Genomic DNA, 144179 nt, shown 5'->3' on the forward strand with positions numbered 1-144179 from the left:
CAAAATTGTCAGTCTTAAACAGTAAACAATATTATAAAGTAAGAATAACTTATTTCTTGGCTCGATCTTATGCAAACTCATTGCATAGGACGCCTCTACTCTTCATGTCAATAGATGAATGAATATGGATAACTTCGTTTGTAGTATCTTTACAACAACTTGTAACAACTACAAAGTAGACCGCATCCAATAGTGTTACCAGAATAAGGTACCCAACCTTAATCATATACCATAGACCATTTTGGCTACTTACTCGAACTCAATCCATCTATATGTCTCTACATAAGGTTCAAGTATTCATATAATAGCCATGGATCTTAGTTGATTGTATTTAGACTTTATGAATGCAATTAATAAATTCGATACCTTTATTGAAGAAATGTTGAATAACATATTTTATTGATAATAGAATATGTTTAACTTTACAAACTGCGAGTTTTAGAACATAAAACCTAACAATACTCCCACTTGGACTAAAACTGTAACTACCCAAGTTTAGGAGGGGTACATGAATGAAACGATATCACATCTGAATGAGAGGGATCCTGAGGACATGAAAGTATGTTTAAGAAAGGCTTAAAAAATAATTGAAAGTTACTACCTATACCAACAATGTGCACCTTCCTTTTCGGTGGCTCAATCATAAGAACTCCAAAGTTAAGCGTGCTTAACTTGGAGTAATCCTATGTTGGATGACCTCCTGGAATTTTCCTAGGATGCATGTGAGTGGGGACAAAGCACGCTGAAAGGACTCGTGTTGGTTTATGGGAACAGCTTTCACTTCTAAAAAGTATTTAAGGCAAGGGAGGAAGGGAGGATGACAAGGGAGGACGACATAGCCAGGTCGCAGGGGACGTAGGGGAATGTCGGGGCCATCAGGTGCCAAATCCGGATTTCGAATCCTGGGCCTGGGGCGTTATAGATGGTATCAGAGCGGAACCTCTTCCAGTAAGATGTAGTTCAGGGACGAATCAAGCGGAAGCTGGTGGGCATGTAACGACCCGAGTTTAGGAGGGGTACATGAATGAACCGATATCACATCTAAATGAAAGGGATCCTGAGGACATGAAAGTATGGTTAAGAAAGGCTTAAAAAAGAATTGAAAGTTACTACCTATACCAACAAGGTACACCTTTCTTTTTAGTGGCTCAATCATAAGAACTCCAAAGTTAAGCGTGCTTAGCTTGGAGCAATCCTATGTTGGGACCTCATGGGAATTTTCCTAAGATGCATGTGAGTGAGGACAAAACATACTGAAAGGACCTGTGTTAGTTTATGGGGACAACTTTCACTTCTAAAAAGCATTTAATAAACTAGGGCATTAAATATCCATATATTCTCCCACTGGCCCTAGTGATAAATATCTCGTAGACCTAGTCCTACTAGGTGACCCTTGAACATTTTAGCCGAGAGGGCCTTTGTAAATAGATCAGCTAAGTTGTCTTGTGAGGCTATCTGCGTGACGATCATGTCTCCTCTGTGTACAATCTCCCTAATGAGATGGTACTTTTGCTCAATGTGCTTTCCTCGTTTATTGCTTTGAGGTTCCTTTGAATTTGCAACTGCACCACTGTTATCACAATAGAGGGTGACAAGCAGGTGCATATTCGGAACTACTTCCAGGTTAGTCAGATCAGTGGAACTACATACTCCGCTTCCATTGTGAAGTCAGCTATACAACTATGCTTGATGCTTCTCCATACAACTGCTCCTCCATTCAGAGTGAATATTGACCCCAAAGTTGATTTCCTTGGATCTATATCAGTTTGGAAGTTAGGATCGGTGTATCCAGTAAGGATTAGATCCTTAGCACCATACACGAGCATGTAATTTCTCGTTCTTTGAAGATACTTGAGACTATTTAAACTACATAGCATATATTGGAATGAGTACACAACATTGTATACATTAAACTCCCTACTGCTGATGCATATGGAATTCGTTTTATATCATCAACCTCTTGAGGTGTCTTAGGACTTTGTTCTTTAGACAAATGAATTCCATGTCTGAAAGGCAACATTCCTTTCTTTGAATTTTACATTTTATATCTAGACAACATTTTGTCTATATAAGATGCTTGAGATAGTGTTAATGTTTTGTTCTTGCGATTCAGAATTATTTGGATCCCAAAAACATATTGTGCTTCTCCCAAATCTTTCTTAGGTAGCCAACCATCTCTTAACGTCAGCTAGAAATTCAATTTCATTTCCTATGAGTACAGTCATAGTCTTTAATCAGTTCTAGCCATCGCCTCTGTCTCAAATTCAGCTCTTTCTGATCAAAGATATACTTTAGGCTCTTATGATCTGTGAAAATGTGGCATTTCTCACCGAATAAATAATGTCTCCAGATCTTCAGTGCTAAAACAACTGCTGCTAGCTCAAGATCATGGGTAGGGTAATTACGCTTATGCTTCTTCAACTGCCTTGAAGCATAAACTATTACCTTCCCTTCCTGCATAAGCATGCAACCTAATCCTTGCCTCGAAGTGTTACAATAAATCACAAACTCCTTCCCTGTTATAGGAAGTGTCAGAATAGGCACTGTCACTAATCTCTTCTTCAGGTCCAGGAAACTCTGTTCGCATTTATCCAACCACTCAAACTTAGCATTCTTCCTTGTCAAAGCTATCAAGGGTAATGCTAATCGTGAGAAATCCTCAACAAAACATATGTAGTATCCAGCCAGGCCTAGGAAACTACGTACCTCTGTTGCACTAGTTGGTCTCTCCCAGTTGACAACAACTTCCACTTTCTGCGGATCAACACTAACTCTGTCCGCTGAAACTACATGCCCTAAGAACACTACCTGTTTCAACCAGAACTCACATTTGCTGAACTTAGCGTACAACTGTTTATCACGTAGTGTCTGTAGAAAAATCCTCAGATGTTCCTTATGGGCTTTCCTGTCACAAGAAGAAATAAACAAAGATAACACACAGAGCACTAACCAGCAAAGTACAATTTTTTTCGTATCATCTCGTGGCCATTCATTCGTACCATTCGTAAGTTTACATTTGAAAGTCAATTAGCTGTAAGCCTAACCCATCACTTGATTGGCCATTTTCTTTACGAGTTCATAATGAAAGTCTAGATACTTGGTACCCTCTAATTATCAAATATGAATTTAAAAGATCTTAATGCATTTACCAACATGCATGTTTTTGAGATCTCAACTGATTTGCCTACTACCAAGTGCTAAATATAATATGTGTTATCACTAAATTATTAAACAGGAACGTTTAAGTAAAACAGCAAAAGTTCAAGCACGAATAGAATAAGTACCCAAACAGGAAGGTTGGGATGGTCGAGGGGTCTATGGACCTAGAACCTGAGCCCAAAATAAATCCTTACAGGATGGTCAAGGGACCAAAGAATCTAGTTCTTGAGCCTGTGGGAAGGAAAAACCTTGAATAGGATGGTCAGATGGCCGACGTGCTTGTAGGTTTGTGAAAAGCTTCATGGAATGATGGAGGTTTGCATTGGAAACTCGTGATATAATGCTTATGATCTGAAAAAGACTTGTATTTATGATCCCACTCACTGAGCTTTGTAAAGCTCATGGTTTATTTTCTGTGTTTCTATTGGAACTATGTGCATGGGCTATGCGCTAGGCCGGGCCTCACGTTGAGGTTAGGTGGGCAAGGACGCGCCCATGGGCGAGGATGCCTTAAGCGATGCGGCTTGTGCGTGCGTTGGTGTGCTATGGAATTTGACCGAGACTTAATTAAAATATCTTATCCAAATTCTAAAAAATAGGTTCGATTTTCATCAATTTGGGTGTGTAAGATACCTATATCCAGACTACCTGCTCCATTCTTCTTTTAGATTTGAACTTGCATAATTAATGGTAGGATTCTGATCTGACCTCCTCACATGACAAATGGAGCGGCGTGAACAGTAAGGCTGGGAAAGAGATTATAGGAAACGTAATTTGCTCTAGAAAGAGATCATATTACCATCTAGTTCCACCATGGCCTTCTTGATCACAGGCTTGAACTTACCTGCCAAATGAATTCTACCTTTAGAAAGAGATCATCAAATGATAAATATTAAAATAAACTTCATGAAAATGTTTTATCAATCCAAAGCCTTTCAAAATTGTTAAGAGAAAAGATACTCCACTTTTACATGATGATACTCCAATTTTATCCTTGTTTTTCTGATCTTACATGCACCTTGACTAGTCTTTATAGTATTGTGTTAGTAACTAGTAAGATATTTGGATACTCAAAAAAAGAAAAAAGATAACTTTTAAGTATCATCAACTAGAAAACTAATGTCTTTTTAATATAGATTAGGGAGTTTTTTTTTTTCATCTTTCTTTTTAATTTAGAATATTCTCCCTTCTAGGGCTCTTAGACTTCCATAAGGCTAATTAGGCTGACAAATTGGGGAGGAGAATGATAGATGCTTTACAAGAGACTTGACTGAGAAAACCCTACTTGGTTCTAAAGACCACCGTCTTTTATCAGGAATCGAATTAAGTTTATAGTGACTGAGTTTTCCAATCAGAAGCTGGAAGTTTTCTGCCTCTTCATCCTTTAACAGTCTTCTAAAAGGAAAAGTCCAAGATATCGAAATCTCATCCCAATAATCTTGTAATGAACCTTCGGGTTTGGTAGAGATAAAGAAAAGATTAGGGAATGAGATTTTTAGAGGAACCAAATCCAACCAATGATCTTTCCAAAAGCTTATTCTTTCACCATTACCAACCTTGAAGGCCGCCAAGGAATCCACTTTTAACCAAAATCTTGAAATATTAAACAATGGGCTTCTAAGGCTGCTGGAAAATTTTTCGTTGGTATGCCAACCAAACTTACTTCTTCCATTAATGCTTATAATATAGTAAGTTGGTATATGAGAAAGAACTGACTTACATAGGGTGGCGCGACCACCTCTTAAGAGGTTGTATCTCTTCCATTTGTCCAGTTTTCTTTGGACTTTGTCGATCACCGGTTGCCAAAAACCTAATTGTTTAGGGTATCCCCCTAAAGGAAGGCCAAGGTACATAAATGGGAGGTAGACAGCCTTGCAATTTAGGAGGGCTGCTTCTAATTGTAACTTGACATGGTATATATTGATGCCACATAAAACTGTTTTTTCCCAATTAACCTTCAGCCCCGAACACCACTCAAATAATTCAAGTATTTTCTTTAGGTTGCTGAGTTTTCTTTGTCATCTTGGCAGAAAATTAGAGTATCATTCGCAAATTGTAAAATAGAAACATGAATTCTGTCTTTGCCAACAATAAAACCTTCAAACTTGCCTTTTTCTCGAAACTGGGAAAGTAATGCATTTAGGACTTCACTGACTAGTAGAAATAAGAAAGGAGAAAGAGGGTCACCTTGCCTTATTCCTCTTGAAGCTTGAATTCTGCCACGAGGTCTTCCATTTTTGAAGATTGAGAATTTTGAGTTAGAACCCAAAAATTAGATTTGCTCTGTTTTTTGGTGTTCTGAAGGGGCAGGGGACTCTGTTTTTCTGGAAAAACAGGCTTAACCATTCTTCCCCTTACTATGTCTACATAGGAGATTGGGACTGAGCGAGGGTTTTTTGTCACCTGTTCAACTTCAAAGAGGGACAAAACATCATTTAACAAGGTAAGGAAGGAATATCAACCTGAATTAAGAGTTCCTGATGGAACGTGAATGAAGAATCGTCCTCAAACTGCAGGCCACAATAAACATCTTAAAAACCAGTTTGAATAGATTCTAATTTTAGAAATCTTGGTTACACCAGAAGCATCTTGCTCGCTTTTGACAAAGAAGCTAGATGTTGGAAGTTTCGAAAGGGTCGAGATGTTCTCCACAAACCAAAGTAGCTACGATTTTGACAAGGAAATTTGTTTTTTGGCTTCCACATCTTCTATGATTACTGAACCAACTTGGATGAGGGCACAAAAGTGGTTGTCCTTAATCTTACAGTTGATAACTTCGACGGCTAAGTTAGGCTTGGAGGGGAGGGTCGATGGATGGGCCATGAGAGATAGATGAGCCGAGGGTTGCAGATGAGGGTTGAGGTTGGTGGGAATAGGCAAAGCTTGGTCGGAGATGGGGAGAGTGCGGGGAGTTAGGTCGGAATAGGGTGCCGGAGGGAGGGAAAGGGAGAGAGGAGAGAAGAGAGAGCATTTTCCAACCAAAGCAGTGTTGGAATTCTCCGGTGGTCTAATCGATGTAGTCAGATTGTTTGGATTGTTACAACTTCAATATGTTGGGTGTACTAACCTATCCTCATTTATAATATTTCTTTTTCCATAACCTATCCTCATCTATAATATCATGGGTAAGAATTTCATTGAGTTCCGAAATAAGTTGCTGCACTTATAGAAAGCGGGTTATAAATGATATCAGTTCAAGAATGACATATTGATCCCGAGAATCTTGGGTTTAGTGGATAGTGAGCATACAACCAAAAGAAATAAACACAATTAGTTATAATAACAAGACAAATACCTCCGGAATGAAGTCCATCAGACCCTCGGGAATAACTACAACACCATAATTAATAACCAAGTTCAGAACGTTTACTAATTACATCGACAATGTAGTCTGTAACGTTTTTCAAGGTAAGCTTCTTCGCTGCAACCTGCAAAACACAATGTAAATTCGATGTACCCTATAAACTAAAGCTCTATTAATAAATGAGTCAACATTCAAAACACATTATTTTTTGTCTGAAAATTTTTTCGCCTACATATATTCAAAACCAATAAATCTCCATGAGTAAACTACAACTAGGTGGTAGAGAACAAATTTTTCAAAGTTGACAAAAAAGGCATCCGATATCACTTGGGCAATTGAATATGATATGGGATGTCAATACTTAGTTCCATTGCACCATATTAAAAGTTTCAACCTAATTCCATGAATCCTTTGTTTATCACAAATTTTCATCTTTACCCTTAAGTTTTGTTTGATATTTACCATTCCATGTAAAAATGCAAGAAGATGAAATTCTGAAACAAGATATATTAACTGACTCAACAATTTGCATTTTCATGTTTACATGAGAGTATCTGTTGCAGAGATTATTAGTTATTACTGAGACAAAATCTAGTTCTCAAAGAGAATAAACAAGCCTAGGGTCGCATGTGGAGGTAAATGGCCTTCTTGACAAAGATTTCTATCTGGTAAAGCATGTGGAGATAAATGTCCTCCTTGACAAAGGTTTCTATCTTAAGTAGTTTAAATAAAGCAACTACCTTTTCTCCAATAATAGTAATATTTGGATGAGTTTGCAAAGCACACTCCAATGTGATGTGAGAAGCAGCACGACCCATAAGTCGTCCAACTGTGGATATATGTACACTGTTAATGCCATATGATAATAAACTTGAAACTTGAGTGAGAAACAAAAAGGTATCAACATCACAACAATGAAAAAGTACAATTTCACATTAGGTAGATCAAATAGAAAAGGTTAATAAAATTGAGCAGAGAGAAGTGCTCTGTTTTTTACAGATGAAGCAACAAGATGGGCTTTATTATTGATATTATTTATTTATTTATAAATATATATTTTAAAAAAGTAGACATATCTGAACTTGAAATACTTGTAATGTCAATAATTCAGTTATTATGAACATTCAACATATTAGAACTATTTTTAGTTTTAATTTCATTAAGCAAAATACTTACAGGTTAATGAATATTTTTAGATGTGAAATAATAACTATCTACCGTGTGTGTAGGTTTGTGAAAAGCTTCATGGAATGATGGAGGTTTGCATTGGAAACTTGTGATATAATGCTTATGATCTGAAAAAGACTTGTATTTATGATTCCACTCACTGAGCTTTGTAAAGCTCATGGTTTATTTTCTGTGTTTCTATTGGAACTATGTGCATGGGCTATGCGCTAGTCGAGCCTCACGTTGAGGTTAGTGGGCAAGGACGCGTACTTGGGTGAGGATGCCTTAAGCGATGCGGCTTGTGCGTGCGTTGGTGTGCTATGGAATTTGACCGAGACTTAATTAAAATATCTTATCCAAATTCTGAAAAAATAGGTTCGATTTTCATCAATTTGGTTGTGCAAGATACCTATATCCAGACTACTTGTTCCATTCTTCTTTTAGATTTGAACTTGCATAATTAATGGTAGGATTCTGATCTGACCTCCTCACATGACAAATGGAGCGGCGTGAACTGTAAGACTGGGAAAGAGATTATAGGAAACGTAATTTGCTCTAGAAAGAGATCATATTACCATCTAGTTCCACCATTGCCTTCTTGATCACAGGCTTGAACTTACCTGCCAAACGAATTCTACCTTTAGAAAGAGATCATCAAATGATAAATATTAAAATCGACTTCATGAAAATGTTCTATCAATCCAAAGCCTTTCAAAATTGTTAAGAGAAAACATACTCTACTTTTACATGATGATATTCCACTTTTATCCTTGTTTTTCTGATCTTACATGCACCTTGACTAGTCTTTATAGTATTGTGATAGTAACTAGTAAGATATTTGGATACTCAAAAAAAGAAAAAGATAACTTTTAAGTTTCATCAACTAGAAAACTGATGTCTTTTTAATATAGATTGTGGAGTTTTTTTTTTCATCTTTCTTTTTTTTTCTTCTATTGAACACCATTGTTCTCATTTTGGCTGGATTATTGATACTCTGTTTGTCATTTCCCTTCTTATTCCCCATAAAAAATATTCTAGAAAAAAAATTATTAACATGTTATTCAAGAAAACATGAGAATAGGAATGCACGTTTTCATGAAGAAATCATACAGTTTCTCCTCTCCACGTCCATTAACGAAGTCAATGCAATTCCGCCAACCATCCAATCTTCAACTGGAGCAGCCAAATTTCCTACCAAGTATGCATAACTAACTTATAAGTAATAGAAATGAGGAAAAAATCTATGAAGGAAAATGATAACAAGAAAAAGAATGAAAGGTTAAAAGGTTAGAGACTAAAATGATCAGAAGGTACTAGAAGTGGGACAGACAAATCAATGATATTGGTCCAGGTTTTCCACTCTGGAGGAGAGCTCCAGCAGTGTAACCCAAAGCATAGCAATAAGTTGAATCAAAGTTCGTGGGTAAACCACACATCCCTTCGTACCTATAAGTCAAAAGAAGAAATAAACAGAGATAACACACAGAGCTCTAACCAACAAAGTACAATTAGCTATAAGCCTAACACATCACTTGATTGGTCATTTTCTTTACGAGTTCATAATGGAAGTCTAGATACTTAGTGCCCCTAATTATCAAATATGAATTTAAAAGATCTTAATGCATTTACCAACATGCATGTTTTTTAGATCTGAACTGATTTGCCTACTAACCAAGTGCTAAATATAATATGTGTTATCACTAAATTATTAAACAAGAGCATTTAAGTAAAGCGGCAAAAGTTCAAGCACGAATAGAATAAGTACCCAAAGAAATGTGACTTGAAACACACATAAAGTGAAATACAGTCAAGAACACTAAAAAGCACAAAACGGATCAGCAAATGCACTAGGACATCTTAACTAGGTTGACATCTCCCTAGCATTCTCATCATCTCCAAGAAAGACTAGAATCCAAAGCTAAGTACAAAATGAAGAGGACCTTGCAAAAGACAAGGTTTACAACCGAATGATTATCTGAAAGTTAAACTGAAAATAATAACCATCACTATGCTGTTACAAAATCAAGAGAGCGGGAAAATAAAGGCTTTCCAATTGAGGTTGATATCTTGTAAAGAGAAGTCTTGAAAAACTTTGGAAAGCGAGCACCAGGAGGAGGCGTTGATATGGGCGATATCAAATTTAGCGGAACTAGAAGAAGCTTTGTCTTGAAATACTCTTTGATTTCTTTCAAACCAAATTTCTGATAATAAAGCTTCAACTGCGCTGGTCCAAAGTAGTCTTGGCTTCTTCTTCAAACGTGGCCCGATCAAGAGTTGAAGCACATTAACCTTAAAATCATTATCAAGAACCCAGCTGACATTAAAGCACTTGAAGAGAGATGTCCAACAAAATTCTACAAAAACACAATGGAAGAACAAATGCAAGAGAGATTATGACTTTACCCAACAAAGAGTGAAAACCTGTGGAGAAATATAGTGAGTACGTAACTTCCTTTGGAGGATATTTGCGCTGTTAAGAGAGTCATTCAGCATGATCCAAATCAGAATATTCACCCTTCTAGGGCTTTTAGACTTCCATAAGGCTGATTCTAATGGCTGACAAATTGGGGAGGAGAAGGATAGATGCTTTACAAGAGACTTGACTGAGAAAACCCCACTTGGTTCTAAAGACCACCGTCTTTTATTAGGAATCGAATTAAGTTTACAGTGACTGAGTTTTCCAGTCAGAAGCTCGAAGTTTTCTGCCTCTTCATCCTTTAACAGTCTTTTAAAAGGAAAAGTCCAAGATGTTGAAATCTCATCCCAATAATCTTGTAATGAACCTTCGGGTTTGGTGGAGATAAAGAAAAGATTAGGGAATGAGATTTTTAGAGGAACCAAATCCAACCAAGGATCTTTCCAAAAGCTTATTCTTTCACCATTACCAACCTTGAAGGCTACCAAGGAATCCACTTTTAACCAAAATCTTGAAATATTAATCAATGGGCTTCTAAGGCTGCTGGAAAATTTTTCGTTGGTATGCCAACCAAACTTACTTCTTCCATTAATGCTTACAATATAGTAAGTTGGTATATGAGAAAGAACTGACTTACATAGGGTGGCGCGACCACCTCTTAAGAGGTTGTATCTCTTCCATCCAGTTTTCTTTGGACTTTGTCGATCATTGGTTGCCAAAAAGCTAATTGTTTAGGGTATCCCCCTAAAGGAAGGCCAAGGTACATAAATGGGAGGTAGACAGCCTTGCAATTTAGGAGGGCTGCTTCTAATTGTAACTTGAAATGGTATATATTGATGCCACATAAAGCTGATTTTCCCCAATTAACCTTCAGCCCCGAACACCACTCAAATAATTCAAGTATTTTCTTTAGGTTGCTGAGTTTTCTTTGTCATCTTGGCAGAAAATTAGAGTATCATTCGCAAATTGTAAAATAGAAACATGAATTATGTCTTTTCCAACAATAAAACCTTTAAAACTTGCCTTTTTCTCGAAACTGGGAAAGTAATGCATTTAGGACTTCACTGACTAGTAGAAACAAGAAAGGAGAAAGAGGGTCACCTTGCCTTATTCCTCTTGAAGCTTGAATTCTGCCACGAGGTCTTCAATTTTTTGAAGATTGACAATTTTGAGTTAGAACCCAAACATTAGATTTGCTCTGTTTTTTGGTGTTCTGAAGGGGTAGGGGACTCTGTTTTTCTGGAAAAACAGGCTTAACCATTCTTCCCCTTACTATGTCTGCATAGGAGATTGGGACTGAGCGAGGGTTTTTAGTCACCTGTTCAACTTCAAAGAGGGACAAAGCATCATTTAACTAAGGAAGGAATACCAACCTGAATTAAGAGTTCCTGATGGAACGTGAATGAAGAATCGTCCTTCAACTGCAGGCCACAATACACATCTTAAAAACCAGTTTGAATAGATTCTGACTTTAGAAATATTGGTTACACCAGAAGCATCTTGCTCGCTTTTGACAAAGAAGCTAGATGTTGAAAGTTTCGAAAGGGTCGAGATGTTCTCCACAAACCAAAGTTGCTACGATTTTGACAAGGAAATTTGATTTTTGGCTTAACATCTTCTATGATTACTGAACCAACTTGGATGAGGGCACAGAAGTGGTTGTCCTTAATCTTACAGCTGATAACTTCGACGGAAAAGTTAGGCTTGGAGGGGAGGGTCATTGGATGGGCCATGAGAGATAGATGAGCCGAGGGTTGCAGATGAGGGTTGAGGTTGGTGGGAATAGGAAAAGCTTGGTCGGAGATGGGGAGAGGGCGGGGAGTTAGGTCAGAATAGGGTGCCGGAGGGAGGGAAAGGGAGAGATGAGAGAAGAGAAAGCATTTTCGAGCCAAAGCAGTGCTGGAATTCTCAGATGGTCTAATCGATGTAGTCAGATTGTTTGGATTGTTACAACTTCAATATGTTGGGTGTACTAACCTATCCTCATCTATAATATTTCTTTTTCCATAATCTATCCTCATCTATAATATCATGGGCAAGAATTTCATTGAGTTCCGAAATAAGTTGTTGCACCTGTAGAAAGCGGGTTATAAATGATATCAGTTCAAGAATGACATATTGATCCCGAGAATCTTGGGTTTAGTGGATAGTGAGCATACAACAAAAGAAATAAACACAATTAGTTACAATAACAAGACAAATACCTCCGGAATGAAGTCAATCAGGCCATGGGGAATAACTACAACACCATAATTAATAACCAAGTTCAGAACGTTTACTAATTACATCGACAATGTAGTCTGTAACGTTTTTCAAGGTAAGCTTCTTAGCCGCAACCTGCAAAACACATTATAAATTCGATGTACCCTATAAACTAAAGCTCTATTAATAAATGAGTCAACATTCAAAACACATTATTTTTTGTCTGAAAATTTTTACGCCTGCATACATTCAAAACCAATAAATCTCCATGAGTCAACTACAACTAGGTGGTAGAGAACAAATTTTTCAAAGCTGACAAAAAAGGCATTCGATATCACTTAGGCAATTGAATATGATATGGGATGTCAATACTTAGTTCCATTGCACCATATTAAAAGTTTCAACCTAATTCCATGAATCCTTTGTTTATCACAAATTTTCATCTTTACTCTTAAGTTTTGTTTGATATTTACCATTCCATGTAAAAATGCAAGAAGATGAAATTCTGAAACAGGATATATTAACTGACTCAACAATTTCAATTTTCATGGTTACATGAGAGTATCTGTTGCAGAGATTATTAGTTATTACTGAGATAAAATCTAGTTCTCAAAGAGAATAAACAACCTTAGGGTTGCATGTGGAGGTAAATGCCCTTCTTGACAAAGATTTCTATCTGGTAAAGCATGTGGAGATAAATGTCCTCCTTGACAAAGGTTTCTATCTTAAGTAGTTTAAATAAAGCAGCTACCTTTTCTCCAATAATAGTAATATTTGGATGAGTTTGCAAAGCACACTCCAGTGTGATGTGAGAAGCAGCACGGCCCATAAGTCGTCCAACTGTGGATATATGTACACTGTTAATGCCATATGATAATAAACTTGAAACTTGAGTGAGAAACAAAAAGGTATCAACATCACAACAATGAAAAAGTACAATTTCACATTAGGTAGATCAAATAGAAAAGGTTAATAAAATTGAGCAGAGAGAAGTGCTCAATTTTTTACAGATGAAGCAACAAGATGGGCTTTATTATTGATTTATTTATTTATTTATAAATATATATTTTAAAAAAGTAGACATATCTGAACTTGAAATACTTGTAATGTCAATAATTCAGTTATTATGAACATTCAACATATCGGAACTATTTTTAGTTTTAATTTCATTAAGCAAAATACTTACAGTGGTAATATTTTCCTGGAGATCGACCATCAACCATCACATTACCAATCATTTCTGAATATATCTGCATAAACATCAGCAGAGCCTATTAAGAGTCTCATCTCATGAATGCGACATTCCATTTTTTCCTTGAATTCTTGAAGAAACTACTTCAACTTTGCAACAGTCACCAAAATTGAGTACCTTGCAAGTAGAATCAAATCCAAAACTTGTGGGGACCTCTTTGCATTTGAGATCACCATCAATAGGTTTTGGGCAACCAATCGCTCGGGTTTTCAAATTCTTACTCCTAATTTGAAAACAACAGAAAGAAGGGGAATATAAATAACAGAGTCTTGCACACAAAAAAAAAAAAATGGTATACTAGAGTAATTAATTACTCGACCTTATATTTCTGCAATAAAAATAACATATAATAGTTTATCCATATATGACAATGAGAGTGAGAAAGAGAGCAAAAAGGAGGGAGGCAATAGACAAATTTCATAGTTCTGAAAAATACCTAAAGTTTTCAACGAGGAGACAAGCATTTGTGTTGGAATCATCTCCAGCAATTACAACAAGGCCATCCAATCAAGCTTCTGAGTAGTTTCTTCAGCTTGCTTAAACTAAAAATAGAACCGAACTGTCAATTAATGCCTTGACTACAACTAAGACGTCTCAAAATGAAAATTCTGAGAAGAAAGAGTTTCACCTGATCTGGACTTTCAATCTTAACCCTCCCACTGCATATCTTATCAAAACAACCGTGATGAAAGAAAAATGCATTTAAATCAAGAATTGTATTCAAATGGCAATCACTTCGCATCAAGACTGCACATATTTACACTAACAATTCTAACAAGTGAAAGCTAGAAATCCTTTCAAGAAAATTAACCTAATTGCGATATGGGTAGATAAATTGTGCAGTCAGTTCACATGTTTACATTTCATGATCCCTGCAGGACCACCCTTGAAACCATACAACGTGCTTCCTTTTGCATGAACCTGTAGGTAATCTTCACCAAGATCGTAGAAGTTGCCAGATAGCCACAACTTGAACAGAAAAGCAAACATTTATTCTTGATTTATAAATGTGGACACAATGAGACCCTACCAAATAGTCCAGAAATCACATTATGCCCTCCCAGTGCTTGGCCACCAAACTAGACAACTCCGATCTTCAATTTCTTATTCACCTACACCGAACTGGAATCAGTTGGCACCAACATTGCCGACGGTTAGCCGAAAAGATCAGGAAACAGCTTCGTGATCTCATTTGCACGCTGATATAACCCACAACTCAAACACTCCATAACCTTAAGAAGTAGCAACTGGCCTCAAATGCATTCAGTAAAACTCAAGTTCCAAACAAAAGCAAGATTTACAATCATAAGCAAAACACAGTAAAAGAACAAACAAAACTCAATGCATGTCATTACTCTTCCTTTGAGACATCAATCAACTCAGTTATCAAACAGAATACAAAAAAAAAAAAAAACACGTTATGAAGGGTAGGACGTGTAGAGTTGGTTGCTTTTGTTAGAAGTTGTAGGGTATTAGTTGGCAGAAAGAGAGCTTTGAGAACATCCTACCATGACATTTTGCAAGTTAATTTTGTGTAAAGCTTGACAATGAAAAGGTTGGATTGAGAATAAGAGGAGATATAGAGGGGGAGAAAGAAGAGAGAGGAGGGAAATATTAAAATTAAATTTTCCCTTCCAAGTCATCTTGCCACATAAGTCATCTAGTAAATTTTCTATTTAAATTTAATGAATCTACTTGTAGAGGGAACTTTTAAATCTATTTCTTAAAATTCAAAGGCTAAAATGGCTAATTTGAAACATGAATAACCAAAAGAACTCATTATTTTATTCTCTAATAAGCGTCCATCACTACTTCACAAGAATAGGATTGTCTTCCTAATTCTCATAATCCTTATTCCCACTAAAAACCAAATAACTTATCAAACGATTTTTGGTTTTTATACATAATATAATAAATATAATGTATAATATATGTAAATAAATCGATAAATATGTATATATAAATAAATAGATAAATATATATATACATACACGGTTTGGTTTAATTTGGTTTTGAAATCAAAAACCAAATTAAACCGAAAAATTTGGTTTCCTTGTGATTTTAAACTGAACTGAACTTTTAGTAAAAATTTTAAAAAAATGCATCTATTATGTTAGTTTTAGTGTTCATCCCTACACTGAGCTTTCAATTTTATGTCTAATTAGTCCCTTAAATTTTAGAAAATGAATCTATTACGTATACATGCATCTAAACATAACAATTGAAATTTTAGCATCCCAAATTCATATCTAATAAATCAATATGATTTAAGAAAAGTTAAAAATATCATAAAGCTATTAGACACAAAATTTTGACAAAAACATGAAAGTTCAAGGACGAAAATTGTAATTTAACAAGATTATAAGTATTAGGAAAAAAAAACACAAACAGAGAGACTACCCTAGCCATTTTCCCAATATATTTTAAGCAGGAAGGTTGAAAAAATTTCCACTTACCAATATGAATATACAAGCTTCCACGTGACATAAAAATCCCAAGATTTGAACTGACCTTCCGGTGATGCCAGAAGTCGTTTCGATATACGATTTTATCTTGTTTCTAAGAAGGGCTTGGGACCTATGAACGAAACAAAACAAAAAACATGAAAGAATTCCGCAGAATGACTTGAGCTAAACTTCTTTGGGTTCATTCATACAAGAGTAACAAGCCTACTCTGTCCAAACAATATCATTCCGTATCCAAAGAGAAAAGAGATAACCACGAATAATGAAGAGCAACAGAATCATGAAGATACCTGGTTGATACACATATTTCCAATCAGCTCTAATTAAATATATTTCCCATTGTAGATGTGAAACCTGCATTCCTATTTTCCTGTTTAAGCTAATAACTAAAGAACCTGACTAGGTATGAAACTCTATGCTAAAAAGGAAGAACTCTAAGTGTTGAATAAATGTTCTTCAAAAAGTTTGGAATTTAACTAATGGAAATTTAACTAAGTGCAAGGTTAACACTAAACCAGCCGTTTGGTATAAAACGCATAAAATAAAACTAAGTCAGGGACAATCATGTGTGAAATTGTGAAGTTGAACGCATTGCATGAAAGTCGCCCATGCGTTGAGAACGCGTGAGCAAGAGCAGAGAAATCAAGAGGTTGAATGCAAGGCACTAGGCAGACAATTGTGTAGCAAATGAGCAGTGCTACACGATGAAGTAGATGATCGTCTAGTAAGTGAGTGGCGCTACACGATGAGGTAGGTGATCGTGTAGGCGAGCGCTGGATGATTGTGTAGCAATGCGGGGAACTAAACAATGAGGTAGGCGATCGTATAGCAATGCGCGGAGCTAAGCGCTGCTCTAGACGATCGTGAAGATGCGCGTGGCGTCAAACGATGAGAAGTCACGTGCTAGACGATTGGGCTATACGATAGGCAAAGTACTACACGATCAGTGTAAGCGCTAGACGATAAGCGTAGAAGCTGGACGATAGCGCTAGACGATAGGCGAAGTACTAAGCAATGGGTGCTGGGCGATGACGCTAAGCGATTAGTGGATACGTTGGACGATAAGGCCTCAGCGCTAAACGATGGAGGTAAATGATGCGCGTAGTAGCTAAGCGATAGGCTATGCGTGAGATCGTTGACTAAATGATTAAGCTACACGATGGGCTATTGGAGCTAAGCGATAGATGTAGAAACTAAACGATGGAGCGGTGCTGAGGACTGCGTTACGCAAGATTGATGAGCTCATCAGGACAAATGGCGTTATCGACGAAAGTCTAAAACAGAGATAGTAAGAGTTGGAATAAATATTCATGCAAAGTGAGTTCGATGCATGAAGAAGACATATCAAATAGGAGGTGGATGAGGCTGGGCGTTGGCAGAATGAGAGGAATACGCCTGGATATGATCAAAGGAGGAGGTGTCGGGTAAAGGAGAAGGGTGAGATGCCTATAAAAGGAGCAGAACACTACACTTTAACCTACAAACCATTTAAGTTCATAAAGATCACTAAGAAAAGAGTAAGTAAGAGCCATTCGTGCATTGAACGAAGGAAAAGAGGCACTGATTAGACGAAAGTCAAAACAGAGGCGCTGAAGGAAGCTGAGTGTACGGATAGACGCCTAGGCTAAATTCAAACGAGAAGTTATTCCGGATTACTCGTGATAATCAGGTGATTTTTGGACCAAAAGTTTTTAAATTGAATGCAGATTTGGTGTGAGGGCTGCCTTAATGAAATTCTAACTTTAAGGCTGTCAAATTTAAAGAAAACCGAGAGGTGCTCACCAGTGTGGAAACAGTCGGGTCAGGGGGAGTGAACTCGAGACTCCGAACTATCACCAAGGAATTTCAAGGCAAAACTCTAAGGTAAACTAGTTAAGACATTTTCACACATTTTTTAAGAAGGAAATGTCTTGAGATAAGGCCCGAAAGAGTGAATAATCTAAGCTTAAAGTTAAATCTGAAATAGGGTCCAGCAGAAGAGTAAGGGAAACCGGGTAAACTGTGAGGAAAAAGAAATCTCAGTAGGTCACTGTGAGTGGTTTCTCCTTTTACTCTTTTAAACAAATTTAGAATTAATATGTGGTAGTTTATATTATGAGATGAATATGAGTTTGGGATGGTCGGGGGTTTATGGACCTAGAACCTGAGCCCAAAATAAATCCTTACAGGATGATCAGGGGACCAAAGAGTCTAGTTCCTGAGCCTGTGGGAAGGAAAAACCTTGAATGGGATGGTCAGAGGGCCGACGAGCCTAGTTTCTGAGCCCATGAAAGGGAGAACTATGTGCACATAGGTTAATGAATATTTTTAGATGCGAAATGTTAATTATCTACCGTGTGTGTAGGTTTGTGAAAAGCTTCATGGAATGATGAAGGTTTGCATTGGAATCTCGTGATATAATGCTTATGATCTGAAAAAGACTTGTATTTATGATTCCACTCATTGAGCTTTGTAAAACTCGTGGTTTATTTTCTGTGTTTCTATTGGAAATATGTGCATGGGCTATGCGCTAGCCGGGGCTCACGTTGAAGTTAGGTGGCAAGGACGCACGCATGGGCGAGGATGCCTTAAACGATGCGGCTTGTGCGTGCGTTGATGTGCTATGGAATTTGACCGAGAATTAATTAAAATATCTTATCCAAATTCTGAAAAATAGGTTCGATTTTCATCAATTTGGTTGTGTAAGATACCTATATCCAGATCACCTGCTCCATTCTTCTTTTAGATTTGAACTTGCATAATTAATGGTAGGATTCTGATCTGACCTCTTCACATGACAAATGGAGCGGCGTGAATTATAAGGCTGGGAAAGAGATTATAGGAAACGTAATTTGCTCTAGAAAGAGATCATATTACCATCTAATTCCACCATTGCCTTCGAGATCACAGGTTTGAACTTACCTGCCAAACGAAATCTACCTTTAGAAAGAGATCATCAAATGATAAATATTAAAATAGACTTTATGAAAATGTTCTATCAATCCAAAGCCTTTCAAAATTGTTAAGAGAAAAGATACTCCACTTTTACATGATGATACTTCACTTTTATGCTTGTTTTTCTGATCTTACATGCACTTTGACTAGTCTTTATATTAATGTGTTAGTAACTAGTAAGATATTTGGATACTCAAAAAAAGAAAAAAGATAACTTTTAAGTTTCATCAACTAGAAAACTAATGTCTTTTTAATATAGATTGGGGAGTTTTTTTTCATCTTTCTTTTTTTTTTTCTTCTTCTAGTGAACTCCATTGTTCTCATTTTAGTTGGATTGTTGATACTCTGTTTGTCATTTCCCCTCTTATTCCCCATAAAAAATATTCTAGGAAAAAAATTATTAACGTGTTACTCAAAAAAACATGAGAACAGGAATGCACGTTTTCATGAAGAAATCATACCGTGTCTCCTCTCCACGTCCATTAACGAAGTCAATGCAGTTTCGCCAGCCATCCAATCTTCAACTGGAGCAGCCAAATTTCCTACCAAGTATGCATAACTAACTTATAAGTAATAGAAACGAGGAAAAAATCTATGGAGGAAACTGATAACAAGAAAAAGAATGAAAGGTTAAAAGGTTAGAGACTAAAATGATCAGAAGGTACCAGAAGTGGAACAGACAGATCGATGATATTGGTCTAGTTTTTCCACTCTGGAGGAGAGCTCCAGGAGTGTAACCCAAAGCATAGCAATAAGTTGAATCAAAGTTTTTGGGTAAACCACACATCCCTTCGTACCTATAAGTCAAAAGAAGAAATAAACAGAGATAACACACAGAGCACTAACCAGCAAACTCTAAGTGATCGTATAGCAATGCACAGAGCTAAGCGATGCGCTAGACGATCGTGATGATGCGCACTGCGTCAAACAATAAGAAGTCACGTGCTAGACTATCGGGCTATACGATAGGTAAAATACTACACATCAGTGTAAGTGCTAGACAATAAGCGTAGAAGTTGGACGATAGCGCTAGACGATAGGCGAAATACTAAGCGATGGACGCTGGGTGCTGGGCGATGACGCTAAGCGATTAGTGGATACGTTGGACGATAAGGCGTCGGCGCTAAACGATGGAGGTAAACGATGTGCGCAGTAGCTAAGCGATAGGCTATGCGCGAGATCGTTGAGAACGAGATCGTCGACTAAACGATTGAGCTACACGACGGGATGTTGGAGCTAAGCGATAGATGTAGGAACTAAACGATGGAGCGGTGCTGAGGACTGTGTTACGCAAGATTGATGAGCTCATCAAGACAAATGGCGTTATTGATGGAAGTCTGAAACAGAGATAGTAAGAGCTGGACGAATAAATGTTCATGCAAAGTGAGTTCGATGCATGGAGAAGACATATCAAATAGAAGGTGGATGAGGCAGGGTGTTGGCAGAATGAGAGGAATATGTCTGGATATGATCAAAGGAGGAGGTGTCGGGTAAAGGAGAAGGGTGAAATGCCTATAAAAGGAGCAGAACACTTCACTTTAACCCACAAACCATTTAAGTTCATAAATATCACTAAGAAAGGAGTAAGTACTCATTCATGCGTTGAACGAAGGAAAAGAGGAGTTGATCGGACGAAAGTCAAAACGGAGGCGCTGAAGGAAGCTGAGTGTACGGACAGACGCCTAGGCTAAATTCAAACGAGAAGTTATTCCGGACTACTCAAGCAAATAAGTTGATTTTTGGACCAAAAGTTTTTAAAATGAATGTAGATTTGGTATGAGGGCTGCCTTAATGAAATTCTAACTCTGAGGCTGTCAAATTCAAGAAAAACTGAGAAGTGCTCACCAGTGTGGAAACAGTCGGGTCAGGGGGAGTGAACTCGAGACTCCGAACTATCACCAAGGAATTTCAAGGCAAAACTCTAAGGTAAACTAGTTACTCTTTCGGGCCTTATCTCAAGACATTTCCTTATTCAAAAATGTGTGAAAATGTCTTACTAGTTTACCTTAGAGTTTCGCCTTGAAATTCTCTGGTGATAGTTCGGAGTCTCGAGTTCACTCCCCCGGCCCGACTGTTTCCACACTGGTGAGCACCTCTCCGTTTTCCTTGAATTTGACAGCTTGAGAGTTAGAATTTCATTAAGGCAGCCCTCACACCAAATCTACATTCAATTTAAAAACTTTTGGTCTAAAAATCATCTGATTTGCACGAGTAGTCCGGAATAACTTCTCGTTTGAATTTAGCCTAGGCATCTGTCCGTACACTCAGCTTCCTTCAATGCCTCCGTTTTGACTTTCGTTCGATCATCGCCTCTTTTCCTTCGTTCAACGCACAAATGGCTCTTACTCCTTTCTTAGTGATCATGAAATGTGAATATGTAGAACTGACTGCACAATTTATCTACCCATATCGCAATTAGTTTAATTTTCTTGAAGGGATTTCTAGCTTTCACTTATTAGAATTGTTAGTGTGAATATATGCAGTTTTGATGCGAAGTGATTGCCATTTGAATGCAATTCTTGATTTAAATACATTTTTCTTTTATCATTGTGGTTTTGATAAGATATGCAGTGGGAGGGTTAAGATTGAAACTCCATATTAGGTGAAACTCTTTCTTCCCAGAATTTTCATTTTGAGACGTCTTAGTTGTAATCAAGGCATTAATTGACAGTTCGGTTCTATTTTCAATTTAAGCAAGCTGAAGAAACTACTCAGAAGCTTGATCTGGATGGCCTTGTTGTAATTGGTGGAGATGATCCAACACAAATGCCTTTCTCTTCGTTGAAAACTTTAGTTATTTTTTAGAACTACGAAATTTGTCTATTTCCTCCCTCCTTTTTGCTCTCTCTTTCTCACTCTCGTTGTCATATATGGATAAGCTATTATATGTTGTTTTTATTGCAGAAATATAAGGTCGAGTAATTAATTACTCTAGGGTACCATTTTTTTTGTGTGTAAGACTCTGTTATTTATATTCCCCTTCTTTCTGTTGTTTTCAACTTAGAAGTAAGAATTTGAAAACCCGAGTGATTGGTTGCCCAAAAACTATTGATGGTGATCTCAAATGCAAAGAGGTCCCCACAAGTTTTGGATTTGATTCTGCTTGCAAGGTACTCATTTCTCTTCGTAACTGCTTTAGAATTCATATTTCGTTTGGACTCAACTTTGGTGACTGTTGCAAAGTTGAAGTAGGACCACCCTTGATACCATACAACGTGCTTCCTTTTGCATGAACCTGTAGGTAATCTTCACCAAGATCGTAGAAGCTGCCAGATAGCCACAACTTGAACAGAAAAGCAAACATTTATTCTTGATTTATAAATGTGGACACAATGAGACCCTACCAAATAGACCAAAATTTACATTATGCCTTCCCAGTGCTTGGCCACCAAACTAGACAACTCCGATCTTCAATTTCTTATTCATCTGCATCGAACTGGAATCACTTGGCACCAACATTGCTGACGGTTGGCCAAAAAGATCAGGAAACAGCTTTGTGATCTCATCTTCACGCATATATAACACACAAATCAAACACTCTAAAACTTTAAGAAGTAGCAACTGGCCTCAAACGCATTCAGTAAAACTCAAGTTCCAAACAAAAGCGAGATTTACAATCATAAAAAAAACACAGAAAAAGAAAAAACAAAACTCAATGCATGTCACTACTCTTCCTTTAAGATATCAATCAACTCAGTTACCAAACAGAATACAAAAAAAAAAAAAAAAAAAAAACCAAGTTATGAAGGCTAGGGCATGTAGAGTTGGTTGCTTTTGTTAGAAGTTGTAGGGTATCAGTTGGCAGAAAGAGAGCTTTGAGAACATCCTACCATGACTTTTTGCAAGTTAATTTTGTGTAAAGCTTGACAATGAAAAGGGAGGATCGAGAATAAGAGGAGATAAAGAGGGGGAGAAAGAAGACAGAGGTGGGAAATATTAAAATTAAATTTTCCCTTCCAAGTCATCTTGCCACATAAGTCATCTAGTAAAATTTCTATTTAAATTCCGTGGGCTAGGAAAAGTCCATGCAAAAAGGAGAACTTGTAGAGAGACCTTTTAAATCTATTTCTTAAAATTCAAAGACTAAAATGGCTAATTTTAAACATGAATAACCAAAAGAACTCATTATTTTATTCTCTAATAAGCGTCCATCACTACTTCACAAGAATAGGATTGTCTTCCTAATTCTCATAATCCTTATTCCCACTAAAAACCAAATAACTTATCAAACGATTTTTGGTTTTTATACATAATATAATAAATATAATGTATAATATATATAAATAAATCGATAAATATGTATATATAACATACACGGTTTGGTTCAATTCGGTTTTGAAATAAAAAACCAAATTAAGCCGAAAAAATTAGTTTCCTTATGATTTTAACTGAACTGAACTTTTAGTAAAACCTTAAAAAAAATGCATCTATTATGTTAGTTTTAGTGTTCATCCCTACACTGAGCTTTCAATTGTGTCTAATAAGTCCCTTAAACTTTAAAAAATGAATCTATTACGTCTTTGATCTATTCAACATATTTTTATTTTTAAATACATGCATCTAAACATAAAAATTGAAATTTTAGAATCCTAAATTCATATCTAATAAATCAATATGATTTAAGAAAAGTTAAAAATATCATAAACCTATTGGACACAAAATTTTGACAAAAATCTGAAAGTTCAAGGACTAAAATTGTAATTTAACAAGATTATAAATATTAGAGAAAAAAAAAAACACAAACAGAGAGACTACCCTAGCCATTTTCCCAATATATTTTAAGCAGGAAGGTTGAAAAAATTTCCACTTACCAATATGAATATACCAGCTTCCAGGTGACATAAAAATCCAAAGATTTGAACTGACTGACAGTGCAAAAGCATGCCCCTCCTTGTCTTGAGCTAAACTTCTTTGGGATCATACATACCAAGAGTAACAAGCCTACTCTGTCCAAACAATATCCTTCCATATCCAAAGAGAAAAGAGATAACCACAATGGGTTCAATACTTCAGTATGGAAATGTATGAATAAAGAAGAGCAACAGAATCATGAAGGTACCTGGTTGATACACATATATCCATTCAGCTCTAATTAAATGTATTTCTCATTGTAGATATGAAACCTGCATTCCTATTTGCCTGTTTAAGCTAATGACTACAAGAACCTGACTAGGTATGAAACCCTATGCTAAAAAGGAAGAACTCTAAGTGTTGAATAAATGTTCTTCAAAAAGTTTGGAATTCAACTAATGGAAATTCAACTATGTGCAAGGTGTTACTAAACTAGGCGTTTGGTATAAAACGCATAAAATAAAACTAAGTCCTGACAATCATGTGTGAAATTGTGAAGTTGAACGCATTGCATGAAAGTCGCCGATGCGTTGAGAACGCGTGAGCAAGAGCAGAGAAAGCGAGAGGTTGAACGCAAGGCACTGGGCAGACAATCGTGTAGCAAATGAGCAGTGCTACACGATGAGGTAGACGATCGTCTAGTAAGTGAGTGGCGCTACATGATGAGGTAGGCGATTGTGTAGGCGGGCGCTGGATGATTGTGTAGCAATGAAGGGAGCTAAACAATGAGGTAGGCGATCGTATAGCAATGCGCAGAGCTAAGCGATGCGCTAGACGATCGTGAAGATGCGCACTGCGTCAAACAATAAGAAGTCACGTGCTAGACTATCGGGCTATACGATAGGTAAAATACTACACATCAGTGTAAGCGCTAGACAATAAGCGTAGAAGTTGGACGATAGCGCTAGACGATAGGCGAAATACTAAGCGATGGACGCTGGGCGCTGGGCGATGACGCTAAGCGATTAGTGGATACGTTGGACGATAAGGCGTCAGCACTAAACGATGGAGGTAAACGATGTGCGCAGTAGCTAAGCGATAGGCTATGCGCGAGATCGTTGACTAAACGATTGAGCTACACGACGGGTTGTTGGAGCTAAGCGATACATGTAGGAACTAAACGATGGAGCGGTGCTGAGGACTGTGTTACGCAAGATTGATGAGCTCATCAAGACAAATGGCGTTATTGATGGAAGTCTGAAACAGAGATAGTAAGAGCTGGACGAATAAATGTTCATGCAAAGTGAGTTCGAATCACATATATTAAGAAATCACTTTTTCGGGCATCTGAAAAAGTGACATATAGTAAGTTGGTATATGAGAAAGAACTGACCTACATAGGGTGGCACGACCACCTCTTGAGAGGTTGTATCTCTTCCATTTGTCCAGTTTGCTTTGGACTTTGTCGATCACTGGTTGCCAAAAAGCCAATTGCTTAGGATATCCCCCCTAAAGGAAGGCCAAGGTACATAAATGGGAGGTAGATAGCCTTGCAATTTAGGAGGGCTGCTTCTGATTGTAACTTGAAATGGTCTATATTGATGCCACATAAAGCTGATTTTTCCCAATTAACCTTCAACCCCGAACACCACTCAAATAATTCAAGTATTTTCTTTAGGTTGCTGAGTTTTTCTTTGTCATCTTGGCAGAAAATTAGAGTATCGTCCGCAAATTGTAACAAAGAAACATGAATTCTATCTTTGCCAACAATAAAACCTTCAAACTTGCCTTTTTCTCGAAACTGGGAAAGTAATGCATCCAGGACTTCACTGACTAGTAGAAATACGAAAGGAGAAAGAGGGTCACCTTGCCTTATTCCTCTTGAAGCTTGAATTCTGCCACGAGGTCTTCCATTTATGAAGATTGAGAATTTTGTGTTAGAACCCAAAAATTAGATTTGCTCTGTTTTTTGGTGTTCTGAGGGGGCAGGAGACTCTGTTTTTCTGGAAAAACAAGCTTAACCATTCTTCCCCTTACTATGTCTGCATAGGAGATTGGGACTGAGCGAGGGTTTTTTGTCACCTGTTCAACTTCAAAGAGGGACAAAGCATCATTTAACAAGGTAAGGAAGGAATATCAACCTGAATTAAGAGTTCCTGATGGAACGTGAATGAAGAATCGTCCTCCAACTGCAGGCCACACTACACATCATAAAAACCAGTTTGAATAGATTCGGATGTTAGAAATCTTGGTTACACCAGAAGCATCTTGCTCGCTTTTGACAAAGAAGCTAGATGTTGGAAGTTTCGAAAGGGTCGAGATGTTCTCCACAAACCAAAGTAGCTGCGATTTTGACAAGGAAATTTGCTTTTTGGCTTCCACATCTTCTACGATTACTGAACCAGCTTGGATGAGGGCACAGAAGTGGTTGTCCTTAATTTTACAGCTGATAACTTCGACGGCTAAGTTAGGCTTGGAGGGGAAGGTCGATGGATGGGCCATGAGAGATAGATGAGCCGAGGATCGCAGATGAGGGTTGAGGTTGGTGGGAAGAGGAAAAGCTTGGTCGGAGATGGGGAGAGGACGGGGAGTTAGGTCGGAATAGGCTGCCGGAGGGAGGGAAAGGGAGAGAGGAGAGAGGAGAGAGGAGAGAAGCATTTTCCAACCAAAGTAGTGCTGGAATTCTCCGATGGTCTAATCGATGTAGTCAGATTGTTTGGATTGTTACAACTTCAATATGTTGGGTGTACTAACCTATCCTCATCTATAATATATCATAATATCATGGGCAAGAATTTCATTGAGTTCCGAAATAAGTTGTTGCACCTGTAGAAAGCGGGTTATAAATGATATCAGTTCAAGAATGACATATTGATCCCGAGAATCTTGGGTTTAGTGGATAGTGAGCATACAACAAAAAGAAATAAACACAATTAGTTACAATAACAAGACAAATACCTCCGGAATGAAGTCAATCAGGCCATGGGGAATAACTACAACACCATAATTAATAACCAAGTTCAGAACGTTTACTAATTACATCGACAATGTAGTCTGTAACGTTTTTCAAGGTAAGCTTCTTAGCCGCAACCTGCAAAACACATTATAAATTCGATGTTCCCTATAAACTAAAGCTCTATTAATAAATGAGTCAACATTCAAAACACATTATTTTTTGTCTGAAAATTTTTTCGCCTGCATACATTCAAAACCAATAAATCTCCATGAGTCAACTACAACTAGGTGGTAGAGAACAAATTTTTCAAAGCTGACAAAAAAGGCATCCGATATCACTTGGGCAATTGAATATGCTATGGGATGTCAATACTTAGTTCCATTGCACCATATTAAAAGTTTCAATCTAATTCCATGAATCCTTTGTTTATCACAAATTTTCATCTTTACCCTTAAGTTTTTTTTTATATTTACCATTCCATGTAAAAATGCAAGAAGATGAAATTCTGAAACAGGATATATTAACTGACTCAACAATTTCAATTTTCATGTTTACATGAGAGTATCTGTTGCAGAGATTATTAGTTATTACTGAGACAAAATCTAGTCCTCAAAGAGAATAAACAACCTTAACCTTAGGGTTGCATGTGGAGGTAAATGCCCTTCTTGACAAAGATTTCTATCTGGTAAAGCATGTAGAGATAAATGTCCTCCTTGACAAAGGTTTCTATCTTAAGTAGTTTAAAAAGCTACCTTTGCAACAGTCACCAAAGTTGAGTCTCAACGAAATATGGATTCTAAAGCAGTTACGAAGAGAAATGAGTACCTTGCAAACAAAATCAAATCCAAAACTTGTGGGGACCTCTTTGTATTTGAGATCACCATCAATAGGTTTTGGGCAACCAATCGCTCGGGTTTTCAAATTCTTACTCCTAATTTGAAAACAACAGAAAGAAGGGGAATATAAATAACAGAGTTTTGCACACAAAAAAAAAAAAATGGTACACTAGAGTAATTAATTACTCGACCTTATATTTCTGCAATAAAAATAACATATAATAGCTTATCCATATATGACAATGAGAGTGAGAAAGAGAGCAAAAAGGAGGGAGGCAATAGACAAATTTCATAGTTCTAAAAAATACCTAAAGTTTTCAGCGAGGAGACAGGCATTGGTGTTGGAATCATCTCCACCAATTACAACAAGGCCATCTAGATCAAGCTTCTGAGTAGTTTCTTCAGCTTGCTTAAACTGAAAATAGAATCGAACTGTCAATTAATGCCTTGACTACAACTAAGACGTCTCAAAATGAAAATTCTGAGAAGAAAGAGTTTCACCTGATCTGGAGTTTCAATCTTAACCCTCCCATTGCATATCTTATCAAAACCACCATGATAAAAGAAAAATGCATTTAAATCAAGAATTGCATTCAAATGGCAATCACTTAGCATCAAGACTACACATATTTACACTAACAATTCTAACAAGTGAAAGCTAGAAATCACTTCAAGAAAATTAACCTGATTGCGATATGGGTAGATAAATTGTGCATTCAGTTCTACATATTTACATTTCATGATCCCTGAAGGACCACCCTTGAAACCATAAAACGTGCTTCCTTTTGCATGAACCTGTAGGTAATCTTCACAAAGATCGTAGAAGCTGCTAGATAGCCACAACTTGAACAGAAAAGCAAACATTTATTCTTGATTTATAAATGTGGACACAATGAGACCCTACCAAATAGTACAGAAATCACATTATGCCCTCCCAGTGCGTGGCCACCAAACTAGACAACTCCGATCTTCAATTTCTTATTCACCTGCACTGAACTGGAATCACTTGGCACCAACATTGCTGACGGTTGGCCGAAAAGATCAGGAAACAACTTCGTGATCTCATCTGCACGCACATATAACACACAGCTCATACACTCTATAACCTTAAGAAGTAGCAACTGGCCTCAAACGCATTCAGTAAAACTCAAGTTCCAAACAAACGCAAGATTTACAATCATAAGCAAAACACAGTAAAAGAACAAACAAAACTCAATGCATGTCACTACTTTTCCTTTGAGACATCAATCTCAATTACCAAACAGAATACAAAAAATAAAATATAAAAAAAATAAAAAAAAACACGTTATGAAGGCTAGGACGTGTAGAGTTGGTTGCTTTTGTTAGAAGTTGTAAGGTATCAGTTGGCAGAAAGAGATCTTTGAGAACATCCTACCATGACTTTTTGCAAGTTAATTTTGTGTAAAGCTTGACAATGAAAAGGGAGGATCGAGAATAAGAGGAGATAAAGAGGGGGAGAAAGAAGAGAGAGGTGGGAAATATTAAAATTAAATTTTCCCTTCCAAGTCATCTTGCCACATAAGTCATCTAGTAAAATTTCTATTTAAATTCCGTGGGCTAGGAAAAGTCCATGCAAAAAGGAGAACTTGCAGAGAGACCTTTTAAATCTATTTCTTAAAATTCAAAGACTAAAATGGCTAATTTGAAACATGAATAACCAAAAGAACTCATATTTTATTCTCTAATAAGCGTCCATCACTACTTCACAAGAATAGGATTGTCTTCCTAATTCTCATAATCCTTATTCCCACTAAAAACCAAATAACTTATCAAACGATTTTTGGTTTTTATACATAATATAATAAATATAATGTATAATATATATAAATAAATCGATAAATATGTATATATATACATACACGGTTTGGCTCAATTCGGTTTTGAAATAAAAACAAAATTAAGCCGAAAAAATTAGTTTCCTTATGATTTTAAAGTGAACTGAACTTTTAGTGAAAACCTTAAAAAAAATGCATCTAGTATGTTAGTTTTAGTGTTCATCCCTACACTGAGCTTTCAATTGTGTCTAATAAGTCCCTTAAACTTTAAAAAATGAATCTATTACGTCTTTGATCTATTCAACATATTTTTATTTTTAAATACATGCATCTAAACATAAAAATTGAAATTTTAGAATCCTAAATTCATATCTAATAAATCAATATGATTTAAGAAAAGTTAAAAATATCAAAAACCTATTGGACACAAAATTTTGACAAAAATCTGAAAGTTCAAGGACTAAAATTGTAATTTAACAAGATTATAAATATTAGAGAAAAAAAAACACAAACAGAGAGACTACCCTATCCATTTTCTCAATATATTTTAAGCATGAAGGTTGAAAAAATTTCCACTTACCAATATGAATATACCAGCTTCCAGGTGACATAAAAATCCCAAGATTTGAGCTGACTGACAGTGCAAAAGCATGCCCCTCCTTGTCTTGAACTAAACTTCTTTGGGATCATACATACCAAGAGTAACAAGCCTACTCTGTCCAAACAATATCCTTCCATATCCAAAGAGAAAAGAGATAACCACAATGGGTTCAATACTTCAGTATGGAAATGTATGAATAAAGAAGAGCAACAAAATCATGAAGGTACCTGGTTGATACACATATATTCATTCAGCTCTAATTAAATGTATTTCTCATTGTAGATATGAAACCTGCATTCCTATTTGCCTGTTTAAGCTAATGACTAGAAGAACCTGATTAGGTATGAAACCCTATGCTAAAAAGGAAGAACTCTAAGTGTTGAATAAATGTTCTTCAAAAAGTTTGGAATTCAACCAATGGAAATTCAACTATGTGCAAGGTGTTAGTTTTATTTTATGCGTTTCCAGGCGTTTGAAATTGTGAAGTTGAACGCATTGCATGAAAGTCGCCGATGCGTTGAGAACGCGTGAGCAAGAGCAGAGAAAGCGAGAGGTTGAACGCAAGGCACTGGGCAGACAATCGTGTAGCAAATGAGCAGTGCTACACGATGAGGTAGACGATCGTCTAGTAAGTGAGTGGCGCTACATGATGAGGTAGGCGATTGTGTAGGCGGGCACTGGATGATTGTGTAGCAATGAAGGGAGCTAAACAATGAGGTAGGCGATCGTATAGCAATGCGCAGAGCTAAGTGATGCGCTAGACGATCGTAAAGATGCGCACTGCGTCAAACAATAAGAAGTCACGTGCTAGACTATCGGGCTATACGATAGGTAAAATACTACACATCAGTGTAAGCGCTAGACAATAAGCGTAGAAGTTGGACGATAGCGCTAGACGATAGGCGAAATACTAAGCGATGGACGCTGGGCGCTGGGCGATGTCGCTAAGCGATTAGTGGATACGTTGGACGATAAGGCGTCAGCACTAAACGATGGAGGTAAACAATGTGCGCAGTAGCTAAGCGATAGGCTATGCGCGAGATCGTTGACTAAACGATTGAGCTACACGACGGGTTGTTGGAGCTAAGCGATACATGTAGGAACTAAACGATGGAGCGGTGCTGAGGACTGTGTTACGCAAGATTGATGAGCTCATCAAGACAAATGGCGTTATTGATGGAAGTCTGAAACAGAGATAGTAAGAGCTGGACGAATAAATGTTCATGCAAAGTGAGCTCGAATCACATATAGTAACAGTTTGAATCACTTTTTCGGGCATCTGAAAAAGTGACATATAGTAAGTTGGTATATGAGAAAGAACCGACCTACATAGGGTGGCACGACCACCTCTTGAGAGGTTGAATCTCTTCCATTTGTCCAGCTTGCTTTGGACTTTGTCGATCACTGGTTGCCAAAAAGCCAATTGTTTAGATAATCCCCCTAAAGGAAGGTCAAGGTACATAAATGGGAGGTAGATAGCCTTGCAATTTAGGAGGGCTGCTTCTGATTGTAACTTGAAATGGTCTATATTGATATCACATAAAGCTGATTTTTCCCAATTAACCTTCAACCCCGAACACCACTCAAATAATTCAAGTATTTTCTTTAGGTTGCTGAGTTTTTCTTTGTCATCTTGGCAGAAAATTAGAGTATCGTCCGCAAATTGTAACAAAGAAACATGAATTCTATCTTTGCCAACAATAAAACCTTCAAACTTGCCTTTTTCTCGAAACTGGGAAAGTAATGCATCCAGGACTTCACTGACTAGTAGAAATACGAAAGGAGAAAGAGGGTCACCTTGCCTTATTCCTCTTGAAGCTTGAATTCTGCCACGAGGTCTTCCATTTATGAAGATTGAGAATTTTGTGTTAGAACCCAAAAATTAGATTTGCTCTGTTTTTTGGTGTTCTGAGGGGGCAGGAGACTCTGTTTTTCTAGAAAAACAGGCTTAACCATTCTTCCCCTTACTATGTCTGCATAGGAGATTGGGACTGAGCGAGGGTTTTTTGTCACCTGTTCAACTTCAAAGAGGGACAAAGCATCATTTAACAAGGTAAGGATGGAATATCAACTTGAATTAAGAGTTCCTGATGGAACGTGAATGAAGAATCGTCCTCCAACTGCAGGCCACACTACACATCATAAAAACCAGTTTGAATATATTCGGATGTTAGAAATCTTGGTTACACCAGAAGCATCTTGCTCGCTTTTGACAAAGAAGCTAGATGTTGGAAGTTTCGAAAGGGTCGAGATGTTCTCCACAAACCAAAGTAGCTGCGATTTTGACAAGGAAATTTGCTTTTTGGCTTCCACATCTTCTACGATTACTGAACCAGCTTGGATGTGGACACAGAAGTGGCTGTCCTTAATTTTACAGCTGATAACTTCAACGGCTAAGTTAGGCTTGGAGGGGAAGGTCGATGGATGGGTCATGAGAGATAGATGAGCCGAGGATCGCAGATGAGGGTTGAGGTTGGTGGGAAGAGGAAAAGCTTGGTCGGAGATGGGAAGAGGACGGGGAGTTAGGTCGGAATAGGCTGCCGGAGGGAGGGAAAGGTAGAAAGGAGAGAGGAGAGAGTATTTTCGAACCAAAGCAATGCTAGAATTCCAGGTGGTCTAATCGATGTAGTCAGATTGTTTGGATTGTTACAACTTCAATATGTTGAGTGTACTAACCTATCCTCATCTATAATATTTCTTTTTCCATAACCTATCCTCATCTATAATATCATGGGCAAGAATTTCATTGAGTTCCGAAATAAGTTGTTGCACCTGTAGAAAGCGGGTTATAAATGATATCAGTTCAAGAATGACATATTGATCACGAGAATCTTGGGTTTAGTTGATAGTGAGCATACAACAAAAAGAAATAAACACAATTAGTTACAATAACAAGACAAATACCTCCGGAATGAAGTCAATCAGGCTATGGGGAATAACTACAACACCATAATTAATAACCAAGTTCAGAACGTTTACTAATTACATCGACAATGTAGTCTGTAACGTTTTTCAAGGTAAGCTTCTTAGCCGCAACCTGCAAAACACATTATAAATTCGATGTACCCTATAAACTAAAGCTCTATTAATAAATGAGTCAACATTCAAAACACATTATTTTTTGTCTGAAAATTTTTTCGCCTGCATACATTAAAATCCAATAAATCTCCATGAGTCAACTACAACTAGGTGGTAGAGAACAAATTTTTAAAAGCTGACAAAAAAGGCATCCGATATCAATTGGGCAATTGAATATGATATGGGATGTCAATACTTAGTTCCATTGCACCATATTAAAAGTTTCAATCTAATTCCATGAATCCTTTGTTTATCACAAATTTTCATCTTTACCCTTAAGTTTTTTTTTTATATTTACCATTTCATGTAAAAATGCAAGAAGATGAAATTCTGAAACAGAATATATTAACTGACTCAACAATTTCAATTTTCATGTTTACATGAGAGTATCTATTGCAGAGATTATTAGTTATTACTGAGACAAAATCTAGTCCTCAAAGAGAATAAACAACCTTAACCTTAGGGTTGCATGTGGAGGTAAATGCCCTTCTTGACAAAGATTTCTATCTGGTAAAGCATGTAGAGATAAATGTCCTCCTTGACAAAGGTTTCTATCTTAAGTAGTTTAAATAAAGCTACCTTTGCAACAATCACCAAAGTTGAGTCTAAACGAAATATGAATTCTAAAGCAGTTACGAAGAGAAATGAGTACCTTGCAAACAGAATCAAATCCAAAACTTGTGGGGACCTCTTTGCATTTGAGATCACCATCAATAGTTTTTGGGCAACCAATCGCTCGGGTTTTCAACTTCTTACTCCTAATTTGAAAACAACAGAAAGAAGGGGAATATAAATAACAGTCTTGCACACAAAAAAAAAATGGTACACTAGAGTAATTAATTACTCGACCTTATATTTCTGCAATAAAAATAACATATAATAGCTTATCCATATATGACAATGAGAGTGAGAAAGAGAGCAAAAAGGAGGGAGGCAATAGACAAATTTCATAGTTCTAAAAAATACTAAAGTTTTCAGCGAGGAGACAGGCATTTGTGTTGGAATCATCTCCACCAATTACAACAAGGCCATCTAGATCAAGCTTCTGAGTAGTTTCTTCAGCTTGCTTAAACTGAAAATAGAACCGAACTGTCAATTAATGCCTTGACTACAACTAAGACGTCTCAAAATGAAAATTCTGGGAAGAAAGAGTTTCACCTGATCTGGAGTTTCAATCTTATCCCTCCCACTGCATATCATATCAAAACCACCCTGATAAAAGAAAAATGCATTTAAATCAAGAATTGCATTCAAATGGCAATCACTTCGCATCAAGACTGCACATATTCACACTAACAATTCTAACAAGTGAAAGCTAGAAATCCCTTCAAGAAAATTAACCTGATTGCGATATGGTAGATAAATTGTGCAGTCAGTTCACATATTTGCATTTCATGATCCCTGTAGGACCACCCTTGAAACCATACAACGTGCTTTCCTTTTGCATGAACCTGTAGGTAATCTTCACAAAGATCGTAGAAGCTGCTAGATAGCCACAACTTGAACAGAAAAGAAAACATTATTCTTGATTTATAAATGTGGACACAATGAGACCCTACCAAATAGTACAGAAATCACATTATGACCCTCCCAGTGCGTGGCCACCAAACTAGACAACTCCGATCTTCAATTTCTTATTCACCTGCACCGAACTGGAATCACTTGGCACCAACATTGCTGACGGTTGGCCGAAAAGATCAGGAAACAACTTCGTGATCTCATCTGCACGCACATATAACACACAGCTCATACACTCTATAACCTTAAGAAGTAGCAACTAGCCTCAAACGCATTCAGTAAAACTCAAGTTCCAAACAAAAGCGAGATTTACAATCATAAAAAAAACACAGAAAAAGAACAAACAAAACTCAATTCATGTCACTACTCTTCCTTTAAGACATCAATCAACTCTGTTACCAAACAGAATACAAAAAAAAAAAAAAAAACCAAGTTATGAAGGCTAGGGCATGTAGAGTTGGTTGATTTTGTTAGAAGTTGTAGGGTATCAGTTGGCAGAAAGAGAGCTTTGAGAACATCCTACCATGACTTTTTGCAAGTTAATTTTGTGTAAAGCTTGACAATGAAAAGGGAGGATCGAGAATAAGAGGAGATAAAGAGGGGGAGAAAGAAGAGAGAGGTGGGAAATATTAAAATTAAATTTTCCCTTCCAAGTCATCTTGCCACATAAGTCATCTAGTAAAATTTCTATTTAAATTCCGTGGGCTAGGAAAAGTCCATGCAAAAAGGAGAACTTGTAGAGAGACCTTTTAAATCTATTTCTTAAAATTCAAAGACTAAAATGGCTAATTTGAAACATGAATAACCAAAAGAACTCATTATTTTATTCTCTAATAAGCGTCCATCACTACTTCACAAGAATAGGATTGTCTTCCTAATTCTCATAATCCTTATTCCCACTAAAAACCAAATAACTTATCAAACGATTTTTGGTTTTTATACATAATATAATAAATATAATGTATAATATATATAAATAAATAGATAAATATGTATATATAATACATACACGGTTTGGTTCAATTCGGTTTTGAAATAAAAAACCAAATTAAGCCGAAAAAATTAGTTTCCTTATGATTATAAACTGAACTGAACTTTTAGTAAAAACCTTAAAAAAAAATGCATCTAGTATGTTAGTTTTAGTGTTCATCCCTACACTGAGCTTTCAATTGTGTCTAATAAGTCCCTTAAACTTTAAAAAATGAATCTATTACGTCTTTGATCTATTCAACATATTTTTATTTTTAAATACATGCATCTAAACATAAAAATTGAAATTTTAGAATCCTAAATTCATATCTAATAAATCAATGTGATTTAAGAAAAGTTAAAAATATCATAAACCTATTGGACACAAAATTTTGACAAAAATCTAAAAGTTCAAGGACTAAAATTGTAATTTAACAAGATTATAAATATTAGAGAAAAAAAACACAAACAGAGAGACTACCCTAGCAATTTTCCCAATATATTTTAAGCAGGAAGGTTGAAAAAATTTCCACGTACCAATATGAATATACCAGCTTCCAGGTGACATAAAAATCCAAAGATTTGAACTGACTGACAGTGCAAAAGCATGCCCCTCCTTGTCTTGAGCTAAACTGCTTTGGGATCATACATACCAAGGGTAACAAGCCTACTCTGTCCAAACAATATCCTTCCATATCCAAAGAGAAAAGAGATAACCACAATGGGTTCAATACTTCAGTATGGAAATGTATGAATAAAGAAGAGCAACAGAATCATGAAGGTACCTGGTTGATACACATATATTCATTCAACTCTAATTAAATGTATTTCTCATTGTAGATATGAAACCTGCATTCCTATTTGCCTGTTTAAGCTAATGACTACAAGAACCTGACTAGGTATGAAACCCTATGCTAAAAAGGAAGAACTCTAAGTGTTGAATAAATGTTCTTCAAAAAGTTTGGAATTCAACTAATGGAAATTCAACTATGTGCAAGGTGTTACTAAACCAGGCGTTTGGTATAAAACGCATAAAATAAAACTAAGTCCTGACAATCATGTGTGAAATTGTGAAGTTGAACGCATTGCATGAAAGTCGCCGATGCGTTGAGAACGCGTGAGCAAGAGCAGAGAAAGCGAGAGGTTGAACGCAAGGCACTGGGCAGACAATCGTGTAGCAAATGAGCAGTGCTACACGATGAGGTAGACGATCGTCTAGTAAGTGAGTGGCGCTACATGATGAGGTAGGCGATTGTGTAGGCGGGCGCTGGATGATTGTGTAGCAATGAAGGGAGCTAAACAATGAGGTAGGCGATCGTATAGCAATGCGCAGAGCTAAGCGATGCGCTAGACGATCGTGAAGATGCGCACTGCGTCAAACAATAAGAAGTCACGTGCTAGACTATCGGGCTATACGATAGGTAAAATACTACACATCAGTGTAAGCGCTAGACAATAAGCGTAGAAGTTGGACGATAGCGCTAGACGATAGGCGAAATACTAAGCGATGGACGTTGGGCGCTGGGCGATGACGCTAAGCGATTAGTGGATACGTTGGACGATAAGGCGTCAGCACTAAACGATGGAGGTAAACGATGTGCGCAGTAGCTAAGCGATAGGCTATGCGCGAGATCGTTGACTAAACGATTGAGCTACACGACGGGTTGTTGGAGCTAAGCGATACATGTAGGAACTAAACGATGGAGCGGTGCTGAGGACTGTGTTACGCAAGATTGATGAGCTCATCAAGACAAATGGCGTTATTGATGGAAGTCTGAAACAGAGATAGTAAGAGCTGGACGAATAAATGTTCATGCAAAGTGAGTTCGAATCACATATATTAAGAGTTTGAATCGCTTTTTCGGGCATCGGAAAAAGTGACATAGTAAGTTGGTATATGAGAAAGAACTGACCTACATAGGGTGGCACGACCACCTCTTGAGAGGTTGTTTCTCTTCCATTTGTCCAGTTTGCTTTGGACTTTGTCGATCACTGGTTGCCAAAAAGCCAATTACTTAGGATATCCCCCCTAAAGGAAGGCCAAGGTACATAAATGGGAGGTAGATAGCCTTGCAATTTAGAAGGGCTGCTTCTGATTGTAACTTGAAATGGTCTATATTGATGCCACATAAAGCTGATTTTTCCCAATTAACCTTCAACCCCGAACACCACTCAAATAATTCAAGTATTTTCTTTAGGTTGCTGAGTTTTTCTTTGTCATCTTGGCAGAAAATTAGAGTATCGTCCGCAAATTGTAACAAAGAAACATGAATTCTATCTTTGCCAACAATAAAACCTTCAAACTTGCCTTTTTCTCGAAACTGGGAAAGTAATGCATCCAGGACTTCACTGACTAGTAGAAATACGAAAGGAGAAAGAGGGTCACCTTGCCTTATTCCTCTTGAAGCTTGAATTCTGCCACGAGGTCTTCCATTTATGAAGATTGAGAATTTTGTGTTAGAACCCAAAAATTAGATTTGCTCTGTTTTTTGGTGTTCTGAGGGGGCAGGAGACTCTGTTTTTCTGGAAAAACAGGCTTAACCATTCTTCCCCTTACTATGTCTGCATAGGAGATTGGGACTGAGCGAGGGTTTTTTGTCACCTGTTCAACTTCAAAGAGGGACAAAGCATCATTTAACAAGGTAAGGAAGGAATATCAACCTGAATTAAGAGTTCCTGATGGAACGTGAATGAAGAATCGTCCTCCAACTGCAGGCCACACTACACATCATAAAAACCAGTTTGAATAGATTCGGATGTTAGAAATCTTGGTTACACCAGAAGCATCTTGCTCGCTTTTGACAAAGAAGCTAGATGTTGGAAGTTTCGAAAGGGTCGAGATGTTCTCCACAAACCAAAGTAGCTGCGATTTTGACAAGGAAATTTGCTTTTTGGCTTCCACATCTTCTACGATTACTGAACCAGCTTGGATGAGGGCACAGAAGTGGCTGTCCTTAATTTTACAGCTGATAACTTCGACGGCTAAGTTAGGCTTGGAGGGGAAGGTCGATGGATGGGCCATGAGAGATAGATGAGCCGAGGATCGCAGATGAGGGTTGAGGTTGGTGGGAAGAGGAAAAGCTTGGTCGAGATGGGGAGAGGATGGCGAGTTAGGTCGGAATAGGCTGCCAGAGGGAGGGAAAGGGAGAGAGGAGAGAGGAGAGAGGAGAGAACATTTTCCAACCAAAGTAGTGCTGGAATTCTCCGATGGTCTAATCGATGTAGTCAGATTGTTTGGATTGTTACAACTTCAATATGTTGGGTGTACTAACCTATCCTCATCTATAATATTTCTTTTTCCATAACCTATCCTCATCTATAATATCATGGGCAAGAATTTCATTGAGTTCCGAAATAAGTTGTTGCACCTGTAGAAAGCGGGTTATAAATGATATCAGTTCAAGAATGACATATTGATCCCGAGAATCTTGGGTTTAGTGGATAGTGAGCATACAACAAAAAGAAATAAACACAATTAGTTACAATAACAAGACAAATACCTCCGGAATGAAGTCAATCAGGCCATAGGGAATAACTACAACACCATAATTAATAACCAAGTTCAGAACGTTTACTAATTGCATCGACAATGTAGTCTATAACGTTTTTCAAGGTAAGCTTCTTAGCCACAACCTGCAAAACACATTATAAATTCGATGTACCCTATAAACTAAAGCTCTATTAATAAATGAGTCAACATTCAAAACACATTATTTTTTGTCTGAACATTTTTTCGCCTGCATACATTCAAAACCAATAAATCTCCATGAGTCAACTACAACTAGGTGGCAGAGAACAAATTTTTCAAAGCTGACAAAAAAGGCATCCGATATCACTTGGGCAATTGAATATGATATGGGATGTCAATACTTAGTTACATTGCACCATATTAAAAGTTTCAACCTAATTCCATGAATCCTTTGTTTATCACAAATTTTCATCTTTACCCTTAAGTTTTTTTTTATATTTACCATTCCATGTAAAAATGCAAGAAGATGAAATTCTGAAACAGGATATATTAACTGACTCAACAATTTCAATTTTCATGTTTACATGAGAGTATCTATTGCAGAGATTATTAGTTATTACTGAGACAAAATCTAGTCCTCAAAGAGAATAAACAACCTTAACCTTAGGGTTGCATGTGGAGGTAAATGCCCTTCTTGACAAAGATTTCTATCTGGTAAAGCATGTAGAGATAAATGTCCTCCTTGACAAAGGTTTCTATCTTAAGTAGTTTAAAAAGCTACCTTTGCAACAGTCACCAAAGTTAAGTCTCAACGAAATATGGATTCTAAAGCAGTTACGAAAAGAAATGAGTACCTTGCAAACAAAATCAAATCCAAAACTTGTGGGGACCTCTTTGCATTTGAGATCACCATCAATAGGTTTTGGGCAACAAATCGCTCGGGTTTTCAAATTCTTACTCCTAATTTGAAAACAACAGAAAGAAGGGGAATATAAATAACAGAGTCTTGCACACAAAAAAAAAAAAAAAAATGGTACACTAGAGTAATTAATTACTCGACCTTATATTTCTACAATAAAAATAACATATAATAGCTTATCCATATATGACAATGAGAGTGAGAAAGAGAGCAAAAAGGAGGGAGGCAATAGACAAATTTCATAGTTCTAAAAAATACCTAAAGTTTTCAGCGAGGAGACAGGCATTGGTGTTGGAATCATCTCCACCAATTACAACAAGGCCATCTAGATCAAGCTTATGAGTAGTTTCTTCAGCTTGCTTAAACTGAAAATAGAACCGAACTGTCAATTAATGCCTTGACTACATTTGAGACGTCTCAAAATGAAAATTCTGAGAAGAAAGAGTTTACCTGATCTGGAGTTTCAATCTTAACCCTCCCATTGCATATCTTATCAAAACCACCATGATAAAAGAAAAATGCATTTAAATCAAGAATTGCATTCAAATGGCAATCACTTAGCATCAAGACTACACATATTTACACTAACAATTCTAACAAGTGAAAGCTAGAAATCACTTCAAGAAAATTAACCTGATTGCGATATGGGTAGATAAATTGTGCATTCAGTTCTACATATTTACATTTCATGATCCCTGAAGGACCACCCTTGAAACCATAAAACGTGCTTCCTTTTGCATGAACCTGTAGGTATTCTTCACAAAGATCGTAGAAGCTGCTAGATAGTCACAACTTGAACAGAAAAGCAAACATTTATTCTTGATTTATAAATGTGGACACAATGAGACCCTACCAAATAGTACAGAAATCACATTATGCCCTCCCAGTGCGTGCCACCAAACTAGACAACTCCGATCTTCAATTTCTTATTCACCTGCACCGAACTGGAATCACTTGGCACCAACATTGCTAACGGTTGGCCGAAAAGATCAGGAAACAACTTCGTGATCTCATCTGCACGCACATATAACACACAGCTCATACACTCTATAACCTTAAGAAGTAGCAACTGGCCTCAAACGCATTCAGTAAAACTCAAGTTCCAAACAAAAGCGAGATTTACAATCATAAAAAAAACACAGAAAAAGAACAAACAAAACTCAATGCATGTCACTACTCTTCCTTTGAGACATCAATCTCAATTACCAAACAGAATACAAAAAATAAAATTTAAAAAAAATTAAAAAACACGTTATGAAGGCTAGGACGTGTAGAGTTGGTTGCTTTTGTTAGAAGTTGTAAGGTATCAGTTGGCAGAAAGAGAGCTTTGAGAACATCCTACCATGACTTTTTGCATGTTAAGTTAATTTTGTGTAAAGCTTGACAATGAAAAGGGAGGATCGAGAATAAGAGGAGATAAAGAGGGGGAGAAAGAAGAGAGAGGTGGGAAATATTAAAATTAAATTTTCCCTTCCAAGTCATCTTGCCACATAAGTCATCTAGTAAAATTTCTATTTAAATTCCGTGGGCTAGGAAAAGTCCATGCAAAAAGGAGAACTTGCAGAGAGACCTTTTAAATCTATTTCTTAAAATTCAAAGACTAAAATGGCTAATTTGAAACATGAATAACCAAAAGAACTCATTATTTTATTCTCTAATAAGCGTCCATCACTACTTCACAAGAATAGGATTGTCTTCCTAATTCTCATAATCCTTATTCCCACTAAAAACCAAATAACTTATCAAACGATTTTTGGTTTTTATACATAATATAATAAATATAATGTATAATATATATAAATAAATCGATAAATATGTATATATATACATACACGGTTTGGTTCAATTCGATTTTTAAATAAAAAACCAAATTAAGCCGAAAAAATTAGTTTCCTTATGATTTTAAACTGAACTGAACTTTTAGTAAAAACCTTAAAAAAAATGCATCTAGTATGTTAGTTTTAGTGTTCATCCCTACACTGAGCTTTCAATTGTGTCTAATAAGTCCCTTAAACTTTAAAAAATGAATCTATTACGTCTTTGATCTATTCAACATATTTTTATTTTTAAATACATGCATCTAAACATAAAAATTGAAATTTTAGAATCCTAAATTCATATCTAATAAATCAATATGATTTAAGAAAAGTTAAAAATATCATAAACCTATTGGACACAAAACTTTGACAAAAATCTGAAAGTTCAAGGACTAAAATTGTAATTTAACAAGATTATAAATATTAGAGAAAAAAAAACACAAACAGAGAGACTACCCTAGCCATTTTCCCAATATATTTTAAGCAGGAAGGTTGAAAAAATTTCCACTTACCAATATGAATATACCAGCTTCCAGGTGACATAAAAATCCCAAGATTTGAACTGACTGACAGTGCAAAAGCATGCCCCTCCTTGTCTTGAGCTAAACTTCTTTGGGATCATACATACCAAGGGTAACAAGCCTACTCTGTCCAAACAATATCCTTCCATATCCAAAGAGAAAAGAGATAACCACAATGGGTTCAATACTTCAGTATGGAAATGTATGAATAAAGAAGAGCAACAGAGTCATGAAGGTACCTGGTTGATACACATATATTCATTCAGCTCTAATTAAATGTATTTCTCATTGTAGATATGAAACCTGCATTCCTATTTGCCTATTTAAGCTAATGACTACAAGAACCTGACTAGGTATGAAACCCTATGCTAAAAAGGAAGAACTCTAAGTGTTGAATAAATGTTCTTCAAAAAGTTTGGAATTCAACTAATGGAAATTCAACTATGTGCAAGGTGTTACTAAACCAGGCGTTTGGTATAAAACGCATAAAATAAAACTAAGTCCTGACAATCATGTGTGAAATTGTGAAGTTGAACGCATTGCATGAAAGTCGCCGATGCGTTGAGAACGCGTGAGCAAGAGCAGAGAAAGTGAGAGGTTGAACGCAAGGCACTGGGCAGACAATCGTGTAGCAAATGAGCAGTGCTACACGATGAGGTAGACGATCGTCTAGTAAGTGAGTGGCGCTACATGATGAGGTAGGCGATTGTGTAGGCGGGCGCTGGATGATTGTGTAGCAATGAAGGGAGCTAAACAATGAGGTAGGCGATCGTATAGCAATGCGCAGAGCTAAGCAATGCGCTAGACGATCGTGAAGATGCGCACTGCGTCAAACAATAAGAAGTCACGTGCTAGACTATCGGGCTATACGATAGGTAAAATACTACACATCAGTGTAAGCGCTAGACAATAAGCGTAGAAGTTGGACGATAGCGCTAGACGATAGGCGAAATACTAAGCGATGGACGCTGGGCGCTGGGCGATGACGCTAAGCGATTAGTAGATATGTTGGACGATAAGGCGTCAGCACTAAACGATGGAGGTAAACGATGTGCGCAGTAGCTAAGCGATAGGCTATGCGCGAGATCGTTGACTAAACGATTGAGCTACACGACGGGTTGTTGGAGCTAAGCGATAGATGTAGGAACTAAACGATGGAGCGGTGCTAAGGACTGTGTTACGCAAGATTGATGAGCTCATCAAGACAAATGGCGTTATTGATGGAAGTCTGAAACAGAGATAGTAAGAGCTGGACGAATAAATGTTCATGCAAAGTGAGTTCGAATCACATATAGTAAGAGTTTGAATCACTTTTTCGGGCATCTGAAAAAGTGACATATGGGGTAAGTTGGTATATGAGAAAGAACTGACCTACATAGGGTGGCACGACCACCTCTTGAGAGGTTGTATCTCTTCCATTTGTCTAGTTTGCTTTGGACTTTGTCGATCACTGGTTGCCAAAAAGCCAATTGCTTAGGATATCCCCCCTAAAGGAAGGCCAAGGTACAAAAATGGGAGGTAGATAGCCTTGCAATTTAGGAGGGCTGCTTCTGATTGTAACTTGAAATGGTCTATATTGATGCCACATAAAGCTGATTTTTCCCAATTAACCTTCAACCCCGAACACCACTCAAATAATTCAAGTATTTTCTTTAGGTTGCTGAGGTTTTCTTTGTCATCTTGGCAGAAAATTAGAGTATCGTCCGCAAATTGTAACAAAGAAACATGAATTCTATCTTTGCCAACAATAAAACCTTCAAACTTGCCTTTTTCTCGAAACTGGGAAAGTAATGCATCCAAGACTTCACTGACTAGTAGAAATACGAAAGGAGAAAGAGGGTCACCTTGCCTTATTCCTCTTGAAGCTTAAATTCTGCCACGAGGTCTTCCATTTATGAAGATTGAGAATTTTGTGTTAAAACCCAAAAATTAGATTTGCTCTGTTTTTTGGTGTTCTGAGGGGGCAGGAGACTCTGTTTTTCTGGAAAAACAGGCTTAACCATTCTTCTCCTTACTATGTCTGCATAGGAGATTGGGACTGAGCGAGGGTTTTTTGTCACCTGTTCAACTTCAAAGAGGGACAAAGCATCATTTAACAAGGTAAGGAAGGAATATCAACCTGAATTAAGAGTTCCTGATGGAACGTGAATGAAGAATCGTCCTCCAACTGCAAGCCACACTACACATCATAAAAACCAGTTTGAATAGATTCGGATGTTAGAAATCTTGGTTACACCAGAAGCATCTTGCTCGCTTTTGACAAAGAAGCTAGATGTTGGAAGTTTCGAAAGGGTCGAGATGTTCTCCACAAACCAAAGTAGCTGCGATTTTGACAAGGAAATTTGCTTTTTGGCTTCCACATCTTCTACGATTAATGAACCAGCTTGGATGAGGGCACAGAAGTGGCTGTCCTTAATTTTACCGCTGATAACTTCGACGGCTAAGTTAGGCTTGGAGGGGAAGGTCGATGGATGGGCCATGAGAGATAGATGAGCCGAGGGTCTAAGGGTAGATGTAGGAACTAACGAAAAGCTTGGTCAGAGATGGGGAGAGGATGGCGAGTTAGGTCAGAATAGGCTGCCAGAAGGAGGGAAAGGGAGAGAGGAGAGAGGAGAGAGGAGAGAGCATTTTCCAACCAAAGTAGTGCTGGAATTCTCCGATGGTCTAATCGATGTAGTCAGATTGTTTGGATTGTTACAACTTCAATATGTTGGGTGTACTAGCCTATCCTCATCTATAATATTTCTTTTTCCATAACCTATCCTCATCTATAATATCATGGGCAAGAATTTCATTGAGTTCCGAAATAAGTTGTTGCACCTGTAGAAAGCGGGTTATAAATGATATCAGTTCAAGAATGACATATTGATCCCGAGAATCTTGGGTTTAGTTGATAGTGAGCATACAACAAAAAGAAATAAAGCTGATTGTAACTTGAAATGGTCTATATTGATGCCACATAAAGCTGATTTTTCCCAATTAACCTTCAACCCCGAACACCACTCAAATAATTCAAGTATTTTCTTTAGGTTGCTGAGGTTTTCTTTGTCATCTTGGCAGAAAATTAGAGTATCGTCCGCAAATTGTAACAAAGAAACATGAATTCTATCTTTGCCAACAATAAAACCTTCAAACTTGCCTTTTTCTCGAAACTGGGAAAGTAATGCATCCAAGACTTCACTGACTAGTAGAAATACGAAAGGAGAAAGAGGGTCACCTTGCCTTATTCCTCTTGAAGCTTAAATTCTGCCACGAGGTCTTCCATTTATGAAGATTGAGAATTTTGTGTTAAACCCAAAAATTAGATTTGCTCTGTTTTTTGGTGTTCTGAGGGGGCAGGAGACTCTGTTTTTCTGGAAAAACAGGCTTAACCATTCTTCTCCTTACTATGTCTGCATAGGAGATTGGGACTGAGCGAGGGTTTTTTGTCACCTGTTCAACTTCAAAGAGGGACAAAGCATCATTTAACAAGGTAAGGAAGGAATATCAACCTGAATTAAGAGTTCCTGATGGAACGTGAATGAAGAATCGTCCTCCAACTGCAAGCCACACTACACATCATAAAAACCAGTTTGAATAGATTCGGATGTTAGAAATCTTGGTTACACCAGAAGCATCTTGCTCGCTTTTGACAAAGAAGCTAGATGTTGGAAGTTTCGAAAGGGTCGAGATGTTCTCCACAAACCAAAGTAGCTGCGATTTTGACAAGGAAATTTGCTTTTTGGCTTCCACATCTTCTACGATTAATGAACCAGCTTGGATGAGGGCACAGAAGTGGCTGTCCTTAATTTTACCGCTGATAACTTCGACGGCTAAGTTAGGCTTGGAGGGGAAGGTCGATGGATGGGCCATGAGAGATAGATGAGCCGAGGATCGCAGATGAGGGTTTAGGTTGGTGGGAAGAGGAAAAGCTTGGTCAGAGATGGGGAGAGGATGGCGAGTTAGGTCAGAATAGGCTGCCAGAAGGAGGGAAAGGGAGAGAGGAGAGAGGAGAGAGGAGAGAGCATTTTCCAACCAAAGTAGTGCTGGAATTCTCCGATGGTCTAATCGATGTAGTCAGATTGTTTGGATTGTTACAACTTCAATATGTTGGGTGTACTAGCCTATCCTCATCTATAATATTTCTTTTTCCATAACCTATCCTCATCTATAATATCATGGGCAAGAATTTCATTGAGTTCCGAAATAAGTTGTTGCACCTGTAGAAAGCGGGTTATAAATGATATCAGTTCAAGAATGACATATTGATCCCGAGAATCTTGGGTTTAGTTGATAGTGAGCATACAACAAAAAGAAATAAACACAATTAGTTACAATAACAAGACAAATATCTCCGGAATGAAGTCAATCAGGCCATGGGGAATAACTACAACACCATAATTAATAACCAAGTTCAGAACGTTTACTAATTACATTGACAATGTAGTCTGTAACGTTTTTCAAGGTAAGCTTCTTAGCCGCAACCTGCAAAACACATTATAAATTCGATGTACCCTATAAACTAAAGCTCTATTAATAAATGAGTCAACATTCAAAACACATTATTTTTTGTCTGAAAATTTTTTCGCCTGCATACATTAAAATCCAATAAATCTCCATGAGTCAACTACAACTAGGTGGTAGAGAACAAATTTTTAAAAGCTGACAAAAAAGGCATCCGATATCAATTGGGCAATTGAATATGATATGGGATGTCAATACTTAGTTCCATTGCACCATATTAAAAGTTTCAACCTAATTCCATGAATCCTTTGCTTATCAAAAATTTTCATCTTTACCCTTAAGTTTTTTTTGATATTTACCATTTCATGTAAAAATGCAAGAAGATGAAATTCTGAAACAGGATATATTAACTGACTCAACAATTTCAATTTTCATGTTTACATGAGAGTATCTGTTGCAGAGATTATTAGTTATTACTGAGACAAAATCTAGTCCTCAAAGAGAATAAACAACCTTAATCTTAGGGTTGTATGTGGAGGTAAATGCCCTTCTTGACAAAGATTTCTATCTGGTAAAGCATGTAGAGATAAATGTCCTCCTTGACAAAGGTTTCTATCTTAAGTAGTTTAAATAAAGCTACCTTTGCAACAATCACCAAAGTTGAGTATAAACGAAATATGAATTCTAAAGCAGTTACGAAGAGAAATGAGTACCTTGCAAACAGAATCAAATCCAAAACTTGTGGGGACCTCTTTGCATTTGAGATCACCATCAATAGTTTTTGGGCAACCAATCGCTCGGGTTTTCAACTTCTTACTCCTAATTTGAAAACAACAGAAAGAAGGGGAATATAAATAACAGTCTTGCACACAAAAAAAAAAATGGTACACTAGAGTAATTAATTACTCGACCTTATATTTCTGCAATAAAAATAACATATAATAGCTTATCCATATATGACAATGAGAGTGAGAAAGAGAGCAAAAAGGAGGGAGGCAATAGACAAATTTCATAGTTCTAAAAAATACCTAAAGTTTTCAGCGAGGAGACAGGCATTGGTGTTGGAATCATCTCCACCAATTACAACAAGGCCATCTAGATCAAGCTTCTGAGTAGTTTCTTCAGCTTGCTTAAACTGAAAATAGAATCGAACTGTCAATTAATGCCTTGACTACAATTAAGACGTCTCAAAATGAAAATTCTGAGAAGAAAGAGTTTCACCTGATCTGGAGTTTCAATCTTAACCCTCCCATTGCATATCTTATCAAAACCACCATGATAAAAGAAAAATGCATTTAAATCAAGAATTGCATTCAAATGGCAATCACTTAGCATCAAGACTACACATATTTACACTAACAATTCTAACAAGTGAAAGCTAGAAATCACTTCAAGAAAATTAACCTGATTGCGATATGGGTAGATAAATTGTGCATTCAGTTCTACATATTTACATTTCATGATCCCTGCAGGACCACCCTTGAAACCATACAACGTGCTTCCTTTTGCATGAACCTGTAGGTAATCTTCACAAAGATCGTAGAAGCTGCTAGATAGCCACAACTTGAACAGAAAAGAAAACATTTATTCTTGATTTATAAATGTGGACACAATGAGACCCTACCAAATTGTACAGAAATCACATTATGACCTCCCAGTGCGTGGCCACCAAACTAGACAACTCCGATCTTCAATTTCTTATTCACCTGCACCGAACTGGAATCACTTGGCACCAACATTGCTGACGGTTGGCCGAAAAGATCAGGAAACAACTTCGTGATCTCATCTGCACGCACATATAACACACAGCTCATACACTCTATAACCTTAAGAAGTAGCAACTAGCCTCGAACACATTCAGTAAAACTCAAGTTCCAAACAAAAGCGAGATTTACAATCATAAAAAAAACACAGAAAAAGAACAAACAAAACACAATTCATGTCACTACTCTTCCTTTAAGACATCAATCAACTCTGTTACCAAACAGAATACAAAAAAAAAAAAACCAAGTTATGAAGGCTAGGGCATGTAGAGTTGGTTGATTTTGTTAGAAGTTGTAGGGTATCAGTTGGCAGAAAGAGAGCTTTAAGAACATCCTACCATGACTTTTTGCAAGTTAATTTTGTGTAAAGCTTGACAATGAAAAGGGAGGATCGAGAATAAGAGGAGATAAAGAGGGGGAGAAAGAAGAGAGAGGTGGGAAATATTAAAATTAAATTTTCCCTTCCAAGTCATCTTGCCACATAAGTCATCTAGTAAAATTTCTATTTAAATTTAATGAATCTACTTGTAGAGGGACCTTTTAAATCTATTTCTTAAAATTCAAATACTAAAATGGCTAATTTGAAACATGAATAACCAAAAGAACTCATTATTTTGTTCTCTAATAAGCGTCCATCACTACTTCACAAGAATAGGATTGTCTCCCTAATTCTTCATAATCCTAATTCCCACTAAAATCCAAATAACTTATCAAACGATTTTTGGTTTTTATACATAATATAATAAATATAATGTATAATATATATAAATAAATAGATAAATATATATATACATACACGGTTTGGTTTGATTCGGTTTTGAAATCAAAAACCAAATTAAACCGAAAAATTTGGTTTCCATGTGATTTTAAATACATGCATCTAAACATAAAAATTGAAATTTTAGCATCCCGAATTCATATCTAATAAATCAATATGATTTAAGAAAAGTTAAAAATATCATAAACCTATTGGACACAAAATTTTGACAAAAACATGAAAGTTCAAAGACTAAAATTGTAATTTAACAAGATTATAAATATTAGGAAAAAAAACACAAACAAGAGAAAATTAGGACAAAAGGAATCAAAAGCTACAGTTGAAGTGATTTGGAAATCAAAGAATTTTGAAATTGATTTTGTATAAATTAAAAAAATTTAAAAAAAAAATTTAAAAAAAAAAAAAAAAAAGTCTTGCAGAAGTGCAAAATGAAAACAACAGATTTTGGGTAGTTTTTTGAAAATTTTCCTGCTCTTTCAACTTTTCTGCTTCAACATTTCAAGAATTCAATGTTTTTTGTCGCTCTAAACAAGCAAAAACGACGTCAGATTCCCTAAGCAGCAAAACAGAAAAGTGGCTAAAAAAATATGGTTCAATGGGGAAGCAAAAGTTGGTTTCTTGCAGCAGAGGTTTTAGAATCTTTGAAGATAAGATGATCTTATTAAAACGATGGTAAAATTCTGCACGCCACGATATTAAAGAAGACAGATGAATATGTAAAGAAATTTTAACCTGTAAGTTCTGGTGTGTAAGCTCTTGGAGTGGACCTTGCTGAATTTTTATTTGGACAACATGCAGCGGAACAAGCTTTTGAGGAAGGAGTCATGACACAGCCTATTTTGCTCTGCCTTGTAAAATTGTGTAAAGAAGCAGCTCTAAGTTCATCTCTGGAGAATGATTGTGGATTGCTTGTTGTGATGATAGTTTAGACTGCTCATTAGATTTTATGGTCACCAATAATCTCCACAGGAGCAAAACCCATCTTTAAAATGATGAAACCTACTTGAATCTCTAACAATAATTTCCCGTTCAACAATCTGTGAGATCACCTTGATTGCAGCATTACAGTCTGTACAAGCTCCCAAGTTTTTCATTACCACGATTGGCGACCCATCTAGTGTGTTGAGTAGAGCAAACACAATCGCTAAGCGTTCACTGTGGTATTTAAGAGACTCAACTTTAATAACCTCATCCACATCGTGAAGGGCACAAGTTGAGTCTGGCTTATATCCTTTCTTCTCCATTTCCTTGGTCCTGCTTTGAGTAGAAATCTAGTAATGCATTTCCCACAAACACGTTCCAAACGAAGTTGGTCTTGAGAACAAGACCGTGAACTTGTTGTCCAAACTTTGTGTCATCTAGAACAACAGCAGCACATTTGGGCTACAAACGTAAAATTTGAAGGCTTTATTCCACTACTATGCAGTTCAAGGAAGAGTTTTATTGCTTCTTCACTCAATCCCTCATTTGAGTAACCTGTCATTAATGCATTGAAGGTTATTGTGTCTTTGCTTAACATCTGCTTGAAGAGCTGACTAGCTAAACATAAGCAATGGGTTTTGCAATAAGCATCAACCAACGAGTTGCAAACCATGAGATTGTACTCATATCCAAGTTTAACGACATGGGTATGAATTTGAACAATCACATTCTTAGTTTTCAGTTCACCACAGTCTGATAAGAAAGTCACTAGAGTCACATAATCTGGTTCTGTCCCTCCCCTTCTCATATCAGCATAAAGCCTTGAAGCTTCTTTAGATTGATTAGATTGATTAGATTGCAAATAACCACCAATCAAAATTGTCCATGACACTGTCGTACATTCCACCGTGTCATCAAACAACTCTCTAGCTTTAGACAATTTCCCAAACTTAAGGTAACCAGAAATCACCATGTTGACAGAGATCGTATTCTTGCAAGGCATTTGATCAAACACCAAATGTGCGTGAAAAAGATCTCCTCTCTTGAGAAAATCGTTGACCTGGAAGTTAGAGCGGCAAATATTTGCATTGAAGCCAGTTTTAACAATGTGGACATCAATAAAATGATTACCATTCAAGGATGGCTTTGGAGCTGGCGAGTTTCTTAGAACAAGGTTTTGAACTAAAGTCGCTCTATATGGCGTCATAGAAATTCAATCACCATTTAGCCCATTTAGCCATAGAATTGAATACCACATATGCATGTCTAACACCAGCTAACAAGTTTGCCTTAGCATTGAACAAGAAAAGCTACATACAACAAGAAAACTAATGGGTAATCTTAAATCCATCATTAACAGACTTACCTGCTCTTCAGACTACAACCCAGAAGAGAATATTGCAAACTGCAAGGGGGTAAGGAAAGTGATTTTCAACTTGAAGATGTCTTACATGTTGAGACAGCCATTCGTTACATTTGGAGAAGTGTATTGAATGATTAATGATGGCGTCTTCTTCTGAAGTATTGGCGTCTTCAGAGCATTTCGAAGTGAAAAAACTTGGTTCAAAAGTAGGATGGAAGTGAAGGGAATAAGATTGAGCTTCGTTGAAGTTAGAGAATAAACGAAGGCAAATGGTAAATGGTTCCTCCTTCCTCCGTATGGAGACAGAGCGATGATCGGTGGCCTAGCGATGATCGGTAGGGTTTCAAAATTTTGGCCCTGTAACGGTTGAGTTTCTCCAAGACAACGCGCCAGAAGAAAGCCGATCCGAAACTCTGGCGATAAAGTCGTCGCAAAGAGATCCATCACCGTTAACTTCAGTAACATTACAGAGGTGACGAACAAGATCAGTGACTTGGCGAGCAATGGCGTCATCGTCGAAGGAGCAGAGTGCGGCGACGAAGGGAGCGACAATGAAGTGAGAATGGAAAGTGAGAAAGGTCTGGAGGAATGGGGAGAACTGGGAGAGTGCGTAGGAGACGTGAACTTTGGGAGAGAGGGGATCGGAGATGAGATTGGAGAAGCAGAGAAGGCAAATGGTTCCTCCTTCCTACGTATAGAGGCAGAGCGATGATCGATGGCCATGGGAGAGGAATGGATTGATCATCTTCTTCCTGCGCTGGTTCGGGGAATGGATCTCTCGGACGAGGGTTTCAAAATTTTGGCCGTTGAGAGTTTTGCAATACATATCTTGCTGTAATAAATAACAAACCAATTTCTACTTCAAATTGGAAAATACTCTTCGGTCAAAGAGGACATGGGCCAACATTGAATTCATATTCTATATTTTTCTTCTTCTTTGTAAAAAATAAAAAAATCATATTCTCTAGTTGAATTCAAAATTAATATAGGTTAAATTACAAATTTTTCTCCATAGTTTCTCCAAATTTTTCTAAAGTACTTCAAATAAAAGTATGTAAGCATTTTAATTACTCAAGTAGAAATTTTATTTTACATTGTAAAAGGTGATTTTGGTCCGAGTTTTTTAAGATTCAAATTTAAGATGGGTGTTTGTTTGATTTTCAATATTTCCAAATAGACCTTTTTAAGTCTCCAAAAATTAAGAAATTATTTAAGTATGAGTTTGGTGCGGAGACTTGAATTAATAAGTTGAGTTGGTAAAAATTTTATGTGGAGTTTAAAAAATTTTGGAGTTTAGTTTAGTTAGTAAATTTATGTTTGGGCTATAGAGTTAAGTTATCAAGTCGAGGGTATCTAGTATAGCTTTTTGTAACTTAAAAAAGTATAATAGTTGGTTGGTTATTTTTGTTTACTCAACATTTTAGTCAAACATTTGACTACACACATATTTTCTTGAAATTTCAACACTCAATTGATATGTCAACTTAAAAACTTCACATATATTTTCTAATTTTCTGCTTATAATCATTGGAGTTGGGGTAGATAAAATAATCTTGTTTGAAATTCTTAATCAAAATTAATGGCATGATGATCGATCGATTTTACTGGAATTCGATTCTCTTCAGACCCAACCTAAGGGATTTGTAGGTGAGTAGTATCCTACCTTTGTCAATTGAATCGTTCTCTATATAGACTCAAGCAAATCCCACGAGCTTGGTATGACTACCTCAAAATTAATATCTTACTTGGCTGGAATTTTTGCAACTCTAAGGATGATACCTCGTTTTTTTCCTTCAAGTTTGAAACCACTATTATTTTCTTACTGATCTATGTTGATGATATTGTTGTAACAAGAAATGATTCTCATTTTATTACCAGATTTATTGGTGAATTGAATTGCTTATTTACGTTAAACGATATTGGTAACTTTAGTTTCTTCCTTGGCTTTGACGTATACCGAACTGCAGAAGGTTTATTATCCTTAGCCAGAGTAAATACATCGTTGATTTATTGCATAAATTGAATTTCCAGCACCTTAAACCAGCCCCAAACCTGTTGTTGTTGGAAAATTTTCATTAGTTTATGATAGAGATCTTCTTCCTAATCCCACCGAGTATAAAAGTTTGATAGGTACACTCCAATATCTTACACATACACGACATGGATCTCGAGAAAACAATATGTTGTGGCTCATTCGAGTACAGAGTACAAATATAGAGCTTTAGCTCGAGTTACAACACAGATTTGTTGGCTTGAATCCTTACTCACAGAAGTTGACCTTCGTCCTTCTCACACATCCATCCTCTGGTATGATAACATGAGTGCCCTTTTCCTCGTCTGCCAATTAAATATTCATTTTATTTGTGGTAAAGTTATAGCACGTCAACTTGATGTTCGGTATGTATCCTCAGTGACCAAATTACTAACCGTTTGACCAAACCATTCTCTGAAGCAAAATTTGCAGAACTTCGTGGCAAACTCCGAGTGGTCATCTCACTCACTCGCTTGAGGAGGGATGTTAGGTTTGTTGTATAATTCATCCAAGATTCTAGCACTAACTGCTTGAAAATTTCCCTCTTTAATCATAGAATATGGTTGCAATTTTGTTCGTTTCCTTATATGTACAGTTGCTTTATATATGAGCCTATGTACAGGAAATAATATCATTCAACATTTTCACATTATTCTAGTTTTCTCTCTGTTTGTTTCTTAAAAAATGACAAATGGGAACATGAAATGGAATCACGATGTTGAAATTTGTAGTGAGATTTATTACATATTTTTGGTTGATTGTTCATGAAACTGCAATTAAATAGAGTGATTTTAAGAGTGTAGAGCTACGGTAACTTCCAAACCATTGGCCATGGAGAGAATAGTCATCATTCTGTAGTTGACTTGATGCCCACTCACCAAACTGAATTTGTAAAATCTGCACAAAATGGCAAGAGCCATTTTCATTTGTAGATATGCCGAGTCTTTCCCCATGCAGATCCTTGGTCCAACCTGCATGCCAAAACCATTATTTCACCTTAAGTTTCATATTAACGGGTCCCGTTTGATAATCATTTCGTTTTTTTGTTTTTAGTTTTTTAAAATTAAACTTATTTTCTCCTCATTTCTTATAATGATTTGTATCTTTCTTGAGTACATTAGTTAAATTCTTAGCCAATTTCTAAAAATAAATACAAGTTTTTAAAATCTTAAAAGTGTTTTTTATACATAAGTTTTAAAAGAAAAAAAAAAGCTAAAACATTTTAATTATATATGTGTGTGGAATATTTTAATTTTAATTTTAATAATATAATAAGTTTATAATAAAAAGCACGAAAACTAATTTGTAATGTATGCTTAACCTAAAATTTGTATAGTAGGTTGAGGTTTTTTTTTTTTTTTTTTTTAATTCTTTGTGATATGTATTTTTCCTAGTGTATTAGTATATCAATTTCTCAATTGGTTACGATTTAGATCTTGATTATTTCATTACGTTAGGACTTTTAACCCTACAACTGGTATAAAAACCAACTCGTATAATTAATTTAGAAATTTCAAAATTTGCATTGGTTTGGTTGGTTGAATTGCATTATGTGGTTTGCGAATGAATGTTTATGGTAAAGTTTGGTCTTATATTACATGTTTAATTTGATTAATTTGTATAGAACCCTGCGTTTTTTGGCATTTTATCATATAATTCGAGTCTTCTGTAAGCCCATGTTTAGAATTAGGGTTGTTAACAATGAAGATCGAGACCAATTTGTAAATTCTTAATCCAAATAAAATGACTACATATATAATCCCAAAAAATTGATACAAACAAAACAAATGTTTAGATTATAGCGATACCAAAATTCTCACACAAAAAATATGAAGCTCCGATGTTTGTCGTCATATCAATCACCTTATAAAAAATGAAACAAAATAGCTTTCATAAATCATCATGATCTATCTATTATAACGATAGATTAGCTAATGAACTAAGTAAACACTTAATTCACAAAGTAGTAGCCAAATTTTCTTACATAGTTTGACTTTATCCATTGGCAATGCAACAGTAGTGCCCATAACATCGTCAATAATAATACTGTAAGATGTAGGCCTCCATAAGGAAAAAAAATGTATGAAATACATGAAATCATCAATTATACTACTTGAACAAGATGTTCCCACATGATTGGGTTCAACACGCTCCTAAAAAAAATGCATGAAATCATTCAAACGCCGAGAAGCCAATGAGCCATTGGGGGGAAGGGGAGGTTATAACCAACACAAATTCACAACATTTAGAAACTCCTACTTGAACTAAATCACTACTCAAATGCCAACAAGCAAGAAATAGAAAAAAATAATAAATGAAAAATCAGCGAGAATAACCAAAATGTCAGCAAGAAACCAACTGAGCCACAAACTGATACTCCTAAAATAATATAATTAAGAGTATACGACAAACCATAATTGGATTTTTAATTTGAGATTTTATCTACCATCTAATCTCAAACTTGAATAATTTGATTTTAAGTAAAATTTGAAATATGACCAAATTTTAATTTGAGATTTTATCCATAATTTAAATTTGATTTTGAATAAAATTTGGAATATGTCCAAATCTGAAGATAAATTTGAAGATAAAATCTAATAAAATCAAATTAAATAAAAACTTAATTTGATTTTTTTTCCATTTAATTTGAAATTAGGATAAATTCAAATTAGAAAATCTAATAAAGTCTAATAATTTAAATCAATTTTTTTTAATTTGTCACGGAATTTGACAAAACCTCTATAAATAGGACCTCAAATTCGTATCTTCATCCCCTCATCCTCAACTTTTCTTTCTCTCTTTTCTTTCTTTCATCTTATTTTCTTTTCTTATTTTCTTTTTTCTTTTTTCTTTTTTCTTTAACTTTTCTTTTCTTTTTGTTTTCCATTTTTTATTTGTTTTATTTCTTTTCTTTTCTTTCTTGTTTTTTCCTTTCTTTTTTCTACACTCCCCCCGTTTTTTACACTTAAACCCCATTTTTTTAATTATTTACTTCTCACTTCTTTCTTCTTTTAATCTTGGAGGATTTTTTTTTTCAAGTTTACTAACTTGCCCCCATTGTTCCTCTTTTTTTTTTTTTTTGTAACTACGAATAGGACGAGAGGTAGTTTTGGGTTTTGCAAGCATGATCTCAGTTTGCAACCTCACGATTTTTTCATAAGTCCTTGAGGATCTCTGTGTTTTATTGGTTTCAATCTTAGTTCGCGACCTGAAGATTCTGTCGGTTTTGGCTTGAGTCTTTGATTTGAACATTCTGTCGATTTCAAACTCCCTGCTCAACCGGCTTTGATCTTTGCCCACTATTAGCTTTGATCTTAGTGCGTGACTTGAGGATTCTGTCGATCTTGAAAGTCTTTGACTTGAACATTCTGTTGGTTTCAAACTCAATGCTCGACCGACTTTGAACTCTGCCCTTTACTGGTTTCGATCTTAGTGCACGACCTGAGGATTCCGTCGGTTTTGGCTTGAGTGTTTGACTTGAACATTCCATCGGTTTCAAACTCAGTGCTCAACCAGCTTTGATCTCCGCCCCTTATTGGCTTCAATCTTAGTGTAAGACTCGAGGATTCCATTGATCTTGACTTGAGTCTTTGACTTGAACATTTTGTTGGTTTCAAACTCAGTGCTTAAACCGACTTGTATCTCTGCCCTCTATTGGCTTCGATCTTAGTGTGCAGCCTGAGGATTCCATCAGTTTTTCCTTGAGACTTTGACACGAACATTTTGTCGGTTCAAATTCACTACTCAACCGACTTTGATTTCTACTCTCTATTGGCTTCGATCTTAGTGTGCGTCCTGAGGATTCCTTCGATTTTGGCTTGAGTCTTTGACTTGAACATTCTGTCAATTTCAAACTTAGTGCTCTACTGAATTTGATCTCTGCTCTCTATTGGTTTCGATAGTGCACGACTTGAGAATTCTGTCGGGTCCTGGCTTGAGTCTTTGACTTGAATATTCCGTCAGTTTTAAACTCAGTGCTCAACTGACTTTGATCTTTGCCCCCTATTGGCTTCTCTGCCCTCTATCGACTTCGATCTTAGTGTGCGACCTGGGTATTTCGTCGGTTTTGGCTTGAGTCTTTAACTTGAACATTCCGTAGGTTTCAAACTCAGTACTCTACCGACTTTGATCTCCACCCTCATTGGCTTCGATCTTAGTGCGCGACCTGAGGATTTCGTCGATTTTGGCTTGAGTCTTTGACTTGAACATTCCATAAGTTTCAAACTCAGTGCTCAATCAACTTTGATCTCCACCTTCTATTAGCTTCAATCTTAGTGCCCGATCTGAGGATTCCGTCGATCTTAGCTTCGGTCCTTGATTTGAATGCGTCGTTGGTTTCAAGCTCAGTACTTAGGCTTTGATCTTTGCCTTCTATTGGCTTCAATCTTAGTGCGCGACCTGATCTTTCATATAAAGCAAAGATGGGCAGACCGAACGCAAAATTGGTAGATCGGACTTGATCACGCAGATGAAGCAAAACAAGGCAAACCATATTTGACTGTGTAGAGGGTCGATCTCGCATATGAGGTGAAGCCAGGAGAACAAGACGATTTTTGGAGATGAGGTGGAACTACACCAACATTTTTGTAGAGAAGGCAAAGCTACAACAACATGTTAGACTAGGCGGAGCTGCATCAACATTTTGGAGAAGAGACGGAGCTGCACTAACATTTTGGAGGGAGTGAAGCTACACCAATATTTTAGAGAGGTAGCAGAGAAGAACATTTTGGAGGGGAAGTAGAGAAGTCGCCTCAAACCCAAACATCGAAAAGGAAGTAGTGAAGCATCCAAACTTGACTTTGAAGAAGGAGTGGTGAAGCCTCCAAACTTGAGTTTGAAGAGGAAGCGAAGCGTCATTCCAAGTTAAGCCTTTAATTTATTGGTTACCTTTTTACGAGGGATGAACATCTTCAATTTGTCGTGTTGCCCCAAGTAGAGATGGACATCTTCAAATTTATGGTTGCTCTCAACAGAACCATCTTCATTTTGGAGTGTTATTCTATAATGGAAACGAACAACATCAATTTTAAAGTGTCATACTTAGGTAGTTGTGGTACCCTTGAAGAAAGGAATTAATACATGACGTAGTTCAAATTTTTTTTTTTCATGTGATTGAACTTAAATTTCTTTAAGTTGCCTACATACCCTTTAGAATGATAGGGATCAAGTCATAACGTAGTTCATACAAAGTTGGTTTTTCTTTAGGGTTGTTCACCTTTTAAGTTCATGCAGACCAGAAGCAACATGCAGTTTAGGCTCTTGCGATGAAGAACTTCTACATTTAAACTTCAGAAGCTCTTATGTTATCATGGCTTTGATCATCCTCTTCATTGTAGGATTTGTCAATATGATGAGCTTTTGCTTCACCATCAATGAACCTTTTTTATTTATATCAATAGACAACTTTCTCTTCATGCGTGAAAGGACACGACTGTGAATCTTCTCGTCGTTCTTTTTTTCATGAAATGGTTCTACCTTTAATGTTTTCATCTTTCTTTTATGTTGATCGCTTTTCATCTTAAGACAATCAAAAGAAAATGTTGAAGGTCGATCTTTCTTTGATGTGAAGATACTTAGCCTCTGGAAAGCTGAATTTCGAGTTGCAGTAGAAGATGGAAATTGGCTTTCTTCTTCTATCATGGCCATACTCAATCTTTGGAAGACTGAAGATTGATTAGTTGAAGGCTTGATACAATCAAAGATAGAAATTCTTTGCTCAATTACTTTTGAATCATCGACTTCTTCAGTAGTTATATGATTGTTGTCAAATTTCGCTATGTTGAAAGCATGACATGCAATAACTTTTGATACCTCATCTAGATGGTTATCGAGGAAGCTTCTTGGAAAATTTTTTGCCAAAGTTACCGACCATCGAAGTTTAGGGAAGTCCTTATCCTCTTCTTAAGCAGTCTTAGGCTTCCATGCCATCTTTTTGCCTTTCTTTTTATGAGTCTTATTCCTTCTTCTATAGCTTCGATAAGAATGCAACTCTTTTTGGATGGAATTTTGCTATCTTCTCTTTCAAAAAGTCACGAGGATCTACCCTTTGTTGTTCAATCTTCAACAGGCTCATCTTTCTTCTGGGAGTCTGTCGTTTGAGTCTCTTGTTGGAACCAAAAAACTATAGGCTCGAAGGTTCCAAACTGGATCATGTTTTCTCTTTGATAATAAGACGCAGGCAGTGTTGGAACACTTGAAGTTGTCACTACTGTGGCATGATCTGTTTGAGCTACTTCATCAAAATCTAGCTCAATCTTCTTTTCACGAGCCAACTTCAGAATTAGCCCATTCAATACGATGCACTTTTCCTTTGGGTGGCTAATGACCCAATGATAATTGCAGTAGTTAGGATCATCTATTTTTCCTGGTTGTTCCGGTCCCTTGCATTCTGGTGGCTGAATAAGTTTCTTCTCTAGAAATTGTTCCAGCATGTCTACTGTCACACCCTCTCCCAGACTACCTGCTAGCTTAGTCAGGGAGATGGCGTGAAGCCAACAGACATCGTCCTCCTCTAACGATACCTATTGACCCTGCTGAATCGTTGAACCTGATAAACATACTAATCTTATATATAAAATACTTTACATGTAACACAACACAGCGGAATCCCTGAAAACCTTTAGATACACATGAAGTGCAGTCCTGACATAACTCGGTTTGGAAAATAACCTGGTAGAGATATCACAACCAAAAACATATCCAACTGGGGTTTACACAACCACGACATCTAGTGCTTACACAACCATAAACTACCCAGTTCTTACAAAGACATTTACAATATAAACAGACACAATGTACAACTCCACCCACGTATGAAGCTTGATCTGGAAGTTTTTAGGAGAAAACAGACTTTGGCAATTATCAGGCACCGGGAGCTCGATCTCTACCTGAAAAGTGGGAAAACATTTTGAAAGAATGAGCTACGAAGCCCAATGAGTGACTAAATTTAAAACTGTAAATCTGCAAATCAGAACACGTGATAAACCTTTAAACGTATAAATCTGTTCAATCAAAGCATTAAACATGAACGTGTAACGCTAAAAGCTTTCTCAAATATTCTGCAAGTATGTCATTAAAATCTAGCAAGGCATATCAAGTATATAAAACATTTTAACTAACATGACAAATCAACGTTGTGTAGGGCACGCCCAGTACAACCAATGTTTACTAGCTCTACGATGTAGTGGGGCCCGCCCAGCACTCCTATCGTGTTTGTCGTAGTGGGGCCCACCCAACGCTCCCGGCAGCATTGTTGTCACGAAGTACACTCAACGTCAACAACGGAATATAACCTGTGTGCACACGGTACCATATAGCCTCGGGCTCAATATCTCAGTCATGTAGTCAATAAAAGTTTCATAAAACAACATGAAAACATTAAAACATGCATGCTTATCTTTATCTTTCGTAAAACTCAAGCTTACTCTGCTTGCTCGTGAAAAACTAAAAATCTTTAAATAGCACTCGCTAATACATACTTTACCTTAAATGGTATTGTTTCAACTACTTTTCAGGAAGTTAATAATTACGTGCTCGTATATAAACCTCAATAGAAAATCTAAGCTCAAAACTTATGCTTGAAACAATTCATAGAAATCATGTATCATTCATAAGTTCATATTCAAGCATGTAAACCATTTAAGCATAAATTACAGTTTAGAAATCATTTTTGAAATTTGTTTTGTCACTCACAGTCTTGGCTAGTTCCCTGGTCTGTAGACTCGGCCTATTTCCTCTTGGCCTGTCAAACAACTAAAACCGAGCATCAGAACTATAAATCGTCTTGTCTTTCCATGCTCATAAATTCTAAATTCTAGAAATAAAATCACACTTCACATTTTCTTTCCAGATTTTTCAGATTCAATACCCTAACTTCCAACACTCATAACTTCCTCAATACTTGACCAAAATTAATGTACTATATATCAAACTCTTCATTTTGGAACCCTCTCCAACTTATCTGAAGTAATAAAAACGAGATTCCCAACGAATTTGTCCAGAAATCCCTCGAACACAGCGAATACAGATTCGTGCTTCTCTGCTACCCTCTACATTTCTCCTGAAATTAAACCTACTTCTAGTCATTTTTGGCTCCCGAATTCTTCATGAAAGTTATAGGAAATTGAATAAGCTTTCCAACCATACTCAATTGAGCTTCTAATCCAACCTGTACACCCCAGAATATTCGAAAAACCAGAAAAAAGCAGAGATCCTTCTGATTTGCACGAAAATTCTGTGCTCTGTTTTCCTTTTCAAAAACCATTAACTTAACATCAGATTTAGCTCAAGCTTCCTTCATGAAATTTGTTAGAAAATAGATTAAATTTCAAGAAAGTCAAGCCTCACCTCTTAGTTCTTCTTCTGTAGCTCAAACCGACTTAAAAACCAGAGATAGGTAGGTTGAACCCAAATTCTTCCTTGGTTGCACTTGCATGAGCTTTTCCTCCCTTCTTCAACCTCCAACCTGCAGCAACTTCTTCTTCCTCTTCCTTCACTCTCTCTCTCGAAATGCTCTGAAAATATAATGGGAAATGATGGAGAAATGGGCTGAAATGAGTGGGTTCTCACTTTAAACCCTAAGCACCGAATGGGTTTCCAATTTCTTTCATTTTCTTTCTTTTTTTTTTCCTTTTTCCTTTTCCTTTTCTTTTCTTTTCTTTATTTATAAATTCCAAAATTATTAAAGACAACTTCAACCAAAATCTTTGTCATTTTCTTCAATAATGGAACAACAATAACTTAAATCCAACATCCTACAATGTGTGACAAGAGCAAATAATCCAAGGAAAGTCTCGGGTTTACAACTTACCTCCCTCTTATGAAATTTCGTCCTCGAAATTTAGAAGTCCTTAGGTGAAGAGTGTCGGGTAACTCCTCCTCATCTGGTCTTCTGACTCCCAGGTTGCCTCCTCCACTCCGTGATGTCTCAAAAGGATTTTCACGAGTGGGATCGTTTTGTTCCTCAAAACTTGCTCCTTTCTGTCGAGGATCTGAATAGCTTCCTCTTTATAACTCAAGTCTTCTTTCAGCTCAATCGATTGTGCTTGCAACACATGTGACGGATCTGGAATATATTTCCTCAACATGGACACATGGAAAACATCATGTATTCGGGCAAGTTCTGCTGGCAACTCAAGTCTATAGGCTGCTGGTCCAACTCGTTCTGTTATCCGATAAGGACCAATATATCTAGGACTCAGCTTACCTTTCCTCCCAAAGCGAATAACACCTCTCCACGGAGATAACTTTAAGAAAACCTGATCTCTAACTTGGAATTGTAAGTCTCTTCGTCGCTTATCTGCATAGCTCTTCTGTCGATCTTGAGCTATCTTCAGGTTTTCTCTAATCGACTTAATGTTGTCTGACGTAACTTGTACCAACTCAGGACCAACTAGCTTTCGCTCTCCCACTTTGTTCCAGCATACAGGAGTTCTGCATGGTCTGCCATACAAAGCCTCGAATGGTGCCATGCCGATACTAGACTGATAGCTGTTATTATAAGAAAACTCCATAAGTGATAAGTGGGTATCCTAACTTCCCTTAAACTGAAGGACACATGCTCTCAACATGTCTTCTAAGGTCTGGATGGTCCTCTCTGACTGACCATCTGTCTGAGGATGAAACGTTGTACCGAACTTCAACTTTGTTCCCATTGCTTTCTGCACACTATCCCTATATGAAACTATGGACACTGGCACTCCATGCTGACTCACAATCTTATCGACGTATAGCTTAGCTAGCTGATCTAGTGTAGACGTTGCTTTAATCGGTAAAAATCGCGCTGTCTTGTTGAGTCTGTCTACTATTACCCATATACTATCATGTCCACCAGTAGTACGAGGTAATCCAAATAGAAAATCCATGGCAATATGCTCCCACTTCCACTCCGACACTGGCAGTGGATTAAGGAGTCCTCCTGGCCTCTGTCTCACTGGTTTAACCTGTTAGCAGATCAAACATTTATCAACATATTCGACTATCTCTCGCTTCATACCAGGCCACCAATAAGTTTTCTTCAAAGTTCCGTACAACTTGGTGCTTCCTGGATGCATAGCGTCAACTGAACTGTGAGCTTCCTCTAGTATAGCACCCTTAAGCTCACTAATACTCGGAACGCATAGTCTTCTCTACTTAACTATGGGTCCGTCTGCTCTCAACTCAAATTCTGCTTCTGAGCCTTGCTTGGACTTTGCAAGCATCTTTTGTAAATTACTATCTTCTGGCCGTCTTCTCACAATCTCTGCTACTAGAGAAGACCTAACCTGAAATTGAGCTAAAAGACTCCCTAAACTCTTTACAGTCACAACCGCCCTGAAACCTCTTAACTCACTTAGCCAGGTTGCTCGAATACCACACAAGGCACTTTTCGAAAGTCTCGACTTCCTACTTAATGCATCGGCCACTACGTTAGCCTTACCCGGATGGTATTCAATGGTACAGTCATAGTCTTTAATCAGTTCTAGCCATCGCCTCTGTCTCAAATTCAGCTCTTTCTGATCAAAGATATACTTCAGGCTCTAATGATCTGTGAAAATGTGGCATTTCTCACCGAATAAATAATGTCTCCAGATCTTCAGTGCTAAAACAACTGCTGCTAGCTTAAGATCATGGGTAGGGTAATTACACTTATGCTTCTTCAACTGCCTTGAAGCATAAGCTATTACCTTCCCTTCCTGCATAAGCATGCAACCTAATCCTTGCCTCGAAGTGTTACAATAAATCACAAACTCCTTCCCTGTTATAGGAAGTGTCAGAATAGGCACTGTCACTAATCTCTTCTTCAGGTCCAGGAAACTCTGTTCGCATTTATCCAACCACTCAAACTTAGCATTCTTCCTTGTCAAAGCTATCAAGGGTAATGCTAATCATGAGAAATCCTCAACAAAACATATGTAGTATCCAGCTAGGCCTAGGAAACTACGTACTTCTGTTGCACTAGTTGGTCTCTCCCAGTTGACAACAACTTCCACTTTCTGCGGATCAACACTAACTCTGTCCGCTGAAACTACATGCCCTAAGAACACTACCTGTTTCAACCAGAACTCACATTTGCTGAACTTAGTGTACAACTGTTTATCACGTAGTGTCTGTAGAAAAATCCTCAGATGTTCCTTATGGGCTTTCCTGTCACAAGAAGAAATAAACAAAGATAACACACAGAGCACTAACCAGCAAAGTACAATTTTTTTCGTATCATCTTGTGGCCATTCATTCGTACCATTCGTAAGTTTACATTTGAAAGTCAATTAGCTGTAAGCTTAACCTAGGCCATTTTCTTTACGAGTTCATAATGGAAGTCTAGATACTTGGTACCCCCTAATTATCAAATATGAATTTAAAAGATCTTAATGCATTTACCAACATACATGTTTTTGAGATCTCAACTGATTTGCCTACTACCCAAGTGCTAAATATAATATGTGTTATCACTAAATTATTAAACAGGAGCATTTAAGTAAAACAGCAAAAGTTCAAGAACGAATAGAATAAGTACCCGAAGAAATGTGACTGCCCCTCGAATTGGCCGCCCATTATATGCACCTTCTTGCCTTCTCTTTTCCAACTCAGTTTCATGGAAAGACATGTATAAAACAAAAAGAAAAAACAATTACCTAGACATTGCCGTGTCGATCTCTTTCAAGCAACAATTGTTCTTGGATTGCTTATGGGAAAAATTAAAAAAAGTGATGAGATTGAGTAGTAAGTTTCTTTTTCCATAACCTATCTTTTTTTTTTTGAACAAAAAACCATCCACTTCATTCAGATAATGAAAGATGTTAAAAGTGACAAGAAGGAAATAAACATAAAGTGCAATACAATCAAGCACACTAAAAAGCACAAAACGGATCAGCAAATGCACTAGGACATCTCAACTAGGTTGACATCTCCCTAGCATTCTCATCATCTCCAATAAATACTAGAATCCAAAGCTAAGTACAAAATGAAGAGGACCTTGCAAAAGACAAGGTTTACAACCGAATGATTATCTGAAAGTTTAACTGAAAATAATAACCATCACTATGCTGTTACAAAATCAAGAGAGCGGGAAAATAAAGGCTTTCCAATTGAGGTTGATAACTTGTAAAGAGAAGTCTTGTAATGCTTTAGAAAGCGAGCACCAGGAGGAGGCGTTGATATGGGCGATATCAAATTTAGCGGAACTAGAAGAAGCTTTGTCTTGAAATACTCTTTGATTTCTTTCAAACCAAATTTCTGATAATAAAGCTTCAACTGCGTTGGTCCAAAGTAGTCTTGGCTTCTTCTTCAAACGTGGCCCGATCAAGAGTTGAAGCACATTAACCTTAAAATCATTACCAAGAACCCAGCTGACATTAAAGCACTTGAAGAGAGATGTCCAACAAAATTCTACAAAAACACAATGGATGAACAAATGCAAGAGAGATTATGACTTTACCCAACAAAGAGTGAAAACCTGTGGAGAAATATAGCGAGTACGTAACTTCCTTTGGAGGATATCTGCGCTGTTAAGAGAGCCATTCAGCATGATCCAAATCAGAATATTCACCCTCCTAGGGCTTTTAGACTTCCATAAGGCTCATTCTAATGGCTGACAAATTGGGGAGGAGAAGGATAGATGCTTTACAAGAGACTTGACTGAGAAAACCCCACTTGGTTCTAAAGACCACCGTCTTTTATTAGGAATTGAATTAAGTTTACAGTGACTGAGTTTTCCAGTCAGAAGCTCGAAGTTTTCTGCCTCTTCATCCTTTAACAGTCTTTTAAAAGGAAAAGTCCAAGATGTTGAAATCTCATCCCAATAATCTTGTAATGAACCTTCGGGTTTGGTGGAGATAGAGAAAAGATTAGGGAATGAGATTTTTAGAGGAACCAAATCCAACCAAGGATCTCTCCAAAAGCTTATTCTTTCACCATTACCAACTTTGAAGGTTGTCAAGGAATCCACTTTTAACCAAAATCTTGAAATATTAATCCATGGGTTTCTAAGGCTGCTGGAAAATTTGCCATTGCTATGCCAACCAAACTTACTTCTTCCATGAATGCTTATAATTACTTTCCTCCAAAGTGAGTTGACCTCAAAGAAAAACCTCCACCCCCATTTTGCTACAAGGCCCTGATTTCTGAGTTTCAAGCACCCAATGCCGAGACCACCATCTTCTTGGGATCGTGAAGCTATGCTCCATTTAATCAGATGATTTATTTTGCTTCCGGAATGCCCTTCCCAAAGAAAATCCTTCAATGTTCTCTCTAGAGTTTGAATCACCTTTTCTCACATCTGAAAAAGTGACATATAGTAAGTTGGTATATGAGAAAGAACCGACTTACATAGGGTGGCGCGACCACCTCTTGAGAGGTTGTATCTCTTCCATTTGTCTAGTTTGCTTTGGACTTTGTCGATCACTGGTTACCATAAAGCTATAGGGTATCTCCCTAAAGGAAGGCCAAGGTAAATAAATGGGAGGTTGACAGCCTTGCAATTTAGGAGGGTTGCTTCTGATTGTAACTTGAAATGGTCTATATTGATGCCACATAAAGCTGATTTTTTCCAATTAACCTTCAGCATCGAACACCACTCAAATAATTCAAGTATTTTCTTTAGGTTGCTGAGTTTTTCTTTGTCATCTTGGCAGAAAATTAGAGTATCATCTGCAAATTGTAAAATAGAAACATAAATTCTATCTTTGCCAACAAGAAAACCTTCAAACTTTCCTTTTTCTCGAAACTGGGAAAGTAATGCATTTAGGACTTCACTAACTAGTAGAAAGGAGAAAGGAGAAAGGAGAAAGAGGGTCACCTTGCCTTATTCCTCTTGAAGCTTGAATTCTGCCACGAGGTCTTCCATTTATGAAGATTGAGAATTTTGTGTTATAACCCAAAAATTAGATTTGCTCTGTTTTTTGGTGTTCTGAGGGGGCAGGGGACTCTGTTTTTCAAGAAACTACTTCACCTTTGCAACAGTCACCAAAGTTGATTCCAAACGAAATATGAATTCTAAAGCAGTTACGAAGAGAAATGAGTACCTTGCAAGCAGAATCAAATCCAAAACTTGTGGGGACCTCTTTGCATTTGAGATCACCATCAATAGTTTTTGGGAAACCAATCACTCAGGTTTTCAAATTCTTACTTCTAATTTGAAAACAACAGAAAGAAGGGGAATATAAATAACAGAGTCTTGCACACAAAAAAAAATGGTACCCTAGAGTAATTAATTACTCGACCTTATATTTCTGCAATAAAAACAACATATAATAGCTTATCCATATATGACAATGAGAGTGAGAAAGAGAGAGCAAAAAGGAGGGAGAAAATAGACAAATTTCGTAGTTCTAAAAAATAACTAAAGTTTTCAACGAAAAGAAAGGCATTTGTGTTGGATCATCTCCACCAATTACAACAAGGCCATCCAGACCAAGCTTCTGAGTAGTTTCTTCAGCTTGCTTAAACTGAAAATAGAACCGAACTGTCAATTAATGCCTTGTCTACAACTAAGACGTCTCAAATGAAAATTCTGGGAAGAAAGAGTTTCACCTGATATGGAGTTTCAATCTTAACCCTCCCACTGCATATCTTATCAAAACCACCATGATAAAAGAAAAATGTATTTAAATCCAGAATTGCATTCAAATGGAAATCACTTCGCATCAAAACTACACATATTCACACTAACAATTCTAATAAGTGAAAGCTAGAAATCCCTTCAAGAAAATTAAACTAATTGCGATATGGGTAGATAAATTGTGCAGTCAGTTCTACATATTCACATTTCATGATCACTAAGAAAGGAGTAAGAGCCATTCGTGCGTTGAACGAAGGAAAAGAGGCGCTGATCGAACGAAAGTCAAAACGGAGGCATTGAAGGAAGCTGAGTGTACGGACAGATGCCTAGGCTAAATTCAAACGAGAAGTTATTCCGGACTACTCGTGCAAATCAGATGATTTTTAGACCAAAAGTTTTTAAATTGAATGTAGATTTGGTGTGAGGGCTACCTTAATGAAATTCTAACTCTAAGGCTATCAAATTCAAGGAAAACCGATAGGTGCTCACTAGTGTGGAAACAGTCGGGCCAGGGGGAGTGAACTCAAGACTCCGAACTATCACCAAAGAATTTCAAGGCGAAACTCTAAGGTAAACTAGTAAGACATTTTCACACATTTTTGAATAAGGAAATGTCTTGAGATAAGGTCCGAAAGAGTAAATAATCTAAAAAGACTTGTATTTATGATTCCACTCACTGAGCTTTGTAAAGCTCATGGTTTATTTTCTGTGTTTCTATTGGAACTATGTGCATGGGCTATGCGCTAGGCCGGGCCTCACGTTGAGGTTAGGTGGGCAAGGACGCGCCCATGGACAAGGATGCCTTAAGCGATGAGGCTTGTGCTTGCGTTGGTGTGCTATGGAATTTGACCGAGACTTAATTAAAATATCTTATCCAAATTCTGAAAAATAGGTTCGATTTTCATCAATTTGGGTGTGTAAGATACCTATATCCAGACTACCTGCTCCATTCTTCTTTTAGATTTGAACTTGCATAATTAATGGTAGGATTCTGATCTGACCTCCTCACATGACAAATGGAGCAGCGTGAACTGTAAGACTGGGAAAGAGATTATAGGAAACGTAATTTGCTCTAGAAAGAGATCATATTACCATCTAGTTCCACCATTGTCTTCTTGATCACAAGCTTGAACTTAAGAAGGAAATGATTATCTGAAAGTTAAACTGAAAATAATAACCATCACTATGTTGTTACAAAATAAAGAGAGTGGGAAAATAAAGGCTTTCCAATTGAGGTTGATATCTTGTAAAGAGAAGTCTTGAAAAACTTTGGAAAGCGAGCACCAGGAGGAGGCGTTGATATGGGCGATATCAAATTTAGCGGAACTAGAAGAAGCTTTGTCTTGAAATACTCTTTGATTTCTTTCAAACAAAATTTTTTATAACAAAGCTTTAACTGCGTTGGTCCAAAATAGTCTTGGCTTCTTCTTCAAACGTGGCCCGATCAAGAGTTGAAGCACATTAACCTTAAAATCATTATCAAGAACCCAGCTGACATTAAAGCACTTGAAGAGAGATGTCCAACAAAATTCTACAAAAACACAATGGATGAACAAATGCAAGAGAGATTATGACTTTACCCAACAAAGAGTGAAAACCTGTGGAGAAATATAGTGAGTACGTAACTTCCTTTGGAGGATATCTGCGCTATTAAGAGAGCCATTCAGCATGATCCAAATCAGAATATTCACCCTTCTAGGGCTTTTAGACTTCCATAAGGCTGATTCTAATGGCTGACCAATTGGGGAAGAGAATGATAGATGCTTTACAAGAGACTTGACTGAGAAAACCCCACTTGGTTCTAAAGACAACCATATTTTATCAGGAATCGAATTAAGTTTATAGTGACGGAGTTTTCCAATCAGAAGCTGGAAGTTTTCTGCCTCTTCATCCTTTAACAGTCTTCTAAAAGGAAAAGTCCAAGATGTTGAAATCTCATCCCAATAATCTTGTAATGAACCTTTGGGTTTGGTGGAGATAAAGAAAAGATTAGGGAATGAGATTTTTAGAGGAACCAAATCCAACCAAGGATCTCTCCAAAAGCTTATTCTTTCACCATTACCAACCTTGAAGGCTACCAAGGAATCCACTTTTAACCAAAATCTTGAAATATTAATCAATGGGCTTCTAAGGCTGCTGGAAAATTTTTCGTTGGTATGCCAACCAAACCTACTTCTTCCATTAATGCTTATAATATAGTAAGTTGGTATATGAGAAAGAACTGACTTACATAGGGTGGCGCGACCACCTCTTAAGAGGTTGTATCTCTTCCATCCAGTTTTCTTTGACTTTGTCGATCACTGGTTGCCAAAAAGCTAATTGTTTAGGGTATCCCCCTAAAGGAAGGCCAAGGTACATAAATGGGAGGTAGACAGCCTTGCAATTTAGGAGGGCTGCTTCTAATTGTAACTTTGAAATGGTATATATTGATGCCACATAAAGCTGATTTTTCCCAATTAACCTTCAGCCCCGAACACCACTCAAATAATTCAAGTGATTTCTTTAGGTTGCTGAGTTTTCTTTTTCATCTTGGCAGAAAATTAGAGTATCATTCGCAAATTGTAAAATAGAAACATGAATTCTGTCTTTGCCAACAATAAAACCTTTAAACTTGCCTTTTTCTCGAAACTGGGAAAGTAATGCATTTAGGACTTCACTGACTAGTAGAAAGAAGAAAGGAGAAAGAGGGTCACCTTGCCTTATTCCTCTTGAAGCTTGAATTCTGCCACGAGGTCTTCCATTTTTGAAGATTGAGAATTTTGAGTTAGAACCCAAAAATTAGATTTGCTCTGTTTTTTGGTGTTCTAAAGGGACAGGGGATTCTATTTTTCTGGAAAAACAAGCTTAACCATTCTTCCCCTTACTATGTCTGCATAGGAGATTGGGACTGAGCGATGGTTTTTTGTCACCTGTTCAATTTCAAAGAGGGACAAAGCATCATTTAACAAGGTAAGGAAGGAATACCAACCTGAATTAAGAGTTCCTGATGGAACGTGAATGAAGAATCGTCCTCCAACTGCAGGCCACAATACACATCTTAAAAACCAGTTTGAATAGATTCTGACTTTAGAAATCTTGGTTACACCAGAAGCATCTTGCTCGCTTTTGAAAAAGAAGCTAATGTTGAAAGTTTCGAAAGGGTCGAGATGTTCTCCCCAAACCAAAGTAGCTACGATTTTGACAAGGAAATTTGCTTTTTGGCTTAACATCTTCTATGATTACTGAACCAGCTTGGATGAGGGCACAGAAGTGGTTGTCCTTAATCTTACAGCTGATAACTTCGACGGAAAAGTTAGGCTTGGAGGGGAGGGTCATTGGATGGGCCATGAGAGATAAATGAGTCGAGGGTTGCAGATGAGGGTTGAGGTTGGTGGGAATAGGCAAAGCTTGGTCGGAGATGGGGAGAGGGCGGGGAGTTAGGTCGGAATAGGGTGCCGGAGGGAGGGAAAGGGAGAGATGAGAGAAGAGAAAGCATTTTCGAGCCAAAGCAGTGCTGGAATTCTCAGGTGGTCTAATCGATGTAGTCAGATTGTTTGGATTGTTACAACTTCAATATGTTGGGTGTACTAACCTATCCTCATCTATATTATTTCTTTTTCCATAATCTATCCTCATCTATAATATCATGGGCAAGAATTTCATTGAGTTCCGAAATAAGTTGCTGCACCTGTAGAAAGCGGGTTATAAATGATATCAGTTCAAGAATGACATATTGATCCCGAGAATCTTGGGTTTAGTGGATAGTGAGCATACAACCAAAATAAATAAACCCAATTAGCTACAATAACAAGGCAAATACCTCCGGAATGAAGTCAATTAGGCCCTCGGGAATAACTACAACACCATAATTAATAACCAAGTTCAGAACGTTTACTAATTACATCGACAATGTAGTCTGTAACGTTTTTCAAGGTAAGCTTATTAGCCGCAACCTGCAAAACACAATGTAAATTCGATGTACCCTATAAACTAAAGCTCTATTAATAAATGAGTCAACATTCAAAACACATTATTTTTTGTTTGAAAATTTTTTGGCCTGTAAACATTCAAAACCAATAAATTTCCATGAATCAACTACAATAGGTGGTAGAGACCAAATTTTTCAAAGCTGACAAAAAAGGCATTCGATATCACTTAGGCAATTGAATATGATATGGGATGTCAATACTTAGTTCCATTGTACCATATTAAAAGTTTCAACCTAATTCCATGAATCCTTTGTTTATCACAAATTTTCATCTTTACTCTTAAGTTTTGTTTGATATTTACCATTCCATGTAAAAATGCAAGAAGATGAAATTCTGAAACAGGATATATTAACTGACTCAACAATTTCAATTTTCATGGTTACATGAGAGTATCTGTTGCAGAGATTATTAGTTATTACTGAAAATCTAGTTCTCAAAGATAATAAACAACCTTAGGGTTGCATGTGGAGGTAAATGCCCTTCTTGACAAAGATTTCTATCTGGTAAAGCATGTGGAGATAAATGTCCTCCTTGACAAAGGTTTCTATCTTAAGTAGTTTAAATAAAGCAGCTACCTTTTCTCCAATAATAGTAATATTTGGATGAGTTTGCAAAGCACACTCCAGTGTGATGTGAGAAGCAACACGACCCATAAGTCGTCCAACTGTGGATATATGTACACTGTTAATGCCATATGATAATAAACTTGAAACTTGAGTGAGAAACAAAAAGGTATCAACATCACAACAATGAAAAAGTACAATTTCACATTAGGTAGATCAAATAGAAAAGGTTAATAAAATTGAGTAGAGAGAAGTGCTCTGTTTTTTACAGATGAAGCAACAAGATGGGCTTTATTATTGATATTATTTATTTATTTATAAATATATATTTTAAAAAAGTAGACATATCTGAACTTGAAATACTTGTAATGTCAATAATTCAGTTATTATGAACATTCAACATATCAGAACTATTTTTAGTTTTAATTTCATTAAGCAAAATACTTACAGTGGTAATATTTTCCTGTAGATCGACCATCAACTATCACATTACCAATCATTTCTGAATATATCTGCATAAACATCAGCAGAGCCTATTAAGAGTCTCATCTCATGAATGCGACATTCCATTTTTTCCTTGAATTCTTGAAGAAACTACTTCAACTTTGCAACAGTCACCAAAATTAAGTCCAAACGAAATATGAATTCTAAAGTAGTTATGAAGAGAAATGAGTACCTTGCAAGTAGAATCAAATCCAAAACTTGTGGGGACCTCTTTGCATTTGAGATCACCATCAATAGGTTTTGGGCAACCAATCACTCGGGTTTTCAAATTCTTACTCCTAATTTGAAAACAACAGAAAGAAGGGGAATATAAATAACAGAGTCTTGCACACACAAAAAAAAAAATGGTATACTAGAGTAATTAATTACTCGACCTTATATTTCTGCAATAAAAATAACATATAATAGCTTATCCATATATGACAATGAGAGTGAGAAAGAGAGCAAAAAGGAGGGAGGCAATAGACAAATTTCATAGTTCTGAAAAATACCTAAGGTTTTCAGCGAGGAGACAGCCATTTGTGTTGGAATCATCTCCAGCAATTACAACAAGGCCATCCAATCAAGGTTCTGAGTAGTTTCTTCAGCTTGCTTAAACTGAAAATAGAACCGAACTGTCAATTAATGCCTTGACTACAACTAAGACGTCTCAAAATGAAAATTCTAGGAAGAAAGAGTTTCACCTGATCTGGACTTTCAATCTTAACCCTCCCACTGCATATCTTATCAAAACCACCATGATGAAAGAAAAATGCATTTAAATCAAGAATTGTATTCAAATGGCAATCACTTCGCATCAAGATTGCACATATTTACACTAACAATTCTAACAAGTGAAAGCTAGAAATCCCTTCAAGAAAATTAACCTAATTGTGATATGGGTAGATAAATTGTGCAGTCAGTTCTACATATTTACATTTCATGATCCCTGCAGGACCACCCTTGAAACAATACAACGTGCTTCCTTTTGCATGATCCTGTAGGTAATCTTCACCAAGATCGTAGAAGCTGCCAGATAGCCACAACTTGAATAGAAAAGCAAACATTTATTCTTTATTTATAAATGTGGACACAATGAGACCCTACCAAATAGTCCAGAAATCACATTATGCCCTCCTAGTGCTTGGCCACCAAACTAGACAACTCCGATCTTCAATTTCTTATTCACCTACACCGAACTGGAATCACTTGGCACCAACATTGCCGACGGTTAGCTGAAAAGATCAGGAAACAACTTCGTGATCTCATCTGCACACACATATAACCCACAACTCAAACACTCTATAACCTTAAGAAGTAGCAACTGGCCTCAAACGCATTCAGTAAAACTCATGTTCCAAACAAAAGCAAGATTTACAATCATAAGCAAAACACAGTAAAAAAACAAACAGAACTCAATGCATGTCATTACTCCTCCTTTGAGACATCAATAAACTCAGTTATCAAACAGAATACAAAAAAAAAAAAAAAAAACACGTTATGAAGGGTAGGACGTGTAGAGTTGGTTGCTTTTGTTAGAAGTTGTAGGGTATTAGTTGGCAGAAAGAGAGCTTTGAGAACATCCTACCATGACATTTTGCAAGTTAATTTTGTGTAAAGCTTGACAATGAAAAGGTTGGATTGAGAATAAGAGGAGATAGAGAGGGGGAGAAAGAAGAGAGAGGAGGAAAATATTAAAATTAAATTTTCCCTTCCAAGTCATCTTGCCACATAAGTCATCTAGTAAATTTTCTATTTAAATTTAATGAATCTACTTGTAGAGGGAACTTTTAAATCTATTTCTTAAAATTCAAAGACTAAAATGGCTAATTTGAAACATGAATAACCAAAAGAACTCATTATTTTGTTCTCTAATAAGCGTCCATCATTACTTCACAAGAATAGGATTGTCTCCCTAATTCTTCAATCCTAATTCCCACTACAAACCAAATAATTTATCAAACGATTTTTGGTTTTTATACATAATATAATAAATATAATGTATAATATATATAAATAAGTAGATAAATATATATATACATACACGGTTTGGTTTAATTCGGTTTTGAAATAAAAAACCAAATTAAACCGAAAAATTTGGTTTCCTTGTGATTTTAAACTGAACTGAACTTTTAGTAAAATTTTTTTAAAAAATGCATCTATTATGTTAGTTTTAGTGTTCATCCCTACACTGAGCTTTCAATTGTGTCTAATAAGTCCCTTAAACTTTAAAAAATAAATCTATTACGTCTTTGATCTATTCAACATATTTTCATTTTTAAATACATGCACCTAAACATAAAAATTGAAATTTTAGAATCCTGAATTCATATCTAATAACTTATCAAATGATTTTTGATTTTTATACATAATATAATAAATATAATGTATAATATATATAAATAAATAGATAAATATATATATACATACACGGTTTGGTTTAATTTGGTTTTGAAATCAAAAACCAAATTAAACCGAAAAATTTGGTTTCCTTGTGATTTTAAACTGAACTAAACTTTTAGTAAAAATTTTAAAAAAATGCATCTATTATGTTAGTTTTAGTGTTCATCCCCACACTGAGCTTTCAATTTTATGTCTAATAAGTCCCTTAAATTTTAAAAAATGAATCTATTACGTATACATGCATCTAAACATAAAAATTGAAATTTTATCATCCCAAATTCATATATAATAAATCAATATGATTTAAGAAAAGTTAAAAATATCATAAAGCTATTAGACACAAAATTTTGACAAAAACATGAAAGTTCAAGGACGAAAATTGTAATTTAACAAGATTATAAGTATTAGGAAAAAAAACACAAACAGAGAGACTACCCTAGCCATTTTCCCAATATATTTTAAGCAGGAAGGTTGAAAAAATTTCCACTTACCAATATGAATATACAAGCTTCCATGTGACATAAAAATCCCAAGATTTGAACTAACCTGACAGTGCAAAAGCATGCCCCTCCTTGTCTTAAGCTAAACTTCTTTGGGTTCATTCATACAAGAGTAAGAAGCCTACTCTGTCCAAACAATATCCTTCCATATCCAAAGAGAAAAGAGATAACCACGAATAATGAAGAGCAACAGAATCATGAAGATACCTGGTTGATACACATATTTCCAATCAGCTCTAATTAAATGTATTTCCCATTGTAGATGTGCAACCTGCATTCCTATTTTCCTGTTTAAGCTAATAACTAAAGAACCTGACTAGGTATACCCTATGCTAAAAAGGAAGAACTCTAAGTGTTGAATAAATGTTCTTCAAAAAGTTTGGAATTTAACTAATGGAAATTTAACTAAGTGCAAGGTTAACACTAAACCAGGCGTTTGGTATAAAACGCATAAAATAAAACTAAGTCAGGGACAATCATGTGTGAAATTGTGAAGTTGAACGCATTGCATGAAAGTCGCCCATGCGTTGAGAATGCGTGAGCAAGAGCAGAGAAAGCAAGAGGTTGAACGCAAGGCACTAGGCAGACAATTGTGTAGCAAATGAGCAGTGCTACATGATGAAGTAGATGATCGTCTAGTAAGTGAGTGGCGCTACACGATGAGGTAGGTGATCGTGTAGGCGGGCGCTGGACGATTGTGTAGCAATGCGGGGAACTAAACAATGAGGTAGGCGATCGTATAGCAATGCGCAGATCTAAGCGATGCTCTAGACGACCGTGAAGATGCGTGCTAGTCGATCGGGCTATACGGTAGGCAAAGTACTACACGATCAGTGTAAGCACTAGACGATAAGCGTAGAAGCTGGACGATAGCGCTAGACGATAGGCGAAGTACTAAGCAATGGGTGTTGGGCGATGACGCTAAGCGATTAGTGGATACGTTGGACGATAAGGCCTCAGCGCTAAACGATGGAAGTAAATGATGCGCGCAGTAGCTAAGCGATAGGCTATGCGCGAGATCGTTGACTAAATGATTGAGCTACACGATGGGCTGTTGGAGCTAAGCGATAGATGTAGAAACTAAACGATGGAGCAGTGCTGAGGACTGCGTTACGCAAGATTGATGAGCTCATCAGGACAAATGGCGTTATCGACGAAAGTCTAAAACTGAGATAGTAAGAGTTGGACGAATAAGTATTCATGCAAAGTGAGTTCGATGCATGAAGAAGACATATCAAATAGGAGGTGGATGAGGCTGGGCGTTGGCAGAATGAGAGGAATACGCCTGGATATGATCAAAGGAGGAGGTGTCGGGTAAAGGAGAAGGGTGAGATGCCTATAAAAGGAGCAGAACACTACACTTTAACCTACAAACCATTTAAGTTCATAAAGATCACTAAGAAAAGAGTAAGTAAGAGCCATTCGTGCATTGAACGAAGGAAAAGAGGCGCTGATTAGACGAAAGTCAAAACAGAGGCGCTGAAGGAAGCTGAGTGTACGGATAGACGCCTAGGCTAAATTCAAACGAGAAGTTATTCCGGATTACTCGTGCAAACCAGGTGATTTTTGGACCAAAAGTTTTTAAATTGAATGTAGATTTGGTGTGAGGGCTGCCTTAATGAAATTCTAACTCTAAGGCTATCATATTCAAGGAAAACCGAGAGGTGCTCACCAGTGTGGAAACAGTCGGGTCAGGGGGAGTGAACAAGAGACTCCGAACTATCACCATGGAATTTCAAGGCAAAACTCTAAGGTAAACTAGTTAAGACATTTTCACACATTTTTTAAGAAGGAAATGTCTTGAGATAAGGCCCGAAAGAGTGAATAATCTAAGCTTAAAGTTAAATCTGAAATAGGGTCCAGCAGAAGAGTAAGGGAAACCGGGTAAACTGTGAGGAAAAAGAAATCTCAGTAGGTCACTGTGAGTGGTTTCTCCTTTTACTCTTTTAAACATATTTAGAATTAATATGTGGTAGTTTATATTATGAGATGAATATGAGTTTGGGATGGTCGGGGGTTTATGGACCTAGAACCTGAGCCCAAAATAAATCCTTATAGGATGGTCAGGGGACCAAAGAGTCTAGTTCCTGAGCCTGTGGGAAAGAAAAACCTTGAATGGGATGGTCAGATGGCCGACGAGACTAACTTCTGAGCCCATGAAAGGGAGAACTATGTGGACATAGGTTGATGAATATTTTTAGATGTGAAATAATAACTATCTACCGTGTGTGTAGGTTTGTGAAAAGCTTCATGGAATGATGGAGGTTTGCATTGGAATCTCGTGATATAATGCTTATGATCTGAAAAAGACTTGTATTTATGATTCCACTCATTGAGCTTTGTAAAACTCGTGGTTTATTTTCTGTGTTTCTATTGGAACTATGTGCATGGGCTATGCGCTAGCTGGGGCTCACGTTGAAGTTAGGTGGCAAGGACGCGCGCATGGGCGAGGATGCCTTAAACGATGCGGCTTGTGCGTGCATTGGTGTGCTATGGAATTTGACCGAGAATTAATTAAAATATCTTATCCAAATTCTGAAAAATAGGTTCGATTTTCATCAATTTGATTGTGTAAGATACCTATATCCAGATCACCTGCTCCATTCTTCTTTTAGATTTGAACTTGCATAATTAATGGTAGGATTCTGGTCTGACCTCTTCACATGACAAATGGAGCGACGTGAATTATAAGGCTGGGAAAGAGATTGTAGGAAACGTAATTTGCTCTAGAAAGAGATGATATTACCATCTAATTCCACCATTGCCTTCGAGATCACAGGTTTGAACTTACCTGCCAAACGAAATCTACCTTTAGAAAGAGATCATCAAATGATAAATATTAAAATAGACTTCATGAAAATGTTCTATCAATCCAAAGCCTTTCAAAATTGTTAAGAGAAAAGATACTCCACTTTTACATGATGATACTTCACTTTTATGCTTGTTTTTCTGATCTTACATGCACTTTGACTAGTCTTTATAGTAATGTGTTAGTAACTAGTAAGATATTTGGATACTCAAAAAAAGAAAAAAGATAACTTTTAAGTTTCATCAACTAGAAAACTAATGTCTTTTTAATATAGATTGGGGAGTTTTTTTTCATATTTCTTTTTTTTTTTCTTCTAGTGAACTCCATTGTTCTCATTTTAGCTGGATTGTTGATACTCTGTTTGTCATTTTCCCTCTTATTCCCCATAAAAAATATTCTAGAAAAAAAATTATTAACGTGTTACTCAAAAAAACATGAGAATAGGAATGCACCTTTTCATGAAGAAATCATACCGTGTCTCCTCTCCACGTCCATTAACGAAGTCAATGTAGTTCCACCAACCATCCAATCTTCAACTGGAGCAGCCAAATTTCCTACCAAGTATGCATAACTAACTTATAAGTAATAGAAACGAGGAAAAAATCTATGGAGGAAACTGATAACAAGAAAAAGAATGAATGGTTAAAAGGTTAGAGACTAAAATGATCAGAAGGTACCAGAAGTGGAACAGACAGATCGATGATATTGGTCTAGTTTTTCCACCCTGGAGGAGAGCTCCAGGAGTGTAACCCAAAGCATAGCAATAAGTTGAATCAAAGTTTGTGGGTAAACCACACATCCCTTCGTACCTATAAGTCAAAAGAAGAAATAAACAGAGATAACACACAGAGTACATTTGAAAGTCAATTAGCTGTAAGCCTAACCCATCACTTGATTGGCCATTTTCTTTACGAGTTCATAATGGAAGTCTAGATACTTGGTGCCCCTAATTATCAAATATGAATCTAAAAGATCTTAATGCATTTACCAACATGCATGTTTTTTTAGATCTCAACTGATTTTCCTACTACCCAAGTGCTAAATATAATATGTGTTATCACTAAATTATTAAACAGGAGCGTTTAAGTAAAACAACAAAAGTTCAAGCACGAATAGAATAAGTACCCAAAGAAATGTGACTGCCCCTCGAATTGGCCGCCCATTATATGCACCTTCTTGCCTTCTCTTTTCCAACTCAGTTTCATGGAAAGACATGTATAAAACAAAAAGAAAAAACAATTACCTGGACATTGCCGTGTCAATCTCTTTCAAGCAACAATTGTTCTTGGATTGCTTGTGGGAAAAATTCAAAAAGGTGAATATCGGAAAAATTCAACAATTGTTCTTGGACACCTCCCTAGCATTCTCATCATCTCCAAGAAAGACTAGAATCCAAGGCTAAGTACAAAATGAAGAGGACCTTGCAAAAGACAAGGTTTACAATCGAATGATTATCTGAAAGTTAAAACTGAAAATAATAACCATCACTATGCTGTTACAAAATCAAGAGAGCGGGAAAACAAAGGCTTTCCAATTGAGTTTGATATCTTGTAAAGAGAAGTCTTGAAAAGCTTTGGAAAGCGAGCACTAGGAGGAGGCGTTGTTACAAAATCAAGAGAGCGGGAAAATAAAGGTTTTCCAATTGAGGTTGATATCTTGTAAAGAGAAGTCTTGAAAAGCTTTGGAAAACGAGCACTAGGAGGAGGCGTTGATATGGGCGATATCAAATTTAGCGGAACGAGAAGAAGCTTTGTCTTGAAATACTCTTTGATTTCTTTCAAACCAAATTTTTTATAACAAAGCTTTAACTGCGTTGGTCCAAAATAGTCTTGGCTTCTTCTTCAAACGTGGCCCGATCAAGAGTTGAAGCACATTAACCTTAAAATCATTATCAAGAACCCAGCTGACATTAAAGCACTTGAAGAGAGATGTCCAACAAAATTCTCCAAAAACATACTGGAAGAACAAATGCAAGAGAGATGATGTGTTTACCCAACAAAGAATGCGTCTGTGGAGAAATATAGAGAGTAGGTAAGTTTCTTTGGAGGATATCTGCGCTGTTAAGAGAGCCATTCAGCATGATCCAAATCAGAATATTCTCCCTTCTAGGGCTCTTAGACTTCCATAAGGCTGATTGTAATGGCTGGCCAATTGGGGAGGAAAATGATAGATGCTTTACAAGAGACTTGACTGAGAAAACCCCATTTGGTTCTAAAGACCACCGTCTTTTATCAGGAATCGAATTAAGTTTATAGTGACTGAGTTTTCCAATCAGAAGCTGGAAGTTTTCTGCCTCTTCATCCTTTAACAGTCTTCTAAAAGGAAAAGTCATAGATGTTGAAATCTCATCCCAATAATCTTATAAGGAACCTCCGGGTTTGGTGGAGATAAAGAAAATATTAGGGAATGAGAATTTTAGAGGAACTAAATCCAACTAAGGATCTCTCCAAAAGCTTATTCTTTCACCATTACCAACCTTGAAGGCTGCCAAGGAATCCACTTTTAACCAAAATCTTGAAATATTAATCCATGGGCTTCTAAGGCTGCTGGAAAATTTGCCATTGGTATGCCAACCAAACTTACTTCTTCCATGAATGTTTATAATTACTTTTCTCCAAAGTGAGTTGACCTTAAAGAAAAACCTCCACCCCCATTTTGCTACAAGGCCCTGATTTCTGAGTTTCAAGCACCCAATGCCGAGACCACCATCTTCTTGGAACCGTGAAGCTATGCTCTTTTTAACCAGATGATTTATTTTGCTTCCGGAATGCCCTTCCAAAAGAAAATCCCACAATGTTCTTTCTAGAGTTCGAATCACCTTTTATGGCATCTGAAAAAGTGACATATAGTAAGTTGGTATATGAAAAAGAACCGACTTACATAGGGTGGCACCACCAAAGAAAAGCTAATTGTTTAGCGTATCCCCCTAAAGGGAGGCCAAGGTAAATAAACAAGAGGTAGATAGCCTTGCAATTTAGGAGCGCTGCTTCTGATTGTAACTTGAAATGGTCTATATTGATGCCACATAAAGCTAATTTTTCCCAATTAACCTTCAACCCCGAACACCACTCAAATAATTCAAGTATTTTCTTTAGGTTGCTGAGGTTTTCTTTGTCATCTTGGCAGAAAATTAGAGTATCGTCCGCAAATTGTAACAAAGAAACATGAATTCTATCTTTGTCAACAATAAAACCTTCAAACTTGCCTTTTTCTCGAAACTGGGAAAGTAATGCATCCAAGACTTCACTGACTAGTAGAAATACGAAAGGAGAAAGAGGGTCACCTTGCCTTATTCCTCTTGAAGCTTAAATTCTGCCACGAGGTCTTCCATTTATGAAGATTGAGAATTTTGTGTTAGAACCCAAAAATTAGATTTGCTCTGTTTTTTGGTGTTCTGAGGGGGCAGGAAACTCTGGTTTTTTGGAAAAACAGGCTTAACCATTCTTCCCCTTACTATATCTGCATAGGAGATTGGGACTGAGCGAGGGTTTTTTGTCATCTGTTCAACTTCAAAGAGGGACAAAACATCATTTAACAAGGTAAGGAAGGAATATCAACCTGAATTAAGAGTTCCTGATGGAACGTGAATGAAGAATCGTCCTCCAACTGCAGGCCACACTACACATCATAAAAACTAGTTTGAATAGATTCAGTTGTTAGAAATATTGGTTACACCAGAAGCATCTTGCTCGCTTTTGACAAAGAAGCTAGATGTTGGAAGCTTCGAAAGGGTCGAGATGTTCTCCACAAACCAAAGTAGCTGCGATTTTGACAAGGAAATTTGCTTTTTGGCTTCCACATCTTCTACGATTACTAAACCAGCTTGGATGAGGGCACAGAAGTGGCTGTCCTTAATTTTACAGCTGATAACTTCGACGGCTAAGTTAGGCTTGGAGAGGAAGTTCGATGGATGGGACATGAGAGAATATTTGAACTTGAAATACTTGTAATGTCATTAATTCAGTTATTATGAACATTCAGCATATCAGAACTATTTTTAGTTTTAATTTCATTAAGCAAAATACTTACAGTGGTAATATTTTCCTGTAGATCGAACATCAACCATCACATTACCAATCATTTCTGAATATATCTGCATAAACATCAGCAGATCCTATTAAGAGTCTCATCTCATGAATGCGACATTCCATTTTTTCCTTGAATTCTTGAAGAAACTACTTCAACTTTGCAACAGTCACCAAAGTTGAGTCCAAACGAAATATGAATTCTAAAGTAGTTATGAAGAGAAATGAGTACCTTGTAAGCAGAATCAAATCCAAAACTTGTGGGGACCTCTTTGCATTTGAGATCACCATCAATAGTTTTTAGGCAACCAATCGCTCGGGTTTTTAAATTCTTACTCCTAATTTGAAAACAACAGAAAGAAGGGGAATATAAATAACAGAGTCTTGCACACAAAAAAAAAAAAAAATGGTACACTAGAGTAATCAATTACTTGACCTTATATTTCTGCAATAAAAATAACATACAATAGCTTATCCCTATATGACAATGAGAGTGAGACAGAGAGAGCAAAAAGGAGGGAGGCAATAGACAAATTTCATAGTTCTGAAAAATACCTAAACTTTTCAGTGAAGAGACATGCATTTGTGTTAGAATCATCTCCACCAATTACAACAAGGCCATCTAGATCAAGCTTTTGAGTAGTTTCTCCAGCTTGCTTAAACTGAAAATAGAACCGAACTGTCAATTAATGCCTTGACTACAACTAAGACGTCTCAAAATGAAAATTCTGGGAAGAAAGAGTTTCACCTTATCTGGAGTTTCAATCTTATCCCTCCCATTGCATATCATATCAAAACAACCCTGATAAAAGAAAAATGCATTTACATCAAGAATTGCATTCAAATGGCAATCACTTCACATCAAGACTACACATATTCACACTAACAATGCTAACAAGTGAAAGCTAGAAATCCCTTCAAGAAAATTAACCTGATTGCAATATGGATGGATAAATTGTGTAGTCAGTTCACATATTTGCATTTCATGATCCCTGTAGGACCACCCTTGATACCATACAACGTGCTTCCTTTTGCATGAACCTGTAGGTAATCTTCACAAAGATCGTAGAAGCTGCTAGATAGCCACAACTTGAACAGAAAAGCAAACATTTATTCTTGATTTATAAATGTGGACACAATGAGACCCTACCAAATAGACCAAAATTCACATTCTGCCCTCCCAGTGCTTGGCCACCAAACTAGACAACTCTGATCTTCAATTTCTTATTCACCTGCACCGAACTATAATCACTTGGCACCAACATTGCTGATGGTTGACCGAAAAGATCAGGAAACAGCTTCGTGATCTCATCTGCACGCACATACAACACACAAATCAAACATTCTAAAACCTTAAGAAGTAGCAACTGGCCTCAAACGCATTCAGTAAAACTCAAGTTCCAAACAAAAGCGAGATTTACAATCATAAAAAAAACACAGAAAAAGAACAAACAAAACTCAATGCATGTCACTACTCTTCCTTTAAGACATCAATCAACTCAGTTACCAAACAGAATACAAAAAAAAAAAAAAAAAACCAAGTTATGAAGGCTACGGCATGTAGAGTTGGTTGCTTTTGTTAGAAGTTGTAGGGTATCAGTTGGCAGAAAAAGAGCTTTGAGAACATCCTACCATGACTTTTTGCAAGTTAATTTTGTGTAAAGCTTGACAATGAAAAGGGAGGATCGAGAATAAGAGGAGATAAAGAGGGGGAGAAAGAAGAGAGAGGTGGGAAATATTAAAATTAAATTTTCCCTTCCAAGTCATCTTGCCACATAAGTCATCTAGTAAAATTTCTATTTAAATTACGTGGGCTAGGAAAAGTCCATGCAAAAAGGAGAACTTGTAGAGAGACCTTTTAAATCTATTTCTTAAAATTCAAAGACTAAAATGGCTAATTTAAAACATGAATAACCAAAAGAACTCATTATTTTATTCTCTAATAAGCGTCCATCACTACTTCACAAGAATAGGATTGTCTTCCTAATTCTCATAATCCTTATTCCCACTAAAAACCAAATAACTTATCAATCGATTTTTGGTTTTTATACATCATATAATAAATATAATGTATAATATATATAAAGAAATCGATAAATATGTATATATATACATACACGGTTTGGCTCAATTCGGTTTTGAAATAAAAACCAAATTAAGCCGAAAAAATTAGTTTCCTTATGATTTTAAAGTGAACTGGACTTTTAGTAAAAACCTTAAAAAAAATGCATCTAGTATGTTAGTTTTAGTGTTCATCCCTACACTGAGCTTTCAATTGTGTCTAATAAGTCCCTTAAACTTTAAAAAATGAATCTATTACGTCTTTGATCTATTCAACATATTTTTATTTTTAAATACATGCATCTAAACATAAAAATTGAAATTTTAGAATCCTAAATTCATATCTAATAAATCAATATGATTTAAGAAAAGTTAAAAATATCAAAAACCTATTGGACACAAAATTTTGACAAAAATCTGAAAGTTCAAGGACTAAAATTGTAATTTAACAAGATTATAAATATTAGAGAAAAAAACACAAACAGAGAGACTACCCTAGCCATTTTCCCAATATATTTTAAGCAGGAAGGTTGAAAAAATTTCCACTTACCAATATGAATATACCATCTTCCAGGTGACATAAAAATCCAGAGATTTGAACTGACTGACAGTGGAAAAGCATGCCCCTCCTTGTCTTGAGCTAAACTTCTTTGGGATCATACATACCAAGAGTAACAAGCCTACTCTGTCCAAACAATATCCTTCCATATCCAAAGAGAAAAGAGATAACCACAATGGGTTCAATACTTCAGTATGGAAATGTATGAATAAAGAAGAGCAACAGAGTCATGAAGGTACCTGGTTGATACACATATATTCATTCAGCTCTAATTAAATGTATTTCTCATTGTAGATATGAAACCTGCATTCCTATTTGCCTGTTTAAGCTAATGACTAGAAGAACCTGACTAGGTATGAAACCCTATGCTAAAAAGGAAGAACTCTAAGTGTTGAATAAATGTTCTTCAAAAAGTTTGGAATTCAACTAATGGAAATTTAACTATGTGCAAGCTTAACACTAAACCAGGCGTTTGGTATAAAACGCATAAAATAAAACTAAGTCCTGACAATCATGTGTGAAATTGTGAAGTTGAACACATTGCATGAAAGTCGCCGATGCGTTGAGAACGCGTGAGCAAGAGCAGAGAAAGCGAGAGGTTGAACGCAAGGCACTGGGCAGACAATCGTGTAGCAAATGAGCAGTGCTACACGATGAGGTAGACGATCATCTAGTAAGTGAGTGGCGCTACACGATGAGGTAGGCGATTGTGTAGGTGGGCGTTGGACGATTGTGTAGCAATGAAGGGAGCTAAACAATGAGGTAGGCGATCGTATAGCAATGCGCAGAGCGAAGCGATGCGCTAGACGATCGTGATGAGGCGCACTGCGTCAAACAATAAGAAGTCACGTGCTAGACCATCGGGCTATACGATAGGTAAAATACTACACATCAGTGTAAGCGCTAGACAATAAGCGTAGAAGTTGGACGATAGCACTAGACGATAGGCGAAATACTAAGCGATGGACGCTGGGTGCTGGGCGATGACGCTAAGCGATTAGTGGATACGTTTGGACAATAAGGCGTCAGCGCTAAACGATGGAGGTAAACGATGTGTGCAGTAGCTAAGCGATAGGCTATGCGCGAGATCATTGAGAACGAGATCGTCGACTAAACGATTGAGCTACACGACGGGTTGTTGGAGCTAAGCGATAGATGTAGGAACTAAACGATGGAGCGGTGCTGAGGACTGTGTTACGCAAGATTGATGAGCTCATCAAGACAAATGGCGTTATTGATGGAAGTCTAAAACAGAGATAGTAAGAGTTGGACGAATAAATGTTCATGCAAAGTGAGTTCGATGCATGGAGAAGACTTATCAAATAGAAGGTGGATGAGGCAGGGCATTGGAATGAGAGGAATATGTCTGGATATGATCAAAGGAGGAGGTGTCGGGTAAAGAAGAAGGGTGAAATGCCTATAAAAGGAGCAGAACACTTCACTTTAACCCACAAACCATTTATGTTCATAAATATCACTAAGAAAGGAGTAAGTAAGAGCCATTCATGCGTTGAATGAAGGAAAAGAGGCGCTGATTGGACGAATGTCAAAACAGACGCACTGAAGGAAGGTGAGTGTACGGACAGATGCCTAGGCTATATTCAAACGAGAAGTTATTCCGGACTACTCAAGCAAATAAGTTGATTTTTGGACCAAAAGTTTTTAAAATGAATGTAGATTTGGTATGAGGGCTGCCTTAAGAAAATTCTAACTCTGAGACTGTCAAATTCAAGGAAAACCGAGAGGTGCTCACCAGTGTGGAAACAGTCGAGTCAGGGGGAGTGAACTCAAGACTCCGAACTATCACCAAGGAATTTCAAGGCGAAACTCTAAGGTAAACTATTTACTCTTTCGGGCCTTATCTCAAGACATTTCCTTATTCAAAAATGTGTGAAAATGTCTTACTAGTTTACCTTAGAGTTTCGCCTTGAAATTCTTTGGTGATAGTTCGGAGTCTCGAGTTCACTCCCCCTGGCCCAACTGTTTCCACACTGGTGAGCACCTCTCGGTTTTCCTTGAATTTGACAGCCTTAGAGTTAGAATTTCATTAAGGCAGCTCTCACACCAAATCTACATTAAATTTAAAAACTTTTGGTCTAAAAATCATCTGATTTGCACGAGTAGTCCGGAATAACTTCTCATTTGAATTTAGCCTAGGCATCTGTCTGTACACTCAGCTTCCTTCAATGCCTCCGTTTTGACTTTCGTTCGATCAGCGCCTCTTTTCCTTCGTTCAACGCACGAATGGCTCTTACTTCTTTCTTAGTGATCATGAAATGTGAATATGTAAAATTGACTGCACAATTTATCTACCCATATCGCAATTAGTTTAATTTTCTTGAAGGGATTTCTAGCTTTCACTTATTAGAATTGTTAGTGTGAATATATGCAGTTTTGATGCGAAGTGATTGCCATTTGAATGCAATTCTTGATTTAAATACATTTTTCTTTTATCATTGTGGTTTTGATAAGATATGCAGTGGGAGGGTTAAGATTGAAACTCCATATCAGGTGAAACTCTTTCTTCCCAGAATTTTCATTTTGAGACGTCTTAGTTGTAGTCAAGGAATTAATTGACAGTTTGATTCTATTTTCAGTTTAAGCAAGCTGAAGAAACTACTCAGAAGCTTGATCTGGATGGCCTTGTTGTAATTGGTGGAGATGATCCAACACAAATGCCTTTCTCTTCGTTGAAAACTTTAGTTATTTTTTAGAACTACGAAATTTGTCTATTTCCTCCCTCCTTTTTGCTCTCTCTTTCTCACTCTCGTTGTCATATATGGATAAGCTATTATATGTTGTTTTTATTGCAGAAATATAAGGTCGAGTAATTAATTACTCTAGGGTACCATTTTTTTTGTGTGTAAGACTCTGTTATTTATATTCCCCTTCTTTCTGTTGTTTTCAACTTAGAAGTAAGAATTTGAAAACCCGAGTGATTGGTTGCCCAAAAACTATTGATGGTGATCTCAAATGCAAAGAGGTCCCCACAAGTTTTGGATTTGATTCTGCTTGCAATGTACTCATTTCTCTTCGTAACTGCTTTAGAATTCATATTTCGTTTGGACTCAACTTTGGTGACTGTTGCAAAGTTGAAGTAGTTTCTTGAAAAACAGAGTCCCCTGCCCCCTCAGAACACCAAAAAACAGAGCAAATCTAATTTTTGGGTTATAACACTAAATTCTCAATCTTCATAAATGGAAGACCTCGTGGCAGAATTCAAGCTTCAAGAGGAATAAGGCAAGGTGACCCTCTTTCTCCTTTCTCCTTTCTACTAGTTAGTGAAGTCTTAAATGCATTACTTTCCCAGTTTCGAGAAAAAGGCAAGTTTGAAGGTTTTCTTGTTGGTAAAGATAGAATTTATGTTTCTATTTTACAATTTGCAGATGATACTCTAATTTTCTGCCAAGATGACAAAGAAAAACTCACCAATCTAAAGAAAATACTTGAATTATTTGAGTGGTGTTCGATGCTGAAGGTTAATTGGAAAAAATCAGCTTTATGTGGCATCAATATAGACCATTTCAAGTTACAATCAGAAGCAGCCCTCCTAAATTGCAAGGCTGTCTACCTCCCATTTATTTACCTTGGCCTTCCTTTAGGGAGATACCCTATAGCTTTATGGTAGCCAGTGATCGACAAAGTCCAAAGCAAACTAGACAAATGGAAGAGATACAACCTCTCAAGAGGTGGTCGCGCCACCCTATGTAAGTCAGTTCTTTCTCATATACCAACTTACTATATGTCACTTTTTCAGATGTGAGAAAAGGTGATTCAAACTCTAGAGAGAACATTGAAGGATTTTCTTTGGGAAGGGCATTCCGGAAGCAAAATAAATCATCTGATTAAATGGAGCATAGCTTCACGGTCCCAAGAAGATGGTGGTCTCGGCATTGGGTGCTTGAAACTCAGAAATCAGGGCCTTGTAGCAAAATGGGGGTGGAGGTTTTTCTTTGAGGTCAACTCACTTTGGAGGAAAGTAATTATAAGCATTCATGGAAGAAGTAAGTTTGGTTGGCATAGCAATGGCAAATTTTCCAGCAGCCTTAGAAGCCCATGGATTAATATTTCAAGATTTTGGTTAAAAGTGGATTCCTTGGCAACCTTCAAAGTTGGTAATGGTGAAAGAATAAGCTTTTGGAGAGATCCTTGGTTGGATTTGGTTCCTCTAAAAATCTCATTCCCTAATCTTTTCTCTATCTCCACCAAACCCAAAGGTTCATTACAAGATTATTGAGATGAGATTTCAACATCTTGGACTTTTCCTTTTAAATGACTGTTAAAGGATGAAGAGGCAGAAAACTTCGAGCTTCTGACTGGAGAACTCAATCACTGTAAACTTAATTCGATTCCTAATAAAAGTCGGTGGTCTTTAGAACCAAGTGGGGTTTTCTCAGTCAAGTCTCTTGTAAAGCATCTATCCTACTCCTCCCCAATTTGTCAGCCATTAGAATCAACCTTATGAAAGTCTAAAAGCCCTAGAAGGGTGAATATTCTGATTTGGATCATGCTGAATGGCTCTCTTAACAGCGCAGATATCCTCCAAAGGAAGTTACGTACTCACTATATTTCTCCACAGGTTTTCACTCTTTGTTGGATAAAGTCATAATCTCTCTTGCATTTGTTCTTCCATTGTGTTAACTTCAATATGTTGGGTGTACTAACCTATCCTCATTTATAATATTTCTTTTTCCATAACGTATCCTCATCTATAATATCATGGGTAAGAATTTCATTGAGTTCCGAAATAAGTTGCTGCACCTGTAGAAAGCGGGTTATAAATGATATCAGTTCAAGAATGACATATTGATCCCGAGAATCTTCGGTTTAGTGGATAGTGAGCATACAACAAAAAGAAATAAACACAATTAGTTACAATAACAAGACAAATACCTCCGGAATGAAGTCAATCAGGCCATGGGGAATAACTACAACACCATAATTAATAACCAAGTTCAGAACGTTTACTAATTACATCGACAATGTAATCTGTAACGTTTTTCAAGGTAAGCTTCTTAGCCGCAACCTGCAAAACACATTATAAATTCGATGTACCCTATAAACTAAAGCTCTATTAATAAATGAGTCAACATTCAAAACACATTATTTTTTGTCTGAAAATTTTTTCGCCTGCATACATTCAAAACCAATAAATCTCCATGAGTCAACTAGAACTAGGTGGCAGAGAACAAATTTTTCAAAGCTGACAAAAAAGGCATCCGATATCACTTGGGCAATTGAATATGATATGGGATGTCAATACTTAGTTCCATTGCACCATATTAAAAGTTTCAACCTAATTCCATGAATCCTTTGTTTATCCCAATTTTTCATCTTTACCCTTAAGTTTTTTTTTATATTTACCATTCCATGTAAAAATGCAAGAAGATGAAATTCTGAAACAGGATATATTAACTGACTCAACAATTTCAATTTTCATGTTTACATGAGAGTATCTGTTGCAGAGATTATTAGTTATTACTAAGACAAAATCTAGTCCTCAAAGAGAATAAACAACCCTAGGGTCGCATGTGGAGGTAAATGCCCTTCTTGACAAAGATTTCTATCTAGTAAAGCATGTGGAGATAAATGTCCTCCTTGACAAAGGTTTCTATCTTAAGTAGTTTAAATAAAGCTACCTTTGCAACAATCACCAAAGTTGAGTCTCAAGGAAATATGAATTCTAAAGCAGTTACGAAGAGAAATGAGTACCTTGCAAACAGAATCAAATCCAAAACTTGTGGGGACCTCTTTGCATTTGAGATCACCATCAATAGTTTTTGGGCAACCAATCACTCGGGTTTTCAACTTCTTACTTCTAATTTGAAAACAATAGAAAGAAGGGGAATATAAATAACAGTCTTGCACACAAAAAAAAATTGTACACTAGAGTAATTAATTAGCTATCCTCATTCCAATTGAGCTACACGACGGGTTGTTGGAGCTAAGCGATAGATGTAGGAACTAAACGATGGAGCGGTGCTGAGGACTGTGTTACGCAAGATTGATGAGCTCATCAAGACAAATGGCGTTATTGATGGAAGTCTGAAACAGAGATAGTAAGAGCTGGACGAATAAATGTTCATGCAAAATGAGTTCGATGCATGGAGAAGACATATCAAATAGAAGGTGGATGAGGCAGGGCGTTGGCAGAATGAGAGGAATATGTCTGGATATGATCAAAGGAGGAGGTGTCGGGTAAAGGAGAAGGGTGATATGCCTATAAAAGAAGCAGAACACTTCACTTTAACCCACAAACCATTTAAGTTCATAAATATCACTAAGAAAGGAGTAAGTACTCATTCATGCGTTGAACGAAGGAAAAGAGGAGCTGATCGGACGAAAGTCAAAACGGAGGCGCTGAAGGAAGTTGAGTGTACGGACAGACGCCTAGGCTAAATTCAAACAAGAGGTTATTCCGGACTACTCAAACAAATAAGTTGATTTTTGGACTAAAAGTTTTTAAATTACATGTAGATTTGGTGTGAGGGCTGCCTTAATGAAATTCTAACTCTGAGGCTGTCAAATTCAAGGAAAACCGAAAGGTGCTTACCAGTGTGGAAACAGTTGGGTCAGGGGGAGTGAACTCGAGACTTCGAACTATCACCAAGGAATTTCAAGGCAAAACTCTAAGGTAAACTAGTTAAGACATTTTCACACATTTTTTAAGAAGGAAATGTCTTGAGATAAGGCCTGAAAGAGTGAATAATCTAAGCTTAAAGTTAAATCTGAAATAGGGTCCAGTAGAAGATTAAGGGAAACCGGGTAAACTGTGAGGAAAAAGAAATCTCAGCAGTTCACTGGGAGTGGTTTCTCCTTTTACTCTTTCAAACATATTTAGAATTAATATGTGGTAGTTCATATAATGAGATGAATATGAGGTTGGGATGGTCGAGGGGTCTATGGACCTAGAACCTGAGCCCAAAATAAATCCTTACAGGATGGTCAGGGGACCAAAGAATCTAGTTCATGAGCCTGTGGGAAGGAAAAACCTTGAATGAGATGGTCATATGGCCGACGAGCCTAGCTTCTGAGCCCATGAAAGGGAGAACTATGTGGACATAGGTTGATGAATATTTTTAGATGTGAAATAATAACTATCTACAGTGTGTGTAGGTTTGTGAAAAGCTTCATGGAATGATGGAGGTTTGCATTGGAAACTCGTGATATAATGCTTATGATCTGAAAAAGACTTGTATTTATGATTCCACTCACTGAGCTTTGTAAAGCTCATGGTTTATTTTCTGTGTTTCTATTGGAACTATGTGCATGGGCTATGCGCTAGGCCGGGCCTCACGTTGAGGTTAGGTGGGCAAGGACGCGCCCATGAACGAGGATGCCTTAAGCGATGCGGCTTGTGCGTGCGTTGGTGTGCTATGGAATTTGACCGAGACTTAATTAAAATATCTTATCCAAATTCTGAAAAATAGGTTCGATTTTCATCAATTTGGGTGTGTAAGATACCTATATCCAGACTACCTGCTCCATTCTTCTTTTAGATTTGAACTTGCATAATTAATAGTAGGATTCTGATCTGACCTCCTCACATGACAAATGGAGCGGCGTGAACTATAAGACTGGGAAAGAGATTATAGGAAACGTAATTTGCTCTAGAAAGAGATCATATTACCATCTAGTTCCACCATTGTCTTCTTGATCACAGGCTTGAACTTACCTGCCAAACGAATTCTACCTTTAGAAAGAGATCATCAAATGATAAATATTAAAATAAACTTCATGAAAATGTTTTATCAATCCAAAGCCTTTCAAAATTGTTAAGAGAAAAGATACTCCACTTTTACATGATGATACTCCAATTTTATCCTTGTTTTTCTGATCTTACATGCACCTTGACTAGTCTTTATAGTATTGTGTTAGTAACTAGTAAGATATTTGGATACTCAAAAAAAGAAAAAAGATAACTTTTAAGTTTCATCAACTAGAAAACTAATGTCTTTTTAAGAAAGATTGGGGAGTTTTTTTTCATCTTTCTTTTTTTTTTCTTCTAGTGAACTCCATTGTTCTCATTTTAGCTGGATTGTTGATACTCTGTTTGTCATTTCCCCTCTTATTCCCCATAAAAAATATTCTAGAAAAACAATTATTAACGTGTTACTAAAAAAAACATGAGAACAGGAATGCACGTTTTCATGAAGAAATCATACCGTGTCTCCTCTCCACGTCCATTAACGAAGTCAATGCAGTTCCGCCAGCCATCCAATCTTTAACTGAAGCAGCCAAATTTCCTACCAAGTATGCATAACTAACTTATAAGTAATAGAAACGAGGAAAAAATCTATGGAGGAAACTGATAACAAGAAAAAGAATGAATGGTTAAAAGGTTAGAGACTAAAATGATCAGAAGGTACCAGAAGTGGAACAGACAGATCGATGATATTGGTCTAGTTTTTCCACTCTGGAGGAGAGCTCCAGCAGTGTAACCCAAAGCATAGCAATAAGTTGAATCAAAGTTCGTGGGTAAACCACACATCCCTTCGTACCTATAAGTCAAAAGAAGAAATAAACAGAGATAACACACAGAGCAGTAACCAGCAAAGTACAATTTTTTTCGTATTATCTCATGGCCATTCGTTCGTATCATTCGTAAGTTCACATTTGAAAGTCAATTAGCTGTAAGCCTAACCCATCACTTAATTGGCCATTTTCTTTACGAGTTCATAATGGAAGTCTAGATACTTGGTGCCCCTAATTATCAAATATGAATCTAAAAGATCTTAATGCATTTACCAACATGTATGTTTTTTAGATCTCAACTGATTTGCCTACTACCCAAGTGCTAAATATAATATGTGTTATCACTAAATTATTAAACATGAGCGTTTAAGTAAAATGGCAAAAGTTCAAGCACGAATAGAATAAGTACCCAAAGAAATGTGACTACTCTTTGAATTGGCCGCCCATTATATGCACCTTCTTGCCTTCTCTTTTCCAACTCAGTTTGGAAAGACATGTATAAAACAAAATGAAAAAACAATTACCTGGACATTGCCGTATGGATCTATTTCAAGCAACAATTGTTCTTGGATTGCTTGTGGGAAAAATTCAAAAAAGTGATGAGATTGAGTAGTAAGTTTCTTTTTCCATAACCTATCTCTTTTTTTTTTTTTTTTTGAACAAAAAACAATCCACTTCATTAAGATAATGAAAGATGTTAAAAGTGACAAGAAGGAAATAAACATAAAGTGAAATACAATCAAGCACACTAAAAAGCACAAAACAGATCAGCAAATGCACTAGGACATCTTAACTAGGTTGACATCTCCCTAGCATTCTCATCATCTCCAAGAAAGACTAGAATCCAAAGCTAAGTACAAAATGAAGAGGACCTTGCAAAAGACAAGGTTTACAACCGAATGATTATCTGAAAGTTAAACTGAAAATAATAACCATCACTATGCTGTTACAAAATCAAGAGAGCGGGAAAATAAAGGCTTTCCAATTGAGGTTGATATCTTGTAAAGAGAAGTCTTGAAAAGCTTTGGAAAGCGAGCACCAGGAGGAGGCGTTGATATGGGCGATATCAAATTTAGCGGAACTAGAAGAAGCTTTGTCTTGAAATACTCTTTGATTTCTTTCAAACCAAATTTTTTATAACAAAGCTTTAACTGCGTTGGTCCAAAATAGTCTTGGCTTCTTCTTCAAATGTGGCCCGATCAAGAGTTGAAGCACATTAACCTTAAAATCATTATCAAGAACCCAGTTGACATTAAAGCACTTGAAGAGAGATGTCCAATAAAATTCTCCAAAAACATACTGGAAGAACTAATGCAAGAGAGATTATGTGTTTACCCAACAAAGAATGCAAACCTGTGGAGAAATATAGAGAGTAGGTAACTTTCTTTGGAGGATATCTGCGCTGTTAAGAGAGCCATTCAGCATGATCCAAATCAGAATATTCTCCCTTCTAGGGCTCTTAGACTTCCATAAGGCTGATTCTAATGGCTGGCCAATTGGGGAGGAAAATGATAGATGCTTTACAAGAGACTTGACTGAGGAAACCCCATTTGGTTCTAAAGACCACCGTCTTTTATCAGGAATCGAATTAAGTTTATAGTGACTGAGTTTTCCAATCAGAAGCTGGAAGTTTTCTGCCTCTTCATCCTTTAACAGTCTTCTAAAAGGAAAAGTCCAAGATGTTGAAATCTCATCCCAATAATCTTGTAATGAACCTTCGGGTTTAGTGGAGATAAAGAAAAGATTAGGGAATGAGATTTTTAGAGGAACCAAATCCAACCAAGGATCTTTCCAAAAGCTTATTCTTTCACCATTACCAACCTTGAAGGCTGCCAAGGAATCCACTTTTAACCAAAATCTTGAAATATTAATCAATGGGCTTCTAAGGCTGCTGGAAAATTTTCTGTTGGTATGCCAACCAAACTTACTTCTTCCATTAATGCTTATAATATAGTCAGTTGGTATATGAGAAAGAACTGACTTACATAGGGTGGCGCGACCACCTTTTAAGAGGTTGTATCTCTTCCATTTGTCCAGTTTTCTTTGGACTTTGTCGATCACTGGTTGCCAAAAAGCTAATTGTTTAGGGTATCCCTGTAAAGGAAGGCCAAGGTACATAAATGGGAGGTAGACAGCCTTGCAATTTAGGAGGGTTGCTTCTAATTGTAACTTGAAATGGTATATATTGATGCCACATAAAGCTGATTTTTCCCAATTAACCTTCAGCCCGAACACTACTCAAATAATTCAAGTATTTTCTTTATGTTGCTGAGTTTTCTTTGTCATCTTGGCAGAAAATTAGAGTATCATTCGCAAATTGTAAGATAGAAACATGAATTCTATCTTTTCCAACAATAAAACCTTCAAAACTTGCCTTTTTCTCGAAACTGGGAAAGTAATGCATTTAGGACTTCACTGACTAGTAGAAACAAGAAAGGAGAAAGAGGGTCACCTTGCCTTATTCCTCTTGAAGCTTGAATTCTGCCACGAGGTCTTCCATTTTTTGAAGATTGAGAATTTTGAGTTAGAACCCAAACATTAGATTTGCTCTGTTTTTTGGTGTTCTGAAGGGGCAGGGGACTCTGTTTTTCTGGAAAAACAGGCTTAATCATTCTTCCCCTTACTATGTCTGCATAGGAGATTGGGACTGAGCGAGCGTTTTTTTCACCTGTTCAACTTCAAAGAGGGACAAAGCATCATTTAACAAGGTAAGGAAGGAATACCAACCTGAATTAAGAGTTCTTGATGGAACGTGAATGAAGAATCGTCCTCCAACTGCAGGCCATAATACACATCTTAAAAACCAGTGTAAATAGATTCTGATTTTAGAAATCTTGGTTACACTAGAAGCATCTTGCTCGCTTTTGACAAAGAAGCTAGATGTTGGAAGTTTCGAAAGGGTCGAGATGTTCTCCACAAACCAAAGTAGCTACAATTTTGACAAGGAAATTTGCTTTTTGGCTTCCACATCTTCTATGATTACTGAACCAACTTGGATGAGGGCATAGAAGTGGTTGTCCTTAATCTTACAGTTGATAACTTCGACGGCTAAGTTAGGCTTGGAAGGGAGGGTCGATGGATGGGCCATGAGAGATAGATGAGCCAAGGGTTGCAGATGAGGGTTGACGTTGGTGGGAATAGGCAAAGCTTGGTCGGAGATGGGGAGAGGGCGGGGAGTTAGGTCGGAATATGGTGCCGGAGGGAGGGAAAGGGAGAGAGGAGAGAAAAGAGAGCATTTTCGAGCCAAAGCAGTGTTGGAATTCTCAGGTGGTCTAATCGATGTAGTCAGATTGTTTGGATGGTTACAACTTCAATATGTTGGGTGTACTAACCTATCCTCATCTATAATATTTCTTTTTCCATAATCTATCCTCATCTATAATATCATGGGCAAGAATTTCATTGAGTTCCGAAATAAGCTGCTGCACCTGTAGAAAGCAGGTTATAAATGATATCAGTTCAAGAATGACATATTGATCCCAAGAATCTTGGGTTTAGTGGATAGTGAGCATGCAACCAAAATAAATAAACCCAAGTAGCTACAATAACAAGACGAATACCTCCGGAATGAAGTCAATCAGGCCCTCGGGAATAACTACAACACCATAATTAATAACCAAGTTCAGAACGTTTACTAATTACATCGACAATGTAGTCTGTAACGTTTTTCAAGGTAAGCTTCTTAGCCGCAACCTGCAAAACACATTATAAAGCATGTGGAGATAAATGTCCTCCTTGACAAATGTTTCTATCTTAAGTAGTTTAAATAAAGCAGCTACCTTTTCTCCAATAATAGTAATATTTGGATGAGTTCGCAAAGCACACTCCAGTGTAATGTAAGAAGCAGCTCAACCCATAAGCCGTCCAACTGTGGATATATGTACACTGTTAATGCCATATGATAATAAACTTGAAACTTGAGTGAGAAACAAAAAGGTATCAACATCACAACAATGAAAAAGTACAATCTCATATTAGGTAGATCAAATAGAGAAGGTTAATAAAATTGAGCAGAGAGAAGTGCTCTAATTTTTACGGATGAAGCAACAAGATGATCTTTATTATTGATATTATTTATTTATTTATAAATATATATTTTAAAAAGTAGACATATCTGAACTTGAAATACTTGTAATGTCAATAATTCAGTTATTATGAACATTCAGCATATCAGAACTATTTTTAGTTTTAATTTCATTAAGCAAAATACTTACAGTGGTAATATTTTCCTGTAGATCGACCATCAACCATCACATTACCAATCATTTCTGAATATATCTGCATAAACATCAGCAGAGCCTATTAAGAGTCTCATCTCATGAATGCGACATTCCATTTTTTCCTTGAATTCTTGAAGAAACTACTTAAGCTTTGCAACAGTCACCAAAGTTGAGTCCAAACGAAATATGAATTCTAAAGTAGTTATGAAGAGAAATGAGTACCTTGCAAGCAGAATCAAATCCAAAACTTGTGGGAACCTCTTTGCATTTGAGATCACCATCAATAGTTTTTGGGCAACCAATCGCTCGGGTTTTCAAATTCTTACTCCTAATTTGAAAACAACAGAAAAAAGGGGAATATAAATAATAGAGTCTTGCACACACAAAAAAAAATGGTACACTAGAGTAATTAATTACTCGACCTTATATTTCTGCAATAAAAATAACATATCATAGCTTATCCATATATGACAATGAGAGTGAGAAAGAGAGCAAAAAGGAGGGAGGCAATAGACAAATTTCATAGTTCTAAAAAATACCTAAAGTTTTCAGCGAGGAGACAGGCATTGGTGTTGGAATCATCTCCACCAATTACAACAAGGCCATCTAGATCAAGCTTCTGAGTAGTTTTTTCAGCTTGCTTAAACTGAAAATAGAATCGAACTGTAAATTAATGCCTTGACTACAACTAAGACGTCTCAAAATGAAAATTCTGAGAAGAAAGAGTTTCACCTGATCTGGAGTTTCAATCTTAACCCTCCCATTGCATATCTTATCAAAACCACCATGATAAAAGAAAAATGCATTTAAATCAAGAATTGCATTCAAATGGCAATCACTTAGCATCAAGACTACACATATTTACACTAACAATTCTAACAAGTGAAAGCTAGAAATCACTTCAAGAAAATTAACCTGATTGCGATATGGGTAGATAAATTGTGCATTCAGTTCTACATATTTACATTTCATGATCCCTGCAGGACCACCCTTGAAACCATACAACGTGCTTCCTTTTGCATGAACCTGTAGGTAATCTTCACAAAGATCGTAGAAGCTGCTAGATAGCCACAACTTGAACAGAAAAGCAAACATTTATTCTTGATTTATAAATGTGGACACAATGAGACCCTACCAAATAGTACAGAAATCACATTATGCCCTCCCAGTGCGTGGCCACCAAACTAGACAACTCCGATCTTCAATTTCTTATTCACCTGCACCGAACTGGAATCACTTGGCACCAACATTGCTGACGGTTGGCCGAAAAGATCAGGAAACAACTTCGTGATCTCATCTGCACGCACATATAACACACAGCTCATACACTCTATAACCTTAAGAAGTAGCAACTGGCCTCAAACGCATTCAGTAAAACTCAAGTTCCAAACAAAAGCGAGATTTACAATCATAAAAAAAACACAGAAAAAGAACAAACAAAACTCAATGCATGTCACTACTCTTCCTTTAAGACATCAATCAACTCAGTTACCAAACAGAATACAAAAAAAAAAAAAAAAAAAAAAAAAAAAAAAAACCAAGTTATGAAGGCTAGGGCATGTAGAGTTGGTTGCTTTTGTTAGAAGTTGTGGGTATCAGTTGGCAGAAAGAGAGCTTTGAGAACATCCTACCATGACTTTTTGCAAGTTAATTTTGTGTAAAGCTAGACAATGAAAAGGGAGGATCGAGAATAAGAGGAGATAAAGAGGGGGAGAAAGAAGAGAGAGGTGGGAAATATTAAAATTAAATTTTCCCTTCCAAGTCATCTTGCCACATAAGTCATCTAGTAAAATTTCTATTTAAATTCCGTGGGCTAGGAAAAGTCCATGCAAAAAGGAGAACTTGTAGAGAGACCTTTTAAATCTATTTCTTAAAATTCAAAGACTAAAATGGCTAATTCGAAACATGAATAACCAAAAGAACTCATTATTTTATTCTCTAATAAGCGTCCATCACTACTTCACAAGAATGGGATTGTCTTCCTAATTCTCATAATCCTTATTCCCACTAAAAACCAAATAACTTATCAAACGATTTTTGGTTTTTATACATAATATAATAAATATAATGTATAATATATATAAATAAATAGATAAATATGTATATATAATACATACACGGTTTGGTTCAATTCGGTTTTGAAATAAAAAACCAAATTAAGCCGAAAAAATTAGTTTCCTTATGATTATAAACTGAACTGAACTTTTAGTAAAAACCTTAAAAAAAAATGCATCTAGTATGTTAGTTTTAGTGTTCATCCCTACACTGAGCTTTCAATTGTGTCTAATAAGTCCCTTAAACTTTAAAAAATGAATCTATTACGTCTTTGATCTATTCAACATATTTTTATTTTTAAATACATGCATCTAAACATAAAAATTGAAATTTTAGAATCCTAAATTCATATCTAATAAATCAATATGATTTAAGAAAAGTTAAAAATATCATAAACCTATTAGACACAAAATTTTGACAAAAATCTAAAAGTTCAAGGACTAAAATTTTAATTTAACAAGATTATAAATATTAGAGAAAAAAAAAACACAAACAGAGAGACTACCCTAGCCATTTTCCCAATATATTTTAAGCAGGAAGGTTGAAAAAATTTCCACTTACCAATATGAATATACCAGCTTCCAGGTGACATAAAAATCCCAAGATTTGAACTGACTGACAGTGCAAAAGCATGCCCCTCCTTGTCTTGAGCTAAACTTCTTTGGGATCATACATACCAAGGGTAACAAGCCTACTCTGCCCAAACAATATCCTTCCATATCCAAAGAGAAAAGAGATAACCACAATGGGTTCAATACTTCAGTATGGAAATGTATGAATAAAGAAGAGCAACAGAATCATGAAGGTACCTGGTTGATACACATATATTCATTCAGCTCTAATTAAATGTATTTCTCATTGTAGATATGAAACCTGCATTCCTATTTGCCTGTTTAAGCTAATGACTAGAAGAACCTGACTAGGTATGAAACCCTATGCTAAAAAGGAAGAACTCTAAGTGTTGAATAAATGTTCTTCAAAAAGTTTGGAATTCAACTAATGGAAATTCAACTATGTGCAAGGTGTTACTAAACCAGGCGTTTGGTATAAAACGCATAAAATAAAACTAAGTCCTGACAATCATGTGTGAAATTGTGAAGTTGAACGCATTGCATGAAAGTCGCCGATGCGTTGAGAACGCGTGAGCAAGAGCAGAGAAAGCGAGAGGTTGAACGCAAGGCACTGGGCAAACAATCGTGTAGCAAATGAGCAATGCTACACGATGAGGTAGACGATCGTCTAGTAAGTGAGTGGCGCTACATGATGAGGTAGGCGATTGTGTAGGCGGGCGCTGGATGATTGTGTAGCAATGAAGGGAGCTAAACAATGAGGTAGGCGATTGTGTAGGCGGGCGCTGGATGATTGTGTAGCAATGAAGGGAGCTAAACAATGAGGTAGGCGATCGTATAGCAATGCGCAGAGCTAAGCGATGCACTAGACGATCGTGAAGATGCGCACTGCGTCAAACAATAAGAAGTCACGTGCTAGACTATCGGGCTATACGATAGGTAAAATACTACACATCGGTGTAAGCGCTAGACAATAAGCGTAGAAGTTGGACGATAGCGCTAGACGATAGGCGAAATACTAAGCGATGGACGCTGGGCGCTGGGCGATGACGCTAAGCGATTAGTGGATACGTTGGACGATAAGGCGTCAGCACTAAACGATGGAGGTAAACGATGTGCGCAGTAGCTAAGCGATAGGCTATGCGCGAGATCGTTGACTAAACGATTGAGCTACACGACGGGTTGTTGGAGCTAAGCGATACATGTAGGAACTAAATGATGGAACGGTGCTGAGGACTGTGTTATGCAAGATTGATGAGCTCATCAAGACAAATGGCGTTATTGATGGAAGTCTGAAACAGAGATAGTAAGAGCTGGACGAATAAATGTTCATGCAAAGTGAGTTCGAATCACATATAGTAAGAGTTTGAATCACTTTTTCGAGCATCTGAAAAAGTGACATATGGTAAGTTGGTATATGAGAAAGAACTGACCTACATAGGGTGGCACGACCACCTCTTGAGAGGTTTTATCTCTTCCATTTGTCCAGTTTGCTTTGGACTTTGTCGATCACTGGTTGCCAAAAAGCCAATTGCTTAGGATATCCCCCCTAAAGGAAGGCCAAGGTACATAAATGGGAGGTAGATAGCCTTGCAATTTAGGAGGGCTGCTTCTGATTGTAACTTGAAATGGTCTATATTGATGCCACATAAATCTGATTTTTCCCAGTTAACCTTCAACCCCGAACACCACTCAAATAATTCAAGTATTTTCTTTAGGTTGCTGAGTTTTTCTTTGTCATCTTGGCAGAAAATTAGAGTATCGTCCGCAAATTGTAACAAAGAAACATGAATTCTATCTTTGCCAACAATAAAACCTTCAAACTTGCCTTTTTCTCGAAACTGGGAAAGTAATGCATCCAGGACTTCACTGACTAGTAGAAATATGAAAGGAGAAAGAGGGTCACCTTACCTTATTCCTCTTGAAGCTTGAATTCTGCCACGAGGTCTTCCATTTATGAAGATTGAGAATTTTGTGTTAGAACCCAAAAATTAGATTTGCTCTGTTTTTTGGTGTTCTGAGGGGGCAGGAGACTCTGTTTTTCTGGAAAAACAAGCTTAACCATTCTTCCCCTTACTATGTCTGCATAGGAGATTGGGACTGAGCGAGGGTTTTTTGTCACCGTTTCAACTTCAAAGAGGGACAAAGCATCATTTAACAAGGTAAGGAAGGAATATCAACCTGAATTAAGAGTTCCTGATGGAACGTGAATGAAGAATCGTCCTCCAACTGCAGGCCACACTACACATCATAAAAACCAGTTTGAATAGATTCGGATGTTAGAAATCTTGGTTACACCAGAAGCATCTTGCTCGCTTTTGACAAAGAAGCTAGATGTTGGAAGTTTCAAAAGGGTCGAGATGTTCTCCACAAACCAAAGTAGCTGCGATTTTGACAAGGAAATTTGCTTTTTGGCTTCCACATCTTCTACGATTACTGAACCAGCTTGGATGAGGGCACAGAAGTGGCTGTCCTTAATTTTACAGCTGATAACTTCGACGGCTAAGTTAGGCTTGGAGGGGAAGGTCGATGGATGGGCCATGAGAGATAGATGAGCCGAGGATCGCAGATGAGGGTTGAGGTTGATGGGAAGAGGAAAAGCTTGGTCGGAGATGGGGAGAGGATGGGGAGTTAGGTCGGAATAGGCTGCCAGAGGGAGGGAAAGGGAGAGAGGAGAGAGGAGAGAGGAGAGAGCATTTTCCAACCAAAGTAGTGCTGGAATTCTCCGATGGTCTAATCGATGTAGTCAAATTGTTTGGATTGTTACAAATTTTGGAGTTCAGTTTAGTTAGTAAATTTATGTTTGGGCTATAGAGTTAAGTTATCAAGTCGAGGGTATTTAGTGTAGCTTTTTGTAACTTAAAAAAGTATAATAGTTGGTTGGTTATTTTTGTTTACTCAACATTTTAGTCAAACATTTGACTACACACATATTTTCTTGAAATTTCAACACTCAATTGATATGTCAACTTAAAAACTTCACATATATTTTCTAATTTTCTGCTTATAATCATTGGAGTTGGGGTAGATAAAATAATCTTGTTTGAAATTCTTAATCAAAATTAATGGCATGATGATCGATCGATTTTACTGGAATTCGATTCTCTTCAGGCCCAACCTAAGGGATTTGTAGGTGAGTAGTATCCTACCTTTGTCAATTGAATCGTTCTCTATATAGACTCAAGCAAATCCCACGAGCTTGGTATGACTACCTCAAAATTAATATCTTACTTGGCTGGAATTTTTGCAACTCTAAGATGATACCTTGTTTTTTTCCTTCAAGTTTGAAACCACTATTATTTTCTTACTGATCTATGTTGATGATATTGTTGTAACAAGAAATGATTCTCATTTTATTACCAGATTTATTGGTGAATTGAATTGCTTATTTACGTTAAACGATATTGGTAACTTTAGTTTCTTCCTTGGCTTTGACGTATACCGAACTGCAGAAGGTTTATTATCCCTAGCCAGAGTAAATACATCGTTGATTTATTTCATAAATTGAATTTCCAGCACCTTAAACCAGCCCCAAACCTCCTGTTGTTGGAAATTTTTCATTAGTTTATGATAGAGATCTTCTTCCTAACCCCACCGAGTATAAAAGTTTGATAGGTACACTCCAATATCTTACACATACACGACATGGATCTCGAGAAAACAATATGTTGTGGCTCATTCGAGTACAGAGTACAAATATAGAGCTTTAGCTCGAGTTACAACACAGATTTGTTGGCTTGAATCCTTACTCACAGAAGTTGACCTTCGTCCTTCTCACACATCCATCCTCTGGTATGATAACATGAGTGCCCTTTTCCTCGTCTGTCAATTAAATATTCATTTTATTTGTGGTAAAGTTCTAGCACGTCAACTTGATGTTCGGTATGTATCCTCAGTGACCAAATTTGCAAAACTTCGTGGCAAACTCCGAGTGGTCATCTCACTCACTCGCTTGAGGAGGGATGTTAGGTTTGTTGTATAATTCATCCAAGATTCTAGCACTAATTGCTTGAAAATTTCCCTCTTTAATCATAGAATATGGTTGCAATTTTGTTCGTTTCCTTATATGTACAGTTGCTTTATATATGAGCCTATGTACAGGAAATAATATCATTCAACATTTTCACATTATTCTAGTTTTCTCTCTGTTTGTTTCTTAAAAAATGACAAATGGGAACATGAAATGGAATCACGATATTGAAATTTGTAGTGAGATTTATTACATATTTTTGGTTGATTGTTCATGAAACTGCAATTAAATAGAGTGATTTTAAGAGTGTAGAGCTACGGTAACTTCCAAACCATTGGCCATGGAGAGAATAGTCATCATTCTGTAGTTGACTCGATGCCCACTCACCAAACTGAATTTGTAAAATCTGCACAAAATGGCAAGAGCCATTTTCATTTGTAGATATGCCGAGTCTTTCCCCATGCAGATCCTTGGTCCAACCTGCATGCCAAAACCATTATTTCACCTTAAGTTTCATATTACGGGTCCCGTTTGATAATCATTTCGTTTTTTTGTTTTTAGTTTTTTAAAATTAAACTTATTTTCTCCTCATTTCTTATAATGATTTGTATCTTTCTTGAGTACATTAGTTAAATTCTTAGCCAATTTCTAAAAATAAATACAAGTTTTTAAAATCTTAAAAGTGTTTTTTATACATAAGTTTTAAAAGAAAAAAAAAGCTAAAACATTTTAATTATATATGTGTGTGGAATATTTTAATTTTAATTTTAATAATATAATAAGTTTATAATAAAAAGCACAAAAACTAATTTGTAATGTATGCTTAACCTAAAATTTGTATAGTAGGTTGAGGTTTTTTTTTTTTTTTTTTAATTCTTTGTGATATGTATTTTTCCTAGTGTATTAGTATTTCAATTTCTCAATTGGTTACGATTTAGATCTTGATTATTTCATTACGTTAGGACTTTTAACCCTACAACTGGTATAAAAACCAACTCGTATAATTAATTTAGAAATTTCAAAATTTGCATTGGTTTGGTTGGTTGAATTGCATTATGTGGTTTGTGAATGAATGTTTATGGTAAAGTTTGGTCTTATATTACATGTTTAATTTGATTAATTTGTATAGGACCCTGCATTTTTTGGCATTTTATCATATAATTCGAGTCTTCTGTAAGCCCATGTTTAGAATTAGGGTTGTTAACAATGAAGATCGAGACCAATTTTGACAAAAAAAAAAGGAAGAACATTCGACGATCTTCCTAGAATCACTTTCTGATGTTACAGCATTGCAACGCTACAACTGTGTTACGCAAGGGTTTGCGTTGTGCGCGGTTTAGGGTACTCCAATTTGGTTTGGCTGGTTCAAGGTGGTTTGATCTGGTTTTGTACTGGAGTGGATTGCTTCATTGTTTTGGGGTCCGGTTTGAAGCAATTGGAGTCGGTTTAGGTTGGTCTAGGTCGGTTCTAAAGCGGAAGAAACTATTTTAGGATAAAGTTTACAAAAATTATAATTTATTGCTTTATATCCTAGGAGCCAAATTAGCAATTCATTTGCTATTTAAATACTTTATGGATGTCATTTAGATAAATCTCACCATAGGTTAAGCATGTTCATGCATTTTAATATATTATAAGGGTTATAAATACATTTTGAAATGTTAAATATATGGAATTGGAAAAGCATGATGCATGACATTACTTAGGTAAATATAAATGGTTAGATCTATTAATGTTTTATATATGCTTTGTTGATTTTCATGAATTGTTTAATATAAGTGTTATATTAATAAAGTTGAAAATCAATTTGCATTGAGCATGACACATTCAAAGTTTAATATAATTGTTATATTGATGTCATGAATGCGTGTAATATGATTTTCTTATTAGTTAGAATGTGATAGATAATTAATTAAACCATAGAAAGCATGAATATAGGGCTAATAATTTTTTTGTATAGTTATAAAATTAATATTTAGTAACCGTCGACATATAATGGAGAGTTACATGCAAACTTAGGATCTTAGGGAATTGGATTTTTTTTTTTTTTTAATAAAATGTTTAAAATCAATTTAGAACTTATACATTGATTCTAACAAGATTGTAATTAAGTGTTTTTTTAATAGATTTAAAATATGACTGAGTAGGACAAACAAGACTTTAAGTTAGAAGGAAACTCTAATGGTGAAGTTATGTCTAGGTTGGGGGTATTTAAGATGATGATTTACGAAACACCTCCTACCTGGATACTAACTCGAAGCTTGAGTTGAATTAACTTTAGTCATGTTAGCAAGCAATATCACTAGATTAATTAAATAGTTTAATTCACATAGAACATCAAAGTAAATACCTTATTATAAGATTTATAATAGGCATAGACTTAGATAGATTTATTAGCCAAAATTTAACTAAGTATAATAAAACCCAAAACGGTAGAAAACTTTAGAGGGAAAAAATGATATACGGGATGTATCAATTTTTAGCCCTCACGTCCATGAGATCCATGCTCGGTTTCGTGTTGCTCTGGATGCAGTCTCCCTTCAGAAAGTGTTTGCATGGGTCAATACAAAGGTGAATTGGGAAACTATTCATAGTAGATGGGAGAAGGACGTGTGTCAACGTATCCTATGGTCTCCTTCATTAGGTTGCACCGTGAGATTCCTATGATCTGTCTGCGTGTCATCTTAGAGCAATCACCCATTCGAAGGGTCTAATCATAGGGTTTGGAACAACGCAAACTCCAGTAATTGATAGAGTTTCTTAGGTTAATCTTCAACAGTTGTCTTTCCTTACGGTAGCCTGTTGAAGCGTACCTTTGGGATCCAAAAATGGTAAGGTCACACTTACGGGTTGAATTAAGCTAGTTGATGAATCCTTGGTCGAAAAAAAATAGCTAAGAACTATAGGAATAAGGTTTATTCTAATATTAGTAATTAGTTGAGATCGCCTCAGTTAAAAAGAGGGGTAGTTGATCACCCTTCAGTGGTCGTTGCTCTAAACCTTTGAAGTATTGTTGCCAAAAAAACTAAATCAATAACTTAATTAGGATTCTTTGATTGCTTGTTTTTTTTTTTTTTTTTTGCTGAATTGATTAGATGCTTGTATTTTGTGTGATGGGCTAAGACAAATATAGCTGATACGATTAATTGTTTGTTATTCTTTTCAGCATGTCTTCCACAATTATTTCCTTGTCAAAGAACGAAAAATTAATCGGTGATGCATATCTCGTAAACCTAAACTCTCTAGATGACCCTTAAAACTTTAGTCGTGATAGCCTTTGTAAATGGTTCATCAATATTTTGCTCCGAAGCTATCTTCATGACGATCACATCTCCTTGTTGCATAATCTTTTGCATCAAGTAATACATCCTCTCTATGTGCTTGCCTCTCTTATGGCTTTGAGGTTCTCTTAAATCTACCACAACACTACTGTTATCACAATAAATGGTGATGGACAAAAACATATTTGGACCAACTTCCAAATCAATCAAGAACTTCCTTAGCCATACAACTTCCTTAGCAACTTCACAAGCAACTACATACTCTGCTTTTGTGTAGAGTCCGCAATGCACCCTTATTTGATGCCCTGTTACACTATAGCTCCTCAATTAAAAGTGAACATCGATCCTGATGTGGATTTCTTAGAATCCTTATTGGTCTAAAAGTCAAAATCAGTGTATCTAGTAAGGATCAAATCCTTAGCTCTGTACACAAGCATATAGCCCCTCATTTTCCTTAGATACTTGAGGATTGTCTTAATCGCATATCTACTAACAATCTCAACTGCATAGCACATAACATGGCATACGTAAGACTGGCCACATCTGATGCGTAAGGAATCTGTCTTATCTCCTCAACCTCTTGAAGTGTCTTAGGACACTTGGACAATGTAATTCCATACCTAAAAAGTAGATTGCTCTTATTGAAATTTTGCATCAAATATCTGACAAGTATTTTGTCAATATAAGATGCTTAAGACGACTAATATTTGTTCTTGCAATTTCTAATAATTTGAATGCCAAGAATAAATCATGTTTCCGCAAAATCACTCATTTGAAATTGAGCAGAGGTTCAATTCTTAATTTTAGTAAGGAAGCCTACATCATTTCCCAATGAGTAGTATATGATCTACATACAAAATAAGAAAAGAAACAATACATTTGATGATTTTCTTGTAAACACAAGGTTTACTAACGTTTTGATCAAAATCACGAGATTTGACTGCAGTGTTAAATCTTATATTTCAAGATCTAGATGTCTATTTCAATCCATAAATGGATCGTTTAAGCTTGCAAATTATTTACTTTTAACCTTGTTTTATGAGCTTCTTTGGTCAATTCATGTACCGTCATCAAGATTGTCATTCAGAAAAATGCAGTATTGACATCATTTTCCATATCTCATAATCATAATATGTGGCAATAGATAAGAGAATGCGAATAGACTTCAACATGGCAACAGAAGAGACTCGGATGGTTGACGCGGCGACGAGGGTTCCCTTTTAACGGCGGCAAGGGTTCCTTCCAGCGTGAAAAACAAAAGGGAGTTCTTGCATGCACATAGGGGAAAAGGAAAATTTTAATTTCTTTCCTTTTTTCCCTTTATTTATATGTATGTAAATATATATAATAATTAAAACCCCTTTCCTTTTCCCTTTTAAATTCCAAATTTCAAATTCTTTTATTAAATCCAAAATCTCTTCTTAAATTTCATCCAAATAAATTCAAAATCAATATTTCAAATCCTTTCCAAAATCATCCTTTGAGTGAATTTAAATCTTCCATCCTCAATAACAAATCGAATTATCTTACTAAAACAATTCAATTGAACCAAAAGCCTAATTAAATCCCAATTAACTCAAAATAAATAAATCAAAATTAATTTAGCCAAAATGTAAATCCTGAATTCGAATTCGTCCATACAAATCCAACATCAATAATAAATATTTACATGAAAACTCCGTGGGTGTTATATTTTGGGGGATTTTGTTTTTGGTTTGATACAAGTAAAGCAACTTCACTTACCCAACCTCACCTTCATCCATAAGAACTGACTTTTGATATTCTTAAGAGCATTTTTGACAAATTGAAAGGGCAAAGATAGTGAATGAGGAAGGAGAAAAACATATATGGAGAGAAAAAAAAGCTCACTGATTGATGATTTTGAGAGATATCAAAAAGAGAAACCACCGAGACTGTGGGGGATGCCAAGACTAGAAGAACGCAGGAGGGAAGAATCACCGAGAAGAGAGACAGACGCCAAAAGAGTGAATCGACACGATGATGCAATAAATTTTGGGAAATAGAAAGATATCTCAATGGGAAATGGTTTGGGGAAATTGAAATGGGGAAAGATGGGAGGGAAAACAAAATAAAAGGGCAAATCGAGAGAGATTTTTGGATGGGTGTAAAAATTTACTTAATTTTTTCAGAAATATTTTGTTACTTTCAGCGACAAGGTAAATTTGTTGGTAAAAATTTTTAAAATTTAGTAGCACTGGTCAATACGTTACAAATTGTTTTAGAGACGCTAGTATATATTTCGTTGCTAAAAATGATATTTTTCGACATATTTCTAACGTGTTGCTATAACTTAGCTTTTAGCAACAAAAATTACTGAAATTTTGTCACTGAAAATGAATTTTCTTGTTGAAAGTCCATGACTTTCCATAGCGTTTTTTCAACGCTATAAAAAGTTTATTTTGATAGCACATATATTTTAGATGTTATAAAAACATTTCATAACGTAAAAAATAACGCTATTGAAACATTTTAGTAGCGTTTTTATAGCGTTAGAAAACGCTATCAAAACGTTTCAATAGCGTTTGTCCAACGCTAAAAAGAAAGGTTATTGAAACGTTTTGATAACGCTTTTCTAACGCCATAAAAAACGCAATCAAAATGTTTCAATAGCATTGTAAAAATGCTATAAAAGAGTGTTCATAACATTTTATAAACTTTTTCGTAGCCGATGTTATTAAAAGTCCTCGACTTTCCATAGCGTTTTTGTATAGCTATTAACATCACTATAGAAAGTTGCATATGATAGCTTTAATTCAATGTTATGGAAACATTTCATTGTATTGGAAAAGTACCATCAAAAGTTGTCATAGTAATAAAAAAAAGTTATAAAAGACATTCTATAGCAATTTTAGGCACGCTATTGAAAGTCCCTTATTTTTATTGTCATTTTTTCATCGTAATGGAAAAAAGCTATAAATACCCCATCTTCAAGCATGAATTTTAATGTTAATAAACTTTCTATAGCATTTTTATAGTAGTAAAAACAATACTATAATTTATCTTTAATAGCACTTGTTAATAATATTTTTTTTAGATTTTACAATTTGGTTCGCAAATATTATTGTAGAATTAATTATAAACATATATTTATAGAAGTCGCTTGCCCATATTATTGTCTAGACGAATAAAGATGTAGTTCACATTTCATACAAATCTACAATCTTAATGATGACCAAAATCTTCAAATTTATAGCATACAAAAGAAATAAAACACTATATTCATCCAAAATGTTTGATATAGTCATGAAAAGTATGTTCCAACAAAATTCTTACCTAATAGAACAAGTTGTAAATTCTTAATCCAAATAAAATGACTACATATATAATCCCAAAAAATTGATACAAACAAAACAAATGTTTAGATTATAGCGATACCAAAATTCTCACACAAAAAATATGAAGCTCCGATGTTTGTCGTCATATCAATCACCTTATAAAAAATGAAACAAAATAGCTTTCATAAATCATCATGATCTATCTATTATAACGATAGATTAGCTAATGAACTAAGTAAACACTTAATTCACAAAGTAGTAGCCAAATTTTCTTACATAGTTTGACTTTATCCATTGGCGATGCAACAGTAGTGCCCATAACATCGTCAACAATAATAATGTCAGATGTAGGCTTCCATAAGGAAAAAAAATGTATGAAATGCATGAAATCATCAATTATACTACTTGAACAAGACGTTCCCACATGATTGGGTTCAACACGCTCCTAAAAAAAAAATGCATGAAATCATTCAAACGCCGAGAAGCCAATGAGCCATTGGGGGGAAGGGGAGGTTATAACCAACACAAATTCACAACATTTAGAAACTCCTACTTGAACTAAATCACTACTCAAATGCCAACAAGCAAGAAATAGAAAAAAATAATAAATGAAAAATCAGCGAGAATAACCAAAATGTCAGCAAGAAACCAACTGAGCCACAAACTGATACTCCTAAAATAATATAATTAAGAGTATAAGACAAACCATAATTGGATTTTTATTTATACTTCCATAACCAATTTTACAAATGCAAAATTGTCATTGAATGGGTTCTTTCCATTTCTGAAATTTGCCAAGTGTTCTTTAGAAGTTTTGATCTAGGAGGCAAACCCTCATCATTTCTAGAATTAAGCCAAGCAACATGCAATTAAATTTCTAATTAAAAAATTAGAGAGGTTGCTTTGAATAAAGGAGATTTTGAAAATGTGTAAAAGAAAAAGAAGGAAACGTACCTAAAATCGCTTTGATATTCTCTTTGAACCTTAACTCAAAAGTTACAAATTTGAGAATTGAAGAATATTTAGAATGTTTCAATTATCTGTCATATAACCAGCTTTCACCAATTTTACAAGTCTTCAACAAGTCAAAGATTGTTGTCAAGCTCCAATTAATCCACCAAATTCTTTCCTTTTATAGCGGTTGGATTTTCTATCATGACAAAACACACATAATCCTTAGAGAATACTAACATTTGACCTTTATTCACATATGTACTTTCTATTTATTATTCCTTTTACAATGAGATAAAATCAGGCACCTTCCTTTCACCAATGAACTAGCTAGAAAGTCTAAAAGCCTTAAAAGAGATTCACCTATTTCAAGAGATATAGGAAAAGGGAGCACATTACAAAACAGAAAATCCATTCAAAAGCATCAAACAAGTGCAAATTAAAATACTAGCCACATTGATAAAATGAAATATGTATCCATAAATTTGGATGAAAGAGCAACCTCAATCATTCCTAATGAAATTAAACTAACAAAATGACTTTGAAACAACTCTAATTCATTTAGTTCAAATACATGGCCTCAATGTACAAATTTCCATCCATTTTGAACGTATAGGGAATAGGGAAATACATACACAACACCCAAGCAAATGACATGAAAAAAAACTAAAGAAAAAGGTTGGGAAAAACTTCTTTAAGAAGAAGAATGGAGAAAGAGTGAAAGACATGGTAAATGAGACTTTTTGTGTGAATAAGAAAAAGAGAGAAGGGTTAGACCTTTCTGTACCTATTTGAGCGGCAACTAAAACAATTAAATTGGTCCTATAAATGCATTTGATTAGCAAAAGAAGAGTATGAAATTACCATTATTTAGACAACCTAGAAGAAAAGTAGCAGAAACTGATCATCATTTCACACATTTGGAACTAAATGGGTATGCAAAATCAGATCAAAATGCACTAGAAATAGCCTTGTATCGACAACAATCAAAACAGAGAGAGAAAAGGGTCAAAACGGAACTTGCAGTAGCTTTAAATATACAATATAATGGATATATTGGAGAGATTCCTACAAAATATATATATATATATATATCATTTCTCTAATAAAATCTATACCATAGCTGTAAGAACATAATGTTCACTAAACTAAAGCTATGATATGCTTAATATGTAATGAATTGTATATCATGATTTTGCTAACAACTCATCAATGAAAGACATTGCTCAAAAGGAACAAAACAGTTGTAGAAATTACCTCTTGGCAATCTTTCAGTTCCAATTCCAAACACCTTGATTGAAACAAGAACATAGTCTTACCCGTCCAAAAGAATACCGTCTTTATCAAACACTCTTCTTGAAACACTATTGGTATAAGTTGCACGTGAAGTTTAGTTTTCTAATTAGTTTATATAATGCTCAATAAGAAAATGAAAGAAAACTCGAGTTTGTGCATAAAAAGCAAAAAAGAATGTCAAACTTTTAAATAAGAAAATCAGTAACGAAATGCAACAAGTTTAAATTATGAGAATCTCCTTCAAACAAATTTAAACTCATTTCTTGCCTTCGGATTGACATTTCTTGCTTCCACATTAATGGAATATTCCCTGCCTATTTCTTTTGCCAATACCAGCAAAGCATACTTAGCATTTGCTTTGAAGTATTTCCTACCTTTTACTGCTACTTTGGTCTGCGATTTTGTTTCATATTTACAATGTTTTGATCTGATTTCTTAATTCCATTGTAGCACTGGAAGCTTGGGAGCTGGAAACTCAGAAGCGGAAGTTTCAAACATAAAAGTAAATAGAGCATTGATTTGAGGAACCAACAATGGGTGAGAATAAAGACTTGATAGGTATGTGAAGGGTAAAATTCTTTTGAATTTTGATTAAATTTTGTAAAGATTTGGAGTTTGAACAAATTGATGTGATTGTCAATGTAAAGCAACAAACTTTATGTTGCAATCAACTTCACTAAAGGCATAAAGTAATGAAATCTATTCCCCATTTCTCGACTTCTTTGTATTTGACAGAGAAAAATTGGCCAAACTTCCAAACTACAATTGAGCCTTTAAACTTGCTGGAAAAGAAGTCACACATTTAATCTTTAAAAAACGATTGGGCCAAAATCAACCAACTTAAACTTATCACTAATGATTAAATTCATCCAAAGGATTCGTAATTGATATATAATACTATAAAATAAATTTGTAATCCAAAACACGTATTTTGTTTCTTATCAAGGAAATAACAGGGTAAGTAGAAAATGTAGTTTCAAGCACCTTCATTGTCCATGAATAGAGATACTTTTTTTCTTTTTGGAAAAACAATTAATATAGCATTCATTATTTAGCAATCAAACGAAGTAACTGCTAACCCCAATTTTTCCTCCAAAAAACAAAACCCACAAAGAAACAAGTTCAAGAAACAAAAATGAAACCATAGAAAAAGCATAAACTAGAAAAAAGCCAAATCATCCAAAAGAAATGAGAGATAGAGAAAAGATGATGAAGTAGATTATGAGATAAACCTTTATTGAAAATCTTTCCTTGCAAGTTCTAACCATAAGGCTAGAGTTCTTGGAAATCTACATCAAAAAGACATTATAGAGAGTTGAAAAGAGGAGGAAAGACATATTGGTTCAAATGTATTAAATACATTGGATCATTTGCAAACCATTATAGATTTGATATGCATGCACTTAACACCTAGAATTGTTCAAAAAGGACCTTGGAACTTCAATGATACTTTCTAAAACAACATTTGGGATTCTATTCAGCAGAAACAATAGGCCGACATTTAGATTATACTTTCTTAAGAAAACTAAAAAGCACGTATAAATAATCCACATTCACATTCTATGGTTACATCATGTTCAAAAGAAAATTAATAATCCATAACTACAATTCCAAAATACTGGGTCAGTCACAAATGAATCTAAATACCTGCTGAAATTTTGAACTCCACTAGATGTATGCAAGAAGACCACTTAGCTTTTTAAGCTACCATCCCTTGAAATTGACATGAGAGCCAAATTATAGTCAAACAATAAGAACAAGCATAAACAAATATCGATTAAAGTACACACAATGGTTAGGGTCTCACTATGTTAATAACACTCAAACTAATATAGATTTTTGTTGAATAGAGTTAATTGAGTTGATTTTTAACTAAATCAATCGTGCAAAATTGATAATTTGATCAAAATATAACACATCCAAATTTTCTCAACATAAACCCACCAAACTGAAGCAAACTAAAAATAACACACAAAACCAAAAAGTAAACTGAAAAGAAAATCAAGTATCTTAGATCCTCACAAAGGATTCTTCATTATCACTATCTTACAATAAAGATATCATTTTGTCTCCCCCACCAACGGTTCCTAAAATACAAGAGTAAATATAAAATTACTAAAAATAAGTTGTGCAATGTTTGACTCAGATTTCAAAACCAAATTAAGTAGCAGCTTAATATAACCACTACAAAAACTTCCATGTGTTCTTAACTTGTCTATTTTAGCTTCTCTCACAGACTAAGTAGCAGAATATATTGTTAAACATGCAATGTAGTTTGAAGAGAATCTAATATATATTTTAAACTATCATAAAAGTGGGGATATGCATTAAAGAAAAATTAGAAGGGGAAGAAATCCTTCCCCCTGTTTTTGTTTTTGTTACTTCCGTTTGTTTGTTTCCTCTTTCAGTTTCTTTTAACCGATCAGTGTATTTGATATCACGCTTGTAATTTTTAACCAAAATGTATTGCTGTATACATTTGGATTTAGAAAATAGTTTTATGGTGTGCCCCTTCAGGTCTGTTTCCTTAATTTGATTTTGCAGTCATTGTGTGTACTAATGTATTGAAATTTGAGTCAATTCTTTGTCCTCGTATTTTAGGAACCCTCAACTACACTAAAAGGTGTAAAACCCTCAACAAAGAAATCAGATTTAAGTGTATACAAACAGATTGACAAAAATCAAAGGAAACAAGAAGAGAAAGGTAAGAATGAGCAAGAAATTTAAAAAGTTAAAGAAACAATGGAAAAGAACTTGCTCAAACGAACCTTGGAGAGTCGGGGCGCACGAAGGAGCATATCTGGGGGATTGAACTCTGTGGGTTAGTTGCTACTCGAAATGAAAGCGAAGAAGAAGAAGATCTGGGCACGATTATGTCTGCATGATGGGTTTTGCACGAAATGAAAGTGAAGAATGAGAGGGAAGTCTGCGTCTTGCGATGGGTTTTGGGTATTTGGAAGAGAGAAGGTGAATAGTGTGAAAATGGTGAGGGAGTGACGAAAGAAAACATAATCAATAACAGGGAAAATGAGTTTTGGGTAAAGTGGAATTTTTTTTTCCCACTTTCTAATAGGATTTTGTATAAAATGCTATCCTAAAAAGCAAGGATATTTGTTGTCGTGTTTTACCTTGGTTTAATTTCAGTCCATTTGTTTACTACCTTTGTAAAAGAGCAATGAGGAAAATCTCCTTAAATTCATTAACTTCAACAAAGTCAAGTCAAGTCTTGTACAAAAATAAATTTGATCGATGCATAAATTAACTATCGAATAACTCTGTCAAAATTCAAATTGCACTCATATTTTGAAGTTAGGAAAATAATAACTTTATCAAACTGGAGTTTGAAACATCCGGTCAGAGCTACAACAATATCAAATTAAGCTTAAGAAGAAGAGACACTGTTTTGAATTTTTCATTTTCTTTTTATAATTTTAAAACTAGTTTCTAAATAAAAAATTGCTATTTAATGAAAGTTGACATAAATTATAGATTGATACCACTAAAAACAGTTAAATTATGAAAGAAGTTGTCACAGAAATTCAATAAATGGTATACCTTGAAGGGACTTTGCAGACTTGTCCTATGGTAATCTGATAAATGGAATACCTTTCAGAGAACGAATAGCTATCTCAGAGAAAAGGAATTGGATCATAGTAAAACGTAATAAGGAGGAGACAAAACATACCATACCACATAAATCCAACTGGAAGGTTCATCAAAGCTCCTATATGTCTTTAATTCAAGAAAACGGGATGAAAGGATAGTGATCTGGTCAATACAACTTAATGTTAGTGAAATTATTAATTTGCTTCTATAATTGGTCTTCTACTGCAAAATATAATATCAAATTAGAAATCCAATTACCACTCTCATTTACCCAATTTTATACTACACTATACGTAAATAGCACACATAATAATACCAATTGATGATATCTAAAAAACACGACCTTGCCACATTTACCTGCTCAAAAAACAATATCATTTCCATATTAATAAATCTATAACACAAAATAATTTACAATAAAGTATTTTTATAAAAGAAAATATAAATGACATAATCTAGAAAATATAAATGAACTAACGGAGAAAACGCCTAATGGATGAAGATTAAAGAGAAAGATGAATGAGATAGTGGAATAATTAACGGGAAAAGTAGGTTAGTGTTCAAAGAAATTATGACCACATCTTAATATATATAACCTACTACCTCTTCAATCACAAATGGTGTTAATCACATTAATTGTTCAAATTAGAAAAAAATATGTGAAAGAGAAGAAAACAAACAGCCAACAGCCAAGTAGCTAATAATATATATAATTTTGTTGTCTTTTGTTATCTTTTTGGCCCTTAATCTTGTTCATCCAAGGTTTCCAGAAAAACTTATTTCGTGGAGTTGAACTTTGTATTTGTATTATTTTGAGTATAGCAAGTACAATCTCTAATACATAATCCTTTGATGCTTTTAAAATAAACTATAGTTTTAAGCTGGTTGACCTTCTTGGATGGTCAACCTTTGGGCTTATTGATCTTTTTAGATAATCGTTGATGATCTTCTTAGATGATCAGCCTTTGGGCTTGATTATCTACTTGGATGATCAGCATTTGGGCTTATTGATCTTCTTGGATGATCGGTCTTTTAGTTTGATGATCTTTTTGGAGGATTAACATTCACACGAGGCTTATAGAGAAACTTGTTTAATGGAGTTGAACTTGAGTCGGTGTTGATGTTGATGTTGTTTTAATTTGAGATTTTATCCATAACTTAAATTTGATTTTGAATCAAATTTAGAATATGCCCAAATTTTAATTTGAGATTTTATCTACCATAGAACGATTTGATTTTGAGTAAATTTGGAATATGACCAAATTTTACTTTAAGATTTTATCTATAATTTAAATTTGATTTTGAATAAAATTTGGAATATGTCCAGATCTCTGGAAGATAAATTTGAAGACGAAATCTAATAAAATCAAATTAAATAAGACCTTAATTTGATTTCTTTTAATTTAATTTGAAATTAGGATAAATTCAAATTAGAAAATCTAATAATTTAAATCATTTTTTTAATTTGGATTTCTTAATTTATCACGAAGACAAGGGTCTTCTTCTAAACTTATCTTTCTCTCTTTTCTTTCTTTCTTTTCTTTCTTTTCTTTCTTTTCTTTTTTTCCTTTTCTTTTCTTTTCTTTTCTTTTTCTTTTCCTTTTTTTTCTTTCTTTTTTTTTTCTTTCTTTCTTTTCTTTCTTTTTTTTCCTCTTTCTTTTTTCTTCTTTCTTTTTTTCTACACTCCCCCTTTTTTTTACACTTAAACCCCATTTTTTTTTAATTATTTACTTCTCACTTCTTTCTTCTTTTAATCTTGGAGGATTTTTTTCAAGTTTACTAACTTGCCCCCATTGCTTTTTTTTTTTTTGGTAGCTACGAACAGGACGAGAGGTGGTTTTGGGTTTCTGTAAGCATGATCTCAGTCTACAACCTCACGACTTTTTCATAAGTCCTTGAGGATCTCTGCGTTTTATTGGCTTCGACCTTAGTTTGCGACCTGAAGATTATGTCGGTTTTGGCTCGAGTCTTTGATTTGAACATTATGTCGATTTCAAACTCGCTCAACCGGCTTTGATCTCTGCCCACTATTAGCTTCGATCTTAGTGCGTGACTTGAGAATTCTATCAATCTTGGCTTGAGTCTTTGACTTGAACATTCTGTTGGTTTCAAACTCAATGCTCGACCGACTTTGAATTCCACTCTTTACTGGTTTCGATCTTAGTGCACGACCTGAGGATTCCGTCGGTCTTGGCTTGAATGTTTGACTTGAACATTCCATCGGTTTCAAACTTCAGTGCTTAACCGGCTTTGATCGCCGCCCCCTATTGGCTTCAATCTTAGTGCAAGACCTGAGGATTCTATCAATCTTGGCTTGAGTCTTTGACTTGAAAATTCCGTTGGTTTCAAACTCAGTGCTTAAACCGACTTGTATCTCTGCCCTTTATTGGCTTCGATCTTAGTGCGCAGCCTGAGGATTCCATCGGTTTTGGCTTGAGACTTTGTCTTGAACATTTTGTCGGTTTCAAATTCACTACTCAATCAACTTTGATCTCTACCCTCTATTGGCTTCGATCTGAGTGTGTGACTTGAGGATTCCTTCGATTTTGGCTTGAGTCTTTGACTTGAACATTCGGTCCATTTCAAACTTAGTGCTCTATCGACTTTGATCTTTGCTCTCTATTGGCTTCGATAGTATGTGACCTGAGGATTTTTTCGGGTCCTGGCTTGAGTCTTTGACTTGAATATTTCGTCGATTTTAAACTTAATGCTCAACTGACTTTGATCTTCGCCCCCTATTGGCTTCAATCTTAGTGTGCGACCTGCGAATCCCATCTGTCTTGACTTGAGTCTTTAACTTAAACATTCTGTCGGTTTCAAACTCAGTGCTCAACCGACTTTAATCTCTGCCCTCTATTGACTTTGATCTTAGTGCTCGACCTGTGTATTCCGTTGGCTTTGGCTTGAGTCTTTGATTTGAACATTTCGTAGGTTTCAAACTCAGTACTCTACCAACTTTGATCTCCACTCTCATTGGCTTCGATCTTAGTGCACGACCTGAGGATTTCGTCGGTCCTGGCTTGAGTCATTGACTTGAACATTCCATCAATTTCAAACTCAGTGCTCAATCGACTTTGATCTCCACCTTCTATTGGTTTTGATCTTAGTGCCCAACTTGAGGATTTCGTCGATCATGGCTTCGATCCTTGATTTGAACGCGTCGTCGGTTTCAAGCTCAGTACTTAGGCTTTGATCTCTGCCTTCTATTGGCTTCAATCTTAATGCACAACCTGATCTTTCATATAAGGCAAAGCTGGGCAGACTGAACGTGAAATTGGTAGATTGGACTTGATCATGCAAATGAAGCAGAGCAAGGCAAAACATATTTGACTGTGTAGAGGGTCGGCCTCGATCTCACATATGAGGCATTGCTAGGCGGACCAAACTTGATCTCGTATATGAGGTGAAGCCAAGTGAACCAGACTTAATCTCGTAATGAGGCGGAGCCAGAAAGACCAGAAGCAATCCTATAGATGAGGCAGAGCTAGGCGGACCAGAATTTATCTCGCATATGAGGCAGACCCAGGTGGACCAAACTTGATCTCACATATGTGGCGAAACCAAGAGAACCAAACTTGATACTGCATATAAGGTGGAGCCAGGAAGATCGAACTTGATCTCGCATATGAGGTGAAGCCAGGAGAACAAGACTTGACTTTTGGAGATGAGGTGGAGCTACACTAACATTTTTGTAGAGAAGGCGAAGCAGCAACAATGTGTTAGACCAGGCGGAGCTGCACCAACATTTTGGAGAAGAGACGGAGCTGCACCAACATTTTGGAGGGAGTAAAGATGCACCAATATTTTGAAGAGGAAGCAGGGAAGAACATTTTGGAGGGGAAGTAGAAAAGTCACCTAAAACCCAAACATCGAAAAGGAAGTAGTGAAGCATCCAAACTTGACTTTGAAGAGGGAGTGTTGAAGCCTCCAAACTTGAGTTTGAAGAGGAAACGAACGTCCTTCCAAGTTTATGGCTTTAATTTATTGGTTACCTTTTTACGAGGGATGAACATCTTCAATTTGTCGTGTTGCCCCAAGTAGAGATGAACATCTTCAAATTTATGTGTTGCTCTCAACAGAGATGACCATCTTCATTTTGGATTGTTATTCTATAATAGAAATGAACAACATCAGTCTTAAAGTGTCATACTTAGGTAGTTGTGGTACCCTTGAATAAAGGAATTAAGACATGACGTAGTTCAAAATTTTTTTTTTTTTTTTCATGTGACAGAACTTAAATTTCTTTAAGTTACCTACATACCCTTTAGAATGGTAGGGATCAAGTCATAACGTAGTTCATACAAAGTTTGTTTTTCTTTATGGTTGTTCACCTTTTAAGTTCACGCGGACCAGAAGCAACATGTAGTTTAGGTTCTTGCGATGAGGAACAAACATTTAAACTTCAAAAGCTCTTATGTTATCATGGCTTTAATCATCCTCTTCATTTTAGGATTTGTCAATATGATGAGCTTTTGCTTCACCATCAAGGAACCTTTTTTATTTATATTAGCAGAGAACTTTCTCTTCATGCGTGAAAGGATACGACTGTGAATCTTCTCGTCTTTTTTTTTTCATGAAATGGTTCTACCTTCAACGTTTCATCTTTCTTTTATGTTGATCGCTTTTCATCTTAAGACAATCAAAAGCAGATGTTGAAGCTCAATCTTTCTTTGATATGAAGATACTTAGCCTCTGGAAAGCTGCATTTCGAGTTGCAGTAGAAGTTGGAAATTGGCTTTCTTCTTCTATCATGGCCATACTCAATTTTTGGAAGACTGAAGATCGATTAATTGAAGGCTTGATACAATCAAAGATAGAAATTCTTTGCTCAATTTCTTTTGAATCATCGACTTCTTCAGTAGTTATATGATTGTTGTCAAATTTCGCTATGTTGAAAGCGTGACATGCAATAACTTCTGATACTTCATCTAGATGGTTATCAAGGAAGCTTCTTGGAAATTTTTTTGCCAAAGTTACCGACCGTCGAAGTTCAGGGAAGTCCTTGTCCTCTTCTTAAGCAGTTTTAGGCTTCCATGCCATCTTTTTGCCTTTCTTTTTATGAGTCTTATTCCTTCTTCTATAACTTCGATAAGAGTGCAACTCTTTTTGGGTGGAATTTTGCTATCTTCTCTTTCAAAAAGTCACGAGGATTTACCCTTTGTTGTTATCTTCAACAGGCTTGTCTTTCTTCTGGGAGTCTGTTGTTTGAGTCTCTTGTTGGAACCGAACAACTATAGGCTCGAAGGTTCCAAACTGGACCATGTTTTCTCTTTGATAATAAGATGCAGGCAGTGTTGGAACACTTGAAGTTGTCACTACTGTGGCATGATTTGTTTGAGCTACTTCATCAAAATCTAGCTCAATCTTCTTTTCACGAGCCAACTTCAAAATTAGCCCATTCAATACGATGCACTTTTCCTTTGGATGGCTAATGACCCAATGATACTTGCAGTAATTAGGATCATCTATGTTTCTTGGTTGTTCCGATCCCTTGCATTCCGGTAGTTGAATAAGTTTCTTCTCTAGAAATTGTTCCAGCATGTCTGCAACATTAGATCAGGGAATGGATAAACTTTTTTTTGTCTTTCTTTTAGAGTTGGGCGACGTTTCTCGCCCTCATTGTGTTTTCTTTTAAATTGTGTTTGTTTTTATTTAGAGGAAAATTTCATTAGGGTTGCATGAATGAACATAGATTGACACTATCCACGATCATTTAAGTGCCCTTTGTTTCATTTTTGTGCTTTCTGTTGGATTTTTTATCCTAAAACTCGTAGTTTGTAAATTAATAAACATATTCTGTTTTGTTTTTCGATAAAATTGTTATTGAAATTGTAATCTTGAATCCAATAAACTAAGGTCCTGAGGCTATTTAATGTAGTTTGAACTTTATGTAGTGACATAAAAGTGGATCAAGTTCAAATATATAGCCAAAATGGTCTATAGTATATGAATAAGGTTGAACGCCTTATTCTGGGGACACTATGGATGCGGCCCATTTTGTAGTTAGTACAAACGATGTGATACTAAATTGTTCATGTAGAGACATGAAAGTGGAGGCATCCTATGTAAAGAGTTTACATAAGACTGAACCATGAAATAGTCACTTTTTACGTTCTAAATGCCGTTTTATGTATAAAACTGACTATTTCGTTAATTGATGACTTAGGTAACTTAATCTTAATCCTGAGCTAACTATGAACTCTTGTTCACTTGGAATTATCCTTAGATCTGCATAGGTGAGGGCAGCTCATTATCGCTGGCCTAATAAGCCTCCCATTTCAGGGGTAAGATCAGGTGGATAGATAGGAATATAGGGTGCAAGACGGAATTCACTCCTACCCATTATAGGGATAGTAGATAGGTTGTTCCCTTTAGTACTAAATCCAGGTCTTGAACAAAGGGCCCCACCCTCTCCTTGGCCCAAGAGGGGTTTGGTTTATAGGTTGAACCTTAAACCAATTGTTCATTAGAGGATCAGTGGAACTTAAGAAACAAGATGTAGTCTTGGGGATAAAACGATTTTTATGACCTAGCCGAGATTACGAACAACCTGTGAAGGATTAGCTTACTAATCATGGTTATATCAAATAGACACAAATATATCTATAGTGAGGGGAGTGCAACTACGAGACTATAGTGGAATGACTCGTTAGTCAACGAATGTTGATTAGCTCCGTCCAAAAGAGTTTTAGCCAGCTAATCTCGGATCATCGGAGCTCATGATCTATAGGTCCATTAGGTTCCCCTACTAGCTCATATGGAATAAACTTAGAACAGTATGATAGAATGATTCGAATTATTCGAATTAGGTGAAGAGAGAGAAATCGACAAGTATATGTGATATAGTGGTCGGGTTTTTCAGTTTAGAGATACAATTTTAATTTTAAATGTGATTTAAATATCAAGAATATGAATACGTTCATATTCGGAAACTCGAAAATAATGGAAATAGTCAAAGATGTAGTTGACTTTTGACTTTGAAAAGTCAAACTTTGACCGACCTTATATTCAAATGTGATTTTAATTTTGAGAAAATGAATGCGGATTCATGCTCGGAAGGTCAAAATTAGTCAACACGAAAAAAATAAAAAAAAAGTCAAAATGTTGATTTTTTGGTCAAAGTTTGACTTTGACAAAATGACTATTTTGCCCCTTGACTATAGTAGTGGAAAAATCCAATCTTTTGTTGGATAATTCCACTAACAAAATAGTGGGCTAGATGTTGGCTTATAGTGGAGACATTAAGCCTACTTAGATAGTGGATTCTAGGTGTTGGGTTTTTATGAATTGATTTCATGCAATTTTTGCATGGCCTTTTTCTATAAATATGGACTTTGAGTTTGGATTAAAAACTTTTGCCCATTTTGCCAAGTTTAGTTTTAGTTTTTGAGCTGGAAAAATTACAATTTTGGAGAAAAGTTTTTAACCCAAACCCAACCCAAAATTCCATTTCTTTATCCATCTCTTTCTCTCTCTCGGGTTCTTCATTCATCGGGTCCCACAACTCAGTTCTGAGTCTAGAGGATAGTAGCTTAACTCTAATAGTGGTCCAAAAGAGTTTTGGTCGAGATTCAGTGGGAAAAGCGGTTTTCGGGAGCTTCAAAAGTAATTTTAATTTACTGTTTTTCCTTCAATTGCATGCTTTTTTCCTTTTAATTAAAAGCAATTAGAGTGTAATTAAATCCTTTTTTCGCTGCGTATGTCTCGTGTTCCATCACATTTTCCCTTCAGGGACTAGAAAATCTTTAGTTACCCTATTAGCGATGTTCAGCTCCATGTCATGAACGCATGTTGACAACTCCTCAAACCGTGGACAACTCCGTGAGCCTATCTTTGCAATCCAAACTTAAGCTCTCCATCGGTTGCTTGATGTTGTCAACTCCATGTCATGAACGCGTGTTGGCAACTCCTCAAACTGTGGCCAACTCCGCGAGCCTATCTTTGCAATCCAAACTTAGAGCTCTCCACCGGTTGCTTGATGTTGTCAGCTCCATCATGCAAATGATACACCTAGTGCTATAAAAGTGGTTGAGGAAGTCTCTTTCCAATTGTTCCGAACTGTCAGTCGCTTCTGGCTCTAAATCAATATACCAATCGAAAGAATTTCCTTTCAAGGTATGAATGAACTGCTTGACTAGTAGGTCTCCTCTAATTCCTGCATTTTCACAGGTTTCAAAGAAGTGAGCATTATGTTGTTTCAGATTTTCCTTTCTATCAAACTGTTGGAACTTTAGAGGTTGGTACCCAGTAGGCATTCTCAAGTTCTCGATCCTCTTAGTGTACCACTTGGAGTACATAAAAGAAGTCTAAGATGGGCCTCCATATTGAGATCTAATAGAGTTAATGATCATATCCTACAGTTGCTGGACTGACAAGGAGGCAACAGAAGTTGATTGTTGCGATTGGTTTTCCTACAACACGGTCTTCGCTTTGCTATTGGTAACACTAAGAGTTTGACTCAACTCAGTAGCTTCACGAGCCTGCATCTATTCTCTTAAGGCAGCGATTTCATGATCTCACTTCTCTACAGCTTTCGTAAGGAAGTTTATCTTCCTCTCCATCTCTGCCATGGCCGACTTAGCCGTTACATTAGCCATCATGACAGACACTATATCAAAGTGTGGTTCTTTCTATGATTGATCAAAAGCAAAAGTAGAGTTGTCAAACAAGGGATTTTCTCTAATGGCGATCCCACCTTTAGGAAATTTCATCAGCAGTTCCCAAATTTTCTCTGTGGTGACAGAGCTTTGTTCTTACTCATGCAAAATCTTTTTTGAGTGACTACATGTGATAGGTCCCATGTTGAAGTCGCTTGCAACAGTAGCTTTGAATGCAACTTTATTTGGTTCCATTTGTTGATTTGTTGACTTGGATGATGAGATAGAGATGAGAGGTAGAGAGGTCCCACCGGGCGTGCCGATTTTTTTGCATGAGGTTTCCAGAGAAACAAATTTCGTGGAGTTGAACTTGGTATTTGTATCATTTTTAGTATAGCAACCACAATATCTAATACATAATCCCTTGATGCTTTCAAAATAAACTATAATCTTTAAGTTGGTTGATATTCTTAGATGGTCGGCCTTTGGGCTTGTTGATCTTCTTGTATTATCATCCTTTAGGCTTGATGATCCTCTTAGTTGATTAGCCTTTGGGCTTGATGATTTTTTTGGATGATCGATTTTTCGGCTTGTTGATCTTCTTAAATAATCGGCCATTGGGCTTGTTGATCTTCTTGTATGATTGGTCTTTTAGCTTGATGATCTTCTTGGAGGATTAGTGTTCGTACGAGGCTTCCAGAGAAATTTGTTTGGTAGAGTTGAACTTGAGTTGGTGTTAATGTTGATGTTGATTTGATGCGACGTGGTTTGATCTCTAGTACTTGATCATCTGATTCTCTCTCAGTTGAATGCGCACGCTTGATGTATAGAAGCAGAGTGTGAAGATATTCTTGAGCTTGGAATCTTGGAAGAATGCTTGTATGTTCAAGGGACTTCAATCTTCTAGTGTGGTCAGCTTTAGGAGTTAGAGCATCTTCTAATTGCTGGGAGAATTCTCTCTAGATCCTCTGGTGTGTAGAGTTGTTGACCTATACAAATGGAGAAAGCTCCTCTATGTATAGAGTTCTCTGATGGGCTTTGTGGGCTTAGACTTAGTTGGTTCATGGGTCTCCCTTTAGACCCAATTAGTTGGATTTGAGCCTAATTTGATATTTGGACCAAACTAAGTCTATTTTTGGGCTCAATTGGATTTTAGATCAAATTATAATATTAAATTGGACTAAATAAATTTTATTCGATCCAAGTCAAGACGAAAACACCTGACATCATAGGAATTCACAAATTTATGTTTTCAACTTCAATTTGGGACACATGGCGACTTCTAATTTGTCTAAATTTCAATTATTTGAAATTTCATCATTAATTTAGCAAATGACGTGGCAATTTGTGATTGATCCAATTTTTTCGTTCAACAAACCTCAAATTAATTAAATAAAATTAATTAATTAATTAATATTTTGATGATAATAAACCTGCTTTTATTTATTGATAATTTGAGTTATTGCGTAGAGCTCGAAAAATGATTCCAATATAATTTGAATCACCCAAATCGGAGCTCAATCGAAGAAGATATAGGCGAAACAAATTTAAGGGAAAAATACTGAGCTAATGACATGAGATTTTTTTTTCTCATCAAAGTGGACCAATTGAAAAGTGTCATTTGGAGTACAGGAGGAATGACACATGGTAGGATATTGATTTTTGGAATGGTTTAAAATGAAAATGAATTTTTTAAAAAAATAAATATAATATTATTTTATGTTTGTGTCTAATAGCTAGTTGGACATATGATGAACTTTTAGTTTTTGTTGGGTTTTAAAAGAAAATGATTTAAAAAATATATATCTTTTGTTATATATATATATTATGTTTTTGTTTAATGGCTAGTTGGGTTTAACCCTCCCCATTCAATTTTATTTTTCAAGATCCAATGACCCAAATTAAATGTGGTTCCCAACAATTTTTCCTTTCTATTTAAATTCATCTTCTTAGAAATCATAATAACAATTACATATTTTTACAATCTTCAAATCTACCATTGTTATTCACTCAAAGCTCTCATTTTTTCCTTTCATCTTATTCTTGATAGATATATTGTATTGTGAGGATTAATTTGTTGAGTGCTACAATTTGTAAATCCACTTTTTTAGAGAGTTTTTCTAATATTGTTCGTCATTTCTAAATTTATTGTTAAGGGTTACTTTTGAACCCATAACGAGAGTATGTAACAGTTTGATCTTCAACCATGGAAAGGATCGAGTTTGTTCTTGCACCCACATATTAAGGTGGGTAACTTTTGCCTAGTTATACTTATAAGCAATTTGTGGAGGGTCATTGCACTGTTGATTGGTCATATCAAATGGACACAAAAATATATTTGTAGTGCGACGAGTGTAGCTATAGGTCTTTAGTGGAGTGACTAACAGTTAATAGAAATTGGTTAATTTAATTAAAAGAGTTTAATTAATTGATCGAGTACTATTGGAGCTTCAAACTATAAGTCTATGAGGTCCCCGTGTAGCTTAATTGGGATAATTGAGAATTCAATTAATTTTGGATTAATTTGAATTGTTCAAATTACTTGAGGAATTAATTATATACGATATAATTATTATAAATTATTTATATGATATAATTAATATAATGTATTTAATATATTATAATACAAAGTTTATTTGAGAGGAAATAAATATTATGATTCAAATATTGATTATATTTATTACATTCATATAATTAAATTTAATATAAATTTGATCTATATTAAATACCATAAATTATTGAAGGAAATATAAACTATAGGTTATGTGTTATATTTGATGTTACTTATAGTTATATAATAAATTAGTTATTATATTATTATCTAAATTAAAATATAGTTTTAATTTGAATTTAAATTAAAGGGAGGGTGTTATTAAATAATGTCCCTCCCCTATATTCTCTCTTAATTTATGTGTGGTTGGTATGGATCTTCATCTTGACCGTACTAAAAAATATACAGAAGGTCTGTATGTGTGTGCTTTCGATCGATCTACTACTCTCCCAATTACTCTTTCTAGAGAACAAAATAAAATTCCTCTCATGTTTCCTTTCCCTCTCCCAAATTTAAGAGCAAAGCCCACCATTCTTGCTCAATTTCTCACCCTAAAAAGAATATGGAGGTTTCTCTATTGATAGTGTTCAAACTTGGATTGGATTTCCTTATTGGCATCCATACTCCAAGAAGATCGAAGGGTTTCTAACCGATCGAGAGGATTTTGTGAAGAGTTATTTGGCTCCAAGGGTTGTATGACTTAGCACCCTTTCTCCTCTTGTTTGTTTGTTTTTTAGCATGTTGTAGTTTTTAATTAAAATACATAATTATATCTTTTGTAATTTTAATTCACTGTGAAAATTGAATTTGGGATACGTTCGTGCTTTCGTTTTGAACCTCACAGTCCTTCATGCCGGTGACTGGAAGCTGGCACGTCCTGCACGCTAAGAAGAAGATGGCTTAAGGGAGTTTGTTCGGTATGCTTAACCCTTTTTTCAACCCACACAAACTTTTACATATATATACACCCTTAACCTAAAATAGGGTTTACCTATAATGTCGGTTTTAAACCGACATTAAAGATCCACTTTTTTCTTTTTTTTTAAACCGATATGGTATATCCGTTTTTAGTTTTTTCCAACTAGCATTAAAGGCCAAATTTATTTTAGTGGTCACTACTTAGAGAACGGGCTTCTTTGACGATAAACAATTTTTGGCTGGTCAAAGAATAACGAGGAAATTTATCTTTTAGACCACCCTTTAATCTATATGAATATTTCCACAATGCAAATTTGTTTTCAATTCTCTCAATGACGAGGTTCCAAAAATCTATATTCTTAGGATTACCACTAAGCGACATGCCAAGGATATATATTACAAATTGATGCATCAATTTACTAATAAATAAATCAAGTAATAGTTTATTTTAGGTTAAAACGATTATATAAATAAATCTTTAGGGTTTGAATTTAGTACCAATAACTTAAAACTATTCCTCTTAATTCATAATTAGTTTCAAGTGAATCCTTATGTTTTTTTCCCTTAATTTCACAAATCAACCATCAATGGAATAAAATTCTTAATCATTTCTTCAATTTTTATACTCAACTATATAAAAAAATTTTATATAAGCCTTAATACATATAATTCATTGAAACATTAAATTGTCACATATTTAATATAATAAGCAGCAATAATAACGTCAATAATTAGGAGATTTGAATAGACCTAAGACTAAATACTATAGTTTAAAAATTGAAACTAAAACTTGAGTGGAGCATCGGCGGATGATTGATGATATAGATTCAATCTCAGCCGTCGATCGTCTTCCCACTGCTTACCACGCAGGAGCCGCAATTTAGAAAAGCAATGAGAATCTGGGATAATGGTTGCAAATACACAAATACATTTTGCTACCAAATACAAATTTTCAACTTTTTTCCCTAACATGGTGGTTTTTATAAGTCTAGATTAGGATCTCTCTCTTTGTTTTTTGTTTTTTTGTTTTTTTAATTTTTTAATTTAATTATTATAAAGAGGTAGTACTTGAAGACTGAAAAATATCCATGGAGTGCCCTAAGTTAAAGTAATTTAATAATAATAAGGAACAATATCCATTTATATCCCTAATTTTTTTGGATTGTATCAATTTAAATCATAAACTAATAAATGTATCAATTTAAACTTTAAACTTTTGTAAGGTATCAATTTACACCCTCCTTCAATCGACTAATATCGTGTAAAACTTATTGAGTCAATTAAACTCCAAAATTTTCATAAATAAATCAATATAGATCCATTATTTAAGATTATCTTTAAAAATCATCTATGCATCAATTCTTACATGCGTGTAGACTTCTTCAAATGTCATATTAAACAAATAGATGATCCAAATTTATGCAAGGATGATTTTCAAATGAAATCTTAATTGATCGAGAGTCTAAAATCAATTCACTTGTGAAGGTTAAGGTGTAACAACCCAAATTTGTACGCATACACTACAAGAAATTAAATGTTAAATGTTAAGCAGCACAAAATTTTATACCCTAATTTAGAAAGCAGGAAAACAAATAAAATATATAATTAAGAATGAAAAATATATAAATTTAATAGAAAAATCGGGTGGAAATTTAGAATTGAAAAAAATAGGAAATTTATTAATTATCCAAAAATAATGAATAAGGGGGCAGAATTAGGGAGGATTAATTAGAAGTTGGACGCTAACTAATTCAGGAGACAACGGGCAGTAGATAACTTTTTGTTTGGGCACTGCTCATTGGAAGAATTGGAGGTGAATTAATTGCCCATATACTCTTAAAATTTGAAAGAATTAAAAAGAGGAAGTGGAATCCACAAGCAGTGAAGGCAACCACGCGTGAAAACTAGCGAGATTGGAGAGAAAATTGGAGAGAGTGAGAGTGGAGAGAGCGAGATTGGAGAGAAAATTAGAGAGAGCGAGATTCTTAGCGAGACAGTGGGAGAGAGTGAGACCAGTGAGAGCGAGAGTCACGAGAGCCAAACCAGCAAGAAAGCTGGAGAGAGCGAGATTCTGAGAACAAAGAGAGCAAGATTTGGACAGAAGCGTGGATTATGCGTTGAATTTGGCCACGATCTTATAGATTATACATGGAGAATCCTAAAATTGAATACAAACAAAGGTTGAAGACGTAAGGGCAAACGTTAGCCAAAATTAGGTGTCTTATTAAAAGAAATTCTTAAACCTAAATAATTTTAACGAAGACATTTGTAGGATGAGTTGTCACACTAAGAAGAGCTGAAAATCACTATAAATAGGACCCTTTGCCTGAAGATTTAACCCATTCTCAAACAAATCTCAGTAACAAAGAATCGTATGAAAGAGTAAGTGTGAGTGAGGAAGTACTGTGAGGTTAGAAGAGATAAAGCTCGGGTAAGGTGCTGCCCAAATTTCTTTCTAGTTTAAGAGGGAAAGCTCTACTGATCAAACCATAAGAAATAATAAGGAATAATTAGGATCGCAGTCAAGGTAAGTAGTTATCTCACCAGTATTTCATGGTAGTGTACCTTTAATATGTTGCATAATTATGTTATTGTTATGTTTCATTACATGTTTAAAATACGTTTATCGACAAGGGACCCCATGCATTATGTTTGTTCATAAGATTAAATTTTTAATTAGATAAAGGTTATGCTTCTAGGGCTAGCAGGGCATGTATGGTTGCACCCCTCTAGATCCAATTCTATGTCAAGATTATTCTAGGGTTAGCAGGGCATGTATGGTTGTACCCCTCTAGACTCAATTCTATGTCAAGATTATGCTAGGGACTAACAGGGTATGTATGGTTACACCCCTCTAGTCCAATCTTACGTTTATATTAATGGTTGATGTTAGATGCGACTCTAGCCCTATTGACTGCATAACCCGCTAATCATCAGATGGGTTAGTTTCCGCCTAAGTTCTCATCTTCCTATCATGGTGGAGAAATTTACGTTAAAAGCATAACCGACCACCACATGTTATTATATGTTTTCGGTCCCAATCATATGTTTTCAGGACATGTTGCATGTGATTGTGCATTTGGTCACTACTCTATATGAGAACTACTTACTGGGTATATTATATACTCATCCTATTTTTACAGACTTTGTAGGTAAGAACACAACGTAGGTGGCAGAACTGGACGTCGCTCAAATGGCCAACCATTAAACTCACTATTATAGGCATATGCATTTTTGTATCACTACGCTAGTGTTTTATGGATCCTGATGTTTTGTAAAATGAACTTTTTATATAGTTTTCTACCTAATTAATAAAATCTTAGATATGTTCGTTTGAGATTTTTACCAAAACTCATCTCATAGTCTAAGCATGCATGTCGTAGCAGTCGGACTATAGTATGTAAGGATCCGGTCGTTACATAAGGAGTTTAATTGATAAAACTAAAAGTCTTATTATACGATATTTATCTAAACAAAATGTGATGGAGAGTATAAATTAGTAAACTTATAAAAATTAAATATTTAAATTGATGCAATTATTAGTTGAGGGACGTAATTAATCATACGATCTCCAAAGGTATGAGATGATATTTTATTTTAAGTTATTGATCATAAATTGATGCATTAGTTATTGGTTGTTTATCTTACAAATCATCAATTAATTTTAGAAAGTTGTAGATATCACGTGTATCTTTTTTTTTTTTTTTTTTTTTTGGTATAATTGGAGCATAAAGATTTAAACTATATACTATATTCTCATTTGGGCAAAATATCCATAAAAGATTTATAGAGGCCAAAAAAAAAATCCAAAATAAAAATTGTCCCACTTTTTAAAATTTAATTTTGGCCTTTTTCTTCCATCATCATCGGTCAAGATTATCAAAATACCTTTCTTTTTTCTTTTCCCTCTTGCTCTTCTTGATTCATTTTTATTTCTTTTTGCCAGTTGCTATTGCAATGAGAGTTGGTCGGCCATATTTTCATCCGAAAGGGATTAGAGAGGTTGTCAGAGTGTGGGTTTTTTGTCGGAACACGTGGGTTTGTTGGCAGAGAGAAGTTGCTTGATTTTTTCACCAATTGAATATATGATTTTTTGTCGATAAGTGGTGTTGGAATGAGAGCGATGAACGTGAGTTTGAAGGTGTCAAAGACAGATATATGAGTTTTCACCAAAAGGGGTGTGGAAGCAAGACATTTAGAGGCCAAATCTCTATGCATGTTGTCCATTTTGGAATATTCATATAGATATGACTTGAGTAAAAGGGTAAAAGTCTTAAAGCTTAGAAATTAAGTCGGACTTCAGTTTCCACCGAATAGATTTATAAGGTAAGTCAACTTTCATTTTCTAGCAAATATTTTTGGTTATTTGTATGATTATGTCATTGTATTTCCTTTACTTTCTTAATTGATTAATGATTACAAATCTTAAAAGAAAAGAACAAGAGATGTGGGTTTCTTCTAATATTCGAAAAGAGAAAACCTTTCAACTAATTGTAGATGTGGAGATTTGCGTTTCTTAATAATAATATCAATGAAAAGCAAATTAGAGATATTTTATAAATTGGTTAATTATTTCAATCCTATGATGGCCAATGCCTAAATAACCTCTTAAATGTTCATGGCCAACGCATGGCACAACACCAACGCTTAGCACAAGGTCAACGCATTGTCAAATACTTAGCCATTTCTTTCTTAGCTTCCAACGCATGGTTCTTTTTGGCATCATACTTAACCAAATTTTCATTAGTTAAGGCTTATCTCAAAGCTACTCTACAATCTATTTAAACACTTAGAATTTTGAAAGAGACTAAATTGTGGCCGAGAGGAAAGGCTATGCGGGGACAAGCATTTGGCAGCAAATGTCTTGAGAGGTTAGCAAAGCATGCAGTAGCCTCAAGTTACGCGGACATGGGCGCTGGATGATCGTGTAGTAAATGAGCAGTGCTACACGATGAGGTAGATGATCATGTAGCAAATGAGCTGCGCTAGACGATGGGATATGCGATCGTCTAGTAAGTGAGCGACGCTACACGATGAGGTAGGCGATCATGTAAACAGTTGCTGGACGACCGTGAAGCAAATACGAGGAGCTAAGCGATGCAGTAGGCGATCGTGTGGCACGATGTGACGCAAGACGATGCAGAGAGTCGCGCTAAATGATAGCGCTATGCGATGGGCGATAGCGCTAAGCAATGAGGCATTGGCACTGCACGATCGACATCAATGCTAGACGATGACACTGGGCGATGGCACTACGCAATGGGCGTGGGCGCTAGACGATGGCCGTGATGCACTAGACGATGGGCGTCAGTGCTACATGATGAGCAAGAGCTATGTGGTAGGCTGTGTGCTATATGATAGGTGCAGGCGCTATGCAATGATGCTATGCGGTGACCTTTCTAAATGATGAGCTAGGCGATGAGACAAGCCATGGTGGACACATGGTGAAATGTCTTTGCATTGCTAAGGCTGGTGGTACATAAGGCTTATGAGGTTAGTGTGCATTGGTCTTGAGCAACAGATTAAAGACGTCTGGATAATCACCATTGGCGCATTCCACACCCTTATGGTCGCAAGCCATCTTGGCTGATCGCTCCCTCGCATGGCCTATGCACACATCCGACCTCAAATGCGTCCATCCAACCTTAAATTACTTGGTCGTGCAGGTCTTTTTCTCTAGCATGGCTTTACCTTTGGCCTATGCACTCAACTAGGATTATGACCAACACTCTTCCAACTTATACTATTAGCCTTGTCCTATGTGCCCACATGCCCCCGGATGTCCTTGGCACATAGAACATCACCAACGCATAACAACCTTTGGGTCAAGCTAGTTCTCAACTCAACACCTCATGGTATAGCTTACCATCGCCTAGGCTCTTGCTAATGCAACCCTTATGACCAACGCATGTATGTCCTTGTTGTTTATCAATGTCCTTAAGTCTCTGGCTCAAGACCAACACAAACTTACCTCACAAGCCTTATGTACCGCCAACCTTAGCAACGCAAAGACATTTCACCATGTGTCCACCATGGCTTGTCTCATCGCCTAGCTCATCATCTAGTAATGCTGCCGCATAGCACCATCGCATAGCACACAGCCTACCGCACAGCACTTGTTCATCGTGTAGCACTGACGCCCATCGTCTAGTGCTCACGCCCATCGCGTAGCACCATTTCCCAACGTCATCGTCTAGAGCTAATGTCGATTGTGCAGTGCCAACGCCCCATCGTTTAATGCTATCGCCCATCACATAGTGCTATCGCTTAGTGTGACTTTCCGTATCGTCTAACGTCGCACCGTGCTGCACGATCACCTACCGCATCGCTTAGCTCCACATATTTGCTACACGATCGTCCAGCGCCCACCTACACGATCGCCTACCTCATCTTGTAGCGCCGCTTACTTACTAGACGATCACATACCCCATCGTATAGTGCCGCTCATTTGCTACACAATCGTCTACCTCATCATGTAGCACTGCTCATTTACTACACGATCATCCAACACGCACAACTCCAAAGCCCAGCACCCATGTCCAAGTAACTTTAGGCTGCCGCATGCTTTGCTAACCTCTCAAGACATTGGCTGCCGCATGCTTGTCCCCGCATAGCCTTTCCTTTTGGCCACACTTTAGTCTCTTTCAATTCCCAAATAACCTCTCAATGTTCATGGCCAATGCATTTGTCAAATATTTAGCCATTTTTTTCTAGCTTCCAACGCATGGTTCTTTTTGGCATCATAATTAACCAAATTTTCACTAGTTACGGCTTATTTCAAAGCTACTAAACAATCTATTTAAACACTTAGAATTTTCCTTCTCTTTAACATAGGATTTAACTTTCACTTAGTTAATTCCTTTTATCACCCGCTCAAGTAGAAAAAATGGAAATCCGGGTTTCACAGTTTTGAACACAATTAATAATAAAAAAAAACCGTAGATTTGTGAATAAAATATATGATTATGAAATTAGGAGGTGAAGGCAAAATAATAATAATAATAATAATAATTGTGAATATGTATTTAATAATTGAATATTTAGGCATTTTGTTGCTTGTAAAAGTCATGTGTGAGTGGAATTATGTGTTGTGAATGGATGGAGTAGGTGTCATTGTGCTATAATTTCTAATATAATGTTTTAGAAATTTTAATATAATGTTTCTCTCTCACCAAAAACTAACCATGCAACTTCTTCTTCCTCTATAGCCAAAACAAACAAACAAATGCAACTTCTTCTTCTTCCTCTTCAGTCAAAACAAACAAACAAATGCAGAGCATAAAAATTAAATTCAACTACTTCACTCTCACTTTCAAGGTAAGAAATTTGTTATTCTCTATTTGCTCTGTTATGTAATTAAGAACTACTACCAATTACCATGTTGTTTTATTTAAGGTATTAATTAACACTCCAATAATAATCACTCAAATCTCTCATGCATTACCAAATTTAATTCTTTTTCTAATTTTTGGATTACATTTTCCTTTTCTTGCTTCCATACAATTAATCTCATCACTTTAGTTTTACTTCCTTTTAATTTAATTTAGAAAACCCATCTCGACCCTTTTTTTCAATTAATTTATGAACTTGAGTAACACATTATTATTATTATCATCATTATTATTGTTGTTATGTCACATCTCGCCCTGAACCCGCACTCCTGAGTCCGAGGAGAGGCATGAGGGACCACAGATACCACCCTTTTGTGATATCTACTGTCCAACTAAACCTCTTTACTACGCACAATAAACTTTAAGTCAAGGAGATAACAACCACTGATTAAGCAGGCCCATTTTATTATAACAATGTAACGTTTATACAACTCCAAGACTTAACTACAAAGTTTACAATAATCATTCTTAAAACCCTCCGGAAGTGTAACTGTGGCTTGTGGTAGACCTTGACCTTAGCAGAACCCTGAAACTTCTTACCTTACGCTACCTGGGGAGAAAAACATGAAATAACAGAATGAGCTTCACAAAGCTCAGTGAGCGGTAAGAAACTTTTAGAGTCTATTTCAACTCATAAATAACAAGCATATCATAACTACGAGATTACATTCAAACCTCAGCCTTGAATGAGTCTGTTCTCAACTCTATCTACACACACAGTAGATAGCTAAACTGATAACTATTTAGAATGAGTTTATTCTCTACCTACACACGGTAGATAGTTAACTAATACTAATCATGAACGCTTACTCTGTTGAGTTCCCTTTTATTCCCAATATCTCCTATGTACACATAGCTCCCCACTCATGGGCTTAAAAGCTAGGCCCATCGGCCCTCTGACCATCCCATACGAGGATCCTCTCACAGGCTCAGGAACTAGACCTCTCGGTCTCCTAAATATCCCGTGAGGTTTTGCTTTTGGGATCAGGAACTAGGTCTATTGACCCCCTGACCATCCCGATCACATAATCTCATTCTCATTGTAGATACTCATTCATCACATAAGCATATACAATTTATTCTAAAAGATATACTTTAATACTTAAAAGAAAATTACCACTCACCTTGGTACAGATAGGAATCTTTTTCTTAGAAGTTCCTTGATCTTCTCGGACTCCTCTTTTGAACCCTAAATTTCATATTCAATTTAAAGCTCAGATTACTTATAGTTATAGGCTTTATCTCAAGCTACTTCCTTCTACAAATATGCTCTAACATGTCTCAGGAAGCTTACCTCAAAATATTAGCTAAAAAGTCTTTGTGGTTTGGCCGGAATCATCAAAACATCAAGACTGGCTCAGCTTACCTGACGGCTTGACCCTTCTGTCTTTTCCTTACTCTCAAGCCCGATTCCTTGGAGTTTCTTCTCCGGCAGCCCTACCATGAAAATTAAACTCTCAGAGCTTTCAGGTGGCTTTAGAATCACTCCAAACACATGAGTATTCTGGGAGAACTCCTCGTCCAAAATTGATTCTATTTCCAGACTTCACTGTCCAACAACATCTCCTCTACTTGGAACCTCATGATCGATGCATGGTTTCTGCTACCAACGCATGCGTTCCTTCATCAACACATAGTCTCCTCCCAATTAGCCTTCATACACTCTTCTATGCCATTTGAAGAGAATTTGAGTTATGATATGAAGTCCTTGGCCCTATTTATAGGCGTCCAAGATTTCTCTAAGGCTGACATCTCCTATTTGGCCGCATGTCCAAGTGTCCTTTCCTTTCACTATTAACGCAACCTTGCGTCATCGCAACCCAAGGTGTCTTCCTCTTCCTTTAGCCAACACATAGCCCTCACATTTGCATGCCTTCTTGTGCATCCACCTCATTTGCTTAAGACCTAAAATTTCTTCCTAACAAGCCACATGTCCGGATGACGACCTTAAATGCATCCATCCAACTTCATATGCGTCCATCCTTCATATTTTTCAAATTCTCTCTTTGTTGTTGTCTTTTATTTTTGTTTTATATGACCTTTAATCAATTCCAACTTTTGGTATCTTTTTCTTTTCGATATTTATTTGTTTTTTTGGTGTGATTGCATTTGCACTATGGTATGGTAGTGGATGGTTCATTTTTTTTTCACCCTCTCTCCATGTTGTTTCTTTCATTTACATTTTTATTCTTGTATGGTTTTATTATTATTTAGTACATCATTGCTTTTATAATGTAATTGCGCTATAGATTGTACTAATTGCTTCTAGTTTTACTTTTATATTTTATTTGATCGGTTGGAATATATATATATATATATATATATTTTCTTCCTTTTAGCTTTGCTACAAGGGTTGAAAAAGTTTCAGCCCTAACTTGCACTTTACTTTTCAGGGATTTTTTTTTCTTTCAACTATTTTGAAAAATTATGGATATTCTTTTTGTGAGTGATATTCTAGTTCACTTAATATTATTCTTGGTAGATTTTTTTTCTTCTTTTAATGTAGAATTGTATTAAATTTCTTTGAAGACTGGAGGGTATAATTTATTATTATTATTATTATTAATATTTTCGGCATGGATGGTTTAATTTTGCTTTTCACCCTTTCTATTTTATGTGACGCTTTTTTGGTTGTTATACATTGTTTCTCAATTGCACTATGGATTGTTCAAGTTCGCTCTTCTTCTGTTTTTTCTTTACGTGACATTCTTTAATTAGTTATATATATTTTTGGTATTCTCTACTATTATATTTTTGTTATTTTTTTAATGTTTCACATTTTGAATCATTTGTTATATTTATTTGCATTTTTATATATATTTTGACTGGTTCTATTATTGTTCGGAACATTATTTTTTTTCTAATGTTATTGCACTATGTTGTTCCAATTTCCCTCTTTCTCTTCTATGACCACTTTTGTATGAAATTCTTTTAGTTTTACTGATACTTCAGTTTATTTTATTTCGGTTGGAATGTAGTTTTCTTTCTTTTAGCGTGGTTGTATTTTGCACAATTCAAAAAGTCTCTATCCTTGCCCTTTTATCCTCATTCATAGTTTGTCTTATAATTATCACTCTTTTCTCCTCATTAGTTTCACTTTTTGATTATGATTATAGTTTTTTTTGTGGGTTTTATTATTTTGGTACCTTTTTTCTTTTTGATTATATTTTATTTATTTGGTAGGTAAAATTTATTTTTTCATTGGCATAGTTGTTGCACTATGGATGGTTTTTTTTTTTTTTTTTTTTTTTTTTTTTTTTTTTTTTTTTTTTTTTTTTTTTTTTTGTCTTTTTACCTTTTCTTTTTGTGATCGCTGTAGTTTTCGTATTCCTTTTAAATATTATTATTTATTATTGGTACTTATTTTACTCATTTAGTCATTTTTGGAAGTTGATTCATTTTTCTTTCGGCACAATTGCATTTGCACTATGGATGGTTTTTTTTTTTATTCTAACATTTTTATGTGGCGATCTTTAGTTTCAGTTTTTGTATTATTACTTATGTTTGGTATGTTTTTATTTTATTCATGTGGTCATTTTTAGAAATAGATTGTTATGTATTGGACATCATATGTTTCCATTGGCAATATATATGGATAAGGTTAAATTTTTTTTTTTTTGTATGAACACATTCTTTTAGTTTTATTTTATTTGCTTTATACCGTTGGTACATAGACTCTTCAAATATCCTCATCTAGTTTCACTTTATTATTTTTTTTCTGTTTTATTATTCTTTGTACATTTTTATTTGTTTCATTAATATTTTTTTAGAGTATATTTTTATATTATATTTAATTTCTTTTGGACCCAAGGTGGAATTTATCTATTTTTTTGTTTGGCATGAATAGTTTTACTATTTTTCACTATCTTTGTTGTCTCTTAAATCCCTCTTTTGGTTCATTTATTCAAATAGTTATCATTTTTTATTATAGATTGTTTAAATAGTTATCATTTTTTTTATTCTAGTATCCATCATTAGTTGCTTTTTATATTATTTTCTTAGTTATTTTAACCTTCTCGACAAAAGATCATGAATTATTCTTAATATATATACATGAATTATTTTTATCTTCTATTTTTTCCCCATCCCTTTTATGATAGTTTTTTAGTTTTCATTTTTTTGTGTTTCATTATTAAGTATATTGTTTTGTTAGTCTTGCTGCTTTTGTGTTCCATATTTTTTTTGTGTTCCTTTTTTCTCTTTCTCATTTGGTCTTTTTTAATTAAACGGACATTCTTATATTTTGGACCAAATGTATAAATATTTATATATCTTTTGGCACAGTTAATACTTTTTTGTGGACATTTTTTTTGTATTCCCTGTTTTATTATTTTATTATTTTTTATTTAACACATTTGGTCATATTTTATTTCTTTGGGATCAAATGTGGAATTCTGGTTTAATTTTTTTCACCCTCTCCATTGGGTGACTATGGATTGTTCAAATGTTTAACCTTTTCTCTCGTGTTGTTTTTTTTATGTGACATTTCTCTCTTTTGTTGTTTCATTATGTGACATTCCTTAGTTTCACTTTTGGTATATTATCTTATTTGGTATATTGATGTGTTAGTTTTGTATATATTTCTTGATGACTTCTTCTACTAGATTGTTAAATTTCTTTGGTATTTTTTGTTCATTTGGCGTACTTGAATTGTTCAAGTTTTTAACATCTCTCTTTTTGTGTGATATTGTTTTAGTTTTCTTGTTTAGTTGAATATACATTTTATATATGTTTTTTTTATCTTACACACTTTTAGTTTGAATCCCCCACCTCTACTATACTAAAAAAATTAGTATTTTTTAATATGGTTTAGTTCTACTACTATGTCAAGTCTATCAATGATAGGCATATCAAGTCACTTTGACAAAAATGACATTTACAAACGACCCCCAACCCATATGTACTTATTTTTATAATAGCTGTGTGAAGGGTTTTGAGTTGGGTCGTTGGATCTATGGAAGAAGCCTCCGTTCTTTTAAAGGTAAACAAAATCGGTAATTATAATAAGTACAAGACTCTACAATCTTAAAATTACTTGTTGATCCTAAATAATTATCTTTTTGAGCTTAAATACTACAATGCTATGGATGGTAAGTTAATTACATGATTCTAATTAAAACTATCATAAACCTACTGGACACAATTTTAACAAAAACATGAAAGTTCAAGGACTAAAATTATAATTTAACAAGATTATAAATATTAGGAAAAAAACACAAACAGAGAGACTACCCTAGCCATTTTCCCAATATATTTTAAGCAAGAAGGTTGAAAAAATTTCCACTTACCAAAATGAATATACTAGCTTCCATATGACATAAAAATCCCAAGATTTGAACTGACCGACAGTGCAAAAGCATGCCCCTCCTTGTCTTGAGCTAAACTTCTTTGGGATCATACATACCAGGAGTAACAAGCCTACTTTGTCCAAACAATATCCTTCCATATCCAAAGAGAAAAGAGATAACCACAATGGGTTCAATACTCAATATGGAAATGTATGAATAAAGAAGAGCAATAGAATCATGAAGATACCTGGTTGATACACATATATCCATTCAGCTCTAATTAAATTTATTTCCCATTGTAGATGTGAAATCTGCATTCATATTTCCCTGTTTAAGCTAATAACTAGAAGAACCTGACTAGGTATGAAACCCTATACTAAAAAGGAAGAACTCAAAGTGTTGAATAAATGTTCTTCAAAAAGTTTGGAATTTAACTAAGTGTAAGGTTAACACTAAACCAGGTGTTTGGTATAAAATGCATAAAATAAAACTAAGTCAGGGACAATCATGTGTGAAATTGTGAAGTTGAACGCATTGCATGAAAGTCGCCCATGCATTGAGAATGCGTGAGCAAGAGTAGAGAAAGCAAGAGGTTGAACACAAGGCACTGGGCAGACAATCGTGTAGCGAATGAGCAGTGCTACATGATGAGGTAGACAATCGTCTAGTAAGTAAGTGGCGCTACACGATGAGGTTGACGATCATGTAGGCGGGTACTGGACGATTGTGTAGCAATGCAGGGAGCTAAACGATGAGGTAAGCGATCGTATAGCAATGCGCGGAGCTAAGCAATGCACTAGACGATCGTGAAGATGCGCGCGACATCAAACGATGAGTACGTGCTAGACGATCAGGCTATACGATAGGCAAAGTACTACAGATCAGTGTAAACGCTAGACGATAAGCGTAGAAGCTGGATGATAGCGCTAGACGATAGGTGAAATACTAAGCGATGGGCGCTGGGCGATGACGCTAAGCGATTAGTGGATACGTTGGACGATAAGGTGTCAGCGTTAAACGATGGAGGTAAACGATGCGCGTATTAGCTAAGCATAGGCTATGCGCGAGATCGTTGACTAATCGATTGAGCTACGCGATGGGCTATTGGAGCTAAGCGATAGATGTAGGAATTAACGATGGAGCGGTGTTGAGGATTGCGTTACGCAAGATTGATGAGCTCATCAGGACAAATGGTGTTATCGATGGAAGTCTGAAACAGAGATAGTAGAAGCTGGACGAATAAATATTCATGCAAAGCGACTTCGATGCATGAAGAAGATATATCAAATAGGAGGTGGATGAGGCTGGACGTCGATAGAATGAGAGGAATACGCCTGGATATGATCAAAGGAGGAGATGTCGGGTAAAGGAGAAGGGTTAGATGCCTATAAAAGAAGGAGAACACTTCACTTTAACCCATAAACCATTTAAGTTCATAAAAATCACTAAGAAAGGAGTAAGTAAGAGCTATTCGTGCATTGAACAAAGGAAAAGCGGTTTGGCATGAATAGTTTTACTATTTTTCACTATCTTTGTTGTCTCTTAAATCCCTCTTTTGGTTCATTTATTCAAATAGTTATCATTTTTTATTATAGATTGTTTAAATAGTTATCATTTTTTCTATTCTAGTATCCATCATTAGTTGCTTTTTATATTATTTTCTTAGTTATTTTAACCTTCTCGACAAAAGATCATGAATTATTCTTAATATATATACATGAATTATTTTTATCTTCTATTTTTTCCCCATCCCTTTTATGATAGTTTTTTAGTTTTCATTTTTTTGTGTTTCATTATTAAGTATATTGTTTTGTTAGTCTTGCTGCTTTTGTGTTCCATATTTTTTTTTGTGTTCCTTTTTTCTTTTACTCATTTGGTCTTTTTTAATTAAACGGACATTCTTATATTTTGGACCAAATGTATAAATATTTATATATCTTTTTGCACAGTTAATACTTTTTTGTGGACATTTTTTTTGTATTCCCTGTTTTATTATTTTATTATTTTTTATTTAACACATTTGGTCATATTTTATTTCTTTGGGATCAAATGTGGAATTCTGGTTTAATTTTTTTCACCCTCTCCATTGGGTGACTATGGATTGTTCAATTGTTTACCCTTTTCTCTCTTGTGTTGTTTTTTTATGTGACATTTCTCTCTTTTGTTGTTTCATTATGTGACATTCCTTAGTTTCACTTTTGGTATATTATCTTATTTGGTCCATATTATTATTTGATATATTGATGTGTTAGTTTTGTATATATTTCTTGATGACTTCTTCTACCAGATTGTTAAATTCTTTTGGTGCAGTTGAATTGTTCAAGTTTTTAACGTCTCC

General features: G+C 35.9%; 3 protein-coding genes, 1 long non-coding RNA gene and 3 pseudogenes across 12 annotated transcripts; all 7 read right to left on the minus strand.

The window, feature by feature from the left end:
- Positions 1 to 6416: 6416 nt before the first annotated feature.
- Positions 6417 to 14490, minus strand: LOC150033926 (pyrophosphate--fructose 6-phosphate 1-phosphotransferase subunit beta 1-like; annotated as a pseudogene). The gene is made up of 12 exons (XR_016531713.1): positions 14361 to 14490; positions 14129 to 14247; positions 13937 to 14042; positions 13618 to 13723; positions 13435 to 13498; positions 13000 to 13088; positions 12333 to 12383; positions 8741 to 9076; positions 8206 to 8250; positions 8040 to 8109; positions 7204 to 7292; positions 6417 to 6587 (listed from the first exon to the last, which is right to left on the minus strand). The product of XR_016531713.1 is annotated as a pyrophosphate--fructose 6-phosphate 1-phosphotransferase subunit beta 1-like (transcript).
- Positions 14491 to 27149: 12659 nt separating this feature from the next.
- On the minus strand, positions 27150 to 44664 carry LOC150033927 (pyrophosphate--fructose 6-phosphate 1-phosphotransferase subunit beta 1-like). 2 transcript variants are annotated; one of them, XM_090317569.1, is made up of 11 exons: positions 42410 to 44664; positions 42162 to 42312; positions 40466 to 40846; positions 40283 to 40321; positions 40091 to 40197; positions 33610 to 33715; positions 29859 to 32916; positions 28167 to 28548; positions 27984 to 28022; positions 27791 to 27897; positions 27150 to 27577 (listed from the first exon to the last, which is right to left on the minus strand). In XM_090317569.1, the coding sequence occupies exons 8-11, from the start codon at positions 28344 to 28346 to the stop codon at positions 27373 to 27375; spliced, it is 531 nt and encodes a 176-aa protein (XP_090173695.1). In that variant the 5' UTR covers positions 28347 to 28548; positions 29859 to 32916; positions 33610 to 33715; positions 40091 to 40197; positions 40283 to 40321; positions 40466 to 40846; positions 42162 to 42312; positions 42410 to 44664; the 3' UTR covers positions 27150 to 27372. The 2 variants fall into 2 exon arrangements, with proteins under 2 accessions (XP_090173695.1, XP_090173694.1); XM_090317568.1 differs by having other exon boundaries at positions 42162 to 44664.
- A 599-nt stretch (positions 44665 to 45263) lies between these two features.
- LOC150033928 (pyrophosphate--fructose 6-phosphate 1-phosphotransferase subunit beta 1-like) lies at positions 45264 to 85794 on the minus strand. Its single transcript, XM_090317567.1, has 7 exons — positions 85369 to 85794; positions 48018 to 48399; positions 47835 to 47873; positions 47642 to 47748; positions 47327 to 47432; positions 46584 to 46634; positions 45264 to 46369 (listed from the first exon to the last, which is right to left on the minus strand). The coding sequence occupies exons 2-7, from the start codon at positions 48195 to 48197 to the stop codon at positions 46280 to 46282; spliced, it is 573 nt and encodes a 190-aa protein (XP_090173693.1). The 5' UTR covers positions 48198 to 48399; positions 85369 to 85794; the 3' UTR covers positions 45264 to 46279.
- LOC150033929 (putative pentatricopeptide repeat-containing protein At2g01510) lies at positions 48287 to 51282 on the minus strand. The gene is made up of 3 exons (XM_090317125.1): positions 50546 to 51282; positions 50158 to 50408; positions 48287 to 48399 (listed from the first exon to the last, which is right to left on the minus strand). The coding sequence occupies exons 1-3, from the start codon at positions 51280 to 51282 to the stop codon at positions 48287 to 48289; spliced, it is 1101 nt and encodes a 366-aa protein (XP_090173251.1).
- On the minus strand, positions 72427 to 92865 carry LOC150033930 (pyrophosphate--fructose 6-phosphate 1-phosphotransferase subunit beta-like; annotated as a pseudogene).
- On the minus strand, positions 92716 to 99363 carry LOC120068934 (pyrophosphate--fructose 6-phosphate 1-phosphotransferase subunit beta-like; annotated as a pseudogene).
- Positions 99364 to 111186: 11823 nt separating this feature from the next.
- LOC150033931 (uncharacterized) lies at positions 111187 to 116525 on the minus strand. 7 transcript variants are annotated; one of them, XR_016532532.1, is made up of 4 exons: positions 116259 to 116525; positions 115138 to 115203; positions 113452 to 114779; positions 111187 to 112393 (listed from the first exon to the last, which is right to left on the minus strand). It is a non-coding gene; the product is annotated as an uncharacterized LOC150033931 (long non-coding RNA). The 7 variants fall into 7 exon arrangements; XR_016532536.1 differs by having other exon boundaries at positions 113452 to 113558; positions 114723 to 115203; XR_016532535.1 differs by having other exon boundaries at positions 111187 to 111688; positions 112198 to 112393; positions 113452 to 115203.
- Between the last annotated feature and the right edge of the window lie 27654 nt (positions 116526 to 144179).

This window comes from Benincasa hispida, chromosome 9 (genome assembly GCF_027475165.1).
Source record: "Benincasa hispida cultivar pf3 chromosome 9, pf3_genome.v1.1, whole genome shotgun sequence".
NCBI lineage: Eukaryota > Viridiplantae > Streptophyta > Magnoliopsida > Cucurbitales > Cucurbitaceae > Benincasa > Benincasa hispida.

Bases quoted from the DNA above. Each gene is read 5' to 3' on its own strand.
- LOC150033928 (XM_090317567.1), bottom strand. From the start codon at position 48,197: ATGTTTTCTTTTCTGTTCAAGTTGTGGCTATCTAGCAGCTTCTACGAT. The intron at 46,635-47,326 runs GTACTCATTTCT...TGTGTTTTGCAG, and splicing joins GATTTGATTCTGTTTGCAAG to GTTGCGGCTAAGAAGCTTAC. The intron at 46,370-46,583 runs GTAATTAGTAAA...CGCTTTCTACAG, and splicing joins TTACAGACTACATTGTCAAT to GTGCAACAACTTATTTCGGA.
- LOC150033929 (XM_090317125.1), bottom strand. From the start codon at position 51,282: ATGACGCCATATAGAGCGACTTTAGTTCAAAACCTTGTTCTAAGAAAC. The intron at 50,409-50,545 runs GTTTGTAGCCCA...TACTCAAAGCAG, and splicing joins ATAAAGCCTTCAAATTTTAC to GACCAAGGAAATGGAGAAGA. The intron at 48,400-50,157 runs GTAGGTTTCATC...ATGTGCGTGCAG, and splicing joins AATTATTGTTAGAGATTCAA to ATGAGATCACGAAGTTGTTT.
- LOC150033927 (XM_090317569.1), bottom strand. From the start codon at position 28,346: ATGTTTGCTTTTCTGTTCAAGTTGTGGCTATCTAGCAGCTTCTACGAT. The intron at 28,023-28,166 runs GTTAATTTTCTT...GGTTTTGATAAG, and splicing joins TCTACCCATATCGCAATCAG to ATATGCAATGGGAGGGTTAA. The intron at 27,578-27,790 runs GTATTTTTTAGA...TTTTCAAATTAG, and splicing joins CTCCTCGCTGAAAACTTTAG to GAGTAAGAATTTGAAAACCC.